Here is a 144179-nt window from a genome sequence, read left to right on the forward strand (position 1 = left end):
AGGAGGCAGCCAATTAGTGATTCTCTCTCATTGATGTTTCTATGTCCCTCCCCCTCTTCCTTCCTCTCTGAAATCAATAAAAATATTTTTTTTTAAAAAAAAAAATAAAGACTATGCATCTGCTGTGACCCAAACTAAGCCCCACCGGGTGTCACCTGTCCTTTACCTAGAGAATGGCATGCCCGAGTGCCACGACAGGAGATAATCTGTGCTTGTCACTTTCCTTCTACCCAGATAAAGAACCCACATCAGCTTTTCCACAAAAGAAAAGTTTCCAAGATGCCACCCATACTTGGAAAAAGCCAGGTTGAAACACCTTTCAAGTCAAACTTTCTTGATATTACTCTGTCTTTCCCCGGGAGCACTGCACTACAACAGGTTCGGACACCTGTGGCCTCTTCCTTCAAAGCAAAAAGCCAGCAGCAACCCCAAGCTGATAAGATTAATCTAAAGAGCAAATTATGGTGTAATTTCCTATGCTGATACTTTGTAGTTAATTTTAAAAAAAGGTTTCATTTTCCTATTGGTCTGATTTCACAGGAACATGTTACCTGTTTCTGTGAGGCATATTTTTCTCCTGGAAGAGAGGCGCTGATTGGCCCCAACCTGGTGTAATGAAAATTTCCAATGTAAACTCATTTTCCCTCCGTTTCAGCAATTTTAAATCTATATATAGAGATATCATTGTCAGAATTGCATTGTTAGCTTCTCCTGGTAAACTAACTGCCTCACACTGTCATTGCAAATAGAGATCGATTAATGGGTCTCACGTCCCAACTGATTCCAGCTCTGATCTGCTTACTAGCATGTACCAGCAACTTCACCCACGGACGCAAGTACACCACCTTACAAGAGACCATCAAAATGCTGAATGTCCTCACAGCGAAAAAGGTGAGTGAGCTATCTGCCACCATCTCTCCCGATGTGTGGTGATGCTGTGCGTATTTCTTAGACTATGAGAAGAACATAACAGCTTCTAGCCAAGTCAGTAGCTGGTTGATGGGGATGGGAGACTTCTCCCTGGCACTTTTTTTGTTCCCTGCGGGACTGTCGGAAGTTTTCTCAGTTTGAGGGAGTGGGAGCTGCTTGGCAAGGATCACTCTGCTTAGCTGGAGTAACTGTATCTCTTGCTCTCTTGTTCCTGGCCGGGCCAAGGATCCACGGTGCATGGAGCTGACCGTATCAGACGTCTTGGCTGCCCCAAAGGTAGGAACTGTCTGGGGTGGTCTGCTTGGCAGGCGGGTGACCTGGGACAGGAGAGTCATCTATAAGTGTTTGAGCAAGAAATGTATTTCTTAACAGAAAGCGAACAGGCCCAAATGAACTCTAAGGTGTTAAATGTTTTCAAAGAATAAGAATTCTGATCTTTACTCTCAAAACATGTTTTGGAGTTTCTGGTGACATTTGATTTAGAGGATGTCTAATAGAGAGCTTGGATTCTGTCAGCCCAATGGAGATCCTGGTCAAGGAAGTGCTCTTTAGGATTCACCCAGCCCCGGCCTAGGACCTGGGACATAGGAGGTCCTCGTTAAATGCTTATTGAAGGAGAGAATTTTCTGGCCCATACATTTCCGAAAAAACAAATACGCTCACAAAAACAGATATTGAGATTACAGGTTGAGGGAGCTTTCATTTTGTCTAAGAGACTTCCTATGGCAACAGAGAAGGTATTGCCAGAGCCTCGTCTTCCGCCGCCTGGTCACCTCGCAGCCCACCGGTTCCGGGGTGCTGTCCAGGGAGCCTCGGCTTGCTCTGTCCTGCCAGCTCCCCTCCGGCCTGGTCCGGAGCCCTCCTGCCAGCTGAGGTCCAACTCATCCCTGCTTCTGGCTGCTTGGGCATCTCGCCTTTCCACCTCCTGTGCGCCTCACCCCCGCCCCTCCATCTGCAGTGGGAGGAGATAGATTTGACAGCTGATAGTGCATGTTCTCTGACAAACACATGACTACAGACATATCAATAGCTTTGTGCACATCAGTTCCTGTTTTCATGGAAACACACGACTGAGAATGAAAAACCCAAAGCTTCAATTTGCCAGTGGTCTCCTAACCACCTGCTTTCCACGTGTGCTGGGGGTGCCTGGCCAGGAGTGAAGCCCCGCGGGCTGGGCAGGGCCATGTCCCAGCACCGAGGCCGTAAACAGGCCCATCCTACTTCATGAGAAAAACTACTCTTTGGGCTTTATCTGGCTACCTCATTTCATTAAAGATTATTCCAGGGATCTGATATACAGTAATATATAATATCATAATAGAATTATACATAACATTATATAAAATAAGTGTATAGTATGTAAGTATAAATATTATTTAATTTGGTCCTTCAGAATCTCATTATGTATCAGACTCTATTGGTAGGATGGAAGGATTTGGAGATTTTATACCTATAAGATTATATACAGGGTGGGCAAAAGTAGGCTTACATTTGTGAGTACGTGAAACACAGGGTTTATTCTTGTATTATTATTTATTCTTGTATTATTTTCCATACAAACAACTGTAAACCTACTTTTGCCTCACCCTGTATGTTAATGTGATATATTTATATATATATATGTGTGTGTGTGTGTGTATATATATATATATGTATATATATATATACAAATAAAATAGCCAAGAGTCCACAGGTTGTGCTCTGGGCTCCCCGGAGAGCAGCTACATTGCCGAGAGCGCTCTACCAAAGCCAAGGGCAGGCCCTGAAGGAAGTGCAGAGAATCTGAAAGTGTGGTTTTAGCCCTGGTTCTGCTATTAACTAGTTGTACGGCCTTTGGCAAGTCTCCACACCTCTCTGTGCCTCAGTTTCCAGATCTGAAGAAATGCTTTTGGCTGGAATGCAACTATTGAGTTAGCAGAAAGTGATATTGTAAGATGCTTCAACTGTTGATGAAAGACAAAAAACTGGTTGTAGAGAAGCAATAATTCTAAGAGGGAGGGGCCGTGGTTGGAAATGATCAAACCTTCCAAGTCCGGGGGACCCCTCTCTGGCCTGTCTCTAGAAGACCCAGCCACCCCTCAGCCCACTGAGGTGCAGGCCTGGCCACGCTGCTCTCCTCCCATCCTGGGCCCTCTCTGCACTTGGTTCTAACATACCTCCCTCACCGCACAGGCAGACATCTCCTTCACCCCACCCTTCCGCAAACGCCTTCCCCGACCTGCTTCTGTCCTTCCTGATTAACAACCTCATTTTCCTTTCTTTTCTTTTACTCAAGACTCAGTGCTCACTTATCTAGGAGGATATTTCAGAACAAGGAAAGGTGGTTCTTTTCAAAACACACAGAGGCGATATGTGGAAGGGAAAGTTACATCCTTGTGTTTCTGGAAAGGAAAGCCTTTCTGAGATCGTGTATTAGTTTTATTTCTTTTGGGAATAGAAAATTCCTGCATCTCCCTGTTGGATAACATCCTGGTCTGGGCAGTTGCTGGCAAGAATGTGCTGATCTAAGTCCTGGGCTTCACAGGCGATGCCTGCCCAGGCGTCCATGAAGTTAAGGTGGTCTGAGGAAGAGCAAAGTGCAAAGCAAGCAAGCTGCTGGTCTAGGAAGGATTTCTTGGGTGGACCCTTGAAGGTATTTCCTACCAAAGAGAGCTCAAGTTCATAATTTACAGAAAGCTCTATGTCAACCCCCAATTTATTTTGGGGGGTGGGGGAAGTGAAGGATTTTCTTATACACAGCACTGGCTCGCCAAATCTGGGCAGAAGTGTAGATAATGGATATGACACAAATGGGACTGAATTTTTACAGGCCTGGACGAAGCTAGTGAAGAGCCAAGTTAGAGCTCTATAGGAGTCCCTGCCACAGAAATCTCCTAGGAGGTGCCTGGCCGGTGAGGGAGCTCCCCTGGCCTGCGCCTGGGCCTCCCCTTTGAGTCCCTTTCCCTGTACAGTTCTGGCTGCGAGGTCCGCCAGGCTGTGAAGTGTGCCCCTGAGCTGAGCTGCGCACATGCGGGCAGCGAAAGCTGGACACGCAGCTGAAAGCAGTCAGCATGGGCTGGCTTCCTGTTGCTGCGATACCAATGGAACTAAAACTCTAGCCCTTTGTTTAAAAGGCCTTAAGAATTAGGTTGTTTTGACCTTTTTCCACTTGATTCAAACTCTTTTCAATTCCTATTTTACCCTAATGGTCTTCAGGAAGTCCTCTGACAAGTATCGTGCAGTGGTTCTCAACCTTCCTGATGCTGCGACCCTTTAATACAGTTCCTCATGTTGTGGTGACCCCCAATTTCATTGTTACAAATTGAACATAATTAAAGCATAGTGATTAATCACAAAAGCAATATGTAATTATATATGTGTTTTCCGATGGTCTTAGGCGACCCCTGTGAAAGGGTCATTCGACCCCCAAAGGGGTCGCACCCACAGGTTGAGAACCGCCACGTTACAGAGGTTTCCCTGTATTATACGGCCATCCATCCAATACTGAGAGGCAGCCCATTCTCTAGGCTCCAAGCCAGCCTTTCTCCAAAGTCTCATTAGGTTTTGATGGAAAAATAAGCCAAGGGGCTCTTCTCCTCTTGGCCCCCTTGAACCTCACGGTTCTCTCTACAGCCACACAGGGTCTGCCTCATCTGCGTCCACAGGTGGTATGTCTTCCGCAGGCTGCACTGCCCAGAGGCAGGGTGCTGTATGGGAGATTTCTTGGCTCCCTGAGCCCAAAGATACCAGTGCTGCTCTTAAATTTCCAACTGGAATCAGGGCCCAGGACTCTCACCAGCTCATCAAGTGGGTGCCCTTACAAGGGTGTGCCCGTTCCCATCCCCCCGTCCCCGCCCAGAGGGGGAGGTTCCAGGAAGCTTCTGTAGTTTGGAATTCTGGTGTTTCTAGAATTTTGCCTAGATAGTAAGAGATGAACACAGGTATCTACACAGATGACTCACTGCTGCGTTTATTTACAAAAGCAAAAAAAAAACTGCAATAATCGGGGATTGATCAATTAGGGTACAAATATGCTATGAGTTCCTACAGAGCTCTCAATCCCATGTTCCAGATACTTTTGAATAACTGAAGAATAGCCGAAACCGGTTTGGCTCAGTGGATAGAGCGTCGGCCTGCGGACTGAAGGGTCCCAGGTTCGATTCCGGTCAAGGGCATGTACCAGGGTTGCGGGCACATCCCCGGTAGGAGATGTGCAGGAGGCAGCTGATCGATGTTTCTCTCTCATCGATGTTTCTAACTCTCTATCTCTCTCCTTTCCTCTCTGTAAAAAATCAATAAAATATATTTAAAAAAAAAATAACTGAAGAATACACTTGTACTATATGTTAAGTGTAAAAAGGTTACAAAGCAGTACCAATAGTTGGTCCCTATTTTGAAAAAAAGTATTTTTAAAAACCTGGTTAGATATTTACCAAAATAATAACAGTAGTTATCTCTGGCTGGTAAGATAATGAGTGAATTCATTTTTGTTGCATATATACTATTTTTATAGTAAACTTACATGACCGTGATAACTGTAAGAACGTACAAAGCTGCCTGGACAGTGCTTCTCATGTAAATCTCCCCAGGAGCTACTGTAATGCACATTTGTGGTTCAGGGGGTCTGGGTGGGGATTGGGATTCTGCATTTCCAACAAGCTCACGGGTGATGCCTGTGCTGCTGCCCCACGGGCCACGTGCTGAGTGGGAAGGGCCTGGAGCGTGTCCTGAGAGAGGCCAGGAGAGCTTCATCTGCTCTGGATCGGACTCGAGCTAAGACCACTCTCCAGACCCTGTGACTTCGCTTTTTAGGGGAAATGAGAGCACACACCAGGCCTGCTTCAGACGGATACACAGCTCCTCTCCCAGGTTCCCAGCAAGAGCTGTTTCCCTGCCTGTACGTTCCCTCCTCTAAGGCCCAAACGTCCCCAGGAAGAGACATGTGGCCAGCGCCCCGTCAGAGCTGCCAGCATTCCAAGGAGGTTCTGACCATGTACATGCAAGGTCAAAATCTCCTGACTGCTGCCCCGTCCAAGGGCCAGCTCAATGGCACCCTCTCTCAGATGCTTCCTGATCTCCCAAGGCCAGACTCCTGGGGCACCTCACCAGGATCCTGGCACTCACCTAGCTGTGGGGAAATGTCTTATCTCCTCACTTGGACCCGAGTTTATACACACACTGCTGTCTCCCATGGGGACAGCTAAATGGAGAGTGTGGCCCACAGCAGCACTGTTCAGGCAAAGGATGGGCATCCTGTTATTCAGCACATATGTAGGACTTCCAGGGAGACCTGGGCTTTCAAACCCCATAGGAATGACTGTGAGCTCACGTAGGCACCTTCCACAGAAAGAAACGGACTTGAGCTCCAGACAGATGGATCTGCATTCAAATCCCCACTGTGTCCTCTCCTTAGTTGAGTGACTTTATTAGGCATCCTTTCAGCAAAACCCTCTAAGACAGTGGTTCTCAACCTTCCTAATGCCGCGACCCTTTAATACAGTTCCTCATGTTGGGGTGACCCCCAACCATAAAATTATTTTCATTGCTACTTCATAACTGTAATTTTGTTATGAATCATAATGTAAATATCTGATATGCAGGATGTATTTTCATTGTTACAAATTGAACATAATTAAAGCATAGTGATTAATCACAAAAACAATATGTAATTATATATGTGTTTTCCGATGGTCTTAGGTGACCCCTGTGAAAGGGTCGTTTGACCCACAAAGGGGTCGCGACCCACAGGTTGAGAACCGATGCTCTAAGAGAAAGGAAACGGGGAGTGTCTGAGGAAAAAGCTGCTGAATTTGCAGATAACTGGGAGGGGGAGAAGTTGTTTGCAGAGGTTTATGGCTGTGGTGAGCAGCCTTCATTACCATGGCAAGAATCCTTGAACACCTGGGCCCATGTCTGAGCTAACCTGCCTTCATCACTTGTCTTCCTGGAAACCAGAAACCAGAAGGAAAAACTTCTCTCCCATGTTCAGAACAGAGCTAGTGTACGACTATCTGGTATTTCTCTTTCTAGAACACAACTGAGAAGGAAACCTTGTGCAGGGCCGCGACGGTGCTTCGGCAGGTCTACAGGCACCACAAGTGCTTGACCAAAATACTGAGCGGACTTGACAGGAACCTCAGCAGCATGGCCAACAAGGTAAGCTGCCTCATGCCAACAGCATGGCTCCCGGCGGACAGCACCTTCACATCTCAATGCGCCTCCTATGAGTGGTAGCCCCGTTACTCAGCCCATCCATTCATTCCAGCAGTACTTGCTGAGGCTCTATGTGTGCCAGGTGCTGTTCTAGGCACTGGGGATACAGTAGTAGGGAGAAGGCAGAGTCGCTGCCCTCAGAATGTTCCCGTGGGGAAGACAGAAAAGCAAACTAACGTGCCCACGATGTCCAGAGGGTAAGTGTGCAGAGAACATAGGAATAAAGAACATAGGGGTTAGGAGGAAGAGGCTGATTAGGAGTTGGTGACATCATCTGAGAAGAACTTAAATTACGTGAGGGAGCAGGCCTCATAACTGGAGAAAGAACATTCCTGGCAGGGGGGCAGTTGTGCAAAGGCCCTCAGGCAGAAATGAGCTTCATGTGTTCAAAGAGCGGTAGGAGGGCCAGGGTGGCTGGACCAGAGTGAGCAGGGGGATTTTAGCAGGAGATCAGATCACACTGGGCCTTTGGACTCTGCCCCAAGTATGGTGGGAAATACCCACCTGGCTTTTAGCAGGACAGAGACTACGATCTGATTTTTGTGACTTAAAAAAGATTACTCTGGTTACTGTGTGGTAGACTGAATAGAGAGTGAGCAAGTGTGTCAGGTCACTAGAAGGTCAAGTAAGATGAAGACAGAGATGGCCATCGGATTTGGCATGACAGGGGCATCGGCAAAGCTGATATAAATGGAGATGTGGTAATGAAAGGCTGACTGAAGTGGGATCCATAGTAAATGGGCAGGGAGGAGTGAGAAGGAAGAGGCAATGAGCACAGAAAAGTCTTCTGAGGTGTTTGCTATAGGTTGCAGAGAAATGGACCAACAGCTGAAGGGCAGGTGTGGAGTGAGGGAAGGTCTTTGAAGGTGGGCTATATACTCAGCATGTGAATGTACCAATGGGCATAGTCCAGTGAGAGGGGAGAACCAACAGTGCAGGAAAGAGGGAGAGCGAAGAGTGGACGTTATCTAATGTCAAGTAGAGGAACTGGGCCATTCACCCCTCCCTGGGCCGGTTACCTTATCTATTAGATAAGGTGATGGAATAGGGAGCTGACATTACACTCAATTCTCTTTTAATCCTCTTAATCATCTTATAAAATCCGCACTGTTTTTCCCATTTTACAAAAGAGGAAACTGAAGCGTTCTATAAATGAAATGTTTGTCCTAAGCAATATAATAAATAGTAAACTGGTAGAGCTGAGACCCAAACTGAAGCAGTGGCCTGGTGGCAAGTACCTGGAATCCTTCCCACCTGGCATGCTGCATGCTGTGTTGTTGCTATTTAATGGGCAGGAGGGCAAATGGACTGAACCTCTCTCAGAAGCCCAGGCGACCCACAGAAGACCCAGGTCAGCAGTGGACAGGTCTCAGCCTCTACCTTCATGTTAGGCCCCTGAGCAGCACCTAGCAGTGTGTGACACACGTCTCCAGACACTATGGCACCCTGAAGGCAGATACTGGAAATAGGCAAGCCCTGCTGTCCTCGTGGTGGAGTCAGACTCCCCTTCAATCTAGACTGGAGCCCTGGTTCGATCATTGCTCCGGTGCTAAGTGCCAGAGTGGGCTTGACTGGAGCAGACAGGCAGGACAGCAAGACTCGAGTATTTAGCAATGCAAGCTAATGAAATGTTTCTTTTGTAGACCTCCTGTCCTGTGAACGAAGCCAAGAAGAGGACACTGAAAGACTTCCTGGAAAGGTTAAAGACCATCATGCAAGAGAAATACTCAAAGGGTGGAAGCTGGATATTTTAATTTATGAGTTTTTAATAACCTTATTTTAAAAATATTTATATATTTATAACTCATCATAAAATAAAATATATGTAGACTCTGACAGCATGGTTTCACTTTACTCGCAATGGCACCTTACTTGACAACTTTTGGGGAAACCAATTTAATTTGCTGAGAAGCTAGTATGGAAGTAAAAAAGGAAAGATTGCTTTCCTCTCTCTAGCTGCGGACATAATGCACAAAATGACTAAAGAACACAAGTCCACTTAAGACATAGATGATGAGAGCGAGCTGCAGAGTGGGCCCATGAGTCCTGCTGACCACAATTCTGAATGGAGAAGGTGTCCCCTGGGTGCTTAGAACATGCTTCTCTCATTGGCACAGGGTTGTTACATTGAGACTATAGGGCAGTGATGGCGAACCTATGACACGCGTGTCAGAGGTGACATGTGAACTCATTTTTTTGGTTGGTTTTTCTTTGTTAAATGGCATTTAAATATATAAAATAAATATCAAATATATAAATCTTTGTTTTACTATGGTTGCAAATATCAAAAAATTTCTATATGTGACACGGCACCAGAGTTAAGTTAGGGTTTTCCAAAATGCTGACACGCCGAGCTCAAAAGGTTCACCATCACTGCTATAGGGGAAAGTAATTCTATCACACTACATGACTCTGCAGTGAATCGTGTTTAAAGCTCTAATAGTGTAAATTATCTTGATTCTCAAGTCTTAGAATCAACAAAGCACAGGAGAATTACAGTTACAGAACAGACTGCAAATGCTACCAACCTGACACTCTAAAAGGTATAGCTGAATATGGTTGAGAGGTAAAAGAGGAGGGAAGGAATGAGAGGTGAGCACCTAATATCCCTAGCCCACTCAGCGACGGGGTCCATTAAGCAATACTGTCGACGGTTGATGGAATGAGAACAAGAGATTTAAGTATTTTTCAAAATTGCAAAGGTGATAGTGTGCAGCGCCAGCACGGCCAAGGATGAACCTGAGTGAGGGCGGCTGAAAGGCTTAGAAAAGACAAACAAGAGAATGAAAGCTGGGTCTCAGTGGGACGCTGCTTCTCTGAGAGACAGCGCCAACGCCCACAGCCATGCCTTTCTTTTACAGCAGATGCCACGAAGCAAAGTAAGGGCGTGATCAAGATGTTTAAAACATTCTCCTGGGTTTCAGCCCTACTCAACTACAGGCACCTGAACTCTATCAAGCCTACATCACTCAGGCACATTGGGCCATGTGTTTGGACCATAGGTTCAAGCTTACAACCATAGCTGTTGGCTATAATTGTGCTGGGAGGGCCCTGCCCTCTAAGCTGGCCTTGCACATGGCAATGAGAGGACTGTGCCCTCTCATCAGTCCAAGGCTTGAACCTGTCCAAAACATTGTAGCGGCTCCCCACATAATAGAAGATCTAAAAATAATCTTCTCTCTATATAAAAGCCTAAGCAACAGTTACGCCAGAATGACCGGAAAAACCTAACAACTGGTCACTATGACGTGCACTGACCATCAGGGGGTAGACGCTCAATGCAGGAGCTGCCCCCTGGTTGTCAGTGTGCTCCCACAGGGGAAATGCTGCTCAGCGAGAAGCTGGGCTAACAGCAGTGCTACCGAGAGGTGGTGAGCACGAGTGGCAAGGCACCTGGCCCCAGCTTGGGCTCCTCCCTGGCCACCTGCCACTTGCGCACTGCTACATCCCCCGAGGAATTCCGGACTGCGAGAGGGCACAGGCCAGGCTGAGGGACACTCCCCATCCCCCTGCACAAATCCATGCACCGGGCCTCTAGTTTACTATAAAACATTTGGAACAGTAAATTAGTGAGGCAAACCCTCACTTTCCAATAAGGAAACCAACACATACTAGTATCTGAAATTGATAAATCAAAAAATAGTTGGCAAGAGTGATCATGAGTTGACTGTGGTAGCTAGAGATGGGTACATGGGGGTTAATTGTACCACCCTGCTTTTATACATGTTTGAAAGTTCTTATAAAAAGTGTGTGGGGGGGATCAATAGTGAGTGAATAAAGAGATTATTGGTATTATCATGGTAGCCAAAGAAAAACTAAATACAAAAAAGGGAAGGAGTTTGTTGGGAATGGGACTTGGGTAAGGGAGGAGGCGGATGGCTTTCTGTTTTAAATCTGTGTGTGGCCATGTACACAAACGATAACATGTTTTTAAACATTAAAAAAAAACTAAAGTTAAAAAGACAGATGATCACAAACATTGGCGAAGATGTGGGAAAATCGGGTTCTCACGCATTGCTGGTGTGACTGGAAAATGGTACAGGCACTTTGGGAAACTGCAGCAGCTCCTCAAAAGGCTAACTTAGTTACTACAGGACCGGCAATTCCAACCCTAGGCGTCTATCCAGGAGAACGGAGAGCACATGCCCACACACACCTCTACCCAAATGCTCACAGCAGCATTCCTCCTAATAACAAAAAATCAGAAACAACCCAACGGTCAATCGGCGGACGAATGGACAGACAACAGGTGGTATATCCACACCACAAAATATACCGGGCGATAATGAATGAGGTGCACGTGCTGCAATGTGGGGGAACCTTGGATACATGATGCTAAGCGGAAGAAGCCAGACACAAAAGACCACATAGAGTACGATCCCATTTATATGAAATGTCCAGGAGAGGCAGATCCACAGAGGCAAAATGGAGAACACTGGCTGCTCGAATGTGAGTTACATCTCAGTAAAGCCGTTATTTTAAAAAATTAAAGGAAGAAAATAAGTGTCAAGTCACCGAAACTTGCCTTTTGAAGACGTGTTCTCTGCAAGAATATGGATCTAAAACAGTGAATGAGCATTCTTTTCATCTTCGCGTACACGTGATAAAAGTTAATACTCGTACTAAAATTATACCAACACATGTAACATCTTTTTAACTCTTTCAAAATAAGGGAACAAATCAAAAGCTTAAAGTCTCACCCTGACCACAGCCAGTTTCACCCTGCCCACATAAAATACCAGCATGCCCAGGGCAACCAGGAACTAAGTCATGGAGCCTTCAAGGCCCCACTGAAATGTGAGTTTCCCTTCTTCTTTGATTGAGGCACATTTGCATTCAATGGCTAATGTGAGCTGTAGTCTGCCACAGGATATGAGCTGTGGGCTGCAGTTTGTGTGCGAGGCCAGGGTGGTAGAGAAGGGCTGAGGGGAAGAGGTGTTCTAGATGGGCCACAGCAAGGACAGAGGCGGGCTCCAGGCAGGTCTGTCATAAGATAAACTTCAATGGTTACGATGCAACTAACTCTCTACTTACTTCCTGACAAGTGATGCTGGGCTCTGGGTGGAAACACTCAACAATAAGCCCTTGTTTACCAAGGGAGTGAGACAACATGAATTGAGGCCACACATCAAAAGTATGAGTGAAGGAACTTTAGGATTAAGTGAAAGTTGAGATGCTTGTCATTTAAGCACATTCACTTAGGAAACTTAGCCACGCCCATGCCTGCTTCATGCAACATGCCTCTTGCCTGTGCATGGAATGGGTGATGTTGACAGCGAAGGTTGAACCCCTTCCTCCCGCTAGCAGCTACCTCCTACCTTTTACCTGTGACTATATTATATCTCTAACTGGCATTATTAGATAATAAATACCTATTGAACAAATAAGTGAAAGAAAAAAACATTTCCATTTCACTTATATGTGGAATCTAAAGAAAATAAATGAACAAAATTGAAACAGACTCATAGATACAGAGAACAAACTGAAGGGTGCCAGAGGGGAGGTGGATAAGCGTGTGGGTGAAAAAGGTGAAGGGATTAAGAAGTACAAATTGGTAGTTACAGTCACGGGGATGGAAAGTACAGCATAGGGAATATAGTCAATAATATTGTAATAACTATGTATGTTGCCAGGTGGGTACTGGAAATATCAGGGGGATCACTTTGTAAAGTAAATGTCTGTCTCCCGCGGTTCTCAACCTGTGGGTTGCGACCCTTTCAGAGGGGTCACCTAAGACCATTGGAAAACACATATATAATTACATATTGTTTTTGTGATTAATCACTATGCTAAATTATGTTCAATTTGTAACAATGAAATTGGGGCTCACCACAACATGAGGAACTGTATTAAAGGGTCACGGCATTAGGAAGATTGAGAACCACTAAACAGTATGCTGTACCCCTGAAACTAACAGAAAATAATACTGAATATAAACTGTAATTTTTAAAAAAAAACATGCAACCTAATAAGAGAAAAAACAAGTTTCACTCAATCTATGGCTGAATGACGTTTACTGAGACATTCTTGGCCCAATTAGAAATGTTGGCCTCGATAAAATGCATCAGGGGCTCTCTTGCTGCTGCTATTGATGGATGTGTCCATCCGGTTAACTGGCTGTTTTCCCCCCACCTTTCCCCACATCATATCCGTCGGCCTCTCAGGACACCCAGACCATCTGAGACTGGGGAATCCTGCGGCAGAGTGTGTGCACAGCTGTCTCAGGGAGCAGGGCACCGCGGCCTCTTAGCATGCAGGGTGAGCTCCGGTTCCTACCAGCTTCCCCAGAGGTGGAGCGAGCACTTATTCTAGTCCAGTGGTTCTCAACTGTGGCTGCACATTAGAATCACCTGGGAATCTTTTCAAAATCCTGATTTCTGGGCCTCATCCTCCGGAAATTCTGTTTCTTTGTTATGGGGTGAGGCCACAACATTAGTAACAAAGAAACAGAATTTCCAGAGGATGAGGCCCAGAAATCAGGATTTTAAGAAGATTCCCAGGTGATTCTAATGTGCAGCCAAGGTTGAGAACCGCTGCTCTCGGGGCCGATTCATTGATTCAACTTGCAGCTCATTAGGGCTCCCATTCCCAGGTGGAAACTCCTGTTCCTGTCATGCCTAGTATTTCCTGAACGGGTCTCTGCCCCAAGCACTCCGACATTCTCTCTTCAGCTCTCTGAAGTGTTTATCTTCTAATGCGTCCTTCCTGGCCACTTCTTCCTAGTTCGACTTCCAGTCTCCAAGCAGTCTATCCCTTTCTTGTTTCCAATAGCCAGTGTAAGCCCAAACACAAGCATGTGCTGGTGTCTTGTGTGCTGACCGCATACCGGTAACTGCTAGGCAATGGGAGTAAAGAGAAGTGAAGGTGCAGGTGTTGGTCATCGAGGTAACAGCTGAGCCCAAGAGAGCCAGCGGAGGAGGGGGAGGTTGGCTCCTCTGGCTCACAGCCAGTGCAGTCTCCAGCACACAGTGTGACATCATCTGCTCTCCCAGCGCCCCACCTAATCCTTCACCGTCTTTCCAGCAGTACTTTTTGTAAAACACAACTCCAGTGACCACTTAAAATCCCCCATGGCTTCCCGCTGCTTACAGAAAACTCACAGCAGGAGCCTGCCTCTCCTTCCTGTTCAGGCTCCATTGTCCCACCCCTTTTGCCCAACTTACCACCAAGGCACAGGGCATCAAGATTCAGGCCTGGACTGCCTTTCCCTGCATGTTGGACTGCCTCCCACCTCCCACAGCCGTTCCCTGGAAGAGCAGCCTTCTGGCCTTTTGGTCAGGCAGTGTGCTAGGCACCATGTTAGCTGCTAGGGAAGAATGCCACACCTGGCAGCTCCCCCTTCACCCTCCTTTACGACAGCCCTCAACATGCGCTGTCATTCTCCATTTACGTGGCCACAGCGCAGGGTGGGTACACGGTAAATCCAGAAGACACCTGGTGACTGAGCAGCATAACTCAGGACGGAGGAGAAATCAAGGTCAGCACAGTATTTCTGTAATGACTCTGTACTTTTAGGTTGAGTTAGGCAATATCCTCTTGCTAAGATTGGTATCAACTCTGAGACATATTGTATTTAGTTGTAAAGTCCCAGATAAATTCCTTTGTACAACTGGAGAAATAAAGCCTTTGATTAAAAACTAAAATTTCCCCCACCCTCAAAACAGGGATGGGGGAGGGGAGCAGGTGTGGAAGGATGTCTGATCTGCCATATTCTTTGGTGAGAGCCCTAAACGTGTTTGGGTAAGAAAAGTGATGTTCTGATCACGTTGATAAAAGCAGCTTGAAGATCGGGTCACAGGAAGCCCAAGATAAATGCTGAGAGGAAACTGGTTCTTTTTGAAGTAGCCTCTTCATAATCATTTTCCCACACGTTTGTTCAACTTCCGAAGGAGGACTGAGTATCTGATTTGCTTTGCAAATGACACGGCTGAAGAATGCGACATTCAGATAATGTTGTTAACAAATGTGTTCAGAGGGAGGGCTTGGCTGGCTGTAAGTTGTGGCTTCAGAGCCCTGTCACTGCTCCCCTAGGCACAGGCTACTGAGGTCCCTCAGGCTGATACTGGGGTTTTTGCTTTGATTTCTGGGGGTTTTCATGAGAAGATGGGATGGACAACATGTTGCTGACGCCAGGGCAGGTCTTTAATTTTATCTTCATGTTCTACACACATATTAGAGTTTTACATAAGCTAGCAGTCGGGACAAGGAAGAGAGCAAGCCCTGAAATGTCTCCTCTCCTCTGCAAAAAGCACACAAGTTCTTTGAAACTTGCCAACAAATCAGAACTTCTGGACCCCTTTGTAACGATCAGGCTCTAGCATGGTGCTTGGTAATCATTAAGTAGTTATCAAAAGAACCCATGATTAACACTAACCCAAGCAATGATATTGTTTTGGAGATATTTTAATCTCATTAAAATTGTGAAGAGATCATGATATTGCCACCACTCAAAAATGTCTCCTTTTACCTTTTAGTGAGATACATCCTTTTACCTTTTAGTGAGATACATTCTACTTATTTACGTTTCTGTTCTCAACACTGATGAAAAGAATAACAAAACTTGGATAAAAATATTTTTGGTGAAAACTAATTTTATCCATGAGAAGCACATTTAAAAATCTCTCTTCCTATTTTCTGTTAAAGACTCACACCAGCATGACAGTTTCTGGGTGTGAAATTAAATAGGTGTGTTTCTCTCTCTCTCTCTCTCTCTCTCTCTCTCTCTCTCTCTCTCTCTCGTTTATCTTCACCCAAGGATTTTTTTTCCATTGATTTTTAGAGAGTGTGGAAGGTAGAGGAGAGACTGAGAGAAACATCAATGTGAGAGACACACACTGATTGAATGCTTCCCACGCATGCTCTCCGACCGAGGCTGTAACCAAGGTATGTGCCCTTGACCAAAATCGAACCCGGGACCCTTTAGTCCACAGGCCGACGCGCTAACAACAGAGCTAAACTGCTAGGGCTAAACAGGCCTCTCTTAAACACATGAAACTGAGATACCAAGTACAAAAAACTGCCTGTTAATATCAGGATGGACATAAACACAAAATAGTTCAATAAAGAAGCAGAACGCTACTACAGGAATTATGTAAACACTTTTATTTCTTATTTAACCATGCTGCACATGTATATACAATATCAATATGTACAACTTGAACAAATACAATTTATACATAAAATACAATGGAAGTGGGGCTTTTGAAATTAATGCAACAAATTTATTGTACAATTTGTAATTTAGACCAGTATACAGTATTATAGCAATGCTACTGAAGTTATTAATGATTTAAACTAGTCAGACTACAGTGTAAGTTCAAAGGCACTAGGAAGATCTATGTTTTGTTCTAGTATTTTAAATTAAAAATAGCTAAAAAGGAAAACAAATGCATATATTAAGAAATTGGGCCGAAACCGGTTTGGCTCAGTGGATAGAGCGTCAGCCTGCGGACTGAAAGGTCCCAGGTTCGATTCCGGTCAAGGGCATGTACCTGGGTTGCGGGCACATCCCCAGTAGGAGATGTGCAGGAGGCAGCTGGTCGATGTTTCTCTCTCATTGATATTTCTGACTCTCTATCCCTCTCTCTTCCTCTCTGTAAAAATCAATAAAATAAAAAAAAAAGAAATTGGGCAGACACTGGAGTGCTTAAATGTACACCCTACCAATTCCTTAATTCACAGCCCTGTAGGAAAGAGAGGGACATTCCTTAAGAGTCAAGGGGAAAGACATTTTAAAAAGACTATGAAGAAACAAAACCCCAAAATCATAATTTTTCTAAAAATCTTACAGATGAAGTGGCACCCCCCCCCCCAAACCCAAGTGACCTTAAATCTCTTGCTGCAAAAAGAAAGGTCCCCTTTTCCTAGAAGTAGATCAAATGGATTCTATTTGTGGGGTAAACACATGGATTCAGACCTCCCTCCTTGAATAATCTTATACTTTGATACAAGCACCTAAACAAAAATGAGGACTACGATGATATTTTAATGTCCTAACTATCAGTATATATAATTACAGGGCTTATTAAAGAATATACCACAACCAATACCATTCTACCAAGGCTCCTTTTAATAAATAAATAATACTTTTTAAAACTAAAGAGAAAAGAAAATACCCATTCAAAAACCTATTTATATCTGACACTCATTTTAAGTCTATTTCATATAATGAGCAAGTTTGCTTATCTATATCCTTATATGAAATTAACACTGAAGTTACAAAATATTTTATTTGTGCACAAAGACACAGTAAGTGTGAAGAAACCACAGAACTGCTGCTATGATTGGAGCTAAGAGAATCGCTGTCAAGTCAGTGTCCCATTTTTTCATATGGACGAGTCAGGCCTGCCTAAATATATAATTTTGGTATTTCATAAGATGAACAATTATTGTCCATCTGGTATAATAAGTTCTAATGTAAATACTTTTAAAAAACTGAAGTAGCCTATTTTTTAAAAAAAATTTTAATGTTTTGACTTTTTATAGGTTTCTTTTTGTTATTATAGTGGAGTGGAATAGAAAACAATCTAACATACTGGCTTAAGTTTTCTGTGCTGTTTTAGAGCTTAATGTACAAGCTATTCCTTTCTTATTAACTAGATAGTTAAAAGCGATAAACATGAACTTCTAAAAAGAAGAAGTATTTATCTTTTCTTTCTATTGGTAAAATTAAGTTTTCTATAGAGTAATTACTAACAGTTAAATGTGCATCTACAATTGCCAAAATATTCTGCTCACACAAAGCTCTTACAAGACACGTATTTACCTCAAGTCTTCACAGTACGTAAACAGTTGCCTCACAGAGTAAAGTTATAAACTTCTATCTTACATACTACAAAGAAAACGCTACCAGTTAAATGCAATTCTTATTACCTAGAAAATATGCACCATACACAGGACATTCAGTACACACCTTTGTCACGTACTTTAAATTTATGGACACATTTTTACTACCACCTCACAAGTACACCACCTTTACTCACCCCCACTCTATACATGGCTTTGTAATTATAAACCATTTAACCAAGCTTCTTAAACTAATGTTAACTTAATACTAATTTATTTTAAAATTCACAAAAGATATATTAAGTGGTGTAACATAACATTAAAAAATAAAAACAAAAATTTTGTAAGCAGCCAAAAAGGAAAACACAATTCTATATGTTACAAGTTATTTTACTATAAAATAAATATTATTTTTATTTTTAGAGGAAGATGGTCTGACTGGATTTGTCAATGGAAGAAATTTAGGGAAGAATATTTCATTTAATAAACTATAAAGAAAAAACAAAATAAAGTATTTTAAAGGTAGAGGATTAAAAGCTATTTTTCTTGCTTTAGTTGTACTTTCTGGGAAATGGAGACTCAATTTTCATCACAATTTACAACTTAAAAGGAAGCATCCATTAATCACACTTCAAAATAAATTTTGAAAAATATACACATACAGCAAAGACTAGTGACCAGTATTTAGCTTAATTTCCTGCAACTGTGACTCCTTTATAATTAGGTACATACTCAATGTTTTAAGAGAACATGAAACCAGAACAAAAGTATATTTGATTTAAACTCTAAATGGCAAAAAAGGTCAAGAGAAGTACAGTTCAAACATATTTTCTACGTGTTCTTCTAAAGATTGACTGTAAATTATAAATTTTCTACAGGTCATCTAATACTTAAAATGCAATAAAGATAACACAAAAATGAGAACATATTTAAACAGGCAGGGCGGGCGTTAGGATTGAATCATTTCTTAGATACGCAGCTCAAACATTCATATATAACAGCAAAACATAGGACAATTAGAACTGCTGTCTATGTGCAAGACAGGACCTACATTTTATTCTATTTTGAACATCCAGTTATGTAAATACACAGGAGTTGAGCAAATTACTAGCAGATTTATAAATACATTTCGACAGCAACTCTCTATAATAGGAGCTGCTCCCCTAACTTCCCTGCATAGTATAAAATGAAGAGTAATATGACTATTTGAACAATTACCAGTTGTGCAATTTCAATGTTATATTGACATATATAGACTAAAAATTAGAGAAATTACTACTTCCAGTCTCACTCCATGACTTACAGCTTTCATTACTTGAAATGACACAAAAGTCTTCAGTGTTTTAATTAAATATTTTGTCCAGGCGTGAGGATAGTGATATTTTTATTGAGACTTTAAGTCTGTAACATTTACTGAAGTAAAGAGTCAATTACAGTTTCAGGCTTTGCAGAACGCTTTCTGTTTGGAGAAGAGAAAAAGAAAACATGAAGACTTTCCTAAAAGACTGAAATGCAAACACTTTACTTTATGCAGAAGATAAAACAAGGGGGCATAGAGTCTAGAACCAGGCCAAGGTTTGACCATGTTAAGAGATCAATTCATGCCCACTTTTTCAGGCTAGGGAAAGGTCACCAAGAATAGGTGCAAGATCATGGCACTCCACCCTCCACCCAGACAGGTGAGAAATTGAGTGGATGATAATTTCCAAAACTCGACTAGACAACGCAGCCAGGCCAAGTGGCTGCATGCTTGCCAGATTGAACCTGCTGATGATCTCTTCCAGGGTAGGCTAAAGGTGCGGGTTTATTCAGAGACAACATCATCTGAGGCAATACAGTACAGATGCACATGTAGGCACTGATGTAAATGCTACATTAATGTACCATGTTTATTGCAATTTTGCTTAGCATATTGCACTATGCATTTCTAATGAGAAACATACATTGAACATTATCATGTAATATAATATCAATAAACCATTTAATGTATATATCTGTCTGTGTTTAAGGCCATCTATTGTTTTCATAATACAGCAGGCTAATTCTGATGCACAGAGATGGTGGGTTTGGCTAATGTAATGTTGGCTCACATGTTTGTTTTGTTTTGTTCGTTTACCAAAAAGGTACATATTTTTAAATGAGTATTCTGAAAACTGTATCCAAATAACATTAAATTGTTTGTTTGCTTTAGGTCCACATCGTTCTTAAAAAGTGACTGAAAATGGAGAGATCTCATTTACATAATTTGATTTCTGGCTTCTTCTTTGAAACAAGAGGCGTTGGAAACAATGGGCCCTCTAGTCCCAAAACTAACTAGGAGCAAGGTAGCAGCCACTCATTTCAAACAGACTCCTCTCCATTTTGTCCCCTCCCCACTGCTGCCTATTTTTCACCTACACTGAAGCCAACTGTCTTACCATTTATCATCACACTTACATTGTTAGTTTTCTTACTAACTTCAGAGTTAAGAGGAAAGTATCTCTATTAAAAGTGGAAAAGTGAAAGGTCTAAAGAGATTCATGTTTCTTTGAACTGCTATGCTTCATTCATTAATGCATGGCTTCTGCTGACAGATGAAGAGTTTTTAACCCCTAGCACATAAATGCTAAAGAATGTAAAATTTGTGCACTTTTAATATGGTACTGATTCCTCCTCCTTGAGTTCAACTATCCCAAATTTATAAATGTTAGGTCATGTCTATGAGATCATGCAACAAGAAAATATTAAACCCATACAACCTCACCTTACATGTAACTCAAAAATCCAAGTGCTCAAAGCAGGGGGTAAAATAAGCTTACTATTCCCTCATTTCAGGAGCCCCAAAGTCTTACAATCAGTTTAAATAAGCCCAACAGCACTTGACGGAGGGCAGAGGGAGGAGAGTAAGCTCCAGCCTCTCGCGTCCTGGTTCCCGGGCTTGTGGGGTGGCACATACAGACCACTCAACAGTCAAACCAGCCCCCAGAGGAGGAGAAAAGATGGTCAGAGAAGTTTTAATTGGTGACTGAGGACATCAGGTGATTGGGACAATGTTTATGATAGAAAAACAAATCAGCTGAATGTAATACTTAAGAGTCTAACCAGGCAAATTAATTAGCGTCTCACTAGAAGAATCAGTGTAAGAATTAAGGAATTAAGATAGTAGATATCTTGGAAAGAACGAAATACATTAAAAATAAAATCTATTACTCAATACAGCTAAAGACGTTGGAAGACCTTAATTCTTCAGCAAGATGTTATTTACTCAAATCATAACTAATAAGAACATTTGTGTGTGTGTCAATCCTCACCAGAGGATATTCTTTCCATTGATTTTCAGAGACTGGAAGGGGGAGGGGAGGAGGAGACAGACAAAGAGAGGAGAAAGAGAGAGAAAGAGAGAGACATTGATGAGAGAGAGAGACACATCGACAGGTTGCCTCCTGCACACAGCCCAACCAGGGTTGGGGATCGAACCTGCAACCAAGTATGTGCCCTTGACCAGGAATAGAGCCCAAGACCCTTCAGTGAAGGGGTGGACACTCTAACCACTGAACAATGCAGGTCAGGGCAAGAATTGTGTTATTTAAATGTATCAGCCAAAATATTTATCATCTTAACTAAATTTCCTTTTAATATATCTAATTAGCATCTCACTGCCTTGATTTCGTGGGACTCTAAGACAGTCTTACCTTCTCCCTGTCTTTGGCCTTGCTTTCCCCTTTGAAGTCCGTGGCCTCTCCAATTTCATCAGGGACTGTCGCAGGCTCTCCTCGGTGTAGGCAAGATACACGTGGGAAAGGTCCACTTCAAAGGGCTTAAGTAAAGGAAACCAGCACCAGACAAATCAGATTTGGGGGAAGATTTAAAGCCCTGAACAAACTCTAGAAAAAAGCCACAGAAGACAAGACGAAACAAGTATCTAAAGACATCTTCTTTAACTCCACTGATCTCAAACGTATTCAGCCAGGGTTGGTGAGTGAGCCCTGACACACCATAAACTCCTTAGCAGCAAAGCAGAAGTGTTGCTGCTTTCCCTAAAGCTGCTATCTCCTCCTGTGGGCCCAAGACTAAGACCAGCTTTGAAAAGGACATTCTGGTCGCTAAAAACATCCCCATGACCCAGAAAGATGGTGAGAAGAGGGAGTCCAAAGAAGATTCCATGCCACTCTTTGGAGGAGGAACTCCGCCTGCCATCACAACTGTCCTAACAACCGCCCCATCCAAGAGCCTCTATTCTCCAAAATCTACTTGTTTTAGCACATCTGACTGATTCCATGTTGATCACATAACTTAGTGACCCACAGCCCTATAAATATTTTACACTGTAATTTTTTTTAAAAGCACTCTTACATCTTTCTCTTTTTTATCAGGAATTGGAGTTTGCTTCCTCATGTTATTTCCTGTGTAGGCAACACATTTCTTGAGGGGGGAAAAAAAGAGACAGAGGAGAATTGTTTTAATTAGTCGTTAATACTGTGAATTAGCAAATTATTGTGAGATCTACTGATGTTACACTCATGAAACATAATTTGAATGCTGGAACAGAAAGGGACCTGGAAGTCCTTTAGTACTATGTAGCCCTGCCCATGCCATTTCCACTGAATATTCTGTGTATTATAATATAGTTAATTAGAAAAACATCTCCACCCTACTGCAGTCTCATCTGATTCATCCTATGGACCACCTCTCCCCCCACTGGAGCCAGCAAAATTCCTAGACTACAGGTAGTACTCCACAAGGATTCCATGAAAGGATGAAGGTAATACTCACTAGCTGCCATTCTCCTATGTCTTCATTCCAATGGACATAGTTTTCAATCATTTCCTTTTAAGAGTCAAAGACAGTCTACTTTTAATATTTAATAATACTTAAAACACTGAAAAATATTCATGAAACTAAAATCTTAATAAATTATGGGGGAAATTTTTTCTCAATTATGTACCGCATGATACACTTGTTATAAATTTAAAAATATATGCTTTTAAGAAATATATGTAGATGCAATTAAACTATATAAAAATAAAAAGCAAGGAGATGAAGAACATGATTCAGAATGAAAGTTACCTTGAGTTGGAAGAGGCAAAGGGAGGGAAGAGGAAGAGGGAATCGTTTGATTGGAAGTAGGTTACTATATGGTCCTAGCTTTTGTTTTGAGGTGATGAGTTCACTACAAAATAACAAATTAAATCAAAGGAGGCCTTCCAGGGCCAATAAGGAGAGTGTACCAAGAACCAAAGGTTAATTCTATACACTTGATGTTCAAAGGAAAAAATACTACGGCTTATTTTTAGACAAACTGCTTACAGCTGTATAGAGATTCAAAGTAAATTTTTAAAAAATCAATATGTTAGCCCTAACCGGTTTGGCTCAATGGATAGAGCGTCGACCTTTGGACTGAAGGGTCCCAGGTTCGATTCCGGTCAAGGGCATGTACCTTGGTTGCAGGCACATCCCCAGTTGGGGGTGTGCAGGAGGCAGCTGATCACTGTTTCTCTCTCATTGATATTTCTGATTCTCTATCCCTCTCTCTTCCTCTCTGTTAAAATCAATAAAATATATTTTTAAAAAAATCAATATGTTAAAGTTTACTAAAATGTACTAGAAAGATGAATATTTTGAGTAAAGAAAAATAGAGGCTGAGCTTCTTAAATTATATTAGTATTAAGGATTAGCATCTGTCTGGAAATGGAAAATAATGATGGTTGTACAACATTATGAATATACTTAATGTCAGTGAATTGTACTCTTAAAAATACTTAAAATGGTACATTTCATGTTATGTATATTTTACCCCCACAACCACACACAGAGAATTAGCATCCATAAGCAGGGAGAAAAAGTTCCAACAGGAGTTCTGCTTATTTTATTCATAGGATAAAGGACACTGAATGAATAAACAGCAGCTATATCTTGATTCTGACTGTGACTACATTAAGTCCTCACTTAAGGTTTTGTTCGGTTCTTGGAAGCTGTGACATTAAGGTAAATGATGTATAATAAAGCCAATTTTATCATAGGCTAACTGATATAAACGAGAGTTAAGTGTCTATATTTCTGGTCACAAAAACATTACCAAACTTCTAAATAAAGACCCCAAACTACTAATATTAAACACTGAAATAAATGTGGTAATTATATATATATATATATATATATATATATATATATATATATATATGAAAGATTAAGATCATTATTTTCCAATTGGCTCATCCAGTTCAGGGAAAAATATTCACAGGATGTTGGAGCTTGTCCAAGCAGCTGAGAGCACGAGGTGAAAACCAGCCCTGTTCAGGATGCCCTTCCATCACAGGGCACACCACACACACATACACTCACTCAGACTGGGGCAATGTAGACATGCCATTCACTTCATGTGCACATCTTTGGGATGTGGGAGAAAACCTGAAGACCCAGAGAAAACCCATACAAACATGAGGTAAACATGCCAACTCCATACAGACAGTGGCCCTGGCTGGGAATCAATTTTTTTCTTCTTCTCATCAATGATATAACAACGATGACCGAAACAATGTTATTTAAGCACCTTCTATAAATGAATCTGGATTTCTCTAAAGGACTGAGAAGTTCTTATTTAGATACTTAGATACTCAAACAGAGTTATGTACTAAGAAAAGTTAATAGCTAAAGTGAAATGTTATGGCATTGGTTCAAGAAAATTTTATCGTCAACAACTGAAATATAAGTATTTACCACCAATTAAATGACAAATTATATTTCCTTATTTCTTAACCCCAGCCAAGTGACCTAATATCTAGGTCATAGAACTTTCCTCTTACCTGGTAATCCTGAGGTATAAAGTTATCAATAACAAGCATCTGAAGCCGAAGCTCCCGGCTAAGTTGTCGAATGTTCTCCAATAGACCTTCAATTTCCCTCTGATGTTCTTGTTGGAGATCAGCCATCTATGAGAAAATCAATGAAAATATTAAGGACAAACAAGATTTTAAATACAAAATAGTTCAATCTGACATAGAAACCCTGTAAGGGCTACCCAGTTTTCACTAAAACAATGGACAGAATGACACTAACAGTGTCTTATTTTATTGTATTTTATTAGAGAGAGAGAGAGAGAGAGAGAGAGAGAGAGAGAGAGAGAGAGAGAGAGAGAGAACATCGATGTGAGAGAAACATCAACCAGTTGTCTCTTGTACGCACCCTGACAGGGAATCAAACCCACCACCTTTTGATATACAGGACGATGCTCCAACCAACTGAACCACATTGGCCAGGGCCTCACAATGTCTTTTTCACATTATTAGTTAAGGTCAGAAATTTAAGAGCTAAAATTAAAAACTGCACATCAAGGATAAATTTTTATTTCTTTAAAACTGTAAGCACACATGATTCCTTTCGGATTCTTAATCATACTTAATAAAATAATTATTTTTTTAAAATTCAGAACTACATTAGTAGGTACTTTCTAAGAGACCAACCTCTGACTTTGCAGCCATCAGCATAGTCCAAACTTTCTTTAATTTTTTGGTCTTTCCCTGTGCTTCCTCTTGCAAACTGGTATATTTTTCTTCAATATCCAAGCGTTCTTGCTATGAGAAAAATTGATAAACTTCAGAATAATTTATTCTTTAAATCACAAATTTATTTTTTAAATTTTATTGTTTAAGGTATTACAAATAGTACATATGTCTCTCCCCCCCTCCCACTTACTTCCCCCCCGGCCTCCCCACCCCCACCCCGGCGCTTGCCCTCGCCTCCTCGCCCCCAGTGTCTTGCATCTGTTGGTTGTGCTTATATGCATATTTAACAAATAATATGTTTAGCAGCCATCTTCAAAGCAACCCACGGGTCTGCTTTAAAATGTTATTAAAATTATATTTAGCTTTTCTCTAGAAAAAAAATGTCAACCAGAACCAAAAAGATACCTCTTTTTCCTCCAATTCTCTTCGAAGTTGCTCTGCTCTTTTCCTCCTTTCTTCCAGTTCCATATTAGATTCTTCAAGAAGTTTCTCTTGTTCCTCAGCTTTCGCCAATAAATCAACACCACCAACAATTACCTTCTTCTCCAGTGCGGATAATTTCTCTAGCAAAGACTGATGCTCTTGTCTGTTGATTAAAATGAGAATACTCTATATTCATCGATTATCTACTATTGTACCAATATCATTTACCAAAATTTAATGAGTTTGGATGCAAAATTTCCAAATAGAAATATGGTTATGCAACATCTCTATCAAATTATACCATTGGATAATTCATTACTGTATGATTTGATCTATAACTAATTCAAATTCACTTAAAATTTTTCCTCCCACAAAGAGAGGAAATAATCAAAACATGTAATTTTCAGAAATACAACATACACAATGAAACCGTCTATCCAAAAATAGCTACTCTGGAGATAAAAATCAAGCTTTTAATTATTATTCAATTTTTTTCCTTATACATAAGTCCTCGGAAAAATACAATAAATTTAAAACACAAATCTACATCAATTCAGTAATACTCACTGGGCCTTAAGAAGATCCTTTTCCCGTTTCTCTAATTCAGCCCTAGCCTTGTTTCTTTCTTCTTCTTCCATGTCAAGCTTTGTTTCAAGTGCTTTTCTCTCTTCATCAATTTTTGCTTGCATTTCAACCATCTTATCAGGGGAAACTTTCTTTTTACCTGTTTGAGTCATTCAATTATCCAACAATCACTTTAGAGTCAATGTTTCAGACCAGTATACTAGTAGATTCTCTTCATTTTTATAAAAGGTGCATTCCTCAGTAATATAAGATCAAATATTAACATTTTAAGGAAATCAAATGAATAATTTATTTTATGTTCTTAGAAGAACTTTTAAACTAATTGCTAAATTCAAACTGTTTTCCAATTGTGCAATGATTAGGACAAAAGTAAGTAAAAGAGGAGCAAAACAGATGAGCAGAAAAAAAAAAAAGAGAAAGATTAACAGGAAAGCCAAAGCAAACAAACAAAAAAACACAGATCTGTGTGTCCCAAAATAACATATATGGTGGGAAAAGCAATATGATTATTTAGTTACTTTTTTCTGATAACCAGGTACAAAATAAAGTGGCTTCCCAAAATACTTCCCTATAATTTATTTAAATAAATAAATAAGTAAAAGTCACATATATGTATAAAATGAACAGATAAAAATATCAGTCAGAACTTATTCCAAGTAGTTTTTAGTATATATCTTCAGAGTACTTATAAAATTTTGTTTAATAAAATTACTGGAAAGTATTTTATTTCATGGTATGCTTTTAAAGGAAAAAAGTCTATACTAATTATATAATAGTTACATAGTAATTAAACAGGCATTTTATAGTTGCTGAGCTGTCATGATGTCATATTTTAAATGAAAAACTAAAATAACTCATTATTATATCAAACACAGGACCCTAAATCTGTCACATTAAGTACAAATATTAACTATAAGTAGAAATATTACAAAATAATCAAGCTGGAAACACAGTTTCCAATTGATTACTTTGATTATAATTCTAGTAAGTAGAGTGCTTAATATACAAATAATAGTGTGAATAAAAGTGCTAAATTGAGTGTTGTAAATATTCAATAAAAGTTTATTGAATGAGCCCTAGCCTGTTTGGCTCAGTGGATAGAGTGTTGGCTCTGGGGCTGAAGGGTCCCCAGTGCGATTCGTCAAGGGAACATACCTCAGTTGCAGGCTCCACCCGGCCCTGGTTGGGGCCATGCAGGAGGCAATCAATCAACATGTCTCTCACATCGATGTTTCTCTCTCCCCCTCCCTTCCACTGCCTCTAAAAATCAATGGAAAAATATCCTCGGGCGACGATTAACAACAACAAAAGTTTATTGAAAGAATTTCAAAATCATTTAGTTGAAATGCAAAATCAAAGAGAGAAAATAAAACTAGCATATTAAGCTGCTTATGAAACTGAGTCAAAGATCTTTCATTTCTAGTAATAAATATACTTTCTTTGAAACACACTTTCCTTCAGAAAAATGATCAAACTTTTCATAGAATTGGCCTGAGGCTCTCCTGAGAGCTTTCTGTATTTTTTAACTTCTTTCCCAAGGACCACAGAAGAGTGTAAACCAGAAGACTTTCTCAGTTGTTAATGTCTCCACCCAAAAGCTAACCCCTCCTGCTAAGAAGGAAAAGGAACTGAAAAATAATGATGATGGAGATAGATATTATCTGAATATATTCTTTCGGAAACCATGAGACAAAGAATCATGCATAGGCTTCAATTCTTTAGGATAAAATTATAGTAAAAAACCCAAGGGTTTAATTTAAAATATATTACCCTTCATTTCTAAATAAATATACGTCTGAAGCAAACTTAAGCCATGAAACAAATAAGTTAAATAAAAGATTAAATAAAAGCACTGATCCAAATTCATGCTCTGGTATGGTGTGATTCATTGCATTCCAAAAGTCAGGATGTAGACCTGATTCTATTGGCTTCTTTGGCACAGTCACCTGTATTGAATGTTCTGAATAACACTATTAAAAGATAATTTAGAAAAGTGACCTAATCCCTATTCCCAAAGAATTTCCCATTGATAATACTATTTCTTAGAAATTTGAGGGGGAAAAGTGTAGGTTCAGGTATAATGTAAGTGGCATGCATAATAAATTATAGCTTCCTTTCTACCTCAGAATTTCAAATATTTAAAGAAAAAAACCCAGCAAATATGTTAAGGGGAGAAAACAACAATCCTGTATGTGTGAAGACATGGATATTAATGGTATAAAAGAAATGATCTGGTCAATATATGTACATTAATTTTTTTACGCTTCCAGGCTTCTAATTGTCAACAGTTAAAGGCATATAGTTTCCACCCTTGCCGGTTTGGCTCAGTGGATAGAGCATCAGCCTGCAGACTGAGGATCCCGGTATGATTCCTGTCAAGGGCACATGCCCGAGTTGCAGGCCGATCCCCAGTAGGGGGCGTGCAGGAGGCAGCTGATCAATGATTCTCTCTCATCATTGATGTTTCTCTCCCCCCCCCCCCGCCCCCTTCCTTTCTGAAATCAATAATAATATGTTAAAAAACACACACACACACACACACAAAACCACCATATAGTTTCCAAGCCCATTAAGAGGCAGTAGAATAAAAAGATTTTATATTTAGCCCTAACCGGTTTGGCTCACTGGATAGAGCATCGGCTTGCGGACTGAAGGGTCCCAGGTTCGATTCCAGTCAAGGGCATGTACCTTGGTTGTGGGCACATCCCCAGTAAGGGGTGTGCAGGAGGCAGCTGATCAATGTTTCTCTCTCATTGATGTTTCTAACTCTCTAACCCTCTCCCTTCCTCTCTGTAAAAAATCAATAAAATAAAATAAAGATTTTATATTTAGAAATACAAAAGCACATGCCTACTGATGAATTACTACTATAATTAAATTGCATTAGTTATTAAAAATCATTCAGGTAATATTTTCAAACTGATGTTTTAGCAACAAAGATCTTATTGTGCTCTTGTAACATTTTCACAAAAATAACCATGTATATATAGCTAGGTTCAGTTTCAAAAATCTAGTATTTCACAATATATTATTGCCAGAATTACTCAAATAAATCATTATATTTCTCTTCAAATAATATTTAAAGCTAAATGTAGATATGTACCAACTCTTCTAACCAGGCACTTGAAAACGTGAAATCAATAAAAGTCACTTTTACATTAATTTTTTAAAATTTCATTCAACAAAACCAACCAAACAAAAAAATGCTTCTAATACTGCATAACAGAATTCAGCACAAAGTTTCAGATAAATATATTTTTAATTGCCCTGTGCCATGTGCTCTATCCAAAACTGTGAAGGGGGACACTGGCAAGGTACAGTTAAAGGGAAGAATCTCAGAAAAGTGTTAATTGAATTTCATTTTCACTATATGAACACCCATGGGCATAAGTAACCAAGCATCTGATTCCTCACTAAAAAAAAAAAAAAAGAAAAGAAAAAAATGCCTGAAATCATTTATATTTGTATTTCCAAAATTTGGCTTAATGGGTCTTTTAAAATTTTAGGAAAAAAGATTATGCCATCTAGTTCTGATGATACATTATTTTTGTCTCTGCTGTTAATTAGGTCTAGCACATCCTGTGTGTCTGTCACTGTCAATCTAATACTTCTGAATTGTTCTGCTAAAAAGATCTTTTGGAAATAAAAAAATGTTCCTAATATTTAAGTCAATAAAAAGGGAAATAAATTTTTAAAAAATTATTTAGAAAAAAAATGGAAGTTTTTTTTTAAAGCTAAAGTTGAAAGATTTTTTAAATACAAAAGGTGGATACTTACCTTGTTAAAAAATCATTAAATTTTTTTAAAAATGTAATATAGTTAAATGACAAAGTTCTTTATAGTTTAAATAATTGTACCATGGGGAGTGCAAATCAATCACACCAACCTGCTTGATCTTTCAATAAGAAGTAGTAAGCAAATCGTAGACAGGAAGCATATGCACAGAGATGAAGAGGAAAAAAAGAAAAACATTATTTCTTATGTAAAACAAAGAAAAATGTATAATAGCATTTATTTATAGTATAAGTATAGAAAAAATCAAATCACTATCAAAACTGAAAGAGCAGTTTTATGTAAAAAGTAAAGCATATTCAACACAATCAGAGATGTAATTTAAGCAAAGATAATAGGAAGATTAATTTCGTCTAATATTACAATTCAATTCAATGTCAAGAGCTCACAGACTCCCAAACTCCTGCAAATATAACAGTTCAGCACCATGTGGGTATAATAACAGTGGACATGGAATTGGGAAACTGCTAAGACCTGAGAAGTATTCTAAAAGAGCAAAGCAGAAAATTAAGCCAATTTAATAAGTTAAAAGCAGCAAAATTCACACTGTCCATTTTCAAAATTTCCCAATTCAATGTTCCTCCAATGTAAGGAACTGTTACAGGTGTGCCTCCCTTTAAGAAAATTCAACCCCAAATTAGATTATAGCAATTTGCAATAATGATTTAATTAACAAAAGGATTTAATGAAGAATTCTTTTAAAAAACAAGATCTCTCTCAATACATCTGATTTCCCAACTTGATTTAAGGGCAATTTTTTCAGGAAAAGAAACATACATACCAAAAACATTTATTACATAAAGTGAAGTACACCTGTAAATAACAAACTTGCATTCAATCTATTAGTGGCCCATTAAGGATAATTACAATGATTCTATAGAAGTAAATAATCAATTGATGATTCAAGCAAATAACACCTAAATAAAAAGGCATTCATATTTTTTAAAGGGAAAGTACATACAAGTTACACATAGCAATCATGCTGGGACAACCATCTCTGTACTTCATCAGCACACCCACATCACAAAAAAAGAACTCAATGTTATGTGCCAGGTGCACAAACCGCTTGAACTGAACAAAGTACAACTCATTTCATAATAGACTTTCATATAACTAGTCTTTAAGGATTAAGGTAAATTTTAAAACAGAAAATTAATGCCTCCCACTCAGATATTTTCTTGTATTTCAGAGTTTATAATACAAAATAATACCTCTATATGGTTTCTAAAGCAATGTCAGGTATTTTATGTTATCCTCTGAAATTAACTGTTTTTGGTAAAATTTAAGAATTGTCAATAGAGAATACAATTCCTAATATTCTTGGAATTCTTTCTCTAGAAAGCTCAAGGCATAAGAACAATAATCAAATGTTTTTTGCTATTGGTTTCTAAAGGTAAATATATAGATAATGCTTTAAAAGACAGTAAGCTGAAAGCTAGTACAAGAAAGCATCAATTCCCTTTTCTTCTGAAAATGAAATATAATTAAGGTTTAAGAAAAAGTCTTTAGGTTTGAAATAAATCAACAGATAATGCATAAACAATTTCTTGTGGATTTGATTTCTATAACCATACATTAGAAAATTTCTTAAAATCAATCAGGTAATTTAGATATAAATGGCCATTTGATATAAAATACTAGTACTATTCAATTTATCTTCACTTGCTTCAAATTTTACTTTTTATTTATTTATTTGGGCGCTTTCACTCTTAAGCTACCCTAAGATTAAAAGACCAAAGCCTAAAACCTTTATAAACTGTAAGACATGTTATAATTGGCACTGTATTTCATCCTGAGTTTTAGAAAGTCAGGATTTGTTACTACATGTCCATTATACTGACAAGGATTAGAAATTTGTCATGAAGCCATGAAACATGAAAAGGAACCGTAAGAAGTATTCTTTTATACAGCTTACTAGCTCTCTTTACATTATCTCAATTGCAAAAGCATGAATCTCTCTTCCATCGTCTCGAACATAAATTTAAGTGTATGTTTTAACAATTACAGGTTACTGGAAGCAATGAAGGGGGAGGTTGTCACATGCTTTGTTTACTGGGAAGTCCAACATGTATTCTTTAGGTCATGGCAGGGAGCAGTGCAGCATTCCTCAAATGAAGCCCACGGGTTATGAAGAAGCCAAAGCTCCGTTAGAGAACTTAAGAGCTACCACTCACTAGGCAAGAACTTATCCAGAGGTTTCTCTATGACAGAACATGTGGAGTCTGAACTACTGCTGCTGCTACTGCCTGGAAGACAAAGAGATGAGCCCAACGGGAACCAAAGAAAAAGGAAACAAGAAAAGGAATACATACACAGAAAAAATTCAGTTCCAGAGAGAGAATTGTAAAAGACAATCAAACTTTGTATTAAAGAACCAAAACTTACTTTCCCTCAAAACCAGTCTTGGGAGTCTAGCCAATATGCTCTACTATCAAAGCCATGCAGAATTAGAAACTGTATTCCTTTAAGCATCTACTGTGGGCAAACCCCACTATTCACCTAAAACACAGTAATTCAGAGGGTTGGAATGACAAGAATAAAAAAATCAGTAAGTCATTTGGTGACATTTAAGTTTATTTAAACTATTTAGGTTGATAAGTTAAAGGAACTGAGTTTTAAGATTTGAAGTCATGCATAATTAAACTTATAAAATGATAAATTGCCTTACATTATAGACAGGTTTTTGTCTCCAATTTCTTTAAAACATCACACTATTAGATATAGATATAATTATGTATGTTTTAAGGTTTCATGGTCAAACTTTGAAAAGCTCACTGAACATTTTAAAAATTTCTAAGCCTGAAAGGAAGGTATTTTACTATTAAATATTTTTTTGCTATTTAAAATTTTATTTTTAATAAATCTATTATCTGCTTTAGCTTTGAATAATTTATTTTGTGAAAAACAGGTATGGCCTGGTCAGTGGGGCTCAGTTGTTTGAGCCCTGTCTTGTGCACCAAAAGGTCCTGGTTCAATTCCCTGTCAGGGTACATGCCCAGGTTGCAGGTTCAATTATTGGTCGGGAGATGTTAGGGAGGCAAGGGATTCACATTTCTGTCTCACACAGATGTTTCTCTCTTTCTTTCTTTCTTTCTTCCTTCCTTCCTTTCTTCCTTCCTTCCTTCCTTCCTTCCTTCCTTCCTTCCTTCCTTCCTTCCTTCCTTTCTCTCTCTCTCTCTCTCTCTCTCTCTCTCTCTCTTTCTCTCAAATCAATAATAAATAAGAAATAGGTATGCACACAAAAGTGATTCTCTAAGTCAGGGTTTGGCAAACATTTTCTGTAAAGGTACAGATAATAAGTGTTTAGATTTTGAGAGCCATACAGTCCCATGTGAAAGCAGCCAGTCATAGACAACATATAAATAGGCATGGCTGTTTAATAAAATTTCATTTACAAAAACATGTGGTAGGCTGAATTTGGCCAGCAGACTATATTTTGCCAACTCCTGCTCTAAATCATGCTTTTCCTGTCTTTTGAAGTTATAAAATCTTTATCATTTGTGAATTTTGGAGTCCTGATCAAGCAGTAACGGGTTTATTTTCAGCAAGATCATTTATTTTTCAATGTTAAGTTTACTTTAATGACCCCCATCTCCCTAAAGGGTGGGTGCAGGCAACTAGGCAATGGCAAAAGATGTGCACTTGAACATCTTGCCCTGATTACGATAATTTTAATAAGACAAGCAAAATATGCACCAGCTTGAAAACAATGACCCATGTTAATGGAAGAGAGTTCCAAAATAAATAAACATTTACGGTAAAAAAATTTTAATGTAGGCCATTTAACATGTCTCTCTCTTTTGCATGTTATCCATATCTTTATCACAATAAAAAATGTTAATTTGTACTTAGCAATAAATGGCACATAACAGGGTGAGAATGAAAGTAACATTTTATAAAGAAAAAATCAAATTGAAAAATTAGAATCCTTATACAAATTTATTAAAAAATTCAATGACTTCGAAAGCCTAATTATGCTTGAGAAAAACTCCACATTATCCTAAGTTCATAAAAAGTTTAGGTTCATAACGTACATAAAAGTCCCCATATAAAATTGAAACCTTACATGAAATTATAAAATAGTATAAAATAGTATATCCACTATCACTGACTTACAATTCTAAATTTTAAAATAAAAACAGAACATATGGTATTCTAAATCAGCTATAAACAGAGAAGTACAAGAGGAAAAATAATACAGAAAATAATAATAAAAAGTTAACCAGGTGTATGTCATACTTCCTGTTTGACTTGCTACCGTGACTAAAAATGGCAAAATAAAAGGCATGCAGTCAACTTCCTTGAGAATGTTAAACAATCATTAAGTAGCAATCTAAGGTAATTTCTAGAACTAAAAAGAACTTACCCCTTCTTTTTTTCCTTTTCTCTCCATCTTCTCCAACCTCACCCTCTTCATCATCATCCTCTTCTGACCCACTGATATCAGAGCCTGATATTTCTTCCCCTTGAATACAAATTTATTACAATGATTTTTATTTTGCACCAGGTCATTGGCTATATAGAAAATCCCTACATCACTTATTCCATTAAGTTTTTGTTGCTCTAAACAAACCTTGCATTAAAATTCCTAAACAGTATATCAGATATGTTAACTTCAGAAATAGATATGATATACACACAGACTTTATTTTTAAATTTCCTAAAGAGTAGTTAAATTCTTATCCATTTAAATAATAAAGTACAGTTCTAAATATATATAAAATTACATGTTACAATTATTTCAGTCTTTTAAAAATGTGATCACTTTGAGGGAGCATTTTCTCTTCAGTTTTCTGTTTAAGATTTTAAATAATTCACTCAACCTGCATATTTCTTAAGAGCCATAAACTATCATCTAACATAGTGATTCCACTTTCAGAACTACATCACAATAAATATTTCAAAAGGACTCATTTGTACAAAGATTTTGTTAACTGAAAAAAACCCAAAAATCAAATAAAAGGGAATAATCAAACTAATATTAATAAAGGTCAGTACTATATTACAGTCAAAATAGTTATTTAAAAATACCACTATCCATATATGAAATGCCTAAGAAAACAAAAGTAACTGGAAGAAAAAGTAAAATATACACTAATCACAATAATATAATACTTGAACCTGTAAATAAAGGATGGAAAGAGATCACATAGTCTTCGGAGAAGGAATTCATTAAAAAATATTTTGGCCAACGGGGGGGTGAGGGGATGAGCGGGGGGGGGGGGGGGGGGGGGTAGAGGGTACACATATGTAATATCTTAATCAATAAAAAAATATTAAAAAAAAAATATTTTGGCCCTAGCTGGTTTGGTTCACTGGATAGAGCGCCGGCCTGGGGACTGAAGGGTCCCAGGTTCGATTCTGGTCAAGGGCTTGTACCTTGGTTGCAGGCACATCCCCAGTAGGGGATGTGCAGGAGGCAGCTGATCGATGCTTCTCTCTCATTGATGTTTCTAACTCTCTATCCCTCTCCCTTCCTCTCTGTAAAAAATCAATGAAATATGTATTTTTTATAAAAATGTTTTGTTCTTTGGGCCCAGAAACAATGACACCTCAGTAGCAATGAACACACCTAATACTGAAATTTTGGTTTCTAAATACCATTCTCCAATGAAAGGAACCAGGGAGACATAGCTGATTTTTAGGCTGGGATAGAGAAAATACAAAATGAGCGCAAAACACCTGTGGTGCCAGAAAATAAGAAAGTGCTAAGTAAACAAAAAAACTAATGGGAGCATACTGAAAGGATATAGGAACAACTCTGTAGGAGTTCCTAATGGCCAAAGCTGGAACAATTTGAGCAATAAGATACATATTATTACTGTATCATAAACCACAAATATCCATACTGACATCCTATATAATAAAGAGGTAATATGCAAATGGTCAGCAGGAGGGGAGGGCAGTGAGCTACGAGCGGAGAGCTACAGGAGGGCGATGCAGCAGGCGAAGAGCAGCAGTGGGCAGGGCAGCCAGCTGAGGCAAGCAGCAGCGAGCTACTCTCGCACGGATTCGTGCACAGGGCCACTAGCATATAAATCACTGAATAAATAGTGAAGGAGAAGGGAGCGCTCTTCCATACAACAGAATTCCAAACACTAAACATCAGAAGAAATGATGGAAAGAGAGTCACCAATGACCAAATGCCACAGAGTTACTGTTTCAGGCAAGAACCCTTGATGGATGCTAAAATCAGTGGGAGAAAGTATAAGAATCAGGAGCTTCGTATAGTCTCAAAGTGGCTCCCCACAGATGCATATTAGTTATAAAGGAGAAAATAAAGTAATAGATTTATAGTATAGAAACCTTGCAGAATAATTATCAGAGAACTACTGACAAACCCAAATTGAGGAACATTTTACAAATACATGACCAGTACTTTTCGAAAGTGTTAAGAGCATGAAAGACAAAAAGAGACTAGGAACCGGAGACTGGATGAAATTAAAAAAACAACTAAATGCACAGTGTGATCCTAGATTAGATACTGGACTAGAGAAAAAGGGCATGAGAGGGAAAACTGTCAAAATTTAAATAAGATCTTCACATAAATGACTATTTTAAAATGAAATAAAACTGTTTTACTGGTAGAGCCTAAAAAATTTTAAGATCTTTAGATTAGTTAAGTTTGTATCAATGTAAATTACCTTGTTTCATTAACTGTTCTATGATTATGTAAGACTAGAGGCCAGGTGGATGGATTCATGCACATTGAAATTAATTAGAAGAAGTATTTTAGAGGATAGGGAGGTTACTGGGAGACTGGCCTCCTGGAGAGGAACCAAGGGAAGGCTCTAAGACGTGTGAAGCAAGCTAACCTACTGGTTGGAGCGCCTGCCCCCTGGTGGTCAGTGCATGTCATAGCGACTGGTCGAATGAGCGGTTGGACACTTAGCATATTAGGCTTTTATTATATAGGATATTAACATCAGGGGAAGCTGGGTGATGGGTATTTGGAACTTTCACTATATTTGCAAGTTTTCTATAAGTCTAAAATTATTTCAAAATAAAAAGTTAAAAAATAATTTTTAAATATTTTTGCCTACTTTTTATTGTTCTTATGATCAATTCTATTAACCAGATTATAAACCTCTGTCAACTGTTCTACAAAAACAAATGACCTAGGAGCATAAATAAAATGAAATGTGTTAAAAATAAAATTAGCATTTCCATATGATCCAGCAATTCCAATTCTGGGTGTATGCCCAAAAAAATTGAAATCAGGACTTGAACAGGTATTTGTATACCCACATTCATAACAGCGTTATCCACAACAGTCAAAAGTCAGAAGCCACCCAGTGCCCATTGACAGATAAACGAATAAACAAAATGTGGAATAGCCCTAGCGGGTGAAGCTCAGATGGTTGAGCATATTTTCATGCACCAAAAGGTCACCAGTTTGATTCCCAGTCAGGGCACAGACCCAGGTTTCGGGTTTGATCCCAGGTTGGGGTGCATACAGAAGGCAACTGATCAATGTTTCTCTCACATCAATGTTTCTCCCTCTCCCTCTCCCTTTAAAAAAAAAAATCAAAACTTTTTTTTTAAATGTGGTATATACATACAACAGAATATTATTCAGCCTTAAAAAGGAAGGAAATTCTGATACATGCTACAATATGGATGAACCTTGAGGATATCGTGCTAAATAAAATAAGCCTGACACAAAAGGACACATATTGTATGATTTTACTTATATGAGGTATCTAGAATAGTCAATTCAGAGACAGAAAGTAAAATAGTGGCTACCAAGTGCTGAGGGAGAAAAGGTGATGGGGACTGAGTGTTTAATGGGGACAGAGTTTCATTTTGGGATGACTATAAAGTTAGAGATGGATGATGGTAATGGTTGCAGAACAATGTGAACTTATTTAATGTACTTAAAAATAGTTAAAATGGTAAATTTTATGTTATGTCTATTTTTCCGCAATAAATAAATGTAAATAAAGATAAGTCAGCAAAATAAAGATATACTCAACATTAACAAATCTAAGAAATTTAAAAATTTTTAAATATACTGACTATAAATACCACCTAGTGGTCACACTTAAAACACCAAATTTCATTATCCTAAGAGGCAGGTCAATTACAACTGCTTTTCCTCAATAATCTTACTCAAGTGTACTGAATCAGCACCTTCTCCAAACATTTGTGATATTGGCATCTCTTGATTTCACATCTGATCTAACCAGTTTTCCCACAGACTGAAAAGAGGCAGTTTCAAAGCCCTCTGGTGTACTTGGTATGCAAAGGAGCCCTATGCCAATTGGTGCTTAGCATGAAGGTACAGGAAGTCACTGGGCACTTAGAGATGGTAAATTTCTCAACCGCATGAATAAGGTCTTCAAACTAGCTAACCTTCTAATATTATCGTTAGGCAAGAATTTACAAAAGAGAACCTCATGTTCAAATTTAAGTATGAAAGCTATGTGAAGACTATGCAGTGAATTTTACTTATAGTAAACTTGCTGATAGCTTTCTGTACTTCAAACAACAGTGACTGGTATCTATCACAAGGAACTCTGGTCATAGTCATCTAAATATATGGTAGAGAGAGCCACGGCAGAGGCTGAGGTGGTCCCTGGGAAGGTGAGGCGAGCTCTTCCCGCCTCACCTCTGCTCCGTCGAGGCCTTCGGGTGGGTGACCCCGCCCCAGCGCCTGCTGAGCCCTGGCACCCAGGACCCAGGGCCGAGGTGCTCTATGGGCGGGAAGGGCCCGAAAGGACAGCGCCTGAGAGCATGGATGGGCACCTTGGGCTCGATGAAATTCTATGATCTTGCTTATTTCTATCTTGGGAAGTCCTTCCCAATGTCTACCCAAGATCTGTACTGCTGACGCACCAGTTCTCTGACCCTTGGCTTGACTTGACTGATTTGAAAGGTTTTAAAGCTCTTGGAGAAGTGAACTGTGGGGGCCTCCAAGCTGCTGGCTCCCAGCCCCAGATGGGGCAGGAAAGGACTGACCCCCACAGCTGTGCGTCGGACTCCTGGTTTCTGGCAGCCCTTCATTGTACCCTTTCCCGGGCACAGCTCCCACACCCCAGGAAGGAAGGAACTGGCCTTGATCAGGCACCTACTTGCCTGTACCAAAAAGGAGAATCTGTTTCACCAGTTGGTCTGGGTTTCCTCTAAGAAGCCTTCCTGGATTGACTGAAAGATGAGGCTAAATTCTACTAAGTTGGCTGCCTCCTCCAAGAAGCCTTTGAGGGGATGGAAGTGGGGAGACCCCAGCCCACTGCACCCAGAGCCCCTGGGATAACACTTGGCTTCGCCCTTGCTCCCGTCCCATCCCATCCCAGTTCCTCCTGTGTCGTCTGAGCTAAGATTCCTCTGAGATGGAAGTCCCACCTCCTGTCTAATAAAGACTCTTGACTACTGAACAAAAATAAATAAATAAATAAATAAATAAATAAATAAATAACTAAATGGTAGAATTTGCTCTTATACAGAGACAAATAAAAATTAATTATTTAATAAGTGGTCATATAAAATCTACAAAAGGTCATTGGGATTAAGATAGAGGTTTAAATTAAGTAAAGTTTTTAAATCACATATACAAACATTATATACATTTACTTGAGCTTACTTAATATGAAAATGCTAAAGTATGTATCAAGTAAGCAAGCAGAAATATTCCTTTAAATATCAATGTTAGAGGTGCAAAGAATTTTTAATAGGTGGTTTTTATTAGTACACTTAGTGGTAAAGCAACATATTTTTAGCCAACATTAAGATTAACATTTGGGGGAAAGTTACCTTCCTCAAGCTTTTTTTTCAGTTCTTCTATTTCTTTCTGAAATTGACGAAGTAAAGCATCCTTTGGATCTTCATTAATTCTAGCTTTATTTTTAATATTCTTAGCACGGTTAGCGTACCGTAATGTACTAATAGTTTCATCATAATTGTAATCTGCTGGCCCAATATTTGCACACTGTTGAATTAGGAATACAAAACAAAACATTGTAACACCTGATACAGTTAAAATTAATACCATTACGAAGATAACTAAAATAATTTCTAAGCATACTTCTACTCTCATCTTCTTGAAAAAGAGAATAAGACCCTAGCTGATCTGGCTCAGTGGATAGAATGTCAGCCTGTGGACTGAAGGGTCCCAGATTCGATTCCTGTCAGGGGCACATGCTTGGGTTGCAGGCTTGATCCCCAGTAGGGGATGTGCAGTAGGCAGCCAATCAATGATTCTCTCTCATCATTGATGTTTCTATCTCTCTTTCCCTCTCCCTTCTTCTCTGAAATCAATAAGATATATTTTAAAAAAGAAAGAGAGAGTAAGTATAACCACATGTATTTCCAAGTAACACAGTATGGGCTTGTATACATGGTATACTAGAAAAAGAATAACTACAAAATCAAATAAAGTAAAAAAATCAATAGTTTAAAAAATGTTATGCATATCTATTATAGGGATAAACAGGAATCTGAAAGTTGCCTGATGATAACTATAATATTATCAATTAAGTCTTACCATCATGGTCTTTGAATTTCCTCCTAAGGAATCCTGAAGAAGACGAGTCAATTTAGAATTACGATAAGGCACATGAGTGCTTTTTCCATCAACCAAGGCAGAAATTACATTACCAAGGGTGGAAAGCGAAAGATTGATTTTTGTAGCTTCCTTGAGGCGCTGTCCAGTAGCTCCAGTTTTTGCCTGTCTTTCTGAACCCTAGCAATAAGCAGACATAGAAATAAAGCTAAAATAAAAAATACAGAATATTGTTTCTAAAGCTTAATAAAAAGTAATTTAAAAGGAAAGAAATCTGATATAGTATCTGGAATTCACATCAGAATAATACCGGAAGAGAAGTGGGGAATGGTAGAGATGAAACAGGACTGGCCATGAACCAGTAATTGTTGAAGTGGGTGATGGTTACATGGAAGATCATTACATTATTCTATCTACTTTTGTACAGGTTCGAAATATTCCATAGTAAACAAAACACATACACAAGTTAACAACTTAAAAATCATATATAACTCACACCTTTTCACTTGAATTTTTATTTATTTATAAGATAAAAAAATTACAAGAGTTATTCTTTAAAGTAGTAGCCTATTACTTACAGCAAGATCTACAAGATGGAGCTTCCCCATCCTGACGTGCATGTTACCATCAACGCCTTTTTCACTGCATTCTATGGTAATTGTAAAGATGGCATGGGAACGGGAACTATGCTCATTCATATTAGTTGCACCAACAGAACCTTGAATAAAGGAAGGAAATTCTTAAAAAGTATAATAACAGGGAGTACCTTTAAAAATTAACTATCCATAATGGTTTATAATACTTAATTTTACCAGAGCCAAAAATCAAACAGCCTGGCTAAACCATAGAAGCATAGATGTGTTTAGCCATGATTAGCAGTTTCTGACAATTTATGTTGATAACAAAATAATTTGTTGTATTTCTTATACTAAAGAGGTAATTTTAGGACAAAGTAATTAATTTTAACCCGAAGTATTACTGGCTACAAAAATAACTAATTTACATAAAAATACATGGTAAATAATTCAAAAAAATATTGCTGTTTCAGCTATCTCTAAAAAAATATTATGTTCTGCGAATCTAAATCACAGAAATACTTGTATACATGCATTAGATGATGCCAGGATATTCGGCGCAGCATTTCACAACAGCAAGAGATCAGAAACAACCACAGGACAGTGGTTAATCCATTACAGACTAGTCATAATATGGAGTTAAAAAAATAAGGTAGCCCTAGCCAGTTTGGCTCAGTGGATAGAGCATCAGTCTGCGGACCAAAGGGTCCCAGGTTCGATTCTGGTCAAGGGCACATGCCTACATTGTGGACTTGATCCCTAGGAGGGGGCATGTAGGAGGCAGCCAATCAATGATTCTCTCTCATTATTGATGTTTCTATGTCTCTTTCCCTCTCCCTTCCTCTCTGAAATCAATAAATATATATATATATTTTAAAAAGGTATAACATGAAAAGATATCCATAACATATGGCTGGGAAACAAAAAGAGAGGAATACAGTGGGGCCTTGACTTATGAGTGTCCCGACTAACAAGTTTTTTTGAGATACGAGCCGTCTCTCGGCCCATTTTTTGCTTTGAGTTGCAAGCTCAAAAAAATTCGGGTTACGAGCCAGCTTCAGATACCCCACCACTAGTTGGCGCAGCGAACGTCACAGTGATTTGACATAGGAGTAATTTGAGTTATGAGCTCCGTCACAGTACGAATTAAACTCGTAAGTCAAGGCCCCACTGTATATAGTATAATCCCTCTTCTATAAAACAAAAGCATCCATTCCAAGTACTGTGTGGGTATAAATATTTTACATGAATATATTCTGTAAACAAAGAAAAAGGTGGTGTTTTGTTTTTTATAATACACATGTATTATTTTTTTCCTTAAATTCCTAAGTATTTTAAAAGCATTAGGTTAATTTTACCCAATTTCAAAATTATCTTCCTACTATATATTCATGCAGAATTTATCCACACAAGCTTTGATTTTAGAATTTAAACATTAAAATATAAACATTATTAATTATTAACATGGCTGTACTGAAGTCAGATAACTGGAATGTAAATTGCACTAATACAAAAAACGAAAGCCTAGCGCAGCCTGCGTGGCTCAGTGGTTGAGTGTCAACCTATGAACCAGGATGTCACAGTTGGATTCCCGGTCAGGACACATGCTCAGGTTGCGGGTTCGATCTCCACTGTGGGGCATGCAAGAGGCAGCCAATCAACGGTTCTCTTTCATCATTGGTGTTTCTCTCTCTCTGTCTCTCCCTCTCCCTTCCTCTCTAAAATCAATAAAAATGTATCTTTTTTAAAAAGAAAAAAAAGTAAAGCCTAAATAAGTCAGTCAGCGAAAGACAAATATCATATGATTTCACTTATATGTGGAATCTAAAGAACAAAATAAATGAACAAACAAAATTGAAACTGGCTCAGATACAGAGAGCAGACTGGTGGCTGCCAGAGGGAGCGGAGTGGGAGACTGGGAGAAAGATGAGAAGGAATTAAATACAAATTGCTAGTTACAAAATAGTCACAGGGATGTACAGCATAGGGAATATAGTCAATAATATTGTGATAACTACGTATGTGCCAGTTGGGTATTGGAAATATGGAGGGGGGGGGCAAAGGGGAGAACTATGTAAAGTATATGATTGTCTAACCACTGCGCTGTACAAGTGGAAACCAATATATAATACTGAAAGTAAACTTTAATTGAAAAAAAGAAAAAGTAAAGCCTGTCAAAAGAAGGTAAAGAAAAAATTAGGGGGAAAAAAAAGCGAAGACTTGTGACTTCATACTACATTTTTCTATTTTCTTTTAAATCAAATTATGAATTTCTTCAAAAAATATAGAGAACTATTAAACCTTGATTTTGCTGTTCCCTTATTGAGAGATACTAGTATTTGGAATGGTTTCCCACTTTAGGTCCTCATAAGGAACACAAAATGAGCGTCTCTGAGCAGATACCTCTCTCTCTCTTTAGTATTATTTCCATGGGATGTATTTTCCAAACTGGAATTACCAGGTAAAGAGTAGAAATCGTTTTATAGCTATGTGGTATCAAATCCCACGATAGCAGTATTTTCCAATTTGGATGAAGAGAGAACATGTAATTTGAAAAAATCTTATTAATACCTATTGTTTTTACAATATAAGTAAAACAAGCTATTTATGATTGTAATTTTTCTGCATATCTGGTTATAAAAACCAAGAAATGCAACAGACATGCTGTTAAATGTGACCTATGTTGAGCTTTACAATCCCTGGGAGAGAAGAGCTTGCAGCAGAGAAGTAGGCTCAATGCTCCAAACAGTGACATGTCATAACAGAAATAAAACAAAAAACATTTCCATAGCTTTAATTTTTATCCAGTATTTATTTGGAATAAAAAAATTTGTTTTTATGCTTTTCAAGAGGATATGAAAAAATGTATCCTATAAATATGCCTGCATGTGTATAAACTCATGTATATGTAAGAATATTTAATGCAGTATTGCTCAGAACAAAAGATTGAAAACAACCCAAAAGTCCATCAGTAAAAGATTAGATAAATTATGTAGATTCATGCAATGAAATACTACATCATTCTTTTAAAAATGCTTATATAGGTACTAGAGCCCCAATGCTCGAATTGGTGCACGGGTAGGGTCTAGCTGGCCTGCCCCATTGGGGCCAATTGGGCTGGGCTGGCCGGGGGAGGAGCCTCGGGCAGTTGGCAGGGCTGGCCCCGCCCCCTGGTCAAACTCCCAGTTGAGGGGACAATTTCCATATTAGCCTTTTATTACATAGGATAAGTATGAGTTAATGTGAAATGATCTCTAAGATAATATTGTTAAGTGAATAAAGTAAGAGGACAAGCTCTCTTTAAAAATACATAGACTACATCAGAAAGGGTACATTAGAAACTAACAGAAGTTGCCACCAGGAATGGGAACCAGGTGACTGAGACACAAGAGTAGGAAAGAGACTTGTTTTTCAGTGAATACTTTTGTGCCTTTTGAATTTTACCTTATATGTATGAATTACTTATTCAAAAATGTAATTTTTAAGAAAAGGAATTTGGTGTAAAGGCTGAAAACACTGCTCTACAAAAATATTAACCAATTTACAAGGATGCCCACATGTAAATATACTGAAATAATTTAAATCTGCATTTTAGTTGCTAGGCAGGCTGTTTGTGAGATGACTGACTTATTTTCTTAAGTATAAAATTAACTATTTCTATACTATGACCATCTGTAAAAAATGGAATTAAGTTTATATTTGTATTGATTCTTTTATTTATTTATAATAGCGTCTTTTATTGTCCCATATTCCTCTTCTGCTATTTCCCTCTTGATAGTTATTTTACTATATTTCAATATGATAAAGTTTATGTTTTTATGTTGGAACTTTTGTGCTAAACATTTGTACTAAATATTCAATTCTTGGACTCTATTTATTAAGAGTATTTTCCTCTCTGCTATCTTAGGTTTTCAAATCCCTTTATCTTTATTTCATTTTATTAAACTAATTCTCAGGTACTTAATGGGAGCTTTTGGTCACTACTATAAATGAAATCTTATGTTAAAATTTTTTTAAATTAAGTAAGCAGTACATGAACATATTCCTGGGACAAAAAATTTTAAAGTATATTTTTAAAAAGCAATGAAAGCTCCCAACATCCCTTTTTTCCAATCTTACTTCCCCTTTCCTAAAAGTAACCCCTATTAAATGTCCTTTCATTTCTATTTTACATGCACACATGTGAACATACAGACACACACACATACACACACACACTATCCAAACACATAGTTTAATAATTTGGCTTTTTTACAAATATATTAATGGGATGATGTAGTAATACTATTCTGAAATTTGCTGTTCACTTAGTAATACATATATCTTGAAAATATTCCAGGTCTCTACAAGGAGATTAAACTCATTGTGATTTTTCTCAGAGCTTCATTATAGTCTACAGTATTTTTGTACCATAATTTATATAACCAATGTTTTATTTATAGTTATTTAGATTGTGTCAAATTTTTTATCACAAATAATGTCTCAATAGAAATTTGTTATACTTAAATATATTTTTCTAGAATATATATCTAGAATTAGAAACACTATGTCAAAAGAAATGCATTTTTTAAAATTTCAACAGTTACTGTTATACTGCCCTTCAAAAAACCGTACTATTTTATAATCTCATCACCAGTACAGCCTCACCAACCTGTATAACCCTTCATCCAAACTGATGGGTAAAATATCTCCCACTGTTGTTTTAATATGCATTTTCCTAATTATTTGTGAAGTTGCTACAAAGTAAGTGCTCAATAAATGTTACCAAATATTAACATCCTTTCACATGCTTATTGCTGTGTACAGTTCTGTGAATAACATATTTGTACATATCGTTTGCTCATTTTCCTGTTAAAATTTGGTCTTTTCTACGACTTGGTTTTTAAGAATGCAATTGATTTTTTAAATATGTTTTTATTGATTTCGGAGAATAAGGGATAGGGAGAGAAAATCAGAAACATCAGTGATGGGAGAGAATCATTGATCGGCTGTCCCCTGTACACCCCACACTGGGGATCGAGCCGGCAATCCAGGCATGTGCCCTGAGCAGGAATCAACCATGACCTCCTGGTTCATAGGTTGACATTCAACCACTGAGCCATGCTGGCTGGGCTGCAACTGATTTTTTAAATATTTGTTTAATTTCCTTGATTTTCAGTCTAGTCATAAAAAACTTCGAAACGTGTTTACTTCCTATGTTCTAATCTTTCATCTCTAATCTCTAATTGCTATTAGCAACATCACTAGTATGAGGCCTGGGGCATCTGTGTATTAAATATTGCTAAAGTTCTTTATTATTTAGACAAAACCTGAAACAATTACTAAAAAAAATACCACTTTGGTTCGATATCTGGTGAAAACATATGCCAGGGTTGGGCCCGATCCCCAGTGTGGGGCACGCAGGAGGCAGCTGATCAATGATTCTCTCTCATCTTTGATGTTTCTCTCTCTCTCTCCCACTCCCTTCCTCTCTGAAATGAATAAAAATATACATTTTTAAAATACCACTTTAATTTTGTTTTGCTTTTCCTGTCAATAAAAGGGTGGCAGTATAATGCCTGGTTATACTGATTCATGGTTAGATTAAAATATTCATTCTGCCACTTATTAAGTAGTATATAACCTTGGACAAGCTATTTAAAGTAAGTCTTGGTTTCCTCAATCATAAAATAGGAATTTAATACTGTCATAGTCTACTGTGAAGATTAAAAGAGACCATTCTAATAAATCACTTAGAACAAGCACTTCCTACATTGTAAGTGCTCAATAAATGTTACCAAATATTACTGTAGCTAACAAATAAACAGCTATATAAAATATAGCACTAGTACTAAGAAACAAAATTTTGGTCAGCACAGAAAGTAATTTGTGATATCTTTCACCCGTATGTGCTCTCTACCTAGTAAATAATCAAAGAGAAAGGATTTTCAAGAAACTTAAAAATCCAGTCTTTGTGGAACAAAATGTCACACCAGTTTTTGTTTCTAAACCAGCCTACTCAACACATAAATGTTTAATAAAAATTATGAATTACACTTACGATTTTTGTGGCCCAGTGTCATAATTCTATCCATATCATCAGCATTATTTACCACATAAGCTGATAAATCTTTGATATAAACTCCCACATCAGGTCTTTCTTTAACCTAAGAAAAATAATCATAAGACTTAACACATATTCCATAATTCTTTCACATCTAGTCATTGAACATCTATGTGTTATTTATTGAACACTGAACATCCACTACATATAATGTGTAAATAAGTGTGTTACTTAACACAATTATTTATTAAACATCTGTGAGACACTCACTGCTTGATATTGAGTATACAGTGATAAGGTAGACAGTCTCTACACTTGTGGAAGTGAAAATCTATAGGGAGAACATACAAATAATTACACACAAAAATTATTTTATTTCCACTGTGATAATGCCATGAATTAAAAAATATAAGACAATATAAGAATACATTAGAGAGACTTATGCTGGTGAAGCAGGGACAGAATAAGTTTCCCTAAGATGATGTAAGCTAAGACTTAAAGAAACAGGAAGTAGCCAATCTGGATTGGGGTAGGAGGAAAAGAATAAATGTAAGGATTCTGAAATAAGAATAAAGTAGGCTGGAAAGAATAGGAAGCAGGACAGGGGTAGGAGTAGGATAGGGTGGCGAGAGTGTAGGATAGCTGGCTATAGAGGCAGGCATAGATAAGGTGAAGCTATTATTGGTCTTTGGAAAGTACTCCAATTTCAATTATCCTTACCTCTAACCTCTGTGTTTGATCCTTGCCCAAGAGGTCACGAACCTCTTCATTATATATTTCCAAATAAGACACTCGAACCAAAAACCTATAAATAAAACATCACTTTAAAAACATAAAACAGTGAAATATTTATAAGAACAGTTTTAAAGTGTGTTTATGAAATTTGTACCTATATGCCTTTCTTAAGTTTGTACTTCTTAATATTGGAAAAATAAAAGAATTATTTTACCTTGTATCACCCTCTGCTTTTGCAATATGACCAAATATATGAGCAAATGAATTTGGAATGATTCCTCTCAGTTCAGGAACAGCTCGAACACCTTCCATAGTAAAAGTTTTGCCTGTTCCAGTTTGTCCATATGCAAAAATAGTCCCTGAAAATAAAGAGAATCAATGTCTTTTTAGAGTATAAGTCTGTAGAACAATAGCTCTTGAAATTAATTCCTTTGACACTGTGATGCAATTTCTTCCCTGAATTCTAGTACAAGTTTCACTTTTATTGACAATAATTACAATATGTATGTACTCTATGCCTCATGAGCAAAGCACTATTAAAGTACTACAGTCAGTGAGATACTTCTAATTATTAATAAAAAGAACTCCAAACCATAAATGTAAAATCTTACATTTAAAAACATTTCTTGTAATGTGTACAGTAATTACGTAATATGGACATTAAGTTGGAAAAGACAGTGTAATTACAGCAAAAGAATACAGGTTCTAGATCAGAAAGACCTCAGTGTGAATCACATATCTGCCACTTTTTATCCACTTGACCTTAAGCAAGTTTCTATCCAGACATAGTCTCCTCAAAGGTAAAATGGGAATAAAAATTTAGCTACTCTACATTAATAGTGAGGACCAAATGAAACACTTCAAGTGACCAACATGACGTCTGGTAGGGTACAAGTAAATGGTAGTTATTTTCTTCATAATCCTAAAGTAACTGCATCCCAGAACAAAGCTCATAAATATTCATAGAAGTGAAAAAATATCTAAGACCCAAGGTAAAATTCACAGTCTAGCATCAAACAAAAAAACTGCCAAGCTTGCAAAAAAGCAAAAATATATGACTCGTAATTAAGAAATCAATCAACAATCAAAACCAACTCAGAACTGACACTAATGTTAGAATCAGCAGACAAGGACATTAAAACTGTTATAAAAATTGTATTCTGTATGTTAAAAAGTTCACTGGAAACTTTGGAAGAACTTGGATGGAAGACATAACAAGATCAAAATCAAACCTCGAGAGATGAAATCTACAATGTGTGAGATGAAAAATACAATGACAGGGTTAATGGTAGAGCAGACATTGCAAACGAAAACATACAAAAAACCCATCATAAAGAAAGAGAAAAATTTTTGAAAAAAACCAGTAAGTTATGGGACAATTTCAAGTAGACTAATATATACATCAGTGTAGTCCCCCAAATAGTAGAGAGAGGGGAGAGAAAAAATGCTTTAAGAAATAATGTCTTAAATTTCTCCAAATTTGATGAAAACTACAATCCCACAAGTCCAAGGAACTTAATGAACTGTAAGCACAGAAGCATGAAGAAAAACATACCAAAAAAAAAGGAAAAACATATCAAGACACATCATAATCAATTGCTCTAAGAAGAAAATGTCAAAACAACCAGAGAAAAGAAAGACATTATATATAGAAGAACCAAGATAAGAATGAAAGCAGATTTCTGGTCATAAAAAAAATACAAATGAGAAGACTACAGTAATATCGTTAAAGTATTAAAAGAAGAAACTAAGAATCTATACTATACTCTGAAAATACTTTCAAAAACAAAAACAAAATGAATACTTTTTTAGACTATAAATGCAGAAGAATTCATCACAGTAGACCTCCCCTCTAAGAAATGTTAAAGGAAGTTCTACAATGCAGAAGGAAAGTGAAACTAGATGGAAATGTGAATCTACATAAAGCAATAAAGAGTACCAGAAATGGTAACTACATGGCTTAAATAAATATGTAAGATTTTTCTCTCATTATTTAAATCTCTTTAAAAGGTAACTGATGATTTAAACAAATGTAATAACAATGTGGTTTGGAGTTTATAACATGTAGAAGTAAAATATATGACAACAATAGCACAAAGCCTAGGAGGACAGAAATGGGAGTATAGTGTAAAATGTTTATATTACACATAAACTTGCATATCACTTGAAGATAAACTGTGATATATTAAATAATTATACTATGAACGTTAAAGCAAACCCTAAAATACAACAAAGATGTATTGATGGAATAACAAACATAATTCATTAATTCAAGAAGGCATAAAAAGAGGAAAAGGTGAACAAAGAACAAAGGGGACAAAAATAAATAGCAAGATGATAGATTTACACCTACCCATATAATCATATTAAATGTATCTATTAAAGAAAATGAACCTGTAGTTAAAAGCCTTCTCACCAAAATAAAACCCCACAAGACAAACAAAAACTCCAGGCCCAGTCAACTTAACTGGTGAATTCTTAGGGAAGATATAATACTAACTCTAGACCAGTGGTTCTCAACTTAGGCTGCACATTAGAATCACCTGGGAATTTTTTTAAAATCCTGATTTGTGGGCCTTATCCTCCAGAAATTCTGTTTCTTTATTATGGGGTGGGGCCACAACATTAGTAAGAAAGAAACAGAATTTCCGGAGGATGAGGCCCAAAAATCAGAATTTTAAAAAGATTCCCAGCCGAGACCGGTTTGGCTCAGTGGATAGAGCGTTGGCCTGCGGACTGAAGGGTCCCGGGTTCGATTCCGGTCAGGGACATGTGCCTGGGTTGCGGGCATATCCCCAGTGGGAGATGTGCAGGAGGCAGCTGGTCGATGTTTCTCTCTTGTCGATGTTTCTAACTCTCTCTCTCCCTTCCTCTCTGTAAAAAATCAATAAAAAATATATTAAAAAAAAAAAAAAGATTCCCAGGTGATTCTAATGTGCAGCCAAGGTTGAGAACCACTGCTCTAGGCCAATTTTTTTCAGATAATTAAAAAGGAGGGAATATTTCCCAACTCATTCTATGAAATTAGAGCTATCCTGATAACAAAACCCTATAAAGACATTACAGGAAAACTATACACTTATGTTCCTCATGAACAGAGATGCAAAAAATGTAAACAAAATTTTAGGGAATCAAATCTAACAATATATAAAAGGATAATACGCTATGACCAGGTGGCATGGCTGGTTTCATATTTTAAAATCAATCAATGCAATTGACCATATTAACAGACTTTTTTAAAAGATCATTTAAATAAGTGCAGAAAAAATTGCATTTGACAAAATATACCAGTGATGGTAAACCTATCACACGCGTGTCAGAGGTGACACGCGAACTCATTTTTTTGGTTGATTTTTCTTTGTTAAATGGCATTTAAATATATAAAATAAATATAAAAAATACAAGTCCTTGTTTTACTATGGTTGCAAATATCAAAAAATTTTTATATGTGACACGGCACCAGAGTTAAATTAGGGTTTTTCAAAATGCTGACACGCCAAGCTCAAAAGGTTCGCCATCACTGAAATATACATTCCTGAAAAAACTCTCAGCAAACTAAGAACAGAGGGAAACATCCTCAATCTGATAAAGGATGTCTATGAAAAATCTACAAATAGAAATAAGCCAGTCAGAGAAAGATAAATATCACATGATCTCACTCATATGTGGAATATAATGATCAACATAATTTGATGAACAAGAATAGATCCAGCCCTAACCGGTTTGGCTCAGTGGATAGAACGTCAGCCTGCGGACTGAAAGGTCCCAGGTTCGATTCCGGTCAAGGGCAGGTACCTTGGTTGTGGACACATCCCCAGTAGGAGGTGTGCAGGAGGCAGCTGATCAATGTTTCTCTCTCATTGATGTTTCTAACTCTCTAACCATCTCTCTTCCTCTCTGTAAAAAATCAATAAAATATATTAAAAAAAAAAAAAGAATAGATCCAGAGACAAATGGGGGGGGGGGTGTTAGAGAACAATCAAAGGACTTGTATGCATGCATATCAGCATAACCAATAAACACAGACACTGGGACAGTGGGGGCTTGTCCTGGGTGGGAATGGCTGGAGTGGCGAGCGGGAGCGTCAACTGGGGAAAAAGGAGACCTATGTAAAACTTTAGACTAGTGGTTCTCAACCTTCTGGCCCTTTAAATACAGTTCCTCATGTTGTGACCCAACCATAAAATTATTTTCGTTGCTACTTCATAACTGTAATGTTGCTACTGTTATGAATTGTAATGTAAATATCTGATATGCAGGATGGTCTTAGGTGACCCCTGTGAAAGGGTCGTTCGACCGCCAAAGGGGTCGCGACCCACAGGTTGAGAACCACTGCTTTAGACGATAAATCAAAACAAAAAAGAAAGAAAAACATCTACAAATCACATCATATTTACTAGTAAAACAATGAATGCTTTCTCTCTAAGATCAGGTACAAGACAAAATGTCCACTATCACCACTACTACATTGTACTGTAGGTTCTAGCCAGTGCAATTCAGGTAACAGAAAGAAATTATGAAACTATAGTGCAATTCAAGTAATAAAAGAATAGGGAAGAGCCGTGACTGGTTTGGCTCAGTGGATAGAGCATCGGCCTGCGGACTGAAGGATCTCGGGTTCGATTCCAGTCAAGGGCATGTACTTTGGTTGCGGACACATCCCCAGTGGGAGGTGTGCAGGAGGCAGCTGATCGATGTTTCTCTCTCATCGATATTTCTAACTCTCTATTCCTCTCCCTTCCTCTCTGTAAAAAATCAATAAAATATATTAAAAAAAAAGAATAGGAAAGAAAGAAATTGGTTGAACTATCTTTATTTGCAAACAACATGCTCTTGTGTCTGTAGAATATCCTAAGGAATTTACATAAATATAATAATAATAATAGTAATGATAGTCTACTAGAAATAATAAGTTTAGCAAGGTTGCAGTATACAACAGTTTTTAAAAAATAAACTGCAAAATACAATGAGATACCACTTCATAATATTAGCATGGCTACAATAAAAAAGACAAATAACAAATTTTGTCAAAGATGTGGAGAAATTAGGAACCTCATACATTGTTGGTGGGTATATAAATGGTGCAGCCACTATGGAAAAGTCTGGCAGTTAACTTTTTGACCCAGCAATTCCACTCCAGGTAACATATACATAAAAGAACTGAAAACATGTTCACACAAAAACTTGTACAAGAATGTTCATAGTAATATTCTTCATAATAGCCAAAAAATGAAAATAATTGTTCATCAACTGATAAATGAATATACAAAATATACTATATCCGTACAATGGAATATTATTTTGCCATAAAAAGAATGAAGTACTGATACATACAATAAGGATGAACACTGAAAACATGATGAGGAGTCAGACACAAAAGACGATGTAGTGTGTGATTCTATTTATATGAAATGCCCAGAACAGGCAAACACATACACACAGAAAGTAGTAAGTTGTTGCAGAGTAGGAGAGAGCAGAATTAAATGTAACTACTAATACGGATAAAAGTTTCTTTTTTGGGGGGTAATGAAAATGTTCTCGAAACTGATAATGGTACAGTTGCACAACACTATGAAGGTACTGAAAACCTGACTTGTACACTGTAAAGTGGTTAAAGTAGTAAATTTTATGTTATTTGAATTGTTATCTCAATAAAAAAAAACCCTACTAAAATAATCAAGTGCATTTCTATACATTCACAATGCATAATTCCAAAAATGAAATTATAAAAACAGTTCTGTTCACAAAAGTATCAAAAAAATAATTAAAAACAAATTTATTAAAACTATAAAAATACTGATATAAGAAATTAAACAAGACATTATAAATGGACAAATATATCATGTTCCTGGACCAGAAGACTCCAACATCGTCAGAATAACAATTCAACAAAATCCCAGATTACTTTGGTAGAAATTGACAAGGTGATCTTAAAATTTATATGAAAATGCAAAGGACACCAGAAAAAACACACAATAATTTTGAAAAAGAATAAAGTTAGAGATCATATATTACCTAATTTCAAAACATTATAAAGCTGCAGTAATCAAAAGAGGATATACGTGGAATAGAATAGACAATCCAACATAAGCCCACACATTTGTGGTCCCTTCATTTAAAAGAACCAAGTTAGTTCCAAAGGAAAGGATGGCCTTTTCAACAAATGGTGCTGGAACAATTGGATATCCACAGGCAAGAAGGAAAAAAATAGGGAAAGAACTAGACTCTTACTTCACATCACATACAAAAACTCAAAATGGATGACAGACCTAAATGTAAGACCTAAAATGTTTACAACTTGTAGATAAAAACATACGAGAATCTCACTCACAGGGAAGGAAGGGCCAGGGTCCTTTCTCTGGCCTACAATACCCACATGAGCTGCTCTGCCCATTTACCGCTCTGACCTTGTCTAACACACTTGGGTTTGTTCACTTGATGCCAACTCCTCTGGCCTCTTCTCATTCCTGGAACACACCAAGCACATTTCTGCTTATGGGGCTTTGTGCTTGTTTGTTCCTCTGCTTAGAATGTACTTCTCTCAGCTATCCACGTGGGTAGATTCCTACTTTCTTCAGCTCTGCTTTTATGGTACTTGGTTGAGCGTCAACCTATGAACCAGGAGGTCACAGTTCGATCCCCAGTCAGGGCACATGCCCGGGTTGTGGGCTCGATCCCCAGTGTGGGGCGTGCAGAAGGCAGCCCATCAATGATTCTCTCTCATCATTGATGTTTCTATCTCTCTCTCCCTCTCCCTTCTTCTCTGAAATCAATAAGAATATTTAAAAAAAAAGATATGAAGGATACACTATCTGATCTGAAGAACAAACAAACAAGCAGAACTGAAACAGACTCACTGATACTCACAGAGAACTAAACAGACTCACAGAGAACATTCTGACAGTTGCCAGATGGGCAGGGGGTTAAGGAGATAGGTGAAAAAAGGGATTAAGAAGTACAAATTGGTTGTTACAGAATAGTTACGGGTATGTATAAAATACAGCATAGGGAATATAGTCAATAATATTCTAATAACTATGTATGGTGTCACTGGGTACTAAATTTATGAGGGTGATCACTTAGTAAGTTATGTAATATCTAATCATTGGGGTGCACACCTGAAGCTAACATAATAACGTATGTCAACTGTAATTGAAAAATAAAAAATTTTAATGGGAAAAAATTGGCCAAACAAGTTACTACTCTCCCAATTAATTATAATACAGACTTCATAAAAATAAAATAAATATACATTAACCATACGACCCAGCAATTCCACTCCTAGGTATCTACCCAAGAAAAACCTTAAAATGTATCTGTACAGATACATGCAAAAGGATGAAACTAGATCACCAACTCACACCATACACAAAAATAAACTCAAAATGGATAAAAGACTTAAACGTAAGACGGGAAACCATAAAAATACTAGAGGAATCCACAGGCAGCGAAATCGCAAACATATGCCAAAGAAATTTCTTCTCTGATAATGCTCCTAGGGCAATGGAAACTAAAGAGAAAATAAACAAATGGGACTACATCAAAATAAGAAGCTTTTGCACAGCAAAGGAAACCATCAACAAAACAACAAGAAGACCCACTACATGGGAGAACATATTTGCCAATGATACCACCGATAAGGGTTTAATTTCCAACATTTACAGGGACCTCATGAAACTTAACAAAAGGAAGATAAATAATCCAATAAAAAAATGGGCAACGGACCTAGATAGACACTTCTCGAAAGAGGACATACAGAAGGCCGAAAGACATATGAAAACATGCTCAAAGTCACTAATTATACGAGAGATGCAAATCAAAACGACAATGCGTTATCATCTCACACCTGTTAGAATGACTATCATCAACAAATCAATAAACAACAAGTGTTGGAGAGGATGTGGAGAAAAAGGAACCCTTCTGCACTGCTGGTGGGAATGCAGACTGGTGCAGCCACTGTGGAGAACAGTATGGAGCTACCTCAGAAGACTAAAAATGGAACTCCCATTTGACCCAGTGATCCCACTACTAGGAATATATCCCAAGAAACCAGAAACGCCAATAAGAAAAGATATATGCACCCCTATGTTTATAGCAGCACAATTCACCATAGCTAAGATTTGGAAACAGCCTAAGTGCCCATTAGCAGATGAGTGGATTAGAAAACTGTGGTACATATACACAATGGAATACTATGCTGCGGTAAAAAAAAAAAAGGAACTCCTGCCTTTTGCAACAGCATGGATGGAACTGGAGAGCATTATGCTAAGTGAAATAAGCCAGTCAGAGAAAGATAAATACCACATGATCTCACTCATTTGTGGATTATAGAGAACAACATAGACTGATGAAAAGGGACAGACCCAAAGACTGAGAAACAGCGATCAGGCTATCAATCCCCAGAAGGAAAGTAGGGGAGGGAGGGGGTAAGGGGAAGAGATCAACCGAGGGACTTGTATACATGTATATAAGCCAAACCATGGACATGGACAACAGGGGGATGGGAGTAGGAGTTTGTGTGTGGGGGGAGGTTGGGGGTGAATGGGGGTATGTGGACACATTTGTAATACCTTAACTAATAAAAAAAAAAAATGTATCTGTACAAAGCCTTAAAAGGAATGCTCATAGCAGCATTTTATATAATAGCCAAAAAATTGGAATCCAGATTTCCATCAAAGATCATAAAAGGTGATATATTCAGCAATAAAAAAGAGCCAAACTACTGATAGATGCTACAACATGAATGACCCTCAAAAAAAGTATGCCAAATAAAAGAAAATAGATAAGAAAGATGACAGTGTAGGATTTGATTTATATGACATTCTGAGTAAAGGTGAAACCATAAATAGAAAGCAAGTCAATTGCTACCTGGGGGTGGGACTGTAAATGGATATAAAGGAACTTTTGGGGGTGATAAATTGAATTGTGTGCTAGTTTCACAACTGTATGTGTTCACTACAACTCATCAAACTATAATTGCAATAAGTGAATTTATGGGTTACTAATAATACCAAAATAAAGTTGTTTTTAAAGAAAGAACTATACAAAGTACTCACCATTGTAGCCTTCAAGAACAGAATCAATAATAGGCCTTGCAGTTAAGTTATAAACATCAAGTTGTTTACTCTCTGGTCCAAAAACTGTATCAAAAGTAAATGTCTTTGGAGGTTCATTGGAAGAATCGGTCTTATGTACAGTGATAGTTCCCCTCATCTCATCCACACTGACAGCCTGTCTGTAGCACATGGACTTCTCTCTCTCATTGAGGGGTCGGCACCTCACAACCACCTTCACATTATCACAGCTTTCTGGCTTCTCTGACTTATTGATCTGGTGGAGAAAATATTTACATGAAAAGAACATTTACATTTACCTTCAACAGATTAAGTTTAAAATTTGAAAAAGGTGACTATGCCATCTCAGTGCCTTGCACATGTAAGTACTCCATAAACATCTGTTAAATGCAATTCAACATCTTACAGCTAATAGAAAAAGTGTACTTAAAAATGTGAAAAAGAAAAGTTTCTTTACAATACAAATGAGGGGAGGGAAAATATAATTTACATTTATAGTAAATGCTACTCAAGCAGAAATGAATCAGTATATTATTGTCATTCTGCACAAAAGTCCCGGAATTCCTGAGTTTCCTACCTGTAGGAAACACATGTGAACAAAATTAACAACTTTAATCATCAAGAATATAGTAGGTAGCAGGTCCTCTGTTCTCCTGAGACTTTTATTTTTTTATAATGAATTAGTAAAATGTTTTTTATCATATAATACATCCATATATAGTCTATTTTCTTTATAGAAGGCAACAATAAATGAAAGACAAAAGGGGGAAAATGGCAGCAGAGAAAAATGTTTTAGTATGACTACTATTTGATACTCTTCGATGCACTAGAGAAACAATCTACTTAAAACTCTTCAATGGTTTCCCACAAATCTTAGGATAAAAATAAAAATCCTTGCCGAAACCGGTTTGGCTCAGGGGATAGAGCGTCGGCCTTCGGACTGAAAAGTCCCAGGTTCGATTCCAGTCAAGGGCATGTATCTGGGTTGCGGGCATATCCCCAGTAGAAGATGTGCAGGAGGCAGCTTATCGATGTTTCTCTCTCATCGATGTTTCTAACTCTCTATCTCTCTCCCTTCCTCTCTGTAAAAAATCAATAAAATATATTTTAAAAAAAATCCTTAAGGTAAGATCTGGCTCTGGCCCATGTCGACCTCTCCTATCTTCTTTCACAAGTTACCGTGCTTGGCTTTCTTAGCCACAGCCACAGTGGCTTTCTTTTAGGCCTTTTATTGTCACCATGGTCCCTCTCACCACAGACCTTTTTACGTGTAGTTCCTTCTGCCTAGAACATCCCTCACTCCCCTCTTCATTTATACTGCACGTCTCAGCTCAAAAGTCACTTCAACTGGGCAGACTTCTGAGTAGGTCAAATCCTTGTACAGGCATACCTCAGCGATACTGCAGGTTCAATACCAAACCACAATAATAAATGGAGTAATGTAATAAAGAGAGTAATGCAATAGGAGCCATCATCTTTTTGCTGGTGGAAGGTCTTGCCTTCAATTTGTAAAAACACAAAACATCTGTGAAACGCAATAAACAGCAATAACACAAGGCATGCCTGTGTAGGCGCTGAGAGCACTTCTCACTTTTGCATCCGGTTACAATTACACTTTTGATTACTCATTATTTAATTAGTGTCTGTTTTTCTCTGCCTACACCAGAGGTTGCAAACAGGTCGTCAAGGGGCTGAATTCAACCCACAGATGTCTTTTGTTTGGCTCATAGTATATTTAAAAATCTCTCGGCCCGGCCAGTGTGGCTCAGTGGTTGAGAGTCAACCTATGAACCAGGAGGTCACGGTTCAATGTCCAGTCCATGCCAGGTCCACTGTGGAGTGTGCAGGAGGCAGCCGATCAATGATTCTCTCTCATCATTGATATTTCTATCTCTCCCTCTCCTTTCCTTTCTGAAACTAATAAAAATATTAATTTTTATTTCGTTGCTAAAAGTTAAAAATTGAGCCAAAACCGGTTTGGCTCAGTGGATAGAGCGTTGGCCTGCGGACTGAGAGGTCCCAGGTTCGATTCCGGTCAAGAGCATGTACCTGGGTTGCGGACACATCCCCAGTAGGAGATGTGCAGGAGGCAGCTGATCGATGATTCTCTCTCATCGATGTTTCTAACTCTCTATCTCTCTCCCTTCCTCTCTGTAAAAAATCAATAAAATATATTTAAAAAAAAAAAAGTTAAAAATTGAAAAATTTCACAAAATAACAATTACAGATTCTCTTGAAAAAAAAAATAGATGATCTGACATCTGTAAGCCAGCATTCCTACACAGCAACACTTAATCAATCAGAACCTACTTCTATTGTATGCCACCAACTGACTTCATTAATGTTAAGTGGCTTGTCTCTATAAACATGTATGGCTTTGACCTCCGCCCAAGAAGACAAGCTTCTCTCTTTCCAAGGTCAAGAACCAGGCTGGTTTTGCTCAACATTGTATCTCTGGTGCCTACCATGTGGTTGGTGCCCAATATTTATTCAACGAATTGATAAACAATTTGAAAGCAACAAGGAACAAATATTGAGTATTTAATGCTAAGTGGCAAGCACGGTCCTTTATTTCTCCTGAGCAGTATCTTATTTCATCCTGATAACAACCCCATGAGGAAAAGTAAAATTATGTGGGAACTAAGGGCTCAGAAAGATTAAATTGTCCAAGGCCTCGTAACAATCAAATAACCGGCCATGGCTCAGGTGTTCTCCTGATCCTATACAGGACTACGGTCACCCCTTTCCTAAGTGCACAAGACAAGGGTACCACCCCCCACCCCCTCACACACAAAGACACCTAGGGGTTACATTCTTGCACTGTAAGCCAAGGCGCCCCAAGAGAAATGACAGCTCGAGTCAGGGGCCTGGAGTAGGGGCAGGCAGCCCTCGCTCTGCTGCCTTCCGGAGCCTGGCTCCGCTGTGGAGATCCTATGGTGTGCGGAGCATCCAAAACCGACTCTCTGTGGCCGCTCCCAGATGCCCAACCCAGCGGGCAGAGCTGAAAGCCAGAGCGCATCCTCTGGCACAGCGCCTCCATTCCAGCAGCGCAGGCCCCGCGGGATGCAGCAGCGACAAGGGTAGCAGAGCTGGCCCCGGTCCCTCCCAAGGGCAGGAGGAGGCCCGCGCAGCCCAGGCCCACCCACCAGGCTCCCCAACCGCCCGGGACCCAGGACCCGGGGCTGGGCCGGGCCTGCCCCGCCCCACCCCGGCCGCCCGCCAGCCTGCTCCGCGCCTCCATGGCAACGGCCGCACCCCCGGGCCAGGCCGCGGAGCTGAAGAACCACAGCGGCTGAGCCATTCTCCTCACCGGCATTGTGGCTCTCTCCCGTGCCCGTGGACGTCCGCGCCCAGGGTGCAGTCCAACGACGCGGGGTTCGCGGGACCGGCTGGCCGAAGATGACTGAAAAACCGCCTTGGCGCTCCCGAGACTGCGGCTCCGGGGCGAGAGTGCGCTCTGCGCAGGCGCACCCCGGGCTCGCCCCGCCCGATTCCCGAGCCTCGGGCTTCCTCCGCCGTTTGAATTACGCCTGCGCAGAGGCTTTCCAGTCCGTCTCCTAGGACGCCAGACAGACTGCGCCTGCGCAATGCGGCCATGCCGCAGCGCTACAATTCTGGCTCGTTTCGGGGCGGGGTTGGCTGGCTGTCACTAGTTGGGAAAAGGAGGCGTTTCCAACACAAGCCCCATCTTCTGGCTCTTGCAATACTCCAATATTTAAAAAAACACTAGCAGCCCTGGCCGGTTTGGCCCAGTGTTTGGAGCGTCGGCCCGAAGACCGAAGGGTCGTGGGTTCAATTCCCGATAAAGGGCACGTACCTCGGTTGCAATTCCCGGCCCCCTGTTCACATCTCTCTCTCTCTCTCTCTCTCTCTCTCTCTCTCTCTCTCTCTCTCTCTCTCTCTCTCTCTCTCTCTCTCGATCAATGGGAGGAATAGCCTCTGGTGAGCATTTTTTTAAAAAACACGAAAAGAAAAACCCCAATAGCAATTGTACATTGTGCCCCCATCTGAAGAGCTAAAGACTTTAGATACATTACTGCGATTGATTGATGACTTGTTTATGATCTCTCACCATTAGAAGGTGAGGTCGTGAGGTGTTTTGTCAACATCCTCACTAGTATCTCCAAAACTTAGAATGGGACCTAGAATAGGACCTGGCACAGGGTAGGTTTTCAATATATTTTTATTAACGAATTAATGATCCATCTATCATCTTTCTTATTTGAACCTCTCCCCTGAACACCACTCCCCTTGGATATGTAATAGGCATTTCAAATTTATTGTGTCCAAAATTGAAAGGTTGACTTCCATCGCTCCCCCAGTATCCATCCCTACCACTCCTACCTGCCCCCCACCAAACGTCAGAGAACTTACCTCATCACAAATGTAACCAGAATTCTGACAATGGTTTGGGTCAAAACCAGTCTCTTTCTCTCATGCCCAATATCCAGAGCTTGTTGGCTGTATCTTCAAAGATAGAACCAGAGTCTGACCATCTTTCACCACTGGCACCATTGCTCATCTGTATTACTACAACAGCTCAGAAACTGCTTTCCTTGCATGCATTCTTATCCCCGCTTAGTCCGTTTTCAACACAGGAGCCAGAGCGATAATCTTAAAACATGAATCAGTGTCTTTTCTCTGTTCAAAACCTGTCAACGACTTTCCATCTCACAGTGTAAATGTTACAAACCTTCTTCCCATGTCCTACAATCTTCCCCTTGCGCAGTGTCTGCACCAGTCCCACGTGGCCTCCTTGATTCATGTCATCACAGGCATGCTTCTACCTTAGAATACAAGGGCTTTTGCACTTGCAGTAGGAACTAATAAAAATAGCTATGAAGCATTTTATTTCGTGCCAGTGTACTGTTCTAATTACTTTACTTTCTTTTAAAAAGTTAATTTAATTCACATAATAACCTTTTGAACTAGGCATACTGGTTACTTTAAAAGAAAATGGGAATAGCTATTTTACAGATAAAGAAACTGAGCCACAGCGCCAAGTAAGGAATTTGTCCAAGGTTACGCATACGGGCAGCGACAAAGCTCAGATCCAAACGGAGGCCCTGAAAAGCGCTCCCTGGATATCTGCCTGACCCCGTCACCTCCTTCAGAATATCTGCTCACACATCACCTCAGTGAGCCCTACTACCATCTGTTTTAAAATTCCAGCCTTCCACTCCAGTCTTATCTCCCCTTCCGGCTCTTTCCATAGTACTTACATCATCTGACACACTATATATATATATATATATATATATATATATATATATATATATATATAATCTCCAGCTTTATTGAGAATATCATCACATATCACATAATTCATCTATTTAAATTGTACAACTCCATAGTTTATGCTATATAGAGAGTTGTGCAGCCATAACCACAATCAATTTTAAACATTTCCATCACCCTAAAAAGAAACTCTATACTCATAGCAGTCACCCTCACTTGCCCTGCCCCCCTCACCAACATCCCAGCCCTAGGCAAATACCAATCTACTTTCTGTCTATAAATTTGCCTATTCTGGATATTTCATATAAGTGATATTATAGAGTTTGTGGCCTTTTATGAATGGCTTCTGCCACTTAGAATGTTTTCAAGCTCCGTCCCTATTGTAGCATGTATCAGTCATTATTTTTTTAAAAATGTATTTTATTGATTTTTTACAGAGAGAAAGGGAGAGGGATAGAGAGTTAGAAACATCAATGAGAGAGAAACATCAATCAGCTGCCTCCTGCACGCCCCCTACTGGGAATGTGCCCGCAACCAAGGTACATGCCCTTGATGGGAGTGGAACCCGGGACCCTTCAGTCCGCAGGCCAACGCTCTATCCACTGAGCCAAACTGGTTAGGGCTCAGTCATTATTTTTTATGGCTGAATAATATTCCATTGTATGGATATACCATTGTGTGAATAGGCCACAATTTATCTGATTCAACTATTGATGAACATTTGGGTTGTATCAGTTTGGGGCTATTACAAATAGTGCTGCTCTGAAGCGGGTGTCTTTTGTGCACACATGTGCATCTCTGTTGGGCATATACTTGGGAGTGAGACTGTGCGGCTATTTCCGGACTACAGTCTATGCGGGCATGTCTATTTTATTCATTGTTATGACCCAGCGCCTAAGATACTGTAGGTGTTAAATAAATATTGCTCCACGGGAAACTGGGATGCATGAATGAACGATTTTGTAAGGGATATCATCGCTTTTTGTGTGTGTGGGGGGGGGGGGGAGAGAGGTGGTCGAGGCTCTGGGAGGTCAAGTCGCTGGCACGAGGTCACACTATGAGTCAGAACTCCTCTCAAACGTGTCTAAGGAAAGAAGCAGGTATGTGGCCGGCGTCCTTCTCCCGGTCCCGCGGGGTCACCAGCTGCCCCATCCCGGCTGGAGACTCAGCGTGGGCCAGGGGCTTCGGGCGGGAAGAGGCGCGCCCGGTCCGGCCGGGTCCCCGGTCGGCGTCCCTCGCCGCAGGAGCCCGTGCCAAGGAGGGGCGGGCTCCGCACCCGCCGCGCCAGGTGAGGCTGCGCTGGGCCCGCCGAGCCCGCCTGCCCCGGGCGGCCAGGGCGCCGGGTGATAAAAGGCCGGGGCAGCCGCTCCGGACCGAGGACTCGCGCTCGCGATGGCTTCGGGCGCACGGTCCCCGCCCTCGGAGGAGCCGCGGACGGGCGTCCGATCTCATTGGCCGCTAGGCTCCGTCCCCCGCCGCCTCGGAGAAGGTTCCCCGCGCCGTCCAGGGGGAGGCCCGGGGGGCGGGCTGCGCGGACCCCGCGAGCCGCAGGCCCCGCCGCCGTCCCCACGGCACCGCCGGGGTCCCCGCGCTCGCTGCGGCTGAGCGACTCGGTGGGCCCCCGGAGCGAGCGCCGGCTGGTCGCCCACCTCCACCTGGCCCTGGGCCTGTGGCGGGGCGGCCACCCCCAGGTCCCGGTCCCCGCGACGGGGCCCTCCCGGGAGCACGCGCATCCCCCGCTTCACGCGCGCTCGGGACGCAGCCGGCCCCACCTGCACCCGCGCTCAGGTGAGCCGCGCCCGGGAGGCCGGGCAGAGCCCCGGGTGGTCCCCGCACGAGGCCCGAGGCGGGACTCACTGGTTCTCTCCCTGGGGGTTGCCCTGCGAGTAGAGTAGGTGCTTGAACGGCCTGTGGGTGGGGAGCTCTGCCCCGAGGGAACCGGGCGCGGGGAGGGGCCGCAACGCTGGGCCGCAGGGAGGCGCTTCCCCCTCCGCGATTTTTTCTCCTTTTTTTCTTTATTGATTAAGTTATTACATATGTGTCCTTATCTCATTAAGGCGAAGGGGCTGCTCACCTTAAGCAGGCGGCTCCTGCCACAGGTGGACGGGCCCCGCCGCCACCCACCTTCCCTGCCATCCCCACTCCCCGCTTTGAGCCGGTGGAGCTCCGCGGCGCTTTGCAGGAAGTCGTGCTGCAGCTCGGGCGGCTGCGGGACTTCTTCCCCTCCTCCCACACCGCTTCCAACCTGGCGCTCACCACCTGCCGCCGCCTCCTGGCTTCAGCGACGGTAGGGAGCCCTGGGAGGGATGGTGAGGGGACCTCCCCATGCTGGGCTCTCCCCACCTGGCTGCAAGAGGGAGGCCTGGCATCGGACCCTCTCCGCACCCGCCTGTGCCTGCGGCTTAGTGCTGTGTGCTCGGCAGGGGGGCTTGGAGTCGGGAGGACCTCGCTGAGAAGGGACCTGCTGTGCCATAAGGTCGGCTGTGTTTGTCTGGACCTGTCCAGCTCGGCCGAGCCAGGATGGGGCTGCGGGTTCCCTGAGAAGGTGCCCATTCCTCCTTCCAGTCAGTCCCCTAGTGAGGAAAGGAGGACTGACTAGGCATCGGTCCTTACTGATACCAGGAGCAATGCCACTGGTCAAATCTAAAGCTGCCACTAACTTGTTTATGGAGGAATACAATCAGTCTTTTAAAAAGGAGGTTGGGGGTGGGGGCTTAATTTCTTTAAAAAAAAAAAATCACAAGTGCTTCACAGTTTGTTTCTGACATCCATCTTCTACTCACTGGTTTGTTCCACACTGCACATAAGGGAGAGCTTACTCCCCATTGTCACCATCACCTGCTGGAGACTCGCTGCGAAGGCCGGTGAAGAAGAGGAGGTACGCACCCTGGAGTCCACTCTGGACGGCGCTTGGAGGCCTCAGGGTGTAACACTGGAGCACTCAAGTTTCCCGTGTACTTGGGAGTGGTGGGCATTTTGCTTTTGTTTTAAATATATTTTATTGATTACAGAGAGGGAAACGTCAGTGATGAGAGAGAATTATTGATTGGCTTTTCCTGCAGGCCCCACACTGGGGATGGAGCCTGCAACCTCAGGCATATGCCCTGACCAGGAATCGAACTGTGACTTCCTGGTTCATAGGTCGGTGCTCAACCACTGAGCCACACCAGCTGGGCAATGGTGGACATTTTGAAAAAGTTATTAACTCCCCACGATATCTGCTGTCCTTTTTAAAAATATATTTTATATTTATTTTTAGGTGCCCTCGATGGGAATCGAATGGGTGACCTTTTGATGCATAGAACGATGCTCAATCAACTGAGCCACACTGGCCAGGGCTCTGCTGTCCTTCTTAGGCTTGTTGGACTCTGGGAGCCCACAAATGGAGAATCAGAACAGCTGCATCTCCTGGCCCCGCAAACCTGAGTTCCTGGCAAATAGATCTTGCCTCATTGGTTGATGCCAGATGCCACCTCCCACTAAGCAGAGGCATCTGCTGTTGAGCTAAGAAAATGGCCTCACAAACCATGTGGCCTAATGTCCACGCCTGGACACTACATCTAAGAAAGGTGCTTGAGACTATAAGATGTGACTGTGCCCATGAAACTGGTCCTCAGGGACTCTTGGACCACTTTTGGAGAGGAGCAGGGGTGGAGGAGAAGCCTCCACAAGAGCTCCAGGCTTGCTTCACTTCTACCAGAAGATCCTTTCCCAATGCCCTTCCCCCCTCCCTCCCCTTTGGGTGCACTGGCACCACTGCCACTTCCACCGGGTCTCCCTTAGCTGATCTCAGGGTCTGAGGGGATAGAAGTCACTTGTGTCCAGTTCCAAACCTTCAATGAAAATACTTTTAATTTTTGTTTAATATAATTTATGCCCCCAAAAGTTACTTTGCCCAACTAAAAATCAAGTAAGTGACCTTTAAAAGAAAGATTTCTAAAGGTTATAGTAATACTTTATCTAAAAAATCAGAACCAAGTCTTTAGTGTACTTGGTACTTGAATGTTTACATAGAGACAAGCCTTATTAGTCCGGGGGGGAGTGGGGGAGGGGGGGGGAATCAAAGTCTTTCCAAAACTGAACCGCCTTAAAACAAGGCTAAGGGGAATGTGTTTGCAGCTATGGTGTTGCCAAAACTGAGGCTGTCTGGTGCAAACCACGGAACTCAAAAGCCTACTTTTTCTCTCTACCACAAGCAATCCTGGTAGGCTCAGGAACAGGTCCCGGAGAGCTCTGGGTGAGTTCCTACCGCTGAACAGAGAAGACGGCATAGCCCCTGTCTCCAAAGCACCTTTGGGTGTGAGCTGAAGTGCAGGTGGGACTCAAAAGCTGTTTGCGGAGGGTGACCATGTGATATTCACTACACGTTGTAACAGCTACCGAGGGACTGGACAATCTAGACCTGGGTTGGGTTTTCCCTCAGAAGTATGTTCGGTCAGGTCACCTGAAGACAGTCCTATTAGGCTCACGGATGTCCAGCCCCATGGGTAAGAAAACAAAAGCTACCATGCCGTGTACAGGGCTTTGGCCTCTTTATTGTCTTTTTACAGTTAATTCCGCGCATAAAGGACTTCATCGAGTACTGTGGCTCTGACTATACCCCAAGTGAGGTGCTAAGGATGGAGCTGGCTATTTTGGACAAACTGCACTGGGATCTCTGTATTGGGACGCCGCTGGACTTCTTGAACATCGTGAGTACAGGGAGTTTGCAGAGTCTACCCTAGACTCATCTGTGCCTTTGGAACAGCTCACAACAAAGGACGGCCAAGCACACGCGTGCACACGTCCTTGCACATGCACCACAAAAAGGTGACCCACAAGGCTCATGACACATGGAGCGGTGAAAATGTATCTTAAATCCAACACGGTGCCACCAGACTTCCACTTCTAAAGGACATTAGAGTAACTTTACAAAGAGTTTTAGACGGCACTATTATGGTGAGTTTCTCTTAAATACACATTGCAAAAATATTTAACTTTCCATTCTATGAATACTGTACATAAAAAGCTGTCTGCTCTTGTTACACTTTACACACATTCACTTAGCTGTCTTGATTCACCTACACACAATCCTTATTGAGGCTTTAGACCATATTGATCTGGCACTTAAAAATATCATATTAGTCGGTATTTGTGTTAGTTAGGGAGTGATGGTCATCTTCAAGGATATGATTCTGTTAGTAAGGCAAAATTATGCAGTGTGGAAATGTCATGGGGTTTTGGTTTGCTATGAGGCATGAAGATTATATCACCAAGGGCTGTTTCATTATGAAAACCGGCCACTGTTGCCAAGTTGCAGGTTCTTCTCATATCAGGCAGACACACGTAACTTTTCTGCTGCTGTTCAGCGTTGAAACATTGTTATCTGGGTACTCTGGGCCTCTTAAAGCCACGTGAGAAAGCAGACTGCCTTTTCTCTCCAAGGTTGAAACTCAGCTTGACCACAGAGTGGGCATGAAGCCTCGAGCCCCTTGTGGGGCCGTGAATGGAAGTGAAAGGGACTGGGCAACATTTGATGCTCCCTGATGAAAATTTAAGTTGTTTGCACTTTTGGTCATTGATATATGAAAAGTATGGGGTTTTCTGTTCTAACATTAAAAACCACAATCTCCAGTTCCACGCCCTGGTGGTCGTGGGCTGGCCCCACGTGGTGGAGCTGCTGCCTCAGAGGAATCCTTCCCTCCACGTCGCGTCCCTGACCAAGCAGCTGCAGCACTGCATGGCGGGCCACCAACTGCTGCAGTTCAAGGGCTCCACACTGGCCTTGGTCATCATCACCTTAGAGTTGGAGAGGCTCATGCCCGACTGGTGTGCTCCTATATCTGATCTGCTAAAGAAAGCACAGGTAGACATCAACTTTGCCCCAGACCAAGCTCTCAGTTTTGTTCCCTGAGCGGCCACGCTGTCTCCAGAAGGGGACCCATGGCCCTGCTTGGCCCAAGATGCTCTGGCCATGACGACTCTGTGAAGTCTGCCGGAGGGCGAGGCTCTCCGCACTCGGCATGCCGTCTGGACGTGGGTATGGGATACACGTTCCCCTCACTGGGCCAGTTGGTGGGTTTCTCTGACGGTGAGAAAAGCTTTATCTCGGTGGCAGCCCTTGTAGCCAAGAGGAGGGGGGCCGTGGTGTCCAGTTCAGAAGGAAGCAACCCAGAGCTTAATACCGAGGAGTGTACATTTCAGACCTCTCACCATCTATATGAGTCTATGATCCCAGGCACTGGCGAGGGGGGGGGGGGGGGGTGCAGGTGTCAGAATCTCTCAGGATGGACCAAGTAGGGTGGAATGCATAGTTAGACTCATGACAGTTTTACTGGGGTTGGAGATGGGTGTCCCTGAGGTGGTAAGGTTAATGTGCTTAAGTTTTGTGACTGGACCCCTTTCTGAAATTGCTCCCTGCTAACATCTGGACGCTCACCGCTCATTCCTCAGACTGTAAAGTGGTTCCGCACCAAGATGACCACTCTGTTTTAACTACAGGTCGGCACTGAGCAGTCTGTCCACTGCAGGATACTGGTAAAGCTGCAGCTGACAAGTGTTTAGTCCTCCTCCTGCACAGAAACTTTTTCTTTCACCGGCCGGCCTGCGCCCCTACCCCAGTGCCCTGCAGAGCGTAATGGCAACCTCTGTTGGCCGCCTCTGAGTTCTAGGCTGTCCGGATTTTGTAACAAGAAAGGGAACAAGTCCTAGAAGAACAACTGAGAAAACAGTTCCCAGGTCCTTAGAAGAAAACAAAGGGAAAAGAGGTTGGGGTCACTAGCGATAAGGACCTTCTCCCAGGGAGAATGAATGAGCGCTTATGTGCAGCTTGGTTTTCCTTCCCCAGCAAAGGCTGGTATCCCCCAAGCGAGCTGGAGTACGAAGCCAGGGGAAGGCCTTGCTCAGGGCTGAAGGGCCGGGCTGGTTGTTTTTTGTTTTGTTTTGTGTGTTTTTTGTTTTAGGGCCAGGCTGGTTTTGACTGATCAGGTTTTGCTGCTCTACCCCCCAGAGCTGGCCCAGGTCCTTCCGGCCTCCCAGGCTCATAGCAAGCACATGTGCAGCGCCTCAAGCCCCAGCCTGCCTGCCTGCCACTGCAAAAATAGGACAGTCCCTCCAGATACAGTTACCCTGATCTGGCCATGACTTATGTCTTCTCTTCCCAAGGACTGTATTATAAAGTACGCTTTGTTTAATGTACGATAATTTGATCAAGCTTTAAGAATATTTGCCCTTACTCTTAAGCAATGTCGTTGATCGGCATAACTAGAGAAATTTTTACGCTGAAGAATATTACAAGGTGTGACCCCTGTGATGGGAGGTGCAGCTCCAAGAGCTTCTGTTGAGATGAGCAGGTTCTGAGGCCGAGCCTGCTCCAACCACAGTGCTGCCAGAGGAGGAAGAGGAGGAGGAGGAGGTGATTAGCATGGCTGTGAGGGAGACGCCAGCTGCCTCTCTGAAGCTGGGACACTATAGAGCCATTTTTTAAGCAGTGGAGTCCAGCTGGCAGAGATGCCAGCTGGAGCTGTGTAAGTAGTGTTGGGATGTGAATGACTGAGCCACACATTTAGAGGTGGTTTGTGAAGTCTTTCCAATGTGAACAGTTTTTGTAAATGTGCTAAGCCATGGATGGGGTGTATGACCTGCTACTGGGTGCAAAGTGCTCAAGGCCCAGATAGTCTATAATAGTTGTCTGCACTGTAGTCAGTACCAATCCTGACCTTTTCTTGAAAAAATGTGCTTGTTGGAGCTTTTGTTAAAATAAACTTTAAGTCCTTGCAACCCTGTCTGAATATTTTACATATAGTGGGTACCATGCACTTAGACTTGCTAGAGTCAGGCACAGTTGGAATACCATCTCCTGGGCCCCATCAATAACTGTCCTCAGCACAGATGGAGATGCCAGGAGCAGCATGTAGCTCATGGTCACAGCTCTCATCAGTGGCCAGGACTGTCCTCTGCCTCCTCCCCTCCACTGTCAGTGGGCACTGCAGTGGGTGGAGTGGGGCTCACCATGAGCGCCCACACCAGCTCAGGCTACCTTTGACTTTGGGGAACTGGTGGGAGGTATCTGGACCTCTTAGATGGGTAGCTCTGGATGTAAGCTGAGTCCCTAGAGTGAATCCAACTCTGAATTTCAAAAGAGAAGGTAGATCTGTGAAGCCCAGTATTGGGCTAAAGGACAGCCTTGTGGCTCCATCTTTCTGTAAATAAAATTCCTCTTCTTTGGGGAAGCAAACTTCTGTATTGCCTAAGTACCATTGGTAAGTTAAAAAAAATTTTTTATGCTATTCAATATTGAGCTGGGGTCCCATCTACTCTCCTCTAACATTTCCTTCTTTTCTTTCTTTCTCTCCCTCCCTCTCTCTCTCTTTTTTTTTTAAATTAGGAACTCATATTCCACCTCAGATCAGAGATTGGGAATCATTGTGGTGGGAGAAATATGGACACAATCCATCTTCCTTTTTTCACCCAACACAGAAGGACTGTGGCTGCAGAGAATGGAGAGGGGAGAAGGCTCAGAGGGGCTAAGGGAAGTGCAGGGTTGGTGGGCATCATGGCCTATCTTAAACTTTCCAAATATTTCTTCCCTCTAATGGGTGAGCCGAGTTGTACAGTGCTGTCCCCTTCACCAACACGGCCCTTCTCCCCTGGCTTCGAGGAGAATCTGTCATTCAAATCTCGGTGAAGACTTTCCTCCCTGCTCCTTGCCTCCCGGGGGTGGAGTTGAGCTGTACCTTCATTAGGGGTGTCTGCATACCAGTCTCCCTGCTGGGCTGTCAGCTCCCCAGACTTTAGTCCCAACCTCCTCATTTTGGTCTTCACAGAGATTAGTCTAGTGCCCAACAGAGAAAACTCAACAAATGGACCCATGCGCTTGTCATCACTTCCTTCAACCACAAAACTACCTTCCTTAACCAAATATCTGCCTGCCTACCACGGCATCCCACCTCTACAAAACCATCTCAGGCCCATCCACCCACACTCAGACTGAACACTTTCATACTGGCTGCATTTCCACTGTTCTCCCAGCATTCATAAGGTTGCCAAAGAGCAGCTACAGCTCACGAATTAAGGGTATAGGTTACCAATACTCCAATCCCAATACCTCCAAGTTACTAGCTGTGTGACCTTGGGTAATTAATTAACCTCTCTGTGCTTAGGTATGAAATGGGGGAAATGGTACTTAGTCATAAAATTATAAGTTTAGAGGGGTTAATGCATATCATGTACTTTGGAGCAACGCCTGGCACACCATAAGAACTCAGGTATTAGCAGTCCCATGTCAAGCCTCTTCCACAAGGGTGTAAACTCTTCAAGGGCAGGGTTTGCCTTCTTCGTGTCCTGCATAATCCCTGTAATTCCTATAGAAGCTGACCCAACCCACAAAGTTCACAGAAAAGACAAGCTGTATTTTACCACAGTGATAGCAGATTAATAGGCTAGAAAACTTGTTAAATCAGAAAAGCTACAGCCCAAAAAAGACACCACAAAAAAAACTCAAAATAAATGCAAAATTTAATGGGGGGAGAAAACAAGTACAAAGTGAATGGAAAGGAACAAAAACAGTCAATGAATGAAGGAGTAAATGAATTGACAAGGGGAGCGTTTTAGAAAAGCATGTTAACGTAACAGACTAGCAAGCCACACTTCCCTCAGGCCCCTTATCCAGTAATGTGAGCCCCACTTAACAGGGAACCCACACAGAGACATGAAAACATCCATGCAGTCAGTCTGCACCATTACAAACCACCTAGGCTCCGGTTCCCCATAACTGGGGTGACCATACTTCCCGGTTTGCCTGAGATAGTTCTGGCTTACGCCTGTTGAGCTGGAATAATTAACAGCATCTCCTTTCACTCTGAAACCTCTCCGTTTGGACAATAAATTATATGGTGATTCTTCCCCAAGCCAACTTGATTCTTGAAAAACAAATGCCAGCATGATCCCACTGACAGCCCAAATAATGCCAATCAATGATACTGAGAAACAAGAGGAGAGGGAAACAGACTCTGCGGGCAGGGGCCACATTCCATGAGGGGTAGCCAGTTAAATAATGGCAAGTTTTAAACTCACCTTGTGCACCAAGGATTAATTTGGTCTCAGCTAATGATGACAAAATTCCAAACACACAGCGCAGGGAAAGAAGTGTAGTGAGGTTCGCCAAAGCTAATGAAACCTGTGGAGGCAGCTCAGACCCCAGAAAGTGCAATTGGAACCAGCCACCATCTGGCCTTCCAGCATGCCCCGGGAGTGGCCCGCCGGCCATGGTGAATGGATGGCAGAATCTGCCCACTCGAGTCCCCAAATGGGCTCATGAACCAGGAGTCCTCATTTCTTATAAAACCAGTGAATCCACTGGGTCATCGAGCCTCATCCTCAGAAATACATTAGCTGACAGCGGCTATATCTTCAGGTCATACTTCTGCCCAAGTTATACTTTCACATACTGACTCTAAAGACAAGCCACATCTGCCTTAGATATGCTGACTTTGCCTGTTTGGATACCCACATGATCACAACCAGAAGTGGATGTCCTGGGAGGCTCATGAAGCCCAGTCCTCAAGGCCCCGTACCTAATTGTGTATTCATGTTCTTCTTGAAGAAGGCTTCTCTAATAGTTCAGGTTCCTACCCCTTCAAAATCTGGATCCACCATGGTCATGGCATAACACTGGGAGAACTTACACTTTGAGCATCAATAACACCTGCTCTGCTCCTGGCAAGTGGAGCCCCTCAGGTGCAAAAGCTGCCTTTTTCTGGCCATGCCTCAGTGGACACAGGTGGCTCACCCCTCCTCCCCACTCTGAATGGAGCACTATCTCAGAAGGGCAGGAGGAAGCCAAGACATGGTCCTGCAAATCAATAAAGCAGGCAATGGGGGGCTCAGGGGGAGGAAGAGGACATGAAAAACAAACTATCAACCCCAAATCAATCAGCACGACTGCCGAAGCTTCCAGCCCGGGAGTGCACCAGGCTGATGTCCTCGAGAGGTGGGCTGCGTGTTACTCTGGAGCCCGTGCCCAGCACAGTGCTTCATCAACATTCAACAGAACCCTTCCCTCCTTTCATTCATTTCTTGTCTCCCATTGTATCAGCCATATTGCCAACCCTGATCCTCTGGGTGGCTTGCCAACCAACAGGAACATAGAAGAATCAATGATGCTAGTACTTTCTTAAAACAACCCCCTTAAGAATGCAGCTGAAAGGGAAAAGCTCTTTGCTGGTAGTTTTTTCTTAAATTGTCCACAGACATCAGACACCTTCATCTTTTGCCCTGTGACTCAGCCAGGAAAAAAGGAAAGAAGGACCTTGAGATAAAACCCTCTTCCCGGCTGAGCACTTTGTGCCTTAGGAACACGCAGGACTGGTTTGGGAGTCTTAGTCCGAATAAAAAACACTTAACACACACGGAGTTGGTCCCTGTTTACAGGTAGCACCTCAGGGGCACAGACAAGGGCTTGGGGCTGCTGTTCCATTTACATTCACAGTGAAAACTCTGGACGTGGTCTTGTTCATGTTCCACTTTCATCCGTAAAGAAATTCCAAACACCATCATTACAGGATGTTTATTACCACCTCTCCCTATATATTATAGGGATACTTTTACATAAAAAAAGGCTGAGATATTTTTAGTTTTTAAAAATCGGGGTATCTGTGTTACGTATGAAAATAATGGGAGAGGGTATTATTTGTCTTTACGCTTGTGACAAAATAAAAATTTAGAAGTGTTTTAAAAGTTGTTATTGAAATTAAACTCTAGGTTAGAAAAATTAAAACAAAGTGAATTGGGCAAATTTTTGCAGCATGTATACCACACCACACGGCCACACCTAAGGCACCACATGAGTTGCCATCTTGACGCTGAACAATTAGGCCGAGCATCGCCTTTGCTACCGCGGCACATAACTGCTCCGTCAAGGAATAGTGACACTGTAAATGGAAGACCAGCCACTGGCTCTGAAAAAAATAAACCTCGTCAGTTTGGGATTCCAGCATTCGTATGGCTTTGTCATGTTTGCATAGAGAGGGGGGTGGCCTGCCAGGCCCAGACAGCCTGGGGCGGGGGTGGGGACAGAGCAAGGCTGTAAACACTGGAGTCTGTACCGGCTCCCAGTCCGTCCTCACACCATGTTATGGGAGAAGGGTCACAAGGTGTAACTCAAGCAACTTAACACATGAAAGTCTAAAGTCCGCTCTTGACATGTAAGTCTGTGCGTGCGTTAACTGAAAAATAAAAATAAAACAAACAGAACAAAAACAGACACATTAAAAGATACGCAGACGACCAAATCAAACAGAATCAAAAGACAGCAAGATGGACACTGGGAAAGGGCAGTCAGTTTGGCATTTTGTCACGAGTAAAGCAGAGAATTCGCTTCAGTTTGTGTAGTCCCAGGCTGAGGGTCAAGATCTGATTGGGAAATAATTTTGCAAAATATGGATTAAAATTTAAAGAATAAATACAACCAATCAAAGCCATTTAACTAAATGGTCATAAGTGCCCCCTCCCTCCCCCAAAAAGGCACTCCTGACTCACCCCGCTCCCCTGACCAGGGCGGGAGGGAAGGGTGCTCCCAGCCACCCCACCTATACCTATACCACTCCTGGCCTCCACAAGGCCAGCCCGGGAGGAGAGCTCTCTCTCCCAGAGGCCAAACTGACTGAAGCTTTCTGGCATGTCCAGTACACAGAAAAGACTTGTTTTTCAGGCCCAGGCCACACGGGATAAGCAAGGACCTGGCACCAGTGTCCAGCCCCCACCCTGAGAGCTGTGCCGGTCCCGTGCAGGCAGCCTGCGCCCACTCACTGGTCCTCAGACCCTGACCTGGCCACAGGTCCTTGTCTTCGTTTCTGAGTGGTTTCTCCATCGCTTAGTTTCTAGGGGGACTCTGCCTGACTTTTCTCTATGGCCTGGGCCACGCTGGCAGGGAGCGGGACAAAGTCACTTTGGGTGTCAGCACCTGAGTCATAGACCTGTGTACCCCCTTCCAGGAAAAAACAGGTTTCTGAGCCACTAGCTTGTAATCCACACAGATTCCAATTAACAGAGTCCCCACACCCACCAAGCCAAGAGCTGGACAGGGAAGCAGAGGGGAAATCCATGTGGCTGAGGGGAGTGTGGGGCTGTGTGCTCCCCGGGGCCAGGCAGGGGCTCATGAGTCCCGGCAGTTGGGATGGGACCACCAGTCAGCCGCATGGGGGAGACAATGGAAGACAGGAGGGTCCGTTCCAATGCAGAGAGCAGGCCTTAGGAATGAGAACTGGCACCCAATTCCTAAATGCCTGGCTTTGTCCCGCTCGTCTCCCCCAGGGAGAAACTCTCCCAGTTTCATTTCCTTAGATGTGTCTGTGCTTCTGTGCATGCGTGTCTGGGGATGGGGTGTGTTGGCAGGTATGTGCCTGAGCCTGTGTATGTGATGAGGCAGGAGAGAAAGATAGTGTACACGTACACGTATGTGTGTTCATGGGGGCGTGTTCTGAGGAATGTAATATAGCTATGCACCGCATGGCCTTCATCATGGGGCTCCACTGCCACCAAGAAAGGAAGGGCCTGGTACAAACACTCCCAAACATTTCAGGAGGAAACAGGGTACCTGCTTAGATCCTAGGTTGGCAAGGAAGGAAGGTGCCTGACACAGGCCAGGGGCTGGGAGATGCAGGGATGGGCGAGATCCCCACAGTGTGATGTGGTGGGGGGCACTGAGTGAAGTGAGTGAGGGAGGGAGATCCCCAGGAGCCAGGGCATCTGGACTCCAACTGAAAGGGTGGAAACAGGACATGAAAAAAAATACCAAGGAAAGGGGACTCCGAGATGCCTGCACCTGGCCAACCTGTTGACCGACTCCTGGAGGCTGGGAAAAGTCCCCTAGCCATCCCCCCTTCTTCTCTCCTGAGTCTACTCTCAGGAGAAAGACCTCCAGCCTCTACTTGAGGGGCAGCCCCTTCCCCACCCGGGAGCTGCTGTCCTTCCTTCAGCCAGGAAGTGATCATGGGGTTCAGGGGGGTCAGTGCTGGCGGGGATCAAGTCTCCGCTGTTCTCAGTCACCACCTGCCAGCCAACAGGGATCCCACGTCCACTGCCTCAGGGACAGGGGTGGGGGAAGGGGAAAGCACCACAGCTGTCCAAGCAGAAACCACAGGAGCTTTTGGAATCAGGAAATGCTGACCTTCCCAGGCCCTGTCTTCTGGCCTGAAAGACCTGCCCTGAGAACCCTACACACTCTCTGGGGCCACTCCCTGCCTGTGTGGCCCAGCCTTCACCACCCCAGCTCTGTGGAGGCTGCAGGAAAATGAGATGAGGGAGGGAGGGAGGGAGGGAGAGGAGGAGGGAGAGAGAAAGAGAGACATTTGTGCAAGAGTGCGCAAATACCTGATATCTTGAGATATCAAGATCACTAGTGAAAAAGAAAGGTGAGCAAGAAGGAGGTGAAAGGGCAAGTGGAAATGAGAGGAAAATGGTAAAACAAGCAAGAGTAAGTGAGAATGAAAGTCAGCGTGAAGGAGCAGAGGGAGGGACAGGGTGAGAGCCCAGGAGAGAGCAGGAGCCAGGGCAGCGCAGGGGGCCCACACCTACTTCTTCTTGTCCTTGTCCTTCCTCAGAGGCTGCTGCAAGGTGGTGTGCAGGGCCTGAGACTGCAGGGCCTCCACGGCGGCCTTCCTGCGGTTGAAGGCGTTGGTCTCCTCCTCCAGCTCCCGGCGCTTTTCCTCCACCTTGCGTTTCTCCTCCTGGTGGACCCGCTTGAGGTGCTCAAACTTCTCGTGGAGCTGGAGCAGAAGCGGGGAGTCGGGCTTCCATGTGGGCCGGGGAGGTGCCCGGCCCTCCGGCCACCCAGCCAGGCCCGGCCTCACCCCGGAACCCAGCCCAACACTCACCTCCCTTTCCTTCTCCTTCAGCTCCAGCTCTGTCTCCTTCACTTTGTTGACGAACATCTGCCTCATCTCCTCCTCCTTCCTCTGCAGCTCACTCAGGAACTCCTTCCTTTTGGCCTCGTATGTTTCCTGCAGGCTGTGGAGACCCAGAGAAAAGAGACCCAGGGTGGGATTGTAGCGGGGTGGGGGCGGCGAGCCCGAGAAGCCGAATCATGTGGGCGCTGGGGGCAAGAGGATGCAGGATCCCGACAGCCTCACTCCCTGGCTCACAAGACGCCAGAAGCAGATGCCAGCACGGCAAGTGTGGCTGAGGCTGGGAAGACAGGTCCGCTGTGTTCAGGACGTCACCTGAAGGGCTGGCTGTCCCCATCGCTGTCCTGGAAGCCCATCTCCTCCAACTTGCAGCGCCGGTAGAGCTCGTAGTGCCGACTGTGGGTCTGCTCGCGGAGGTCCTCCATGTTCACCCGGATCAGCATCTCCCGCAGCTTCACAAAGTCGCAGTGATTCTCGTTCTCCACTGCAAGCAGAGGGCACACGGGCGTCAGGCTGGCACGTGGATGGGCACAGGAGGACAGGGCACAGGACAGCAGCAGACTCCAGAGGCAGGACAGGCAACAGGGGGGCACAGGGAGGGCATAGGACGGGGGCTACAGGCAGCCAGCAGGACAGGGGACTAAGTGTGGGCCCCCAGCTGGGGACGCGCTCTCCCCCCACAACACTCACCCTGCACCACTCCCCACGGGTACTGCCGTGCGCGGACCAGCTTGTTCCCCACCTTCACCTCCTCGGTGCTGCCCACCACGGCGAAGGGCAGGTGTGCCTGGAAAGGGGCCCAAGGACATGTGAGCGGAACAGGGTCTGGCCAGATGCTCACTTTCCGGCTATCTTTTTTATAAGTATCCTGGGACCTCCAAACAAGGGACCGGGCTAAACCCACAAACCTCCTTCCTCGTGTTCTAGGGTGTTCTTTCAGCCCTTGGGCTCCCCAGGGGCCATTAGAAGCTCCCTCAGAGGGCTGTGGGCCTTGCTCTTCCTTAAGTTCCCAGCCCTGGCATCCTGCCTGCTCACTCCTACAGGTTTCAGGTCCCCACCCTGACTCCCTATCTTGTGAAACTCAACTCTGGGGAAACCCCAGTACCAGCCCAATACCCAACTCCTCCTGTCCCTTGTCCACAGGACACAGGACTTGGCCAGCTCCCAGATGCCCACCCACCTCTCCTGGAGAAGGAGGGGCTGAAATCCTGGGGAAGAAGTCCCCCAGGGCTGTGTCCGAGATCTGGGCTGCCTGCAGGCCCTCTGGCCCCACAGTCCTGAGGCCCTTGCCCAACACTCACATTCATGACTGCATTAATCTCTGCAACTGCCTCGTCATCAGTGGGAAACTGGTAGATCTGGACCCCATTGCTGACCAACTCGCCCATGATCTTGATCTTGAACTTGTGGAGCTCACTCTTGGAGATGGTGTCAGCCTTGGCAATGATGGGAATAATGTTAACCTGCCAGGATCAGGCGAGAGGGGGCAGCATGTTAGTTATTCCCCGACTGTGGACAGCCCTGCCCAGGCCACAACCCTGGGCAGAGGGCAGGAAGCAAGAGAGATAGAGCTGCTCCATGGGGAGGCCCGGCCTGCACCCAGCCACCTGGGGCCATACTGATGGGTTGTAGCAGCACTTCTTAGAGCCCCTATTCCCCCAAACCCACCCCCAAATTAGTCTCCTGGGCATACTCAGCTTTGACCCAGAGTTTTCTAAAGGTCTTAACGGGCCTGGGACATGATACAAGCAGCGGTGGAGGGCTGAGCTCCCACCTAAGCAGGTAAGATGACCCATCAGCAGTAGCCACAGGAAGACCTCAAAATCTCGAGGGCTACGGTTACCCCATTTTCACAGTGAAAATGAACTCCTGAGATGGGAGGGCAGTCATGTTGCTGACAGTGGACGCCTTCAAGGGCCAAAGCCCTTCCCATCGTCCCCATGAAGCTGCCCTCTTAGTCCTCACTCAATTCTGGGCCTTAACGCTCCTCTCCCGAGTGGGCTCAGGAGACCCAAGGGAAATCCATGGCAGGAAAGACAGGGGAAGTGAAGGGAACAGAGGAACTAGGAGCTGAGAGAGAGGAAATGAGCAGAGAATTGGGATGCTCTGGGGAGAGGGTCAGAGGGTCGAGGACGGAGAGGAGGCCAGGAGCCAGCAGGCTGAGAATAAGAATTCAGCCGGCATATAAGCATAACCAATGGACACAAACACTAGCGGAGTAAGGGCCTGTGCTGGGGGGCAGGAGCGGATGGGGAGAGGTCAATGGGGGGAAAAGGGGACATATATAATACTTTCAACAATAAAGAATCTACATTTAAAAAGAAAAAAAAGGAATTCAGCTGGAAGGAAGGGGCTGAGGGCCAGACCCGGGGGACAGAGCTCTGGAGAAAAAACCCAAAGCAGGGTGTGCCCACCGGAGGAGTAGGGACAAAGAGAAAAGAGAGAGGACCGAGTCAAGGGGGCTACCTGCTGCAGGCCTCCAAGCCGCAGAGCCCTGGGGACTGTGATGGACAGTCACACTGCAGCCGGCACACCCAACCCCAGCGGAGGACTGTGGAGCCCAGGGAACAAGTTGGGGGGGTGGGGGCGGGGGGCCAGTGGGGAAGCACACCTTGCTGTCTAGTTTCTTCATGGTCACCAGATCCAGGGACTTGAGGGAGTGGCCGGTGGGCGTGATGAAGTAGAGGCACACGTGGATCCTCGTGTCATGGTAGTCGAAGAGCGAGCGGCGGATCTTCAGCTCCTCCTGCAGATAATTTTCAAACTGCGCATCGATGTAGTCGACGATGGGCCTGTAACTACAGACAGCTCCATCACCTAGGAGGCAGGCAGCTGAGCCTCACCGCGGGGGCTTGGAGCTCGGTCTGGACCCCTTCTCCTGATTCTTAAAAGGGTCCCCAGGACTTTAGCGATTCCCTGACAGGCCCTCCCCTGGCCCCCGTGGAGTGTGGGGCTTGGTTATTCATATGGGGACAGGTGGCAGTGAGGAGTGCTCGGGCAGAGGGTTAGAACCACAGCCAACAAGGGTGGGACAGGGGATGAGGTTGGGGGAGCCGCCCTTCCCGCCTCTTGCCTCTCATCCTTATTGATCTGATCCCCGAAGCCCACAGCATCCACGATGGTCAGCTTGAGGTGCACGTTGCTCTCTTGGAGGTCGTAGGTCTGGGGCCGCAGGCGCACACATTCCTCGTGGTGACTGGCTTCCTCGGTCTCGAAGGTCGTGTTGAAGAGCGTGTTCATCAGTGTGGACTTGCCGATGCCGGTCTCTCCTGGGAGTGGGCGGTGGAGGGGAAGGGATGTCAGAGGCCGGAACTGGGGCTGCCCCTGGCTGTTGGCTAGGCTGGGTGGGGCTCAGGCATCCTCAGCCTCCACAGAAGAGAAAGGGGCTGGCCTCCCACTGCATCCCTCACTGACCCTGTCCCCAGGAACCATCCCTTCTCCGTGGCCTCAGAAATAATGTGTGGAAGGAAGAGTCATAGGCTGACGTGGACATGACATGTGGCTGTGCGGAATGTAAGATGTTTCCTCAGGGAGGGGGAGAGGCAGAGCCAGGCAGCTGTGACGCTGCTGGACACTGACCTTTGCTGGCCTTAAGGGGACCCAGTCACCTGTTCTGCATGCCATCCCTTCCAGAGCCAGGATGGTCCTGGGGCCAGCAGGGCCGGGGTCTGAAGCCCAAGGAGACATGGCCCGGCTGCTTTGGGCGGCCCCCGCACCGTTGGCTTTAAGTGGGGTTGAGGAAAGCTGCTTCCCAAGGGGCACCCACAGCCCGGCAGATGCTAAGGCTTAGGCACCCGTGATCTGGCCGAGCACTTTGTGCCTCTGGGAGTTCCCATGCCTGGAGGCGCGAGGCCTCCCCAAGAGCCTCCCCGTTTGGGGCTGTACTTGTTCAGATGTGTGTGGGAGCTCTCAGTGCATGATGCTAGGATGGGGGAGAGTCTTGTTCGCCATGGAGTCCTAGACACATAGTGGGAACAAGTCAATGCGTTTTAAGTAAACAAACCACCTAAATCTCTGTGATAAATACTCCGTTTACAAAGCACCTTCACATGCCCAATCCTGTTTACTCTTCAAGGCAACTCTGAGTCAGGCCTGGGCTCCAACTCTGTCCTTGATCGTGGCAGAGGCACCAACCAAAACCTCATTCTGAACCCCCAAAGTGTGACTCTGCCTGGGAGGTCCCCTTGCAGCTCAACAGGTGGCCAGGGCAGCAGTGCCCATCTCCCAGAAGGCCTTCGTCTGCCCTCTGTCTGAGGCTGCCCCCTGGCCAGCCCATGATACACTTACCCACACAGAGGATGTTGAAGCTGAAGCCCTGAGTGACCGACTTGCTGACCAGCTGGTCGGGGAGGCTGTCGAAGCCCACATGGCCGCCCAGGGAGAGGCTCCGGGGCTCTGGCTCTGCGTTCTGCTGAGAGAGAAACAGAGCGAGGCAGTGAGCCACTGGGGAAGTGGGGACATTTGGGTGAGGATAAACCTGAGTCAGAACCCCCATCTGAATTCTCAGCAAATCTCAGGACACAACACAAGTACACCAGAGCTCCCATTCCAGGCCAGGTTCCCACAGAGAGAGCCCAAGGCACCTCAAGGCCCCTGAATCCGTCTCAGAAAAGGCCCTTAAACCCATGGTTCTGCTCCACCTGGGCTGGCAAGGGATGCTGGGGCCTAGGGCATCTCCTAGCTACTGCCTCTGAGGGCTTACCCGTCCTTCTGCCCAGAAGGAGGCCCCAGAAGGTCCCTGATTCTTAAATAAAGATTTTAGCCGTAACCGGTTTGGCTCAGTAGACAGAGCGTCGGCCTGCGGACTGAAAGGTCCCAGGTTTGATTCTGGCTAAGGGCATGTATCTTGGTTGCGGGCACATCTCCAGTGGGGGGAGGGGGGAGGTGCAGGAGGCAGTGATCAGTGTTTCTCTCTCATCGATGTTTCTGACTCTCTATCTCTCTCCCTTCCTCTCTGTAAAAAATCAATAAAATATATTATTTTTTAAAAAAATAAAGGCCGTAACCGGTTTGGCTCAGTGGATAGAGCGTCGGCCTGCAGACTGAAGGGTCCCAGGTTCGATTCCGGTCAAGGGCATGTACCTTGATTGCGGGCACATCCCTGGCGGGAGGTGTGCAGGAGGCAGCTGATCCATGTTTCTCTCTCATCGATGTTTCTAGCTCTCTATCTCTCTCCCTTCCTCTCTGTAAAAAATCAATAAAATATATTTTAAAAAAGAAAAAAAAAAGATTTTAAGCGACCAAGACTGAAGAGTATTATGTTCTTGGGGTCCCCTCCCAGACCTTCTAGACCAGCGGTTCTGAACCTTCCTAATGCCGCGACGCGACCCTTTAATACAGTTCCTCATGTTGTGGTGACCCCCCAAGTTCACTGTTACACATTGAACATAAAGCATAGTGATTATCACAAAAACAATATATAATTATATATGTGTTTTCCGATGGTCTTAGATGACCCCTGTGAAAGGGTCGTTCGACCCCCAAAGGGGTTGCGACCCACAGGTTAAGAACTGCTGTTCTAGACCCTCCTACTCAAGTAGGACTAAAGCAGAGGCAGGTCTGGCTCTAACCCTCACTCAAGCTCCATGTAGGGACCTCTACGTATACCCCTTGTTTCTGATACACCCAAGTGTGGAATGCACACATGGGCCCTGCTAAAGGGGCTGGTGCTCACTCGGACCCACCACGGGATCTCAGAGCTAGTCTCCAAGGCATCATGGCCCTGAGACCTCCTCCTCTTGCCTCAGTGGGGTTCTCTAGGGACCCTCAGGCTCTGGTTCATGCCACCCTCTCCCCCCACCTCACCCCTGGTTGTTTAGGAAAGGATTCGGATGAGAATGTGGAGACCTGGCCTTAGCAGAGAGGCAGGCGGCAGGTCCCAAGTAGCCTGGGGCCACGAGAGCAGGCCCACGTACTGTAAAAAGAAACCACCACAACCCAAAGCAGAGAGTCAAGGTCAGACTCCAATTCGCATGGCTACCCTGGGAATGGGGGCAAATGCTGTCTCCCGAGAGGAAATTCCCAGGCTCAGCCTTCCTGGGTTTGGCCCCTCTGGAGGGCAGGCCCCAGACAGCTCCATGGTGGGCAGAAACACGCCTCCTCCATGCCCAGCCGCCCTGCCCTGACTGCCCGCTACAAAGAACAAGACAGGAAAGGGCAGTGGGTCGGAGTCCCATCGTCTCATCCTGCCATCCTGCCCACAACACTAGAGGGGAGGAAATAGGCCAACTGAGAGCAGCCCCAGGCGCTACTGATTAGGACAATGGCAGCCCTTATGCAAAGCAGATACAGGCACAGTGGCAGAGGGGCCCTGGCTCCCTGCCCTCCCGCAGAGGGGTGGCCCCAGCACCTGAGCTCTCCCTGACCTCTCTGCAGCCCAACCTGTTGCCTCAGCCTGAAGCCCTCCAGAGCCCCCTGGCACTCACACCCAACCTTCTCTTCTCCACTAATTATGTCCTCCCCTCCCCCCCAATCTCACCCCAGCTAAGTCACTGCAGCCCTGCATCGATGACTCCCAAGTGTGTGTGTTGCCAGCCCAAACCCATGTGGCCCCCTCTGGGCAGTTATACTGTCCTCTCTAAAAGTCAGGGTTACCCCTAAACCTGCTCTCTCCAATGACCCTTTCTCAACTAGCCTCTATTCTTGTAGCTGACCCTTTTCCCTATCCCCTGTCCCCAGTGACCATGTCACAACCTCCCCACTCAAGCCCAGGTCCCCAGACATAACCCAACAAAGAGGTCCCAAGGCAGATTCCCATCACTAGTGCCCACATCAAATACAGTAAATGGAGCATGGGATGTGCTGGGTCAGGACCAAACCCCCTAGCATGGCATTCCGGCCCTTCACACAGTCTGAAGCCTTTCTCATGAGCTCAGTTCCGCCCAGCTGGTTACCTCTGAGCTCACTTTCCAAACTCGGCCCCTTCCCTAGGCTCCAGAGTTCACTCTACCTACGTGCTCTGACCTGGCCCCTAAGAACTTACATTCCTGACCCCTCACTTGGCAGTGACACCATTTCCTTGCACTGTTAGCTGTCCTTTTTCTGTTGTTGTTAATGCATCCTGGTCCTCCATCTCTTCAATAAACTCCTTGAACTTGGCTGCAGGCTGGGGGAGTCAGGTTTTCCATTTCCCGCCCCTACTATGCCCAGCATGCTAGACAACCTGACCATTTATAAATTAGACAACGCAGTCCTCAACCGCTACAACATCAGGGCTGTCTGCCCACCTCACACCGAGCTGCACTATCTAGTCTCTGTTCTACCTGCTCGTGGCAGCCTGAGTGTCGAATGGAGGACAGAACAGTTCGTCTAGAGCTTTTTTCTTTTCAGGCGAGACTGCAGGCGTGCTGTGCTTGCAGTATTTATTCATCCTTTCATTCCAAGGGTGACACAATCAGGATGCAATCCAACATCCTATAGTCAGCCGTCAAAACTCCCGGTCATGTGTCTGGGAACCACAGGTGTGCGCATACACTCTGAGGCAGAGTGCCTGCACAGAACCAGAGGCCACCCTGTTCCTGGGTGTCCCCTCATTCTCACAGCTCCAGGCTCCAGACGCTAAAAGCAGGGCGGTTACCACATGAGCCATCTCTCCACGCTCAGCAAGCCTGGCTGTCCTCACTCACATAGCGTAGTTTCCTCTGGGGACGCATGTGGAGTGCAGGGAGGTCTTCATCCCCAACTTGTCCCGGCTGCACCCTGTCACTCCAGGGCCCACAGCCCTGGGGCAATCAATGCCTGCCCAGGCGCCTCAGGGACCATGGGAGTGCCCATCTCCAGAGCCTGCATGTACACACACACACACACACACACACACACAGAAGAATGGCCACTGGCCCTGATGGAGACTGAGTGCTAATCCCTGGTTTCAGAAGACCGATCTGACCTCCCTGCTCGGTAAGTCGCTAATGCCAACCTCCCTGATCCTATATTTGGCATCAATAACATCTGATCCAAGGTGCCCCGCTTGTTCTGACACCCCAGGTGTCTCTGCTGACCTTTGTGGGATCCCAGTCTAGGAGGAGCCAGCAGCTTCCAATGCGTCACTGGCACATCTCAGCTGGCACAACTCAGAAAGAACCTTCATGTCCCCCCACTGGCTACCTGGCTATCAGCCCTGCACTCTGGCAGGTAAGACCAGTTCCAACTCTGGGGGTGGGGCCTAATAGTCCTGAGCTAATCAGCATAATTCTACAACTGGTTCAGGAACAGGCACATGACCCAAGTTCATGACCATCTTGTGACCACTAGAGGAGCTAGCCTAAAACTGAAGCCCACTCAGAGGATGGCTGATTCCAGAAAATCCCAGAGGAGAGAGCCAGTGTCTTCCCTTCCTGTGGGCATGTCCCTTGACCCCTGGCCATATCTCCCCTTTACTGCTTAAGCTAGCTGAGTAGGGCTATCTATGTCTTGCAACTGAAAGCATCTTGACTGCTACAGTCTCCAAACGAAACTCTTTGAATGGCGAAGGATGGGGGGCGGGCAGAGTGTGAAAAGTAAAATGTCTCAGGGTTTACAACCAAAAGAAGAAACATCAAATGATGACACCACCACCTCGCTGAGGACCACTTGTGAAAATAAGCCAAGCGATCTTACAGTCCCCTACACAGTCCATTCCATCCTGTGTGGCAAACACTATCCCCATTTATAGGTAAGGAAACTGAGGTACACAGAAGCTGGAGAACTAGTCAGGGCAGAGCAGGGGTGTGAGAGCAGCCAAGCCCTTGCCACAAACCACTCTGCGATACCGACTCTCCCAACTCCTTCATTCAGTCACTCAACACACACTCACTAGGCACACCCGCCGTGTGCCAAACGCCAGGACGGCTGCCAATGAAAAGATGAGGACAGCGGATTCTGGACCTCAGAGGCCCAATCTAAGTCAGTCTAAACTCAAAAGGCGATAGAGGCCACACAGGTGATGTGAATGGGTGAAAGGGACCCGTATAGTAAAAACAACATCAGCTAACAGTTACCGAGTGCTGACATGCATGACTCTAATCTCTCTTAGTCCACACATCGGCCCGATGAGGTAGGCTGCAATATTACCACCATTGTACAGATGAGACCATTGAGCCACCAAGAGATTAAGCAATTTTCCCAAGACCACACTGCTCAGAGAGGTGCAGCCAGGATCTGAATGGACCCACACCTCCAGCCACATAACTCCACTGCTGACATAGCAAGTGTGGGGTCCCCCAGGGAAAGGTGGGAACAGTGGGGAACGGCAGAGCCTCTGCTCAGTCCACACCGGCCATGATTCTGCAACTCCAGCCAAATGTGGGAATGCAGACCTTGTATTGCCATATCTTCCAATTTTTCATGAGAATCCAGAAATCTAGATTTTTTTAAAAAAACTAATATGACTTTTAGGCCTTCTTAGTTTGTTTTTTTTAAATATATTTTATTGATTTTTTTACAGAGAGGAAGGGAGAGGGATAGAGAGCTAGAAACATCGATGAGAGAGAAACATCGATCAGCTGCCTCCTGCACATCCCCTACTGGGGATGTGCCCGCAACCAAGGTACATGCCCTTGACCGGAATCGAACCTGGGACCCTTCAGTCCTCAGGCCGACACTCTATCCACTGAGCCAAACCGGTTAGGGCCAGAAATCTAGATTTTTAAGTGGAACCTCTAATTTTTATTTTATTATAGTTTTGTTTTTTAATTTATTTAAATTCTTTATTGTTTAAAGAATTACATAAGTCTCCTTTCTCCCCTCCCCCATTAACCTCTCCCCAGCTGCTCCCTCCCCCTCTAATTTTTAAATTAGTTGAAAACTAATACAAATTGAGAATACCATGAGAGCACAACACAACATGTCTGGGGGTTGTACCTGGCCCATGGTCTGACAGTCTGCAACCTCATCTACCTGGGTCTCGTAGGGAGGGACAATATACTCCGTCTCCCTGCGTGGGGCATGGAGACCCACAGGAGACTGCTCCACCGGAGGAGCCTTTGGGCTGGACAACTGAGCCTGGCTCCAAGGAGAGGTGGTGCCAGCTGCTTCTGCCACTTTCACACACCTAGCTCCCCAGGGTGCTGGCTCAGGGGGCTCCAACTGTCTCCGCAAAGCTCCATGACAGAGAGCTGGCTCCATGCACGCAGTGGGAAACCCCACTGGGCCATTATCCCCTCTCTAATCACTCACAAGCTTTTGGCTCCCAGGCCAGGCTCCAGGCTTCTATGTCATCATTTCTTTGGCACATCAAAGACAACAACCAAAATAATAACTGCCCGGGCCAGCTGCGTTCCTCCATGCCCGGCCGTCCAGAACAAAGTGGAGAATGGCATTTTGTTCTGCAGCCCAATGGATAACTAGGACATCCTTTTCCTAACCAGGAAATGCTCTGTCTGGGCCTCCGGAGCAGCCCGAATCACCAGCGAGAGAAGCTGCCTCTTGTACCAAGAAGAGAAGTAGAATTCGGGGAGAAGCCATGTCTCACAGCTTGCCCACACAAAAACAGGTTTTTACACAGAAGGAACTGGAAATCTGCTGAATGTCTGAACCGACAGGATCAAGGAAGCTGTGAATGAATAAATACCTCGGAGATCAAACCTCCCAAACTAGACTGGTTGTTGGGGTGGGAGAAGAGGTGCCACCGCACCATAAGTGTCCTTGGCCCCTGAATCCAGGACAAAGAGCAGCCCCTACCCCAGGCCTTCCACAGAGGTTTCTTCTCTGGTGCCTTGGACTTCCGACACTTGTCCCCTCTCCACCCCCATCCCCCAGGCTCCCATGCTTGGCACCCACTGGCCTGATCACCCTGCCAGGCAGGCAAGAAGTCCACTCCCAGGAGAGCTATCAAGTCCTGCAATGGACCCAGGAGTCACTCTGCCACTGGGAGCTTCTCCACTCATGTTTCTGGCACAAACTACCGACCCCCCACTCCAGCTACTCTTAGCAGCCTGGGCCGTAAATAGCCAGAGCAGAGGCCTCTGGCCAGAACCCATGGTCACAGCACAACTGTCCTTGAGTCTGACAGGAATCCTAGGAATTTTCCCAGGAAAGGCTTAGGCTCTGGTCCCAGGATTCCACAGCCAGCCACTAAGCTGAGGTCAAAGGTTACGGGAAATAACCAAGGGGATATATGTGGGAGGAGTCAGGGTGAAAATGCTGCTAACCTGGCCCAGGAAAGAAGAACAGAGGCAGGATATACCTGTCCCAAAGCAAGAGGCCACCTGGGAACCAAAAATGTCAACGAGTAGGGATCAACCTTCATGGCGCCAACACAGACAGCCAGGGCTGCGGCTTAGTAATTTGGGGTGGCTTGTTTCACATTTCTCATTTCAAAATCAGGTTTCTAAGAAGCCAAGAGCACAGTTATTGGTTTCTGGGTCCACCCACCCCACCCTAGGCCAAGGACACACTCACATTCCTGGGCTTTGCTGCGTGGCCTGAGAGGGAGTGATCCATCCCACCAGGGAGCTGGGGGGGGGGGGGGAGGGAGGGGGGTGCTTTGGGCCTTGGAAGGTACTGGAACCCCAGACAATCATACTTTCCTACCTGGCTCAGGGACTCCAGTGGCAGCCCTTAAGGCCTTGCAGCAGGGAAAGCCACAAGTGGTCTGGACATTGCTGGAAGGGGGCATCTGTGCTCCACAGTGAATGGGATCCCACCCTTGGAAAGGGGAATGGGGGCAGCAAAGGTGACCCTGACACCTCCAACCCCAGGATGGATGCTGGTGCTGGGAGGGGACAGAGGAATGCATGGGCACCAATATGGGCCAGGGCAGCTCGGGTCAGCACTGCTATACTTCTCCATTGCTTGCCCCATTCACCCCAGCACCAGACAGAGTGTTAGACTAACACCCAGGCCCCACAGTCTGGTCTAATAAGTGCACTTGGGTCCATGTCCACAGCCCCTCCTGAACCCTAGGCTCCAGGTTCCCCAAGCCCAGGAGACCCCTCACAGAGTAGCCACTTCCTGAAATCTGAAATAGGCCCTTATTCCCTTCTCCCCTGGATCTGTCCCTCTAATGAGGCCTCCAGGATAGGGACCAAGGACCACCTGGAAGCCATATGTTTTGAGGAAAAGAAGATCTAATTTGGCCCAAGACCACCCAGGGCAACTGATGTTACAGTGAAGATGCCCCTTGCGCTGTGCTCCACCACCTCTTCCCAGCCATGGTTCCTCACACAAGCCATGAGGAAGCACATGGCTCCAGCAAAAAACACCCCAGCTCTATCACAAGGGCATGCTGACCTTGGGAGGCATCCTTTCCCCAGGCAGATGTGTTTCTCTCCTGCCTGCACAGCTCCACATCTGGTTGTCTGGAAAAGCTCATGCCCTGGGGGCCATGCCTGGGGATCCTGTTCCCTAGCTAGCAGCACAGAGGCAGGAAGGCTGACCTGGCTACAAGGGACACACGGAGGCCAGCCAGCCCTCAGGCCCTTTGCTCTGTCATCCTGCAGCTACTTGCTTCCAGTAGCTGGACTCAAGCCACAGAGGCATTCATGGTAGGTACCGCCCCAAATAGGCACCTTCACCTAGCCCACCCTGAGGGCTCAAAACTCAGAGGAGCCCACCCTCTCTGCCATCTCAAGGGATACCAGTGTGGGCTGGGGTCTCAGTCTCAAACTTGTCAATGACCAGTCTGCATCCTTACCAACTACAGGCCGCTGGTATCAATGAGGTGATGGACACAAAGCACCCAGTGCCCTCCCTGCCATTCAACTTTTGACAAACGTCAGGCCCTGCGGTCTCAGCCTCAATCTATTCTTCCATCGCCTTGGCATTGTGATCAGTCTCCTTCTTGCTACCCTCCCTGTTCCTAGCCTGGTTGGTTCCTTGTCATGTGCTCCTTTGGATCACAAATGCCTCCCACCAGCCTCCCTGCTCTGACCTGTCAAGATCCCAGGTAGAACTTACTAACATGAGCACCCATAGCATGGCACCATGCCCATGAGGGAGGGAGAGCAGGACAGACCCACCTCCCAGGGGAAGGTGGGGCTCATGTATGATCCCTCAACACCATCAGGCACTGAGAGCTACACAGACGTCTCTTGCTCAGCTCTCATTTCTCCTTTGGGACAGCTCAGCAAGGTAACTGGCCATTTTTACAGGACAAGGAGATACCACTCTGTGACAGAGTCCCATGTGGGTGAGAGGGCTGCCTCCCACTGTCCCTTCCCCCCAGCTCTAGCTTCAGGGAGGGAATAGGCACTCCCTAGATAGTCTGCTTCTTGGGGAAGTGTCAAGATTACAGGGGTGACAACAGGAAGTGACAGATGGTGCTGGGGATAGAGCTGAGATGGGAGGGGGGAGTGATGGGCTGGGAGGAATGCCAGGTGTGAGGCTGCCATACTGCAGCTTCTTCCCTCTCCCTCTCATATCTCTACTTGCCCCTACCTTACCACCACCTCCCACCCTTCCAACCCCACCCTGAAGCCTCCCTCACCATAGTGTGGGAACCCTGCCCCATGAGATTCTAACAGGAGATGGCCCTCAAAGGCAAGACAGGGTAAGCCCTGGGACTGGGACCCAGTAAGGAGGAGGAGCAGAGCAAGAGTGGATAGAAATCTGATTGCCTAAGGAAGGCTAGAGGCAACGGAAATCTTCTGATGGCTGTCTCGGACGCACTAGTCCAGGAGATATTGACTGTAACCACGGATGATCTAGGGTTGAGCAGGACCAAGCCAACATGTAAAGGCTGCTGAGCCTGTGGTGTTTACATCACGCCATGTGGGGAACGGGAACTCAGCACTCATTGGCCGCAAAGTACAACTCTGCATGCTCATCTAAGCTCCAGGTTAGGAGTTCCCAGCCCTCCAGGGCTGATCTGACCACTGACCCAGCCTGAAAGGCAGTATAGACCTACCAAAGCTCAATTAGATCAGAGCCTCATGGCCACTGCTTAACACCAAAGTCAGCCCTGGGGCTGGAGAGACACCTAAGCATATTTCTGAACATGCCATAGACTGCAATTAACCTTCAATGAACTCTGAAGAATATTGGTAGGGTTGTGCCCATTTTACAGCAAGATAAAGGAAGAAATTATTTTCCCAGGATGACAAGCCAGGAGAGGTGAGTGGAGTCCAGACTCCTAAATTCAGTCCCAAACCCCACCCAAGGTCTCCACTCAAATTCAACCCTCTCCAAGTCCTCCCAGAAGTCTGATGGCCCGGAGTGTAGAGGGCATGGATGGCATCCATCCATCCAGCTGAACCTGGCACAGTCACCCAGGCCCCAGAGCTCATGCTGTACACCCTCACCAGAGCCAGGTCCCTCTCTGTGCCTCAGCTCACCATGGGGGTAACACCCAAGCTCCTCCCAGAGAGCAAACCTAGGAATCTGAAGGAAAGGGCCTTTCCAGCCTCTCAGCCCAGCCCCTGAGGACAATCTCTGGACAGGCAGTGATGGGAGCCCCTCGGAAGGGTGCCATAGAACAGCCAACGCGTTCTCTGCTGCCTTCTTACACAGGGCCAGTCTTCACACCCACATGGGCTCTGGGTAACATTTCTCATGTATTGTGACTTACCATGTGCCAGACATCTCTCTGAGCACCTCACCTGGATCCTCTCATTGGATCCTCACAATAACCCTCTGAGGGACGTAATATTTTCATCCTATTATTCAGATGAGAACACTGGGGGGTTAAATAACTTGCCGGACATGGCCAGCAAGTCAGGTGGTCCGACTTTGGTTACTCTACATACCACTCCCACCTGCAAGACCAACTGATGGAGCAACCTCTGGCCACAGACAGACAAGCCTCAGACATAACTTTCTGGTCAGCTGGGCAGAGAAAATGCACACAGACTCACACACTCCCAGGTCTCCGGCCTCCCGCTAACCCGCAGGTCTGCTAGGACCCAGGCACTGCCCTCCTTGGGGACATAAATTCTGATGTGCAGTGCAGAGGTAAGGAGAATCTCGGATTTATCCAACCTCTGACTCTCTCCTCCTGTACCTACACTTACTTAACTGACACAGTGCCCTCCCCAGTGGAAACAAAACACCCCGGTCTAGAAGTTATGAAACCAAGAGCTCCTGCTTTAGTTATGCCTATTTCCAAAGTAGACCAACAAATGTATTTTCAGGTTAAAGGGAAAATTTACATAGATAAATTCAGATGACTGTATTTATAGCCGTAATTACATAAGTCCTGGCTCCCTTATTTAGCCCTAGGACCGATTCCTTATCAGTCACATATTCAGCATTCCCCCTACTCTCTCCCCACAACCGCCCAGGGCTCTCCCTCCCCCTGCTCCTGCCACCAGGGCTCACAGGCAGGCAAGAGGACACAGCTTCCTCCACTGTCACAGCCCAGCCTCCCAGACACACCCAGATCCAGCCTTAGACACCAGGGCACATGCAGACACAACCCCCAGAAGGGCCCCTTCCCCCAGCCCCCGCTGAATTAGAAAAACCTTTCGGAAGTTGGCCATTGGAAGGCTCAGGCCCAGAGCCCCCTGCGGAGCCCTGAGTCCTGCAGAGAGCATACCCGAACTGGGGCCCAGACAAAACACCCACTGGGCCGAGTCTGGAACCGCTCCAGTTCCTGGGGAACGGCAGCCTCAGACCCGACACTGAGCCCGATCCTGCCTGGAATCGCACCCAGGATTCCGCCGCTTGTTGTGGGGTGGGGGTGTGGAGGGGGGAGGAAAAGCAGGCGCAGGGTCTTCAGGACCCGGTTTGCCACTGCCCTGAGCTCATTTGGGGTCCCCCTGGGATCCCTAGGGCTTCATCCTCACTGGGGGTGCCCATCCAACAGCACCTGCGAGGCCAAGATTCTCCCCAGCAGCGCAGAGAGAAATGCCGAGGCAAATGGGGTTGCGGAGTATCGGGGAGCCCCCCTCCCGCCCCCGGGGTCCCGGTCTGCACTCGCACCTGGCCGGAGCCAGGCGGGTGGGTACAGGCTCCTTCCCGCGAAAGGGGCCTGCCTCTCCTGCGCCCCAGGAGGGCGACCCTGCCAGCTGCCTGGCGAGGAGCCCCCGCCGACGCCCCAGGACCCCCGGCTGACGCTGCGGAGAGCCCGCTCCGGTGCCCCCAAGCCCGCGGGGCGTCGAGGCCCGCCGCGCGGCGCTGACAGCCCGGCTCGCGCCCGGGCAGCTGCAGGGCGGCCCCTCCTCGCGCCCCGCGCCCCCGGCCCCCGCGCGCGCCGCGGCCCAGCCCGGCCCTCACCGAGAAGCGCTCCAGGTCCGTGGCCGCCATGGCGAGCTCCGCGGGGGCGGGCGGGCGGGAAGAGCAGCCGGGCCGCGACGGGGACGAGCCGGCTGCGGGACGCGCTCCGCCCGGCGGCTGCGGCTGAATGGATCCAATATGGCCACTTCCTGGAAACTCCCCTCGGCGGCGGCGGCGGCGAGAGCAGCGGAGCCGCCCCCACCCCGCCCGCGGGACCGGCCCCCCCGCCCGGCCCCGCCAAGAGCGCAGCCCGAGCCCTGCCGCTGGGACGCCGGGGGTCTCCGCGGCGAGGCGGGAGGTGCCGGCTGCGCGGGCTGCTGGGACTTGTAGTCTGCGAGTTGGGGGGCCGGGGAGGGCAGTGCTGGGGGGCCAGTGCCCGCCGGCCTGCCGCGTGTCCCTGGGCCGAGCCCGTGGGAGTGCTGCGCCCGCGCCCTAGGAAGCCGGTTCCGTGGGAGGAGAGTGGGGTGCTGCGTGCGCCCCAGGGGTCTCCCCCACCAAGCCGCCTTCACCACGTCGGAGCCTGCAAAGGCACTGGGACACCAGCCAACGTGTCGGTGCGCTGGCTGCGCCGCCTCCGCCGCAAGCCGGTGCCCTGACCCCCACCTGATGCTCCGGTCGAAGCCAGGGCGGGACCCAGGGCGGGACCCGCGCGTCCGGCCCGGCGGCCTTCCTGGGCCAGGCACCAGCCTTCAGCGCCTTGCGCAATGGGAATGCGCGGGAGGCGCAGTTCAGGCCCGGGATTGGAGCAATAGAGAAGGCGAGCTCGATGGTCAAGACATCAGATGGCAAGTGACCATCAGCCCACCTGCCCCCAAGGGCTCAGCCTCAGGGCAACGTCTTAATGGAGTCTGGGCAAAGAGGACCACCGCTCCCAATGCGTGTGCATTCTCTGCTAATCTCACTACCCAAATCGTGCGCAAAACTCAGGAAGCTAACACCGCTGCCCAAGCGGAAGTTGTCAGGGGGCTCTGATCCTTTTCACTGACTATCCCTATGACATCCAGCTCCCAATCCTCTGAAACCCGCCTTTTCTCTTCTCTTCCCTCTGCTTTTCTGTTCAGCCTTTGAGAACGTGGCCAGCTCTGCCTCCTGTTCCTCGTCCAGCCTCATTCACACCACACACACACACACACACACACACACACACACACACACACACACACACCTGGCTCCCAATGTCTTCCTGAGAAACAACTGGCCTGCCCTCCTATTCAGAAAGTGTGCTGGCTGGAGATGCCTGAAGACCACATCTGCACTCGGCACACCTGGCTTTCGGAGGGTGTCCTGGTCCTTCCACCGGCTGGCGTGTCCAGCAGCTTTCAGGCGGTTGGCCTTCTCACCCTGAAATGGCTTTCCTCTCCCTTCTCTCCCAGGCAGCCAAAGCTGGTCCCTCAGGTGAACTCACATCCCCCTGGGCCTTTCTGACTGTTTTCATTTCGTTCCCCTCGGAATCATGGTGTTCCACGCGCTGCATTATGTATCTGCAAAACATGGGCAGAGCAGTGGGGAAGGGAGCTGGACTTACGGCAAACCACCTGGGTTGGAGTCCTGTCTCCATCCCTTGCTAGCTTTTAACCGTAGCAGTTTAGTTAAGGGTGCCTCCCTTTCCTCCTCCCCAAAATGAGAATAATTATAGTACTTATGTCACAGGATTAAATGAGATAAAATAAGTAAAGGGCTTAAAACTATACTTGAAATAAACTGTTTAATAAAACCTCCCTCTCTAGACCACACAGGCCTTACTGTTGAGTTGACCATCTCGGGCCCTATCTTTGTTTCCTTTTCTTTTCATATAACTGGTAAGGAATCTGTCCCAGTTGCCATTTTCTGCATCACAAAGCCCTGGGATTTGCCCTAAAGTATCTTTAAAATGGTCTTTTTTCCCCCTAGTTGGGCATATTTCAAAAGATCTGCTCCTAGCAGCCCAGCTGATGGCCATGAGAACTAAACACTCAGATTACAGCTGACTTCCTTCCATAGGCTATGTTCACTTTACCACGATAATTTATACCTACTCCCCAAACCCCAAATTTCTTTTTATTTCCCTTCTTTTTCCTCTTTTTCTCCTCCTTCTTCCTCCCCCTCCTCCTGCCTCTTCTACCTTTTCCTCTCCCCCCCTACTCCCTCGCCCATTCAATACTACTGCTGATCAGAGCTACTGAAGGAGTATATCACCCGTGGGGACATAAAGGTAAACGCAACAATCATTTTGCATGAGTCAAAGTGTTATTTCTTATGGCATCATTTCTGAGTGTCCCTTATACACCCAGGAGAAGGTCGCAGATGACACATACACACCCAGAGTGGTCCCACAGTTAAATAACTACATGTATGGAATGCTGAGTTCCACACAGAAAAAGATTTCCGTAGAAGGCCTCAGAGATTTTGATAAGCTGCTATGCAGTGTCACTGTGTTACAGTGGAAGGGAATATGCAGCTCTCCTCAAACTTAGCTGATCACTCCTCTGACCCCACCCCATGCACACCCAGCACTCACTGAGCTTGAATATGACAGGCTTCACTGTTGTTTGTCTTTTACTTTTGGTTATAGTTTCTTTTCATACAAAAGTTTAAAATGTAATATTTTTCTGTTATTTCCTTTATGGTTTTCCCTATAATGCCACTTAAATAAAATAAAATAAAAAACCTTTCCCCTATCTCAAACTCATAAAGATATTCTCTTCGTATTTTCTTATAAACATTAAAAACATTTTTGTCACATTCAGGTCCATCAGTGATTTGTTTATGTGTGTGCCAAGCCAAATCGTTCCATTTTCCCCAGCGATCTACAACGCAAATAGTACCACAGACTAAATTTCTAACGTGTGTGGCAGTCTGTAGATGTTTTAGGACTATGTCCATTTGCCTCAAAAAGACAGAAATGCCTTTTTTTCTCATGTTACCCAGACAGGTAGTCCAGGGCATGTGACATTCTACACACACCTTCTATATTGCTTTGCTTTAAAGGGGCTTGACCTCTTGGTCCCATAGAATGACTTTTGCATTCCAAGCAGCAGGAGGAAATAACGGTAATGAAGAGAAAATGAGTAAACACTCTCCAATGATTCCAGAAGCTGCCACATGGCATGTCTGCTTACATCCTCTTGTCCAGGGCTGGGAAATGGGTCTTCATTCTAGCCATCATGTGTGCAGCTAAGAATTCCATACGATGTGAGCAGGGTCACCGTTGAGAGATAGCAGCAATCTCTGCCAAATCTGTTTCTGGACTATGTATCTGTTCCAATGAGATGCCTGAAAACATTTTTTCTAATATTTAAAAATTTTTGTTCATTTATTGGAATATTAAAATATTTAAAAATGACAAGCAAGAAAATATAACCAGCTGTATGCCACCTTTGAGAATCAACTACAGAATGACTATTCTATTTTATTTTTAAATCATAAAAGAAAGCTTTCTAGGCTTGTTTGCAGATCGGAGGAAATTTCATTAGGGATATTTTTATAAGAATTGGACCATAATACATATGCTATTTCAATAAAAAGTATTAAATTTAATTTTACTTGAATTTAAAAGAAGTTGAAGTGAAACTGAAGGAAGAGTTGAACTTCAAATAATGTGTCTTGACCACAAGAGATATTACTTCCTAAAAGATACCTCTGAGGTTAAACAGAAATTGTGAAAAACATTAAGAGATTGGAGTCATTTTTTAAAATATATTTTATTGACTTCAGAGAGGAAAAGAGAGGGAGAGATAGAAACATCAATGATGAGAATGATTGGTCAGTTGCCTCCTGTACGCCCCCCTACTGGGGATTGAGCCTGAAACCCAGGCATGTGCCCTGATGGAAATTGAACCGGGACCTACTGGTTCATAGGTGCTCAACCACTGAGCCACACAGGCCAGGCTGGAGTCATTTTTTAATTACACATTTCAATTATGTGCGCGTATTATTAGCTCCCATGATTCTTCCCATCTTTCCATCTCCTTTGACCCTGCCTCCTGACTTTTATTTCTTATACTATCTATAATAATAAAAACATAAAATGCTAATTAGACCGGACGGCCTTCCGGATGAAGCCAGGGCTGCGAGGGAAGCCCAGGTCCTGGGTGCCAGAGGGAAGTTGGTGCCAGCAGCCAGGGGAAGGAAGGAAGGCCTACTCTTGTACGAATTTCATGCATCGGGCCTCTAGTTATCTTTATATTATCCAGGTTAATGTAAATCATTTTATGTTCTGTAAAAACATAATTGCATAGTTATGCAATTGCATTGTAATAATTGGGAAAATGGAATAAGCATTACTAAGAGAGTCACTTAAACATTAATCAGGCCCTGGCCAGTGTGGCTCAATACACCAGAAGGAGTGTTGTCCTGTACACCAGAAGGTGGCAGGTTTGATTCCCTGTCAGGGCACATACCCAGGTTGCAGGTTCGTTCTCTCTCTCTCTCTCTCTCTCTCTCTCTCTCTCTCTCTCTCTTTCCCCCTCTTCCCCCCACCCCCTTCCTCTCCCTGGAAATCAATGGAAACGTGTCCTTGGGTAAGGATCTTGTAAAAATTGAGTCAGGAGGCTGTTAGGTTACTGGGGCCTTGGCAGCCTATGCATGGATTGTGCCTCAGTGGCTAAACTGTTGTTAAACTCAGCTCAAGGCTGAGTCATAAACACTCTGGAACTGCTGCATGGACACTTAGGAACGTTACATCCTTCTTGTAGTTTTCACTTTCCTCGTTTGCGTATCGGAACTAACCAATCCCTGTTAACCTCGTCAGCAACCCTCATTTGCATGAAATAATTACACTTTGTGGTTTTTGCCTTTATAAAACCAGCCCTTCTTTGTTGTCTCCCCAGAGCAGTTTGGATTGTTACCTGTATCTGTGTCTCCTGGGCTGCACCTTATTTTTGCCCAAATAACTGCTTTTTATTCGTTATCACAGCCTAAACTTTTTGGGTGACACTTGGAATACAGTGTAGATTTAAATGACTTCAATACTCTCCACTGGTCTTTTGATCGAGGCTTCCCCATTGGCAAGTGGTTTCAATTCATCTCTCAATAGACTGAATTTCATTCTTAAGCTGTTTTTTGTTTTTGTTTTTGTTTTTTCAAGAAGGGTTTTGGTTACTAAAGAATGTCTTTCTGTTGCCATTACACTAGGACCACCTTGACTGCATGCAGTATTTTTTTTATCTCAATTTCTTTCCTGTTGAATGTGGTAGGTTTAGCTCCTTTTTCTTCTGGGAAGAGGCCTGAGGCCAGCCTGAACTTCCCCCTCATGGGTGACTTTTGCCCCTGTTTGTATTCCTAAAGACGTCACTCTTCTTCTTAACTAAGGGATGCCTTGGTGTTAAACATTCTGAGTCAAGCTTCTCTGGGACATTACATGTCTCTCAATCTGCAGTGTTAGTCTCTCTTTTCTCTGCATTAGACATGCTCTTTTGTCTCTATTTTTGATTTCTCTTCTTTAGGGATAAAATACTCCTTATATGGGATCATCTTCGCCCGCGTTCCGTTCCTATTCATTCTGATTTCTTACATCTCTTTACCTTGTCTACATGCCCCGACTCAGTAATTTGAGTCTCAGTGGGTCAGTTCTCTTTCCTATTAGTCCTAATGCATTTATTTGTTCTGTAATCATATTTTTTGTTCTCAATGTGTTTCCTTTCCATCAATTTCCTTGCTTTATCATCCAACCTGTCAGCTTCCAATTTATTAAATTCATGTTCTTATTAAGTCATTTTATATGTGAAGCAGTGGTGAAGATTTTCCTTTTGTGGGGTGGGGGTGGGGGTGGGGGTGGGTGGAGCCCTTGTCTTTTTCCTACTGTCTTCCCTCTATTTATTTCCCTCTGATAATTTGCTGCCGTGTGTTTGCACCCATTGCTTGTCATCTTGGCTTGGTCGCTCTGTCTAGAACTTTTTGATGCTGCTGTAACATGATAGGAGAGGGGGGTGTACTGACCATCTCCCCACTGTTGGAGACCACTGTGTTTTTCCCTTGGAGCAAAGTGAGAGGCTGGGTATTTGGATTCTGTACACTCTTTGGTCGTCTGGAGGGAGGAGGGGAGGGGAGAGCTCAGCAGGAGCAGAGTGCAGTCTCTGCTGGAATCGCGAGCGAGCGCCTGTCCGAGGGTTCTGATTCGTGTCCTGCACAGGCTCGTGCCACCCGACTGGGGCTGGAGAGGAGGACACTATCCCCACGGAAGGGGGTAACCCAGGCTTTAGCTCCGTTTCTCAAGCCGGAGTGTTGCTCTGGATTCTTTATTTCCATCGGCTGAGTCAGCACAGTAGATCATGTTCCCTGCTTCCCCTATTCCTCCCCACGCTCATTTTAACGCTGCTCATTCAGAAGAGGAAGAATATGAGGGCACAACTCACATCTGTTTCCTTTCCTAGTCGGGCGCTAGGGAAATGTTCAGGATTTTGTCAATGTCTGGGCATCGAGGACAGGGTGGGGAGCGGAGATATGCTGTGCCACTCCTCACCCCCCAAAGCCTTTTGGATCTTTCTTCGGGGGCCAAGTTTGAAGTTTATTGCATTGGTTGCTCACAGTACGTTTCCCCTGCGTCTTATCTACTTTCCTCTGTTTTGTTGGGAATTGGGAAAGAGCAGCTCTGGGGGACGCTTGAACCCACGGCCTGGGTTGGGTGCTCGCTGTCTCTGCTTTCATGCCTGGCCTGCATCAACGCCTGTGAATCATACAGAGCAAGAGCAGACCCGCGGAGCCTGCTCGGTCCTAGGCCTGGGTCACACGTCCCTGAGATGCTCCAGCCAGGCAGGCAATCCTGCCCATCTGGCGAGATTTAGGGGTTCCAGTGACATGGCGGCCCTGCCAGGCTGAGGCTGAGCCCAGCATCCTGATCTGGTGGAAAGCTGTTCCAGAGAGAAGCAACCATTGTCTGACTCCTCCTCCAGGACGTCTGGCCAGAGTCTGCACCAAGACTGGATGTGGAGCCCTGGGGGGGCGGGGGCAGCCAGCAGAAAGCAGCCTCCCTGGCCTCCCGGTTTCTGCCTGTCCCCGCCTCAGAGTTCCACAGCAGATACTGCGTGGATGGGCTGGGAAGCCTGTCAAAACTTCGTCCTTGCTGCCTTCCGCCAGAGCATCTGGCATGGACGCCCGGTACACAGAGCACTAGAGATGCCTCGGGAAGTCCTGGGGATGAGAATCTTTGCCTGTTTTCACAGAAGAGGCTCCTTTAACACGCAGATCCCTGGGTCCCCTGGGAGACCCCCGAGACCAGACTTCCCAGGGACACATCCAGGTTTTGTGGGGCCTGGAGTTTATAGAATCTGGAAGGCTTTCTTTGAGAAAAAGAATACACAATTATACATACAAGATTAGGGATGGAAGTAATTAGTCCTTCAGGATGAGAAAAGAACAGGACCAGGAAGGGACTCCATGCCAGGGAAAACGTGAGCTTCCTCTGTTGCAGGATGCCCTCAGGTAATGGGCCACAGAGATGCTCACGGGTCCTGGTCCTGGAGTCTACAGGGCCTCCTGAGGCAACCCCTGTGGTCCAGAGCTGCCGGCTGGGGAGGGAACCCCACTCTAAACCTGGCGGGGGGGCTCGAGGACAGGGGTGGACACCAACTTTACAAGGGACTCCATGGGATGTGTCAGAAGCTCTTGCTCATGGCTCTGCCCCACCCCCAACAGGCACATTGACACCTGGGCCTCCCTGAGGTGGGAGCGTTTCTGCTCCTCCAAAGTAGTTGTGACCAAAAAGAATTCTCTGGAAAAAATAGGTCAACTGCCCGGTAACCAGAGAGCTCTGCTCTGAGTGGAGAGGCCAGGTGATGTGCAGCTGGCTGGCCAGCCCATTTCACCATGGCCTCCATCCCTGCAGCCATGAACAGGTGGGACACAAGCAGGTGAGAGGAAGCCCCACATGGCAACACATGAGGCAGAGACGAGGATGTTAAAACGTTGTGCTTTGGGGGTAAATGTGACCTTCAAAGAGCATGAGCCGAGTGAAGAGAGAAAAAAATGCTCATGTTGGCAGAGCCAATAGGAAAAGAGACAGTTAACTGAGGAGAAGCCAATGGGCAAGGCCAGGCTTCAAGTGGGCAGGGCCTGGTCTTCAAACGGGGCCCAGAGGGGCTCTGGGAAGAGTGGGGCAGCGGAGGGGCCCGGCTGGGGGTGCGGGCTCTACCCCCTCCCCAACGGCTCCATTCCATCTGCTTTATATATTAGGCTTTCATTTCAACCAAGGTTCTTCTGCAGCTAAAAATAAGTCTGAAAACCACATCTCTGCGGGGAATTTATTCAGACAGACAAAACGGGTCTGGAAAAGGCTGCTGCTGGGAGGAATCCAGGGAAACCACTGAGTTGGAGTCAAGATGGCCGAGAGGTAGAGTTTTACCTGGAACCACGGGGTAGGGAGATTGGAAGAAGAAACTCGAGGGAGCTGAGAGAAATTATTCTAACGTGAATTAGGAGCAGAATAAAAGTAAATTGTCACTACGCGCACGCGCACACACACACACACACACACACACGATGGGGCCAGCTGACCGAGGAATGAACAGAGAACTAAGAACCTGACCAATGTATACAACCCAATCTAGATGAATGAATGCACACACAACACACCAAGGCCCATAACTCCCCTGTTTGGTTCACACTACTGGTTTGCTAAGTATTCCTCCTCGGCTTGGGGTGGGTGGGGATGTACGTGGGGGAGGGGAGAACAAGCCAGAAACCTTTAGGAAAGCAGGCAAAGGTCTGAGCAGACAGGCCTCCATTCCTTGGTGTGGGACAGAACTTGGGCCCTGTTGGTCCAGGACCTGGCGAGGTACAGGATACTGGACCGGCACAGGCAGGATGGTGTGGTAGTCAGAATAACGACCTCCCAAGGTGTCCTCGTCCTAATCCCCAGAACCAGCAGACATGTTCCCTTACACAGCAAAAGGGATTTTGCAGATGTGGTTAAGTTAAGAATCTTGAGATGGAGAAATTATCCAGGGGACCCAGTGGAAACACACAAGTCTTCATAGGAGGGAAGCCGGAGTGGCAGAGAAGGGAATGTGACAACGGAAGCAGAGCCCAGTGATGCAGGCACAAGGCAAGTGATTCAAAAATAAGAACTGGAGCCCTGGCCAGTGCAGTTGGTTGAGAGTCAGCCTGTGCCCCAAGAGAGGTCGCACGCAGGCTTGCAGCCTCAATCCCAGTGGGGGGTGGGGGAGGGTGCAAGAGGCAGCCAATCATTGTTTCTCTCTCATCATTGATGTTTCTATCTCTCTCTTCCTCTCCCTCTCTCTCTCTAAAATCAAAGAAAACATGTTCTTAAGAAGAAAGAAAAAAAGGAAGGAAGGAAGGAAGGAAGGAAGGAAGGAAGGAAGGAAGGAAATGGTGAGGTACAGTGTTCTACCCCACAGCCTGCAGAAGATGGCAGGCCTGCCAACACCTTCATGTTAGCCCTGTGTTGGACTGCTGACCTCCAGAACTGGAAGAGAATAAGTCTGTGTTGTTTAAAGCTACAGAGTATGTGGTAATTTGTTACAGCAGCAAGAGGAAACTAACAGATGGCATCGTGGCAATGTGGGTGCTCTCTGAACTCTCATCGTATAGATTCAAATTCCAAGCCACCACTCACCAGCTGAGTGACTTCAGGTAAACTGCCTGATATTCTGTGCCTCAGTTCCCTCATATGCAAAGTGAGGATAATCACCACTTCCACCTTATACGGTTATTGTGGGAGTGAACCATTTCTGACACAGAATGAACTTTCAAGAAATGTTAGCTGTTATTATTATTATTATTATTATTATTATTATTATTATATCATCATCATAAGATTCTTTTCTCCATTCTTCTTTCCCTTTCCCAACCCTGGTCTTAGAAATGAAGAATCAGAAGAGGAAGCATGACTTGAAGTCACAGATGTAAGGCTGGACACCAGCATTACTCGCTCACTTATTCAACCAACTATTTGTTGGGTGTCGATTGCATGCCAGCCATTGTTTCAGTGATGAAGCGATAGGAAGGGAGGAAGGGAGGAAGGAGGACAAAGGACTTTTTCCTCGCATTGCTCTTGTCTTTTATCAAGGAGGAAAATCTTTCCCAGATGTCCCCTAAAATCTTCCCCTGGGGTCTCATTGACCAGAAATGCGTCTTAGACCACATAGAAGTTTCAGGATTGCCAAAGGTTGGCCCAGGCTAATGTAATGTGTGTTGCCTATATTATGGGGAATATTTAGATTTGCTGTAGAAGGCAAGAAAAATGAAAAACAGGCAAAGTGTCTATGACGTGTTAAGTATAGACAGTAAGTTGGTAACTTGTGAGACATGCTAAGCTAAAACAAATGAAACATATGGACGTGGCGTCTAGATAAAAATGATACAGGAAGGAAGACAAGAGTGTTACCTGTAGATGGAAAGGGACGGATAACCCAAGTTATAAGGTAAGGGCCATGCTAATTCCAGATTGACAGCTGTCACCCTCAAAGCAGCCACCTTGGTGACCCCCATTATGGTCCCATTCTGGCCCCTCGTGTGCTCTTCTCTAGCTGTCCAGAGGGTCACCCCCGTGCCGTGGCTGTAGCCGGGGCACTTGCCCTGTGTTCTTCCATAGAGTGTGTGCTGGCTCCAGGCAGCATCTGTTTGTTGAGCCTCTTTGTCCTGTCTCGGTTCTGGTTCTCATAACCACACTGTCAGTGTGGAAGGCTGATGGGGGGGGGGCGGAGTGAGAGAGGGAGGAGGAAAGGGAGGGAAGAAACAACACAGATTTCAGCCAGGGTGCTCCTTCCACACTTGCACACCTTACCCTACGTGGGTTCACCTCCCCCAATTATTTCCCCTTGCTTCTCACTGCAAGCTTTAAATTACAACATTAAGCAGGGCAGTCTTAAACTGGCCTATGAGTCCTTAGGCACATGACCTCTGGCCGGCTGGCTCAGTCAAGTACTTGGAAGTTTACAGATAATTTCCCACACAACAAACAATAATGATTCGGCCCCTAGGCGGGGCACATTGCTAGAAAGAAGACGAGAATGGCTGTGGGTAGGTGCCTGGAGTCGGATGAGTTCACTTAGCCTGCTCTTCTGACTACAGGTCAGATACGTTGAGTTCATTTCAGGTAAGAGTTCATTTTTCTGATAACTTGCAGATGTGGGGCCATTAGAATTTGTCTCATCTGTGAAGTCCCTCTTGGAGGGAAGGGAAAGGACAGGCTCACTTCTCAGGATCCTGCTGGACCAGGCTATTACGACAATAAAAGTTCTTGGACTGACGAAACAGAGGCCATTTGGTCATTCACGCCACCAAGATTCATCGAGCACTTACCGTGTGAAGGGGGACAAAGGACTTTTTCCCCATGGGCATGGGGATGATAAGGCATGGTCACCGCCCCTCAAACTTCAGGGGTCAACAGGAAAGCAACCATAAATATTATTAATTATGCCCGGCTCATATTGCTCAACGGTTGAGTGCCGACCTGTGACCCAGGAGATCACGGTTCGATTCCAGTCAGGGCCCATGCCTTAGTTGCAGGTTCCATCCCCAGCAGGAGGCAGCTAATCAATGACTCTCTCTTATCATTGATGTTTCTGTCCTCTTTGAAATCAAGAAAAAAATATTTTAAAAAATTTAAAAATATATTATTAATTATAATCATTTACTTGTCTACTCACCCCCCTTTAAGAACCTTCCCTCAGCAAAGCAACATGTGTTGGGAGTCAAATAGAAGGGCCCGTGCCCCAGCAATACTTAGCACAAGTCCTGAGCCAACTTGTGCCAGCAACCTGCTCCAGCCTTCACTGCCCGCCTCCACCTGCTCCCCTCACATCTGCCTCCTTCACCGGGCCTGCCCATGTGCCCTGGACTTTGGTTCTCTATGGGCCTCCAGAACCCCGTGTCCTGACGAGCGCTCTCCTAGGCTCGGCAACCCCACCGGTCCTGCTGGTGGAGCCTGATGGCTCAACCTGGCTTCTGACCTCCCAGTATGTGCCTTGTCCTGGCAGCTCCTGTACCCCCAGCCCAGGCTTCCTAGTGGGACTCACCACACTCCCTGCCTGGGATCCAGGGGAGGGAGAGGCAGGAGAGGCTTCCCTGGGGGTGACATTTGGACTGAGGCTAACGCACTAATTTGCTCTGGTCACAGCGGCTACCAGCACAAAGGATGAGCCCACCCAAGGCAAGAACACTCTCTAGGAATGAAGCCAGGGCCTCGGGGAGCTACACGAACTCCTCCAGGCCTCCGCTGGGAGGATGACAGCAGGTCAACTCGCAGTACAAAACCCCATCTGCTCTCCTGGCACGCTCCTGCAGGCCGGCGCTGTGTGAGAGAAAAATACCACCAGCCCCGCTGCCTGACAGCATGACCTCCTGACGGAGCCTTGCTCAGCAGACAGAGCAGAGCTGAGCCGCTCGGAAATCCTGCACTGGCTCCTAATCACCACCCTGTCCCATTCCCAGGGCAGCTGCTCCAGAGTAGTCACTCCCCCGACTCCATCCCTCTTCACTCTCAGCTGAGGCCTGGGCCTCTTTTTCACAAATAAAATCCGTCCACTCAGCCAGCAAGCATTAACTGAAGGCCTACTGTGTGCTAGAGCCAAGGGGATAGATACATCAGGCCTGGTTCCTGCAATCACAGTCTAGCAGAGGGTCCGAAAAGTAGCGACAGGAGAGCTGTGGGGCAAACAGGCCACACTGTCACTGAAGCTGCTGGGCGTGGGTCAGCTTCTAAAGCCCTTAACCCCACCGTCCACCACTCACCCAGCCCAACACGGTGTCCGAGAGTGCCGCCTGGACCACCCTCCCGCTGGGCTCCGAGAAAGTCGTCCCCCAACTCTTCCCCAGGGCATGTCCTTCCTTTTCTCATAACTTAAATCTCTCCCTCCCTTCTTCCCCTACCCTCTTATCTGGCCAATATCCTCAAGTCTCCTCCATCTAAAAAGCCTTTCTTTTTCTTCTTTTTTTAAAATATATTTTTATTGATTTCAGAGAGGAAGGGAGAGGGGGAGAGAGATAGAAAATCAATGATGAGAATCATTGATTGGCTGCCTCTTGCACGTCCCTACTGGGGATCGAGCTCACAACCCAGGCATGTGCCCTTGACCAGAATGGAACCTGGGACTCTTCAGTCCACAGGCTGATGCTTTATCCACTGAGCCAAACCGGCTAGGGCTAAAAAGCCTTTCTTGACCCCCTTCCCTCTTGTGCCCCCTCCTTATCTCTCTCTCCCTCCCTTTCCTGTCTGACTTCTTGAAAGAGCAGTCTACTTTTTAACTCACTCATGTGTCGTGTCTTTAACAATCTGTCCTTTGTCTCCACAGCTCCAAGCAAATTGTTCTTGTTGACATCGCCTCTTAATGGATCAACCTAGTGGCTTCTTTTTAAAACTGCTTCTATCTGCCCACCCTGCACTAGGCTCCTGTTACTTTCTCTGTGATTTGTGTGTACTCATGGAGAGAAAGAGCCACATATCTCAAAAGGACATAAAAAGAGAGGAAGACCCCTGCCCCAGCCTCCCACTCCACTCCCTGGGTGGATGCGTATCTTTTAAAATATTTATCCAGAAATAAACAAAGTAGAATTCATGCAGAGTTTGGATTTCAAAATTTGTTAGAGCACGAAAAACTACAACTCATTCTACAGGCTCCGTCCCACCACCTGATTTCCCGGGTGGGTCTGGCTCCAGGCCCCACCTGGTGAGGAGTATTTTTAGCTCTTGGATAACAAGATCACAGGAGCCCAACTCCAGGCTATCTCCACTGTGACTGAGTCTCTGAATTTATGTTCTGCTCTGGTCCACAGAAATGCCTATCGTGTTTGAGTGTACCGCTGACTTCTGAATGTTCTCCTTCTGTGCTTTGTCTATCAATGCCTTGGGCCTTCAGAGCATGAACTTTCAATGGCAAGTCTCTTGCTCAGTGAGTGATTCTGTTGAAGCACGGTCAGCTCCTGTTAGTCCCATGCTCATAAGCCTGCAATGGCTCCCACCTCCCACAGAGTAAAACCCTCAGTTCTCATCATGGCCTGCAAGGTTGTACATGATAGGAGCCCTCTGACCTCTCTCCACTCGTCACACTGACTCCTTGCCATCCCTTGAGCACTCCTGGCCCGTGCCTTTCCCTTCCTGGCATGCTCCTCCCCCGATATCCACACGGCTTGCTTCCTCACTCTGCGTCTTTTCTCAAAAGTCACCTTCTCAGGGTGGCCTTCCCTGGGCCACCCTGTATGACACTGCAGCTCTCCTACACTTCCTATGCCTCTTCCCGGCTTTGTTTTTCTCTTTAGCACTTGTCACCTTCTAACACACTGTGTATTTCATTTTCCTTATTTGTCACCTGTGTTCGCCACTGTAATGTGAGCTCCATGAGGACAGGGATTAGAGGCTGTTTGGCTCACTAATGAGTCCCCAGTGCCTGGACACTCAGTAGGTACTCAATTAATATTGGTTGCATGAATCAAGTTGCTGGGTTCATTTAGCAAATACCATAGCCTGCACTTTGATTCTTGTCAGTACCTATAGCTCTTCTCATTCATGGTCCAAAGGAATGGCCATGTCACAATTTAGCCATTTCCCTATGTCCTTATTTCTTAACACTCTTTCCTCCCCCGGCTTTCCTGCCTCTCCATGCACTCCTTCCTTTTTCCCTCCATGGCTTATTCCTTCACCTGTCCCTACAGGACTGGGATTCCCCAGGCTCATACTGCCCCTTCCTGCCCTTCTATACCTTCTCCCTAGATGGGCTCACCTGCACCCTCATGTCCTCCACCATCCAGAAGTTCATAACTCCCATAGCTCCAGCCCCGACGTCTCTCTTGAGCTCTAGATCCTCATTTGCAGCTACCTCCCTGGTGACCCACCACTTAACTTGTCCAAACCCAACTTGTACCTTTCCTTTCTTCAATCTTTCTACCTCAGCAAACAGCAACACTGTTTTCCTCTTCTCATAAGACAGACACTGTGGAATTATCTTTGAATATTCATATTCCCTCATCACTATATGACTAGTAAAGGTCACCAAATCCTGATTGTGTCCTCAGAGACAACCAGGCTCTCTTCTCCGCCCTCCTGCCACTGCCCTAGTCCAGGGCCCTCTCATCTCCTGTGGACTCCAGCAATAGTGTCCTCATCAGTCTCCATGACATAGCTCTCTGCAGCTCATCACCCACATTGCCCCCCGCATGGACTGGTGGCTGCTCGCTGAGACATCTTTGAAGCAGGACGATAGCCCTGAACAAGGCAGATGAGATCCCGATGTCCAGAAGCTCCGAGTCTGAAAACAGAGACTGAACAAGCAATGGCGGGAGATGGAGACGCGTGGCGACAGGGAAAGCACCGAATGTGAGGGGACAAGTAAAAGGGGGCCTGACTTAGTGGAGGATCAGAGACGCCTCAAGGAAGAGGCACAGACTGGAAGATGAGCAGAGAGTCGGTGTGGGTGGAGCTAGAGAAGGAGAAAAGTTCCAAGATGAAGAAATTGAATTTAGAGAAAATAAGACCGATTCCAGGAACTGAGAAGAGCTGCAGGGCAGGGGAGAGTGCTGAGGGGCAAGGCCGAGACTCCCAGTTCACATTTCCTCCTCTCTTTTCAAGATTCCTTTACAAAGATTGTCAGGGAAAATTTTAAAGTACCTTTACTCACAGAGGGGTTGCATCCCCTGTGACACCCCTCCCAGACACCCCTCCCAGGCTCTGGACTCCTAAGGCCACAAAAGCCATGGAGGCATCAAGACAGGAGCTAAAAGCCAGAGGCCAATCGATCTCTTGTATACGGAATACTTTTCCCCCATCCACCTTCCCAAGCAAATGTGGATCAAGTTAATTTAAAAAGACCCACACCTAGACATGTCATAGTGGGATTTCAGATGGGAAAGACCAGATCCTAAAAGCTCCCCTAAACTGAAAAGAAAAAAAAGGCCATATACAAGAAAAACGTTTGAATGGCACTACGCTTCTCATTAGCAGCACTGCTTGCTTAGCAGAGAACAGAGCAATGTCTTCAAAGTTTTCAGGGAAACTTGTTTTCAACCCAGAACTCTCTACACCAGGCCAGGCTGTCAATTCAGTATAAGGGAGACTAAGGAAATGTTCATACATTTATCTCATGTTGGGGGTGGGCGAAAGGAGATAGAGGATCTAGGAGGTTAAGTAAAAACCCTTAGTCTTCAACATGATTCAGATGCTTAGCACAAATGTATGATGCATTTCCCTTTTAAAAAATGTGTATCTAGCCCAGTCGGCATGGCTCAGTGGTTGAACATCCACCTATGAATGAGGGGGAGATGGTTTGATTCCCCGTCAGGACACATGCTGGGTTGTGGGCTTAATCCCCAGGAGAGGCGTGCAGGAGGCGGCCGATAAGAGATTCTCTCTCATCGTTGATGTTTCTATCTCTCTCTCCCACTTCCTTCCTCTCTGAAATCAATAAAAATATATTTTTAAAAAATGTATTTCTACAAATGTAATAATCTGAACAATAAAGATTTAATAAAAATTTAAAAAAAGGTATTTCTAGTTGTCTACTGAAAAGGCCTAGACAAATGATCAAACCAGTATTGAGACGTGGTTTATCCCAAGTTCATTACATTACTTTGTCCCCTTTTATACGTGTCTGAAGTCTTTCATAATAAAAAAGGTAAAAAAAAATAAATTACCCTCTAAGCATCTTTTCTTAGGCAGTTACTTGATAGCATGCTTCAGCAATTGCCAAGAGAAGGGATAGATAGGACATTCAGACACAGTTCATCCAACCCACGAGAGCAGTAAGGGGAGTGCCCGGAGGCATGCTGGGAGCTGTGCAGCACACCTGGACAGCCACCAGGACAGACTGACCTGAGGGCTCTTGGAGAGAGCTGGGACCTGGGGGAGGAGGGAAGTCAATAGAAGAGATAGTATGAGCGATGGCTTGGGAAACTCACAGAATGCAAAAGAAGGAGAAGGAGAAGAGAAAGGAAGTTACACTCTCAGACTTTTTTTTAAAAAAAGTAGATGAAAAGGCAGGGGTCAAAGGTGCATCAAACTGAAACACAGCACGGAGGTGAACTGCAGTGAACACCTATGGAAAGTTTCACTATGGTTAAATGGAATGCAAACATCATCACACTGCATAATGTGTACGTCAAGGTGCGGGCAAGGAGTGGTTGGGGTGTGGAGGGTGAATGGCTGGATGGGAGCTCTAACATTCCCTTCTTACAAAGTGGTAAGTTAGTGGTCTGCCCAAGATTGAGGAAGCAAGACATTAAGGTTTAAGTATATATTTTGTGGTTTCCAAACAGACCTGAGGAGGAACTAGGAATACTCCGAGGCTGGATAAGAGAGATAAAAGGCAATAAAAGCCAACTGGACCCTTATTTATTGCACTAGGATATTCAAGATTGATAAGTCAAGAAACTCCAGTATAAGCATAATACCGGGATGTGGAGGTAACCAGCAGCAGCGCCCAAACCCAAAAGTGGTTCTGCAGGGAGAAAGGCTGCGGATGGGGAATGTCAGGGCACGACTGCTTTCCATATAAGCTCCTCTGTGCTTGTGTTGTTGTTTTTTATCCGAAGCCAAATTATAGAGGGTCTTGTGAGCCATTTAAAATAGAGTTTCACACAGACAGTGATATGAGTAGATCCGTGTTCTAAATGGATCACTGGCTGCAGGTAAGAATGGAGGGGAGGCAGTCACACTGGGACAAGAAGATTGGGTGTGAAGGGGGGCGGGCAGGGAAGGACCACTGCAGATGTCCAGGCTGGAGATGATGATGGCCTGGCGCAGGAATGGAGAGAGCTGGATGGATTCAGGAGGCAATGAAGAGGGTGAGGAAGAATCACGCCCGGTGCGCAGGTCCCTGCCAGCCGGGTGGGTGCTGATCCCTTTCAGGAGCTACAGCCCCTGCGGGAGAAGGGGGCGGGGGGCTGGGAAAGACAACCCGTTGAGTTTGGACATGTTCCGTTTGAGTCATCAGGGATGTGTGTGGCCCTTAATAGCCTGGCACCACCCACCTCCTCCAACCTGTTTCTGTACTTACTCCCATCCTCACTCCTGTCTCTCGTGGCCCTGAACTTCTTGCTGTTCTACAAACCCATTATGTGCCTTTGCTCGTGCTGATGCCTCTGCCAGAAGCCTCTCCCCGCCCTCCTCAGTCATTACTCACCTTGAATATCTTGTCTCAGAAGTTTCCAGTCTCCCAGGGAGAAGTGCTGCCTCCTCTGGGCTCCCCAGCACACAACACATCTCTGTCTAGTCCTAAGCACACCCTGCCATAGCTCTGTTGCTGCGTCCATCTTCCCCACCAGGTGATTGCTTTATAGTCTACTACAGAGGACAGGAACAGTCACCTATGGTTCTTTACACTGGAAGTCTGAGATATTTCATCTTGTCTGTCAGCTCTCTCGGCCTGGGGATGACTACCTGTAATGCCCTGTTTCGGATGGTTCCAGGGAGATGCAGGCAGTGCAGGTGGTGGTGGGTTCTGGGAAAGTGAGCCTGTCATGGGTGGAGTAGGAGTCAGGGACCTGCAATTCAGAGAATGAACTAACAAGAAACACTCCCCCCGCCCCCCCCCCCCCCACCACCACCACCAGGCGGAGTACAAGTGCTGGCTGACCTGCCATCTCATCGCATCAAATACCTGCTAGAATGAGGAGCCTGCCTCTGGGTCTAGACACCTTTACACCAGTGGTTCCCAACCTTTTTTCTGACCAGGCCCCACCTAAGCATCTCTAAAATCCTGATGCCCCCCTCCCGTGACATATAATTCTTATTATTCAAGAAAGTGAACTCCTATTCACGTGGAGGAAGCCTAAAAGGCCATTAACTTGGTCTAAACAAGCTTCCAAAGAACATGGCATCCATGAAAGAGAAAAATAAAAAAAACGAAAGGACAGTTGAAGTACTGAGGAAGAAATCACTAAGAAATTGTTAAAAAATAATCTATAATAACAAAAGTGTAACATGCTAATTAGACCAGATAGCCGAACGACCTTCCGGACATCATTCTGGATGTCTTTCCTAATGAAGCTGCGGCGGCGGGGGCCAAGGCAGAGGCGGTTAGGGGTGATGAGGCAGGCAAGCAGAGTGGTTAGGGGTGATCAGGCAGGCACACAAGCAGTTAGGGGAGATCAGGCAGGCAGGCAGAGTGGTTAGGGGTGATCAGGCAGGCAGGCAGGCAGAGTGGTTAGGGGTGATGAGGCAGGCAGGCAGAGGCGGTTAGGGGCGATGAGGCAGGCAGGCAGAGGCGGTTAGGGGCGATGAGGCAGGCAGGCAGAGGCGGTTAGGGGCGATGAGGCAGGCAAGCAGAGTGGTTAGGGGCGATGAGGCAGGCAGGCAGAGGCGGTTAGGGGCGATGAGGCAGGCAGGCAGAGGCGGTTAGGGGCGATGAGGCAGGCAAGCAGAGTGGTTAGGGGCGATGAGGCAGGCAGGCAGAGGCGGTTAGGGGCGATGAGGCAGGCAAGCAGAGTGGTTAGGGGCGATGGATGAGGCAGGCAGGCAGAGGCGGTTAGGGGCGATGAGGCAGGCAGGCAGAGGCGGTTAGGGGCAATGAGGCAGGCAGGCAGAGGCGGTTAGGGGCGATGAGGCAGGCAGGCAGAGGCGGTTAGGGGCGATGAGGCAGGCAGGCAGAGGCGGTTAGGGGCGATGAGGCAGGCAGGCAGAGGCGGTTAGGGGCGATGAGGCAGGCAGGCAAGGTGGTTAGGGGTGATGAGGCAGGTAGGCAGAGTGGTTAGGGGCAATGAGGCAGGCAGGCAGAGTGGTTAGGGGTGATCAGGCAGGCACACAAGCAGTTAGGGGAGATCAGGCAGGCAGGCAGAGTGGTTAGGGGAGATCAGGCAGGCACACAAGCAGTTAAGGGAGATCAGGCAGGCAGGCAGAGTGGTTAGGGGCGATCAGGCAGGCAGGCAATTGGTTAGGGGTGATCAGGCAAGTAGGCGAGTGGTTAGGGGCAATGAGGCAAGCAGGAAAAGTGGTTAGGGGCGATCAGGCAGGCAGGTAGGCGAGTGGTTATGAGCCAGTGGTCCCATATTGTGAGAGGGATGTCCGACTGCCAGTTTAGGCCCAATCCCGTAGGGGGGTCCTGGATTGCAAGAGGGTGCAGGCTGGGTTGAGGGACATCCACCCTGTGCACAAATTTCGTGCACTGGGCTTCTAGTAAAAATATGAAATATGAAAAAATAGCAAATTAAGTTTCAAATCATACAATAGAGAACTGAAATGCATAAAGTTACTATATTTATATAATGTATATGAGGCCCCTAGAACCATAATGCAAAAATTTCACTGTTAATAACTCATTCTAGAATTGCTCCCCTTAAAAATCAAATTGCCCCCCTGAGGGGCATGTGCCCCCCATTGGGAACCACTGCATTATACCATCAGAGGACTTTTGCTCCTGAAATTTGGCCTACACATCAGGACTCTCCACCATAGTCACACCACGGGTTTGAGTTGAGCTATGCCTGATCTTCACAGCCCTGGGCCATCTAGTCCTAGGACCTCAGGAAAGCCACTTCAGGATGGAATCCTCCAGTTTGGTGAGATTTGGATAAATCCCCCAACATTATTCATTACTTTCCTATATCTACCTTAACAAATTACCACAAACTGGGTAGCTTAAAACAACAGAAATTTGTTCTCTCAGAGTTCTGGAGGCCAGAAGTCCAAAATCAAGGTGTCAGCTGACCAAGGGCTCTAGAAGAGAATCCTTCCTTGCTCTTTGGTTTCTGGTGGCTCCAGGGTCTCTCGGCTACCTCAGCAGCATTGCTCCAATCTCTGCCTCCATCTTCACATGGCGTTCTCCCTTTCTGTGTCTTATCCTCTCCTGTCTCTCAGAAGGACACCTGTCATTGGATTTATCACCCACCTGGATACTCCAAGCTGGGTTCATCTTAAGACCCTTAATGTAACTATATCTGCAAAGATCCTTTTTCTAGGTAAGGTCACATTCTCGACATAGAGATATCTTTGGGGCGGGGGGGGCACCATTCAACCCACTACACCTTCTGGAGCAAAATGGTAATAGGACACGGGATTTGTTACCTTTGAGACATAAACAATTCCTCTTAGTGGAGACATAAGCACTGCTCTTTAAAAATTTAGACTGGACTACCACGAAGAAGCAGCAGGAAAACCCCCCAGCCCTAACCAACAACATTAGCATGATTGTCTTGGTCTTTGCTGTCACAGACACACAGAAGGCTCTGTGCAGACTGTGGTCGTATTGTCTCTCCCCTGGAAAGTTTCTAAGGCCCAGTTATGTTGAGCTCAAAGGACATTAGGACATTGTGACATTTTGACAAAATTTTCCAGTTAAAAAAGAAAGGATTATTTTGCCCAGTAAATTCTGTCATCATTGTGAAAGAAGAGGAAGATTGGGGAAGGAAGAAGAGAGGAAGGAACAGGGTGCCACACATCATGAGCCACCCTGCAGCCTCTATCCTCTTTCCAATAAGACAGAAGGCCCTGACCGGTTTGGCTCAGTGGATAGAGCGTTGCCCTGCGGGCTGAGGGGTCCCAGGTTCGATTCCGGCCAAGGGCGTGTGCCTTGGTTGTGGGCATATCCCCAGTCGGGGGTATGCAGGAGGCAGCTGATCGATGTTTCTCTCTCATCGATGTTTCTAGCTCTCTGTCCCTCTCCCTTCCTCTCTGTGAAAAATCAATAAAATATATTTAAAAAAAAAAAAAAAGACAGAAGCCCTCGATGGTTTGTGTTTTAGACACGGGGGGGGGGGGGGGGGGCGTAGCCTTTCCTCTTGCAAGCACCACAAGCACCTCTATATTTTTGTTCCTTGCTCTTCCTCCAGCCATTCTATCTGGAACTGATGTCCTGCAGGACTTAGCGCAGATGTTTGCGTTGCTAACTGTGCTATGCTCACTTCCACTCAATCCACATCTAAGAAGGTAACCAGGAGTTTCATCCAGAAAAGCGGAGAAAAGCAGCCCTCTCCATGGCCACACTCCTGGCTTTAGAAATTCTCGAACTACGTACCCTTGTTGTAACATAACCAAGTTGTTCACTGACTCAGATGAGAGGTGTGTAGACAGAAAACTCTGACCCCGTTTTATTTTTTATCTTTTTGGGGTTTTTTCCTGTTTCTTATATTTTTTATGACCCCATTTTTAAAAAGAACAAAGTGGTGAGACTCACTATCATGTGACAAATTGTTACTATTTTATCATTATCAATAGTTGCTGAACATCCTGCATAACTATTGAAGGTATTGACAACAGTGCCCCGTGACCCCATTCTAAAAAAGAAAACTCAAAGCTATGAAAGTCATTCTTATGTAACAAGTTGCCATTTCATCATTATCAATCTTTACTGAACATTTAGAACAATATCCCAACTGATGAGGACACAGCACCTTGCTCCTGGGAGCTCGAGCCACCCTGAGGATAGGTACCTGAGAAGAGACCTACATCATCCCTGTTTTCCTTCTGAACTGCTAGTATTTCAATGACGCTAAGACAAGTAAGTCAAACCAGTACTGCTAGGGACTTCTTCCCCAGACCCCACCGCCTCAGAGGCAGAATTCATCCTCCTGTTTCTTGCCCATTGTTCAATGTCACAAATGATTACTGAGGGCTGTTCCTAAAACTGTTTGCTATTTACTTAGCTGATAGTCTCAACTCAGCAAGCAAGTGCTTATCTTCTGAGACTAGCCTTTTGGCTGCCTGCCCACCTCATTCGTTCCCCCAGTTACCCCAACTTCAGCTTGACTCCTCCCCCAACCCATCCCATCTAGAAGGGAGGATCTCAATCTACATACATACAACTTTCAGTCTCTTTCAGTCTTTTAGTCTAACTTATTTTAAATAATTTTATTTTGAGCTCTCTGTTAATGAACTCTAAGAACTATTGACTAGGAAGCTGGAGAATTGATGTGTAAGGATTATTTCTACTTTTACCCCTGTTACTAAACAGAAGGCAAGCTAAACCTACAAGTATACTAGTATAAGAGTTTAGGGAAGAGTTGAGCTATTTCTTAACTGTCTATCTGTAAAGCCAGATGCTGTTGGTGGAACTCTATTTCCAGACATTCAGTGCTGTCATCTCCAAGCCCAGCTGAGTGGACTACCCAAATGGGTTCCTGATTTGTCCATCTTGTCCCAAGCAGGTGCTCCACTCTACAATGAAAGGAATGGTTAAAATAGGACTTTGCAGGCCTTTCAAACTAAGCTCTCCTAATTTAGATAGCGACCAATGTGAAAGGAAAATGGAGCCCCAAAATGTCCCTCGTGGGGTAGAAGAAAAAGAACTTTTAAGTCAAAACTCATCTATAAAAATAAAGCATGCGTCACGGAGGGCAGCAAAGGGCAAGGTCTGCTCCTGATCCCCCAGCCAGGACACAGCCTTCCGAGTCTTTGCAGACCAGGCCCACTGGTTCCCTGCCTAACAGCCAAGCAAGTCTGAGGCATCAGATCAGCGGCCTGAAAAGCCAACCACAGATACAAAAACTCAGTTTACAACAGAGGCCAAGGATCTGACATTTCTCACTGAGGCTTATAAATAAACTCCCTTTGACCTCAGAAAAGACTGGGCTTAAAAAGTCGCAGGCATGAGAAAGAAAAGGCCCGTCTTGTTCCCCTACGCTGGTTAGCAGGAGCAAACATGATTCCTTCCAGAAGTCCTGACTGCAAAACTTGGTTATCTGGGCAAAGTCCCTTTACTGCCACTCTGAGGAAGCCACCCCACCTCATGTCCCTGAAGCTCCTGCCTACTGGGACCCCTGGCTCTCATGGTGATACTTCGGTGAGACACCAGGGGGCAGAGGAGCCGGGCTGTGGTGGACGAAGCCCAATGGAAGAAAGCAGCTCATGCTGTCTGAGAGGACAAGACATGACAAGCACCCACAGAAAACATCCACTACGGCTCCCTGTGGGGCTCACAGGGTGGTGTGGGTTGGAATAGGCACTGCAATATAACATAATATAATATAACATAGCATAATATAATATAATGCAGGTTATGGATGGTTTTTGATTTTATATTTATTTAATAATGTGATTTTTAAAAATATGAAGTGCTTTCTATCCTGACTGCCTCCAAATTTAAGATACTGAACTAGGAACAAATGGCCTCCCACTTGTGTTCACCTATATTCAAGACACATTACAGACTTTCATCCTTGACAGAAATAGACATTAAAAAATATTTCTATTGATTTCAGAGAGGAAGGGAGAGAGAGCGGGAGAGAGAGAAACATCAATGATGACGGAGAATCATTGATTGGCTGCCTCGTGCACACCCCCACTGGGGATTGAGCCTGCAAATAAGGCATGTGCCCTGACCTGGAAATGAACTGGGACCTCCTGGTTCATAGGTCAATGCTCAACCACTGAGACACGCCAGCTGGGCTAGAAATATACATTTTGTATTTGATTTTCCCAGTGTTTCTGGGCAAACGGCTGGTCACTGGAAGAACTGATTCCATGGCCTCAATGACAGCAGGGTACCGAAAATTAAAAGCCGCCTGAGGAACTCAATGTCATTGGCATCCTTGCTCTAATATTTGCTCAAACTATATATAGACCCATCACTGAAAATGCTAAAGCAGAGTATGTCCAGATGCCCACGTACAAAGGTTTAAGCTAGATTTCGACTTGAGGAGTTCCCTCTTATATTTGTTAACGGTCAGAACATTGATTTTAAGTGATCGGTGACCTAATTTTACACAGTAAATGAGCACAAGCTTTGGAATCAGCCTGGGGTCCAAGTTTGGGTTCAGCCAATTAACTGTGACCTTGGGCATGATTCTTTGTATAGCTCAGGGCCTGGAGCCTGTTAAGCACTGTCAATGAACTTGCTTGTACCAGCAATTCCTGTTCAATCAGTACTTAATCCTTGTCTATTCTTAGTGATCACAGTCAAAATGAGTGAGTTCACATAAATCAATAACGATCTTGAACGGGGACGCTTCTCCCTCCTCCCAGTGGAGAGAGGAGGCAGGAACAAAATTCCAACTTGATTGAGGCTCCACTACCAATGAGGTCATGGAAACTATTTTTCCAAGGGAACCGGCAATTAGTCCCAAAAAGGCTAAGAAAAGAAAATATAAAAAGTGGCTATTGAAATGAAAATTGCAATGAAGGAAATGTGACTGTGAAAATGAAAACAGCCAATATAATACAAGTTCTGTTTCTGAACTGTCTTTGGCAGCCATCGCTGTCTTTCTGCCCGGACTGCCCTAGCTTGATGACCCTCAGCAGCTCTCCCAGGGAGCCTGCCATCAGCTCCTGCAGGGCCCCCCCTTCCATCCACACCAGCATTGGTACAGCAGGCAGTAAAGAAGCACGGGTGATGAAACAATGTGCAGTCCCATTCCATCTGTGTAGACTGTGTATGTGGCTGTGTTTATATCTCTGGATGTATACAGGAAACCTCCCACAGTAAACCACAAATATTAAGAGTGGTTTTCACCCCAGCTAGTTTGGCTCAGTGGATAGAGCATGGGCCTGCGAACTGAAGGTCCCAGGTTCAATTCCGGTCAAGGGCACATGCCTGGGTTTCGGGCTCAATCCCCAGTGGGGGCATGCAAGAGGCAGCCAATCAATGATTCTCTCTCATCATTGATGTTTCTATCTCTCTCTCCCTCTCCCTTCCTCTCTGAAATCAATAAAAATATATATACATATTTAAAAAGACATAAATTGCATGGAAATTTTTATGCATAGAAACTTCCATTCCTCTTCTTTTTTAAAAAAAAACACACATAAGAATTATTTGATTCGTTTTTTTAAATATATTTTTATTGATTTCAGAGAAGAAAGGAGAGGGAGAAATAGAAACATCAGTAATGAGAGAGAATCATTGATTGGCCGCTGCCTTCTGCTCAATCCCCACATGTCCCCCACGGGGCATATGCCCTGACTGGAAATTGAACTGTAACCTCCTGGATCATAGGTCGACCCTCAGCCACTGAGCGACGCCGGCTGTTCTTATGGAAGGTAGCCATAGTGGATGATAAAATTATTCAAATGCTGATAGGAACTACAAACACCACCCCATCCACAAGTGCACTACTTTTTGAAAACAATAACAGTGTTCAACAATGTTAATAATTCCATCGTCTTGTGTTTCTGTATAAAGATTTAGGAACAGGATGGATATGAGAGGATTCTCTACTGATGGGCTATCCACTCCCTTCCTCCACAGAAGGGGAGTCAGAGGCGAAAGCCACTTCGGTTTTGAGCAAGCCACAGGCTGTGTGCATGTCAGGAGTGGGCAGCAAGACAGCTCAGCAGCCATGGGAGAGCCTGGATCCACCATGAGGACAAACCAGCCTTCTCTGGTGAGTACAGATTTCCTATCAGCAGCCAGACTGTCCATTGTATATTTTTCCTTTTGTGAAACCTCGGGAAATTAGTAGACTGTTGCTGTTAAATCAAGAAAGTGTCTTACTCAACACCATTTCTTAGGTGATAACGTTTGTTAAGTAATGTTCAAAGTTTTGTACTTTTTTGTACATAAAACTTCCTTGAGTTAATAGGCCTGATGTATTTGTTTGTTTTGTCCTGGCTTTGTGTTTTATTGGTTGATTTTTTTTTTTTTTTTGAAAGAGAGGAGAGTGAGATCAATTGGTTGCCTCCCATTGCAGGGACTGAATCCAGAACCGAGTCCTGACCGGGAATGGAACCCACAAACTTCGGTGTGTAGGACCATGCTCCACCAACCGGACCACATCAGCCAGGGTGGTTTTGCTTTGTATTTTTTGTTGTTATTATTTTAAATATATATATATATTTGTATTGATTTCAGAGAGGAAGGGAGAGGGAGAGTGTTGGCCCAGGTTCCATTCCAGTCACGGGCACATGCCCAGATTGCGGGCTCGACCCCCAGTAGGGCTAGCAGAAGGCAGCCAATCAATGATTCTCTTTCATAATTGATGTTTCTATCTCTCATTCTCCCTTCCTCTCTGAAATCAATAAAATATGTATTTTTTTAAAAAAAGAAACATTTGACAAATTACCCCACCTATTTTTACCTCTGTAGACCTATTTGTGTAATTAAAATTAAGTATACATAAACGTTTAATTTCACAGAAAACTTCACTATGTATTACAACAGTTTTAAATATATGCTGAATAGATCTAGTAAATGAATGTCACCTTGAGCATTGGCCTGTAGGCCTTAAAACGGCTGCAGAAAGTCAGTCCAGGGGACAATAGCCCAATTACCTCCCATGATGCAGTGTGATCACATGCTAATCATTCTCTGAACACTGTTGACCAGCAGTGATTTTTGGATTTAAATATGAAGACTATAGTTGTAGAGTAGACATGTAATATTTATTTATGTTGGTAAAATTGCTACAGTGTTTTTTCCAACCTTTGGCCTATTCACTAAAATTTGTTAAGAATAACAGTGGCCCAATCTGCGTGGCTCAGTGGTCGACTTGTGAACCAGGAGGTCACGGTTCGGTTCCCAGTTTGGGGCACATGCCTGGGTTGCGCGCTTTATCCCCAGTGTGGGCTGTGCAGGAGGCAGCTGATCAATGATTCTCTCTCATCATTGATGTTTCTATCTCTCTCTCTCCTTCTCCCTTCCTCTCTGAAATCAATAAAAATATATTTTTTTTAAAATTATTTGTAAAGAATATTGTCATTGGGGAAAATACTTGCAAAAAAATATAAAGTGAGGGGAAAACAATTAATCATGCATTCTGGAAATCACATGCATTCTAAAGACTGAAATGGGCTTTGGGGATTAGAGAAAGGGGGATCTTTCTCATGTTACTGTTCTCTCTTTCTTTTCAACAAGTAGTAGTAATAGTGGCTACACTACTGACAATAATCGGAATGTCTACTGGGGGCCAAGCATTGTTTTATGTTTATTTTCTCACTTACTCTTCACAACAGCCTAGTGAGGTACGCACTATACCATTCCTGTCACCCCCCTTTACAGATAAGAAAACTGCGGTCAGGCAAGTAGCTTAAGGTAGAGCTAGGATTCAAGTGTGGAATTTTGACTCCAGAGTCTTGCTCTCTCTAATTATAGTACTAAGGCATGGTGCCTCTGGTTTTATTTGTAGTATTCTTTTTTTAAAAATATAATTTGATTTTTTTTACAGAGAGCAAGGGAGAGAGAATGAGAAACATCGATGAGAGAGAAACATGGATCAGCTGCCTCCTGCACATGTCCCACTGGGGATGTGCCCGCACCTAAGGTACATGCCCTTGACCGGAATCGAACCTGGGACTCTTCAGTCCACAGGCCGACGCTCTATCCACTGAGCCAAACCAGTGCTGGCTATTTGTAGTATTCCATTTGTAAATTAAGAAATTGACCCCACCTTTGCCCTGTTGGTTCCTTCTCCTGCCACCTAGCTAGTGAACTTCCCCATCACTTCAAGTCCTTGCTTAATTGCAACCTGCCCCTCCTCTGTTTTACTCCGTTGTTTCCACAGCATTTGTCTCGCATGTTATACAATTTCCAGATTCATCATATGACTTCTGTTCCCCAGCCCCCCCACCACCTGAGCTGCACTAGGTCAGGGGTTTTTATCTGTCTTGCTAACTGAGGTATCACAACCCGAAAAGGTGCTGGCACATACAAGGTGCTCAACAAAGATTTGTGGATTAAATGAAGTTTTTAAAACGCAGCATATTTTCAATTTCACATTCTTACTTTAAAGCATAAACATGTATATACGTATATGGGGGAGAATAAAAATATCTCAAAATGTTAATGGTGATTTCGAGGGATATTTTTTACTCATTATGTTTTCCTGTGGTTTTATTCCCCAAAATCCGATGTGAAAATGTATTATTTCTTCATCAGAAAATTGCTTTTTTAAAAACATCTCCTCTAAACCTCGTGTAACATACATTGCCACGCACAGCGAATTGTCTTTGCTGCCAATTGCATGAAGCCAGTATGAATGCCATTCGACTACAGGAGAGGCACTGATGGTCTTTGAAGAAAGGGCTGCTTTTAAATCATCGCCCGGCATTTTGTGGTAAATATTCCTTAAAGGAATAAAATCCTAAGCTCCCTGTGGGTCGACTGCGGCATTCCTGGGAAACACACCACCTAGCAACCGGAGCCGAGCGGCCGCAGGGCCCTGCGCCTTTAATTTCTGGGGTGTGTGTATGGAATTGGGGGGCGGGGGGGAGCGGTGGTGGAGAATTTCCGCTCCCTGGTGGCAGCTGTCACCTGTAAAGCGAGCACCAAACGCGGGGGATGGAGCCCGGCGCCCATTGGACAGAATATAAAGGCAGAAACCTACCCGAAGACGCGGGGCGCGGCGGGGCGGCGGTGGCGGGCGCGCGCGGGGGCCCCCAGCGCCTGTCTCCCGGAGACACCCGGGCTCTGCGGCGCGGGCGTGGGCGTGGGCGTGGGCGTGGGCGTGACCGCGATCCAGCTTCGGGGCGCGCCCGTTCGGCCTCGGTGGGCACGGACCGGTGAGCCCGGCGAGGCGGACCTGACTCCCGGAACCCCGACTCCCCGAACCCCGGCTCCGGCGCGTCCCAGCAGGCGCCGCGACGCCCACCTGCCGCAGCCACCGGGAACCGCGGCCGCCGGACGAGGACAGCCAGGCTCCCCGGCCGGGCGGGGACCGGCCATGGCGCTCGCCGCGGCCGCGGCCGCTGCCGCTGCGGCCGCCGGGGTGAGCCCGGCGGCGGTGCTGGGCTTCCTGCACGAGCACGGCGGGAAGGTGCGCAGCTCCGAGCTGCTGAGCCGCTTCAAGCCGCTGCTGGACGCGGGCGACCCGCGCGGCCGCGCCGCCCGCAGGGACCGCTTCAAGCAGCTCGTCAACGACGTGGCGGTGGTGAAGGAGCTCGACGGCGTCAAGTTCGTGGTGCTGAGAAAGAAGCTGCGGCCCCGGGAGGCGCCGGAGCCCCCGCCCCCCAGCGCCCCCAGCGCCCCCGAGCCCGAGAGCACGTCCATCCCACCGGTGGACACCGCTGCCTCGGGGGCTTCCACCGCCGGCTGCGCGGAGGCCAAGGACGGAGCCCCCGAGGACCCGGACCCGCCGTCAGCGCCCCCGAACACGCCGACTGGGGAGCTGTGGCTAAGCCCCGCGACCCCGCCGTCCCGGGGGCCCTTGGAGCCGGCCCAGCCCTCCGAGGGCCTCTCTGCAGACGTGGCCCCACCGGCTAGGGCACCGTCCGAGGCGGCCTCGCCCCACGCAGAGCCCCCAGACCTGGCACCCGGGCCCGGGGCGACGCCAGGGCCGCCGCCACCGCCTCGGCGCGCGCCTCCCCAGAAGCCCTGCATGTTGCCGGTGCGCTGTGTCCCGGGCCCCGCCGCGTCCCGGATCCGAGCCGAAGAGCAGGGCCTGCGCCGGCAGCTGTCGGAGGAGCCGAGCCCGCGGAGCTCCCCGCTGCTGCGGCGGCGGCTGTCGGTGGAGGAGTCTGGCCTGGGCCCCGGCCGCTCCCCGCACCTGCGGCGCCTGTCCCGCGCCGGCCCGCGCCTGCTGAGCCCCGACACGGAGGAGGTGCCCTGCGCGCCGCCGCCGTCGGCCGTGCCCCTGGAGCCGGCCGAGCACGAGTGGCTGGTGCGGGCGGCCGCCGGCCGCTGGAACCACCAGCTGCACGGCCTCCTGCTGCGCGACCGCGGCCTGGCCGCCAAGCGCGACTTCATGTCTGGGTTCACGGCCCTGCATTGGGCCGCCAAGAGCGGCGACCGCGAGATGGTGCTGCAGCTGGTGGAGGTGGCGCGGCTCGGGGGCGCGCCGGTCGACGTGAACGCGCGCTCGCACGGCGGCTACACGGCCCTGCACCTGGCGGCTCTGCACGGCCGCGAGGATGTGGCGGTGCTGCTGGTGGGCCTGGGCGCGCAGGTGCACGTGCGCGACCACAGCGGGCGGCGGGCCCACCAGTACCTGCGGCCCGGCGCCTCGTATGCGCTGCGCCGGCTACTTGGCGACCCTGGCCTGCAAGGCTCTTCGGAACCCGATGGGACCGGTGGTGTGAATGGCAGCCTTGTGGTCCGGCGCCCGGTGCAGATGGCCGCCACCATCCTCAGTTCCACCACCAGCGCGTTTCTGGGCGTCCTGGCCGACGACCTGATGCTCCAGGACCTGGCTCGAGGCTTGAAGAAGTCGGGCTCCTTCAGCAAGTTCTTGGGTGCCTCGCCCATCGCTCCTCGTAAAAAGACAAAGACCCGCAGTGGCCTGCCGGCCTTTTCAGAAATCTCTCGGGGATCCATTCCAGGGCCTTTCGCTGGCCTCATGCCCAGCCTGCCCCCCACAACCTGACAGTCCTGAGGCTACTGCGCTGATCTAATCCGGCCTGCCCTCCCCCCCCCCCCCCCCCCCCCCCCCGCTAAGCCTGCGCATGACCGCGGCCCAACACCTTCGGCTCCATCCAGTTTCCAACTTTGTCCACCACAGTGTTTTACCCCGGTGGGCTTATGCCTCCAGCTTCTGTCCGTAGCTTGACCTGCCTTCAGAGATGGGATTCCTGGTCTCAGTGAGAGCTTCCTATGAAAAATGCCAGAAGTCAGGCTGAAACTTTGGAGGAGACTTGAAATTTAGGATCAAAGGTTAAGGGGCAGCAGCTGGTCTGGTCCCTTCACGAGCTAACCCAGTGCCTCTGCATCTATTCACTCCCAAGCCAGAACACGTTGCAAGGGTCTCTAAGTGTTGTGCGAGGTGGGGTGGTTTGTCAGCTGTCAGATACTGGTGGTTTTGTAATTTGATGCTTTTGGCCGTTTTTTAAATTGAAATGAGGTGAAACAATTTTCATAATAACCTTTTGAAATTGTATTTTTCCATTTTTAGGCAAAATGCTTAGACATTGTTGATCTTTGGTAAAGATTTTGGAATTCTATTTAAAAACGTAATTACCGAGATCTAAAGGAAATTAGTCCCAACCAACAAAAATCTTAAACGTTTATCTACCTCGTTTTAGGCAATCAAGAGTTCAGAGAGTCTTGAACACAGACTATGACCATTGCATATGTAATTAATTTCACTTGTACTGTGAATGCTAAATATTAGGAAGCAAGTGTGTCTTGGGAGTAAAGGTGATTTACTAATAAGAAAAGAGACTTTTGGACAAATACTTTTAATTTGTGGTTATCTTTATGGTGAAATAAACACATGTCTTTGGCACTGGTGGGTGGCTATTTTGATTTGGCATGAATATTTAATTAAATGTGATTTATGTGAATTGCCCTGTTGTACCATATTTCTCATTCTGTGGTTTTTAAAATCTGGCTGAGACTTTCTGTGCAGTAGGTGACTATTCAAAGTTGGGCTGCCATTCAATATATATATATATATATATATATATATATATATATATATATCAGAAAAATAACTGGTTAAATAGTAATGAATACAATTAAGGACCAACTATTTTACATGAAAGTTCTGTACAAATAGAAAGTACGTGACATCCATTTCTGAAAGCACCTGAGGAAGCAAACAACTTAATCCAAAATAACAAATGTGAAGTCTGCTCAGTAACCTCAGGGGGGTGACTTGATGTCCCTGGACCTTTGCTCCTTTCTATAACTGAGAAGGTTTGTAGGTATAGCCAAGATCTCCCAGGTTCAAGACAGTGTCATTATAACGGCTTTTTTGGTTTGTCTTAATGATGTGGAATCTATTTGCTCAACCTTTTTTATATCATATGGTGGTAATACTCTGCTTTTGCACATTGTGTTTGCATGTCACTAGTTGTATCAAATAGCTTTTGTGGCACAAGGTGGGGCTCCTCTCCCACACAGACATATTTCAGTGAGGCTTCTGAAATTATTTAAGGCAGTCCTTCGTGGAATGTTTTGATTTAAGCAATGAAATAAACAGTCTCCTATTTTGTTTCTGCTTGTGTGATGATGTACTTCCCTTAAACCTTTTACAGCACTTCCCACTGTAGTTTTCTTTCCTTCTCCTTTTATCTACTTAATCTCTCCCTTTTCTCCTCATCCTTCTTCTGCCACTTTATCATTGAAAGAGTTTGAATTGCTCTGCAAAATAAAAGGAGTCAACCCCACATGGTTATGGTAGCCAAAACTGTAGATAAATGCCCTTCCTACCTTCCTTGCAAGAACTCTAGCTAAGCTGCATAAATTATTTTTAAATGCAGATGAAATCTTCTACCTCTGCAGGAAAATTGTGGGAGGCGATAATTATAGCAATCTGAGTGGCTGAAGGTCTAGAAGGCAATAAAATATTAGAGATTTTCCATGGTCAAAGAGAGGCTTGAGTGGACTGAAATAGGTAACAAAGGTCACAAACACAACTATGACCCACCTTGAGAAAGATAAAAATCTAAACCAGCAGGGTAGTAATAATAATAACTAATGTTTATTGCACACTCACATTAGAGGAGGGTTACTCAAACTGCCAGGAGAATCTTCATGTTTCAAAAGAGTGTGCTGCAATCTCTCTAAATGAGGTAAAGCAGCCCTAGCCGGTTTGGCTCAGTGAATAGAGCTCCGGCCTTCGGACGGACAGACGGACGGAAGGATCCCAGGTTCAATTCTGGTCAAGGGCACATGCCCAAGTTGCGGACTTGATATCCAGTAGGGAGCATGCAGCAGGTAGCCAATCAATGATTCTCATCATTGATGTCTCTATTTTTCTCTCCTCCCCTCCTCTCTGAAACCAATAAAAATATATTTAAAAATAAATAAAAATAAATGAGGTAAAACATTTGACAAGAGTTTAAGATCACTAAGCCTAAAACTCCGGTGTTAGACACCACTTCTTTTCCTTGCAGGCCAGCACTTTCTGAAATGATAAGGTAAATCATTAGGAAATTATGGTTTGACGTGCCTATGGAAAGTTTTCAAGAACCATATATTGCCTAGCAAGGAGGTACACTGGCGGAAGGGTATTTCCAGCGGACACACAAAAAAATAATTGTGTATAAGTTAAGGCAATGTAGCTGGTTAGAATTACCAGAGGGAAGAGAATCACTCCTTTTAAAAGGGAGAATTGTTGATGTAGATGCATGCGAGTCACATCCAGAGCAAGCTTTTTAATAAAATTTTTATTTCTTTTATAGAAGGTTGGAGGTTGTCTTTGAGCATGCCTCACTTAACCAATGGAGACCAGGGTGAGGGCAATACACATAAGGCCTGTGTTTATTACGTGCCAGGGACAGCGCTAAACACTTTGCAGACACTAACTACAACCTTAAAGGTGTGTGCTATTAGTATGCGTTTTTAAAGTGAGGACCTAGAGAAGTTGCAAGTGGCTTGTTCAGGCCCCACAGCCAGGTAAGTATCAGTGGGCTGGCAGCTGTGCTTTTCCCATTACAATATCCCGTTGCAGAAAAGCAAGGTGGCCTCAATCTCAGCTCTTTACCCATTTAGTGACTTTAGGAAAGTCACCCAATTTTCCAAGCTCCATGTCCCTTTTCTGTGGGACATAAGACTGGCAGTATCTACCCTCCCAGCTATAGTGGGAGGAGCATAGAAAATGAGAGGGTAGAGTCCTTTGGGAACTACAAACCAACCTGAAATATTACCAGGGTGCCAAGCTGGTCCCACGGGGATATCTAGCGGCACTCCCAAATAGCTCTGATTGGTGGCTGTGCGTCACATGATCACCACTGTTTGCCCTGTTAGTGATTGTACACATAAATAACAATCAAGCCCCGGCCAGCTTGCTTAGTGGTTAGAGCAGGGGTCCTCAAACTTTTCAAACGGGGCCAGTTCACTGTCCCTCAGACCATTGGAGGGCCGGACTATAGTTTAAAAAAAAAAAAAAAAAAAAAAAAAAAAAAACTATGAGCAAATTCCTATGCACACTGCACATGTCTTATTTTGAAGTAAAAAAAACAAAACGGGAACAAATACAATATTTGTATTTGCATGTGGCCCGCGGGCCATAGTTTGAGGACCCCTGGGTTAGAGTGTCAGCCTGAAAACTGGAGGGTCTTGGGGTTCAATTCCCGGTCAAGGGCACATACCTGGATTGCAGGTTTGTCCCCAATCCTGGTCAGGTCATATGCGGGAGGCAACCAATTGATATGTTTTTCTCACATCAATGCTTATCTCTCTCTCTCCCCCACCCCTACTCTTTCCCTCCCTTCCACTCTCTAAAAATCAAAGGAAAAAATCCTCTGGTTAGAAATAACAAAAATAAATAAATATCAATGGACTTTGTTAGAAAAAATGTATTCCACAAAAGGGAACTTATTCCATACTCTCTATGTAATATTGATTTAATTAAGAGACATAACAATGTCTTTCTTAATTCATATTTCTCTAGAATCCCTACCCCCACCTTCCAGAACTAGACAATTGTCATTCAGCCCTCAACACACAGTCATAAAGCTAGGTACAACTAGTGTTATTGTTATATTGTAAATCAGCAAGCTGAACATAAGACACCTTAAGAAGCCAAATTAGCCGAAACCGGTTTGGCTCAGTGGATAGAGCATCGGCTTGCGGACTGAAGGGTCCCGGGTTCGATTCTGGTCGGGGGCATGTACCTGGGCTGCGGGCACATCCCCAGTGGGAGATGTGTAGGAGGCAGCTGATCGATGTTCCTCTCTCATCGATGTTTCTAACTCTCTATCTCTCTCCCTTCCTCTCTGTAAAAAATCAATAAAATATATTAAAAAAAAAAAAAAAAAAAAAAAAAAAAAAAAAAAAAAAAAAAAGAAGCCAAATTAATTAGGAGTCTTTATTATGCCTTCGGGCTCAGAGGAATATTGTTTCCAGAGTCTGAGCAAAAAACATGGAGGAAGCTTTCCCTTTTTATATTTTCTAGGTCTCTGTATCCCAAATATGGAATGAGACTTCCGGACCTTTCGTAGGCTTTAAAAAAATAATAAAAGAAGCCCTGTGTGCTGGGATGGGAGGACAGTGGGCTTAGTACAGGGGTGGGCAAACTTTTTGACTGGAGGGCCACAATGGGTTCTTAAACTGGACCGGAGGGCCGGAACAAAAGCATGGATGGAGTATTTGTGTGAACTAATATAAATTCAAAGTAAACATCATTACATAAAAGGGTACGGTCTTTTTTTTTTTAGTCACAGCTGGCTTAGTAACTATCTTGCAGGGAGCTTATGGCCTTGAGCACAGCACAATTCAGATATAACCAGAAGATAACCTGGCATGGGAAGAACCAGACCCTTACTTTAGCAGAGATTTGAGCAAGCATGTTTAAAGAAGCCAAAATAGCAAAATTAATTAACAGAACAAGGGACCATCTGTTTCTTGTGGAAAATTTTAAACGGCAGATTTTACAACATAGAGGCTACTGGAACAAGATGGCCCATGCTTCACTGTAGGCAGTTAGACATGAGCAGCGCAGGGCCGATGGGCCAGGTACAGGTCACCAGGGCAGAAAGCCCTGGGTGCCTCGCAAGGGGCAGAACTGGGAAGACAAGAACCTCACCCCAGGGTAACATGGTCCTGTGGTTTAGACCGCCCGCCCCCCCCCCCACCTTTCCTCCTTAAAGATAACATCTAGGCATCAGTTGTATTTCAGCTCCAGGCCCCAAATAGCAGCAAAACCAGACAAGCGACTCCATGGCTGCCTCAGGACCAGCTGCATTGACTAATGCCCCCCTGCCCTTGGCCCAGACCAAGCAGTGGAGACCGTGACCCTGAAAGAACACACCGGAAAAGCTGACGGGCATTCTATTGAGACCCTCCCCTGAGGCCTCCCCTGAGCTTCCCACCTGCCAGAGTGAGATAAATACCCTCAACACAAAGGACCCAGCCTGTGCTCTCCTCTGAGGAGCACCCACCCCCCATTCCCTTTCCCACCTTCTCCCCCCACAGGCATGCTAAACTCTAATCTCCTACATTCTAAAGAACCCCATGAGGCTGGCGACCAGGGAGCAATGGGCAGTGGCAGCTCCTCCCAGGCTATTCCCTGAACCTGTCCCCAGGCCTCCTGTTCCTCTCCAGGTAGCTCTTTGCCTTCAACCTCTGCCCTGGCCTCACCATTCCAGAACTGCCACACCTCTGGACTTGAACCTTGAAGCAGAAGTAGCCTCAGGTGTGGCTACAGGGAAGCGGAAAGAAGGGGAAGGAGAAGGAGGGGGAGGGAGGGAGGGGGAGAGAGAGAGAGAGGGGACAGACCTCTCCTGCGGGGCGGGGGAGGAAGTGCTCCTAGTAGGAAGTTGATGCCGATTGAAATTTCAAAGACATCGGGTAAGCACCCGTTGTGATAACGACACTGCAGGGTCGTAGAGAAGATTGCGTTACAACGATTGCCTCCCACCGCCCCCACACTCCCCGTTCACCTCCCCTCCCCGCGGTTCTCGACCACAATTGATCTAAATCCCCTTTTAAACTTCTGATTTACAAGCGAGGATTCCCGAGGTTTTCGCCAGCCGCTCGCGGAGGTACGTGGCGTGCGGAGCCGGCTGTGCAAGGCAGATTGGCGCCGCTTTGGGGCACGCGAACACTGCTTCCCTATTCCGTTTCCAATCTGCAGTCTGAAGGTAAAAGTACACGAATAACACCCACATTAGGAGCAGCAGCGAGGGCGGGAGGAGGCGAGCCGGGGAGGCGATCGCTGGGCTGCCTGTTGCTCAGCAACAATCCCAGCTGCAGCCGCCCTGGCAGAGCCCGGAGGCACCACGGCGGGCAGCGGGGGTGGAGGCGGGGGCGGGAAGGCTGGGGGGCGGGGGGGCGGGAAGCGTGGGAAGTGGGCAACGTCAAGGGGTGGGACCAGAAGCCCTCACAGACCTAAGAGACCCTGTTCCACCCTGGGGGACTTTTTTTATATACTGATAATCGAGATCAACACCCCCGGCTTCCCTCCTCTTCACTTCTCATTAGCCAACACCTAAGGAAAGCGAGACAGCCTTCCCAAGGGCTGCCTGGCCAGAACTGCTTTCCGACAGAAGCAAAATAGCCTAACCCCAGCCTCCAGGCCCAGCAGGGACGCTGCTCGCCCGCGGCTGGCCCAGAGGGCCTGGGAGCTGGGAGGCTGCAGGTGGTCCAGTGAGGGTAGCAGCTTCCATCGCAAGGAGAACAGTGCCCTCTGCTGGCAGCGTCCTGGGGGTGAAAGTCACCCGGCTCCTGGCCCTTCAAGGCTGGGTTTGTGGTACCAGCACCGCACACCCATGGTGAGCTCATTCTTGCTCTGAAAGAATAACGGTGCGGGCGGGAGAATAACTGGGGCAGGAGGGAGACGGGGACAACATGAAAAGTCGGGCGCTGTTGGTGTCCACCTACTTTGGTGGCTCCCCCGATCTGTAGGGAAAAACAGAGAAGCCTTGTACTGCCCCATGGGGAACCCCAACACAGCACCAAAGTGCAATTTAACTGGACAATGGCAGACGCTGCTCCCCAGGCCCATTCCACCCATTCCGGCCATTCCGGCCTGGGAGTGCTTTCTCTGAAATACTCAATTTCCACTGGTCTAACGGCCCCTTTAAGTGTGTTTCTAAGACTGTCACAATGGGATAGTGCAATGGGGCCTGTCCAGGGCAAAAGACAGAAATAAGCAGATCCCATCCAGAACGCGTCTAGAAGCCAGCTGCCCTGCTAGGCTGAGCCGGGGCCCCGCAGTGTTCAAAGCATAATGTTAGAACCCGCAACTGCCTCTGCAGGAGCCCCATATGTTTTTTATAAAAAGGCACAATGTGAGCTTTGTTCTGTGCTCAATAGCGCCACTGTTGTCACTAACGCTTCTGCTATGAATGCCACCATTTAAAATTCCCACCCAGTTGCACTTTGTGACAATAGGCATCAGAAAACAAGCCCAGCAGCAGCGATTTCTCACTTTGGGGTCCGTGGCTTTAAATACACATGCTTTCTAATGTGCCCAGCTTCCAAAAATACACAGAGTTTGCATGAACCGTGCTCTGGATCTTCCTGGTGTTTGCAGCTACAAAGGCTGAAGCAGACTTTCACAGGTGTATTTGAGAACCTAACACCGATTCTGGGTACACTGGGCCGATGCACACATGGAGGAGAGTGCCTGTCCTGTTTCAGCCCCTCCAACCCAGCCCACCCCCAAGTCCGAGTCTCTAGCACACAGATGAGCTGCCTCCCCGGGGCCTCAGCTCTCACAGGTAGGTCTCCAGGTCTCCCCATGCCTCACCTTCTGCTCCCACCCCAACTGCCTCCTCAAGCCTGGCTGACCCAGGGGAGTCTCCATAGGAGAGTGGGATAAAGTCAATGTTGATAACATAATTGGAAGAGGAAGAAAGCTCTTGGAATGAATGTCCCCAAATTTCCAAGTGTACTGGGCATTTGTCAGGGTTCTTAGGCAGCAAAACATTGGAAAACATGGGGGACTTTACCCATATCCATGGGGTCTTGAAGGGAGGCAGTACCCCACTTCCACGACTGAGGTTGGGGACTTGGGTAAAACCAGCAAAGGAGACCTGACTCAGGCAGTCAGGCCTCGGCTTTGGCAGTGATACCGTTACCAGAACAGTTAGGGTTTACTGGCCCCTCCTGTTTTCAAACCTGGTTCTCGTCTTCCTGATTCTCAGACCTCCCTGATATCCTCCAACAATTCCCCCTTCTGCTCTGGTCAGGTAAGGGGCTGTCTGTAATCAGTAAATAAGACCCTTCCCCCAAACCATGCTCAGGTGGCGTCACACTTCTCACATCCATTTTTATTGAGAGGAGAAAAAGGCTGTTTTGCATCTTAAGTTGAGACTCTGACTTGTCTCCTCACCCTCCACCCAACCCTGACCAAGCCCATCTCTCATCACAGAAAGGGGGAATACTGCAGTTTGTAAAATCCATAAGTTAATTACCACATAATCACACGGCTTGGGTGAGGCCACATGACAATACTCTGAAGTATCCTGGGAGGGCCGGGCTGGGTTACCCCCACCCCACGGGAAAAGCACCGAATAAACCAGCGTCACCCCCGGCCTCGTGAGTGAAAGGCAGGGGCCAAGCTCCCCACCGCCACCGCTGACAACTAAATAAGCAGAGGGGAGAAGGGAGGTTTATCCGGAGGACGGGTCCCGGGGGAAGAGGCCGGCCTGGGAGATGGGGGTTGGTGGCCTAGGCCGCTCCTGACGGCCTCCAGTTGGTCCTGAAGGAGCCGGACCCGCTCGTCCAAGCTGCGCTGCTGGGCCAAGACGGCGGCCTTGCCGGCCAGGAGGGCGCAGTAGGCGCGCAGCTCCCGGGCGGGCAGCGCCCGCACCAACACTGCCCGGAGGGCCCGCTCGCGCCGCGCCACGTGCTCCTTCAGCTCCCTGGCGTCCTCCTGCTGCCGCTGCAGGAGCCCGAGTCGCTGCAACAGAGAGGCCTGGGGCCGCAGGCAGAGGGTACGGTGAGCGGGGCAAGTGCGCTTCGCCCGCCCCCTGCTCTCCCGCAGCCTGAACCCCTTTACCTGCTCCTCGGGGTCACCGTGTGCTCCCGTTCGAGCCAGGGCACGGCGCACGCGAGCCAGGCGACTGCCCAGTAGCAGCAGGAGGCCAAGCACACGCTCTAGGTCGGCCATGAACCGGCTGAACCGCTCTAGCTCGCGGGGTGCACAGGCCTGGCCTACCGCGGCCTCCAGCGCAGCCCCACGCCTGGCCCAGGTCTGGGCTGTCCCCTGCAGCTGCTCCTGCTCCGCTTGAAGGCTCCGCAGCATCTTTTGCAGGAGGTCCGCGAGCTCCACCTGCAGGGAAGGCGCGGCTACTGAAGGCTGCGGCCAGGCCGGGACATCTCAGGCCGAACTCAGGTCTCTTGTCCCACCCAGCTTCCAGCCACCCCACCACACTCACTTTCTTAGCTTGGATGCTGCTGTTTGGCTCAGGCAGACCCTGGCTACATGGCTGGTCAGACACAGGGGGAGGGGTAAGGTTTTCAGGCCTTGCTTCCTCCTGAGAAGTTGGCAGGACCTGGGAACTAGATAGATGGGACACGGGGATAAAGGGAGCTCCCTGGGTTGTCCTGCCCCAGACTGCAGGGGCTTAGAATCCCCGAGTCCCTGGTGCCTCTCACTCACCCTGGCTCAGAAATACCAGCAGCCTCCTCTCCAGCCTTGCCACCGGCTGGTCTCATTGCAGCCCAGACCTCAGCTAAAGGAATCAGCCCATCCAGCAGATGCAGAGGTGGCTCTGGGCTGGGATAGGATGTGAGAGTGTCACTCAGAGAGGGATCCAGTCTGGCAAGCTCCTGAACCAGCTGCTCCAGGCGTGGATTTGGCCATGTCGGCTTAGAATCAGGCTGGACAGGGCCCCAAGCCCAGGCAGTGTCATCGGGAGGCCCTTGGGTGTCACTGCCTGGAGGTCCCAGGGCATCGACTGGGAGAGGTTTGAGGGAGTCACGCTCTACAGTTGCAGGGAAGTCTGTCGTCAGCAGTCCAGTGCAGTCGTGGGTTGGGACATCACCATTTGCAGTCTCAGGGGAACCACAGCATGTGGGCCAGCAGTCACCTGTCCCTGCAGTCTCTAGGCACTCAAGTAGGGGGTGCTCTGGGGAAACTGTAGCCCTGCCAGGCCTTTGGCCCAAGCCAGCTCCATGTTGTGGGTCAGAAGCATGGACACTGGAAATGGAAGAAACACTGAATCAGAAAAAGTTATGGCTGAAGACCAGTGGTGGTCTCCAAGGGCCACCTGCCATCACCCCATCACCCAGACTCCCAGGCTCCAGCTAGGGGCGGGTTCCCGGTCCCTCCGGCCTTGTGTAGCTATGTATGCGAAGGGATGTCTCACTCTGCGTAGAAGCTAGAGAGAATTCACCTGGCTGGGGGCCGGGGCGGGGGATGGGAGTCTGGAGGTGCTCTCATTCTGACCAGCGGGACTTCTTCCAGGAAGACATCATCATCAGGAAGGGAAGGGAGCCGGGCACACACAATGTGGGTCTCTGGGACTCTGAGCTCACAGTCAATGGGCCTGCTCTGGGGACCCTCTGCAGGACACACCACTGCAGCTTCCTTCTGAGTCAGGAGCCTGGAGGCAGAGACCCCACAGTGACCAGGAAGGAAACTCTGGGTCTGCACCAGAGAGACAGTAAAGTGTTGGGGATGGGGATTGGCTGAGGTGGTGAGAGGGGGGCGGGGGAGTTGGGGATTTGGTTTGCTAAATACAAGAGCCCCCGAGGCTCAGACTGAGGGTAGGTGGGAGGCCTTCTCTTTTCTGGGGCAAGAGCTATGAGAGCTGCCTCCTCCCAAGAGTGACCCATGCCTCGCACCTGGTATGTGTGGTCTGAAACAAGGGTCTGGGTTCTCCTCCTTGAGGAACAGCCTGGAAAGGCAAACAGGTTAGATGTCATGTGGCTCAAGTGTTCGGCCTCCCAGCTGTGCCCCACACCGAGCCTGCAGTCCTTCTCTTCCCTACCTGGAGGATGGGCACGGCCCCTCCTGGGCCTCCCCAGGCACCCAAAGCTTCCCCTGACGCGCTCTGACTCCGAGCAGGCCTGTAGACGTCGTCGCGGAGCTTCAAGGACAGGGGTTCGCGGTCCTCTGTGCCTCTCAGCCACCCGATCTGGTGACCTTCGAACGCCGCCACCGCCTGGTGCTGCAATCCCTGGGTCTCACGCCTGGCGAAGCCAAAGCCGGGGCAGGCCCCACCCGAGCATTCCCCCGCCATCCCGACGCCCCGACCCAGGCCATCCAGCTTCCCTGGCTCCGAGAAGCACCACTGCCGCGGCTGGTTGGCGAGGCGGCCCGGGCCGGCTGTTCCAGGCGCGGGAGCCCCTGAGCGCGCCGGCTCCCCTTCCCCGCCCGGGTGGCCGAGCGAGGCGGAGCGCGGGTGCGCCGCCGGGGGCCGCCCGGGGGTCGCGGGCCGCAGGCGGGCGGGCAGACTCATGCGGAGCTCCTTGCGCTGGAAGGACGTCTCCCGGAGGACTCGCCGCTGAGCGCCTTGCAGCCGCTGTCGGTAGGCGGCCCTCGAGGCCGGCGGACTGGGCGGTTCGGCGGCCCGCGCTGCGGCCTCCGCCTCGGCCGCCAGCGCGTACAGCAGCGGGGTGGCCTGCCTGCTGAGCGGCCCCGGCGCGCCCTGGACCTGCGGGGCGCGCAGCCCGTTGCGCGCGGCGGCCGCGGGCCGGGGCTGCGGGGAGGCGCGCAGGGCGGCGGCGGCCGAGGTGGGGGCCGGGCCGCCCCACACCACGCGCACGTAGTCCCAGTCTAGGTAGGGAAGAAGGTCGGGCTCCGGAGACGGCGTGCGCGGCTCGGCGCCGCCCGAGGCTGCGGAGAAGGAGCTGTAGGCCGAGTCGGCGCGCACCGACAGCCGCCGCAGGTCCAGGCTGCGCGTGGATGAGGCGGGGGAGACGCGGTCGCCCCCAGGACCCAGGGCCTCCATGGCTGCGCGGATGAGCGCTGGCCAGCTAGCTCCGTAGGGCCTGGAAGAACATAGATGGTGCGTGATGGGGCTCCGGGTGCTTACCAGTCCCCTCTCTAGTCACACTGTCTCAAGAGCTGGCATTACCTCCAGGTTAAGAATGGCATGGGCAACCCTAGCTGGTTTGGCTCAGTGTGTGAAGCCTTGGCCTGCGGACTCAAGGGTCCCGGGTTCCATCCTGGTCAAGGGCACATGCCCGGGTTGCAGGCTCCATCCCCAGTGGGGGGCTGGGGGAGGCAGCGGAGCAGTGATTCTCTCTCATCATTGATGTTTCTGTCTCTCCCTCTCCCTTCCTCTCTGGAGAAAGAAAAAGAAGAATGGCATGGGCAGTAGGCCCAACGCTAGAGGTTGAGGGTCTCAGCCCAGGGAAAGGAATTGGCCCCTGGCCCATTCCCTGCAGAGGCGCTCCTGGCTGGTACCTCCGGGAGCCCTGAGAATGTACCCATGCTCCTTCCCTCCCCGCCCTGCCCCACCCGCCTGCTTCCTGGCACTTTGTTAGCGTCTCCACGTGCTCTTTCCCTGATAAACAATGGTCAAGAATGTTCTGGGGGACAAGAAAGAGACTGGAAGGCCCAGGTCAGGTGGCAGGGCAACTTCACAGCCGTCCTCCCTCCCCCCTGCCAGTTATGTTCCAGGTGCTTTATATAAATATTTATCTTGCTCTTCCCAACTGCTCTCTGTATTTTACAGATGAAGACACTGAGGTTCTGAGGGGGAATCATTTGCCCAGGGGCACACAGCTGGTAAGAGGCCGAGCCCTGCCTGGAATCTGGGCCTGCCTCCAAGCTTACTGCAGCCAGATCAATTTCCTAGAAGCAAACCCTGCTGAAAGCCAGTTCCCCCCACCCCCCAGCTGCCGGAAGCCTCCAACACAGCCCAGACTCCACGGTGGGAAAGTTCCCCCACCTTCCCTCAAACCACTGGCAGATTCCCTGCTTCTGGAGACTGCCTTGTGTCTAGTAATGACAGGCTCACCCCCTCTTGTCCTGCTATTCTTGTGCCTCCAAGGGGGCTCAGCTTAGAGGTCTCCCGGCCTTTTGGGATCTCAGTGTCCTGACCTCCGCCCACTGCGGCACTCATCACCCTGTGTTGTAACTGCTGGCTTGCCTGTGCTTCCTTCTTCCCATCCCCACCCGGCGCTTCCTAAGGACAGGCGCTGTGTACACATCTCTGGACCCCCAAACCCAGCATGGAATCGATGTTAAGGAAACATTTGTTGAATGGCAAGGTAAGGAGCCAACTTGTAAGGAGTAGAGGGAGGCGAAGGAAGAGTGCTCCTCTGCTTCTGTTCCCTCTTCTTTCCTCCCTAGCACTCTTTTCTGGGGCACACTGGGTGAGGCAGTTGCCACCATGGACACTGAGCAGGTTACTCATGCTTTATGAGGAACCCGAAAAGCAGGCAAGCACAGCTTGGAGCAGAACTGGCCAGAAATCTATACCTCCCAGTGCTAGCGTAGAGGGTGGGGGTGGGGGTGGGGTACGCCTTGGTCAGGGGTAAAAGCAGCTTTGAGTCTTGGGAAACTGGGGCTCCTTATGGGCTATGGACTTGGAGGGAGGGCTTGCCTTCCCTGAGCTGCTTGGTGGGGAGTGCAGAAGCGGGTGGCCCCCATCTGGTGTAGGAACTGGACAGGCAAGCTCATCTGAGCCTCCTAGACACTATTTGGAGCTCAGGCTCTCTCTCCTACCTCCCCTCCCTGAGACCCCAGGTGCTACAGAACGCCGGTCAGGGTCAGGAGGGAGGTTAGTGGTGGGAGGATATGCTGTTTCCTACCAGGGAGTGGCAATACCTGCAATAATCCCAGGAGGGGTTCTCAGCTGACATCTCGGGACCAGACCATCTTGCTGTCACCCCCCTGCAGGCATCCTGATGCCCACTCAGGCCAGCCCTGCGGGCTGGGCCTCACACTCAGGAGTGGGGACCTCTTCTGCAAAGGGTTTCCACTCTGGACTTCAGGAAGACAAGCAGCTACGCTGAGCAGCAGCCCTGCCCTGGAGGACAGTCGCCTCCTCTAGGAAACCCATCCTTGCTGCCCAGACACTAGCCCTCTCTCTCCCTACCCTTTCGGACCCAGCTTGGGGCACCCCGGCTCATGCCACCCCTGCCTGCCCATGTTGGCTTGCTGAATCTACAGGCATGGTGACTGTTCAAATACAAAGATGTTTCCTCAACGAAGGCCTTGAAAATTCTTATTTGTGGATCACTTTGTTGACAAACTCTGAGTTCACTAAATAAAAACAGCTTGACTGGATAATAGAAATGTGGGTACAGATCTGTTTTCTTATTGCTCTTAACTTGTCTCAAGGATGCTTTTGCAGTGGTGGCCCCACAGGCTGATACCCATGCAGGACGCTCACACCTTTGCAGAACCTGCTATGCCAGGAGGGTCCAGCTCCAGCTCCTTTTGTGTGTTTTGGGGCCTCAGCACAAAGAGTAAGGCGTTCTCACACGTGTCTGGCTGCAGGGAGCCTCTTGCAGTCCCTGTGGCTGGAGGTGGCCCAGCCCAGGAGCCCCAGCATCAGTGTTAGTGTGAGTTGTGGGCTGGGCTGCAGAGCCAGTGCCTGCAGCGAAGTCCAGGAGCTGTAGCTCAAAGAGCTCTTCCGCCAAGCCTCGCCAGAGCAGGGGAGCCGCACGGACTCCCCGCTAGAAAACCCCCAGACTGGGGTCCTGTGGCGGGTGGAGGAGGCATTTGCAATGTACTTATCACCTAAACAAACGAGCAAGAGAGGAAGGAGAGAAAAACGACTTCAGCATGCAGAGCTGGGGGCCTGGAAGATGCAGGTGCCAAGCTCAGAAAGGAGAAAGCTGAGATGGGGGTTGGCCAAGGGGTCCAGGGCTCATTCGGTTTGAGGCTTGCGGGCTTTAAAGTGTTTGTGGCAAGTCTGGCAGTTGAGAAGTTGGGATATGGGTCAGGACCTCAGTGGAGAGGTTGGGCCAGGCCAGCAGGCTGACCCAGGTTTTTAGTTAGAGGTTGTTGGGGAAATAAACGAAGACAGCTTCCAGGGCGTAAAACCATACCAAGCCAATGGGAGCAGATCCAGATCAGGTGACCAGAAAGGCGGGCAGGCTCACATGACCAACAATGGTCAGGATTAAGTGGTACCTCTCTCAAAGACCACCTCACCTCGGACCTTGGAGAGGTCTTCCCCCAGTACTAGGCTCGCGGAGTGTCACCGAGGGGACACTCCTGCAAGGCAGTCTCCCTGCCAGGCTGAGTTTCTGGGTCCCAGGCATGGTCTTGCACTCAAGCACCCCAGACTAGGTCTGGCCTGGCAGTCATTCTGGGAAGTCCCAGGGCTCTCCCAGTCCCCAGCGCCCCTCCCCCACTCTCCCCGAGACTCGCGCCGCGCGGCGCAGGAAGTGCGGGATGCTGCGGTCCCCTGGAGGAGGCGGCGGCCGTGTGGTCGGATCACATACCTGCGTCTTCAAGCTCTGAGTCCAGACACGCGAGAGAGGAGAGGCACGGGCCTGCGACCGCAGGGGGCGGCAGAGTCACGTGGCGTGGCGGCAGAGCGGGGTCCCCGGGACGCTGGGGTGGCAGATGGCCGCGGGCCGGCTCATGTCGCGGCCTTTCCTGTTGAATTCGCCGTCAGGGAGGGATGGCTCAGAGCGCAAGCTGGCGGGCAGCGCGATCATGGACGGGAGAAACCTAGCCTTTCCCGCCGCGCCGCGGCCGAGGGGCGGGAGCGGGGGGTGGTGGAGTGAGACGCTCTGGGGCTTTGGCCACCAGATTGCTCCCGCCGCTCCCGCCGCAACGATCGGCCGGTCTCGCCCCCGCCCCCCAGCCTTCTGCGAAGAGCACCACGACTCGCAGGGCCCCCCTGGACTCGCGCGACCCACACCTCCTTATCCAGGGCGCACCGGCTGCTCCGCGGCCCGCAGACACCCCGCCCCGCCCCCGCCCCTTCTCGCCGTGGGGGCCCCCCACCCGCCTTCTCCCGGGAAGCGCGTGGCCGACCCGGCCGCGCGATCGGCCGCCCGGACTCCCGCGGACTGAGCTCCAGCCAGAGAGGTGCTGGGCGCCCGCGGCGCGCGGTGACCTCAGAGCGCGGGCTCCGGCTCCGGCTCCGGACCCCACCTCCAGGCTCCGGCCGCCGCGGGGGAGGCGCCACGTCCGGCCACCGGGGCGGGAGCGCTGAGCGGCGGCGCTGCCCCGGGAGCTGCCCGCCCCTTCGTAGGTCCGAGTAGTGGCCTAGCCCCAGGCCCGGGTATGGACGCTCGTTCCCCGTCTGGCCTCTTGCTCTGGGCTGTGTCATATACGGTTTCCAGTGGTTTATTGTAAAGGGCTTGTAAAACATTTCTTCCCATAGGTACTTTTTCAGGAGGTTCTGCGCCTTGATTGTTTTATTTTTTTAAATCCTCATCTGAGAATACATCTTCACTAATTTCAAAGAAAGCGGAAGGGAGGGGGGAGAAGGAAAAGAGTAAGGGAGAGGGAGAAACATTGATTGGCTGCCTCCCATATGCACCCCAATCAAACCCTCAACTTAGGTATGTGCCCTGATGGGGAAGAAAATCCGCAACCCTTGGGGGTACCCGACAATGCTCCAACCAACTGAGCCACCAGCCAGGGTTGATTTTTTTTTGTTTGAAATTATATCTTGGGGCTCATTCAATATCAGTTCATAGAACTGTATCATTCTTTTTTTTAAAATATATTTTATTGATTTTTTTACAGAGAGGAAGGGAGAGAGACAGAGAGTCAGAAACATCGATGAGAGAGAAACATCGATCAGCCACCTCCTGCACATCCCCCACTGGGGATGTGCCCGCAACCCAGGTACATGTCCTTGACCGGAATCGAACCCGGGACCCTTCAGTCCACAGGCCGACGCTCTATCCACTGAGCCAAACCGGTTTCGACTGTATCATTCTTTTTAACAGGTGCAGTTATTCATTGCGTGGACACAGACTGAGTTATTTCACCCAACCCCCTATTGATGGGCATTTAGGTTAATCTAGTCTTTTTCTATTACTAATTCTGTAATGAATATCCTTGGTCACTATTTTGCTCACATTTGTAGGATAAATTCCTAAAAGATGAATTGGAAGTGAATCCTTCAGTGTCAGCCACCCCAGCTGCCACCATATATGGATCTAAGAAGAACTAGCCTTTCCTCAAGTTCTGGCCCTCAAAATCATAAGCAAAATCATTGTAAATGTGCAAGCCTCTTAGTTTTGGGGTAATTTGTTACACAGTAACAGAGTAGGTAAATTTCCAATTTTGGTTGATATTGTCAAATTTCATACAAAGAAGTATGAAATTTACATTTCCATTAGTATATGAGAATGCCTATTTACATTTCCATTAGTATATGAGAATGCCTATTTTCCTACATCCTCATTAACACAGTACATTATCAAACTTTTTAAAAAATATATTTTATTGATTTTCTTACAGAGAGGAAGGGAGAGAGATAGAGAGTTAGAAACATCGATGAGAGAGAAACATCGATCAGCTGCCTCCTGCACATCTCCCACTGGGGATGTGCCCGCAACTAAGGTACATGCCCTTGACCGGAATCAAACCCGGGACCCTTCAGTCCACAGGCCGATGCTCTATCCACTGAGCCAAACCGGTTTCGGCCATTATCAAACTTTTGATCTCTGAAATCTGAAAGGTTAAAATAGTATCTCACTGTTTTGATTTCCTTTTTAAAAAATAAATGAAATTGCACATCATTTTGTACATTTAAAAGCAATTTGTATTACCTTCTGTGATCTCTCCATTTCCTCTGCTCATTTTTCTATTGGATTATTAGTCTTTTTCTTATTGATTTGTAAAATCTCTTTATATATTAAGGCAATTAACATTTTTTTTCCTACTTGTGGCAAATATCTTCCCAAGTTTATGCCTTTTAAAAGTACATATGTTTTTATTGATTTCAGAGAGGAAGGGAGGGGGAGAGAGAGATAGAAACATCAATGATGAGAGAGAATCATTGATCGGCTGCCTCCTGCCATCCTGATGGGGGATCGAACTGTAACCTCCTGGTTCATAGGTCGACAATCAACCACTGAGCCACGCCGGCCAGACACCAGGCTTATGTCTTTTGAGTTTGTCTGTGGTAGCAGTGAATCTAGAATCCATGGTTGAAGTAGATGAATCTCTCTTTTAGATAGCAGCTACTTAGCTGTCTTAATTCAGAGATGGTCATGTATTGGTTAAAGTACATTAGAGGCAGAAATCTTTCAATGCAATCATTTCTGTTTTTAGAAATACAACAAAGCATGAATCATTGCTTATACACAAATGTCTACTTAAATTGTTCAATGTTCCCTTGGGGCAAGTTTGTTTGCTTTTTAATTATGCACTGGATCCACCACATTCATCTTAAGGCAGGGCTTCAGAAAGGCAGCCGCAGAGGAAAGCACAGGGAGCATGGAGCTCACCCTCGCCTGTAGGGGCTTCTGACAGGCAAGATCTGCAGGGGAGGCTGAATAGGGACTGGTTGTCCCAGGGATTGAAACAAAGCTCCCTTTCAGATCAGTAGTTCCTGGAAAGGAATGTTGGGCGGTCACCCTCCTATTGGGTACACATATATCACCTTTTCCCTACAGACACTGGGTGATACCCCTGCCTCTGTTTTGCTTTGGTCAATAACTCAGCTTTTCTCCTCCAGCCTCTGGCCACAAGGCCCAGGCCCAGGCCCATTCCCTCCTCCTGGTCTACTCACATTCAGATGTTACCTACCCATCTTAGACGAGAGGATAAATGAGATAGATGGATACAGGCTCTCTCCTGCCTACTCCTGTGGACCCAGGACAGATAAGTGGTAGTTAGGTGAGCTTTTCTTTGTTATTCTGGTCTCCTGGTACCCAAATGAAAAGTGTCTCTATGCTTTTTATTTTGGTCTGAAAGCATATAAATTAACTCAGATTCTGAACTAGACTCCCACCCCCCAACACACACACACACACACACACACACACACACACACACACACACACACACACCATTGTCCAGAGAGGGCAACAGCTGGCTCAAGGCCCGGAATGAACAGACTGCCCCTTCATTGTTCAGGCCTGTGCATATGGTCTCCAAAATGCCCTGCTCCTAAAAGTGCCCTTCTGTTTGAGCTAAACCTCCCAGGTCTCTGTTTGCTAAGGAGTCACCTACTTGGCCTTTTCAGTGGGAGAACAATTCAATTCTAGAGCTCCAGGCCCAGGGCTGTGCAAAGAAGCTGTGTACTAGACGTGGGGCCGAACTGGCTCACAGCATGCCACGTGCACGTGGGATGAATTTTTTGGCCATTGGCTCTGCAAACAAATAATGCATGTCCTTAACGTTCACCTAGAAAACCTTGGTGATTTTAACCGACCTGTCTGGTCAGGTACTCACATGGAGGAGACTTTGTTCTACAACCTCTGGGTGCGTATGTCTGGTATCCATCATGGTCTGTTTGTTTTTAGGATCCTGCCTAAATGTGACCCCCCCACACACACACACATGCACACACACATGCATACGCACGCGCACACACACACACAATCTAGCTGGCAGTTCTTTGGACTTCAGGGAAGCATCAAGATAAATTAAAATAACAACAAAATAGAAAGTTACTTCTAAAAGAATTATTTGTTGATTTTTAGGGAGAGAGAGAGAAACATCGATTTGTTGTTCCACTTACTAATGCACTCATTGGTTGAATCTTGTATGTGCCCTGACCGGGGATCAAACCCACCACCTTGGCATATCAGGATGGTGCACTAATCAACTGAGCTACCCAACAAGGGCCTTAGAAAATTACTTTTGACTTCCC

At 46.0% G+C, this 144179-nt stretch overlaps 5 protein-coding genes across 17 annotated transcripts; 2 read left to right on the forward strand and 3 right to left on the reverse strand.

Annotated features, from left to right (window-relative positions):
• Positions 1-759: 759 nt before the first annotated feature.
• IL4 (interleukin 4) lies at positions 760-8876 on the forward strand (the record flags this gene model as incomplete). Its single annotated transcript, XM_081092780.1, has 3 exons — positions 760-891; positions 6940-7065; positions 8766-8876. The coding sequence occupies 3 exons, from the start codon at positions 760-762 to the stop codon at positions 8874-8876; spliced, it is 369 nt and encodes a 122-aa protein (XP_080948906.1).
• Positions 8877-18328: 9452 nt separating this feature from the next.
• On the reverse strand, positions 18329-60627 carry KIF3A (kinesin family member 3A). The gene is made up of 17 exons (XM_081092618.1): positions 60427-60627; positions 57099-57372; positions 48257-48401; positions 48028-48112; positions 47305-47410; positions 41268-41407; positions 40672-40869; positions 39942-40116; positions 34555-34653; positions 26379-26535; positions 25794-25974; positions 25347-25457; positions 24690-24815; positions 22660-22713; positions 22240-22308; positions 21579-21703; positions 18329-19366 (listed from the first exon to the last, which is right to left on the reverse strand). Exons 1-17 carry the CDS (start codon positions 60430-60432, stop codon positions 19318-19320), a joined length of 2100 nt encoding a protein of 699 aa, XP_080948744.1. The 5' UTR covers positions 60433-60627; the 3' UTR covers positions 18329-19317.
• A 6237-nt stretch (positions 60628-66864) lies between these two features.
• SEPTIN8 (septin 8) lies at positions 66865-93584 on the reverse strand. Of its 13 annotated transcripts, none has more exons than XM_081092626.1 (10): positions 93365-93584; positions 81524-81644; positions 80310-80505; positions 79848-80034; positions 78538-78699; positions 77927-78023; positions 77552-77720; positions 77207-77339; positions 76908-77098; positions 66865-68181 (listed from the first exon to the last, which is right to left on the reverse strand). In XM_081092626.1, the coding sequence occupies exons 1-10, from the start codon at positions 93392-93394 to the stop codon at positions 68019-68021; spliced, it is 1449 nt and encodes a 482-aa protein (XP_080948752.1). In that variant the 5' UTR covers positions 93395-93584; the 3' UTR covers positions 66865-68018. The 13 variants fall into 13 exon arrangements, with proteins under 13 accessions (XP_080948752.1, XP_080948750.1, XP_080948754.1 ...); XM_081092624.1 differs by having other exon boundaries at positions 66865-68184; positions 93365-93567; XM_081092628.1 differs by having other exon boundaries at positions 66865-68184; positions 79848-80028; positions 93365-93563.
• Positions 93585-122815: 29231 nt separating this feature from the next.
• Positions 122816-126024, forward strand: SOWAHA (sosondowah ankyrin repeat domain family member A; the record flags this gene model as incomplete). Its single annotated transcript, XM_081093050.1, has 1 exon — positions 122816-126024. The coding sequence occupies one exon, from the start codon at positions 122816-122818 to the stop codon at positions 124451-124453; it is 1638 nt and encodes a 545-aa protein (XP_080949176.1). The 3' UTR covers positions 124454-126024.
• Positions 126025-132724: 6700 nt separating this feature from the next.
• SHROOM1 (shroom family member 1) lies at positions 132725-139877 on the reverse strand. The gene is made up of 7 exons (XM_081093280.1): positions 139834-139877; positions 135417-136419; positions 135271-135323; positions 134084-134623; positions 133860-133983; positions 133481-133753; positions 132725-133396 (listed from the first exon to the last, which is right to left on the reverse strand). The coding sequence occupies exons 2-7, from the start codon at positions 136377-136379 to the stop codon at positions 133064-133066; spliced, it is 2286 nt and encodes a 761-aa protein (XP_080949406.1). The 5' UTR covers positions 136380-136419; positions 139834-139877; the 3' UTR covers positions 132725-133063.
• Positions 139878-144179: the final 4302 nt, after the last annotated feature.

Source organism: Myotis nattereri (genome assembly GCF_964212035.1).
Source record: "Myotis nattereri genome assembly, chromosome: 5".
Lineage (NCBI taxonomy): Eukaryota > Metazoa > Chordata > Mammalia > Chiroptera > Vespertilionidae > Myotis > Myotis nattereri.

Excerpts from the sequence above, each read along its gene's own strand:
- KIF3A (XM_081092618.1), bottom strand. Across the intron at positions 22,309-22,659 it reads ACATAGGAGAATGGCAGCTA|AAATGTGTTGCCTACACAGG; the intron begins GTGAGTATTACC and ends TCCCCCCTCAAG. Across the intron at positions 21,704-22,239 it reads CTGATAAAAAAGAGAAAGAT|CCCTTTGAAGTGGACCTTTC; the intron begins GTAAGAGTGCTT and ends CCTTTACTTAAG.
- SEPTIN8 (XM_081092619.1), bottom strand. The coding sequence starts at position 93,394 with ATGGCGGCCACGGACCTGGAGCGCTTCTCG. Across the intron at positions 80,506-81,523 it reads CTTCAACATCCTCTGTGTGG|GAGAGACCGGCATCGGCAAG; the intron begins GTAAGTGTATCA and ends GCCCACTCCCAG. Across the intron at positions 77,340-77,551 it reads GGGGACAGCCAGCCCTTCAG|CCTGCAGGAAACATACGAGG; the intron begins GTGACGTCCTGA and ends GGGTCTCCACAG.
- SHROOM1 (XM_081093280.1), bottom strand. The coding sequence starts at position 136,379 with ATGGAGGCCCTGGGTCCTGGGGGCGACCGCGTCTCCCCCGCCTCATCC. Across the intron at positions 133,984-134,083 it reads GCTGGTATTTCTGAGCCAGG|TTCCCAGGTCCTGCCAACTT; the intron begins GTGAGTGAGAGG and ends CCATCTATCTAG. Across the intron at positions 133,754-133,859 it reads GCAGCATCCAAGCTAAGAAA|GTGGAGCTCGCGGACCTCCT; the intron begins GTGAGTGTGGTG and ends CCTTCCCTGCAG.